The 125,117-nt window shown below is 44.1% G+C and overlaps 4 protein-coding genes across 7 annotated transcripts; 1 reads left to right on the top strand and 3 right to left on the bottom strand.

Moving 5' to 3' along the window:
• Window positions 1-4,111: 4,111 nt before the first annotated feature.
• Window positions 4,112-29,365, bottom strand: LOC309807678 (centrosomal protein of 78 kDa-like; the record flags this gene model as incomplete). 4 transcript variants are annotated; one of them, XR_014294612.1, is made up of 6 exons in its annotated part: window positions 29,215-29,365; window positions 27,161-27,224; window positions 23,878-24,013; window positions 17,083-17,213; window positions 12,132-12,280; window positions 6,162-8,041 (listed from the first exon to the last, which is right to left on the bottom strand). XR_014294612.1 is itself a non-coding variant. In XM_082627529.1 (5 exons), the coding sequence occupies exons 3-5, from the start codon at window positions 23,984-23,986 to the stop codon at window positions 4,112-4,114; spliced, it is 306 nt and encodes a 101-aa protein (XP_082483655.1). In that variant the 5' UTR covers window positions 23,987-24,013; window positions 27,161-27,224; window positions 29,215-29,365. The 4 variants fall into 4 exon arrangements, 3 of the variants coding, with proteins under 3 accessions (XP_082483655.1, XP_082483653.1, XP_082483654.1); XM_082627529.1 differs by lacking the exons at window positions 6,162-8,041; window positions 12,132-12,280 and adding an exon at window positions 4,112-4,177; XM_082627527.1 differs by lacking the exon at window positions 12,132-12,280.
• A 3,408-nt stretch (window positions 29,366-32,773) lies between these two features.
• Window positions 32,774-34,385, top strand: LOC309808871 (uncharacterized protein; the record flags this gene model as incomplete). Its single annotated transcript, XM_082629446.1, is given in 2 exon segments — window positions 32,774-34,295; window positions 34,299-34,385. Coding segments are annotated over 2 exon segments (1,425 nt in total). The 5' UTR covers window positions 32,774-32,957.
• Window positions 34,386-36,954: 2,569 nt separating this feature from the next.
• On the bottom strand, window positions 36,955-79,251 carry LOC309807644 (BCL-6 corepressor-like). Its single transcript, XM_082627475.1, is given in 21 exon segments — window positions 36,955-37,760; window positions 39,183-39,339; window positions 39,504-39,581; window positions 40,025-40,170; window positions 41,321-41,487; window positions 46,376-46,609; window positions 46,858-47,039; window positions 47,621-47,863; window positions 48,305-48,550; window positions 53,920-54,106; window positions 54,573-54,626; window positions 55,271-55,888; window positions 55,892-55,912; window positions 55,914-58,037; window positions 58,039-58,095; window positions 59,044-59,099; window positions 59,102-59,121; window positions 60,441-60,569; window positions 62,707-63,117; window positions 63,572-63,715; window positions 78,913-79,251. Coding segments are annotated over 18 exon segments (4,971 nt in total). The 5' UTR covers window positions 60,530-60,569; window positions 62,707-63,117; window positions 63,572-63,715; window positions 78,913-79,251; the 3' UTR covers window positions 36,955-37,468.
• On the bottom strand, window positions 65,474-75,770 carry LOC309808870 (uncharacterized protein; the record flags this gene model as incomplete). Its single annotated transcript, XM_082629445.1, has 2 exons — window positions 74,230-75,770; window positions 65,474-67,710 (listed from the first exon to the last, which is right to left on the bottom strand). Exon 2 carries the CDS (start codon window positions 66,362-66,364, stop codon window positions 65,474-65,476), a length of 891 nt encoding a protein of 296 aa, XP_082485571.1. The 5' UTR covers window positions 66,365-67,710; window positions 74,230-75,770.
• Window positions 79,252-125,117: the final 45,866 nt, after the last annotated feature.

Below are 125,117 nucleotides of genomic sequence, written 5' to 3'. Positions count from 1 at the left end.
CCAAACTCCTTGAGAGTAGCCTATTCCCACTGTCCTCACTAGCCCCGCCTGGCCCCGACAGGCAGCCCTACACCCTCAGTTTATTGCCATCTGGCTTTTCGTCCACCACTTCACTGCACTGCTCTAAGGTCACTGGGGACCTAACTGCCCAAATCCAATGGACACTTACATTCTCTGAAGGATGACACTGTCATCTACTTCCTCCTTCTTGAAACTCTATCACCTCTCTCCTTCCCAGAATTCTTTCTCTGCTTATTACTTAAACGTTGTCAGTACTCACAATTCTCTGAAATCTCATCCATTTTCATGATTTTAATGGCTGCTATGTGCTGATGACATTCAAATTTTTATCTTTCCATGTCTTCACGTGCATGTCCAGTTATCTACCAGTTTGTCTTCGGAATTCTACAGGTGCTTTCAAATTCTACATGTCCAGAACTAAAGTCTTTTCCCCACTTCAGTTCTTTATCCCCTATTTCCAAACTCAATGATACCACCACCCAACCTTAGTCACACAGATGGGGGTTCAGCCTCCGCCTCCTACTTCTTCCTTACTTCCCAAGGTCAAGTCTTGCTGGTAATTTCCTAAATACAATTAGAACTTATTTCCTCCCTTCATCTATACCTTATTTCAGACCCCTTTCTTCTTGCCGTTACCTGGTCTAGAAGTTACGAAATTGCTGTTTGGTGGAACCAGTTGTTAGACATTCTATTAGAAAAGGACTCTAGGGTCAAATAGCTTTGAGGATGGCTGTGTACCATACGCCTGCTGTGACGATCCAGAATGAACATTAGCCTACAGCAGCCCCGAGAAGCTGTACAGTAAAGGAACCTGATTAACTTTACTTAAGCCAGGTTCTCCCTTCTGCCGGCCTATAAACCTTTCAGTAGGGACGGGAGAGGAGGTGGCAGCGTGAAAATCCCACTTGAAAATATAAAGCACTGCTCCTCAGAAGAGTGGGGCATAATTATCTCCAGGCTTCTTCAGATTCCTCATCCATACTGACGTCAGTGGTCTAAAATGCCACCTGAACTTGTCCCTTCCATTCTTAGCTATTTTCTGAGGAAACCAGCTCCACACACATGGGTGGTTAAGACCCGCTCTCCTCCTCCTCGCTGCCTCCTTTAGGGGCACTTGCCGCTGCCTGGGGACACTGCACTGATCCTCCAGAGCCTGTGCCTGTGGCTCTGTGACACACCCCTCGCACACTCACGGCTCTGGACTTCCGCTGTCCACTCTGCCTTGAGTATCCGTGCCTTTCACCGGCTGACTCACCAGTTTCTCACGAGTCCTTTAAGACTTAGCTTAGGGACTGCCTCTTTTGATGACTTTTCTTTGCCTCACGGCTCCCCCTCTTCTTCCACAAACACTGACTAAACGCCCTGAATATACCCGTCACAGCAGGTCACGTGCAGGATGAGACATCTGCTGTGCGTCTTCCCCTCTCACTCCACTGCTAAAGGGCCAACACTACATCTTGCTCGTTGTTTCACTCCTCTAACACTCAACCCATGACTAAGGAACTAACTAGTACTGTAGTAGCCCTCTTAGTAACAATCAGGCAGGACCTTCTACCAGAAATCTGACACTCCAGCTTTTCTCTCATCTCACCTTTCACTCTGATTCAACTAAAGACTTATCTGTACATGTTTTACCAGGGAGACATCATTTAATCCAGAGATGTGTCCTCACATACTCTTACATACTCTGCCGTTTAAAAATTCTGCTCAGATGGGGGAGGAGACAGGTGTGCTTTCTGACAGCCCCACTGTGTTTGCACTTCTAGTGGTCACTGGCTTCTCTCAGTGCCTTCCTTAAACCCTTCTTCTCTTAACAAGGAAACAGGATAACAAAGTAATTAAGAGCCTGGTTACAGCCTACGTGTGAACAGAAACATAACCAAGGACATAGAGAATAGACTGGCGGTTGCCAAGGGGGAGGGGGTGGGAGAGGGTTGGATTGGGAGTTTGGGATTAGCAGATGCAAACTGGTGTATATACAGGATGGATAAACAAAAAGGTCCTACATGCGACTTCCCTGGTGGCGCAGTGGTTAAGCATATGCCTGCCAATGCAGGGGACATGGGTTCAAGCCCTGGTCCGGGAAGATCCCACATGCCAGAGAGCAACTAAGCCGGATGTCACAACTACTGAAGTCCAGGCACCTAGAGCCCGTGCTCTGCAACAAGAGAAGCCACCACAATGAGAAGCATGTGCACCTCAACTAGAGGAAGCCCGCGTGAAGCAACAAAGGCCAAACACAGCCAAAAATAAATACATACATACATTTATTTTTAAAAAGTGCATGTATTTAAAAAAAACCCAAAAAGGTCCTACTGTAGAGCACAGGGAACTATATTCTATATCCTGTGATAAACCATAATGGAAAAGAATATGAAAAAGAATGTACATAAATGTGTAACTGAGTCACTTTCCTGTACAGCAGTAATTAACACAACACTGTAATTCAAGTGTATGTCAATAAAAAATAAAATTTAAAAAAAAATGCCAGGGGCTTCCCTGGTGGCGCAGTGGTTGAGAGTCCGCCTGCCGATGCAGGGGACACGGGTTCGTGCCCCGATCCCGGAAGATCCCACATGCCGCGGAGCGGCTGGGCCCGCGAGCCATGGCCGCGGAGACTGTGTGTCCGGAGCCTGTGCTCCGCAACGGGAGAGGCCACAGCAGTGAGAGGCCCGCGTACAGCAAAAAAAAAAAAAAAATGCCAGAAAAATGGTCACATAAGGGGAACTTCCCTGGTGGTCCAGTGGTTAAGACTTCGCCTTCCAATGGAGGGGGTGAGGGTTCAATCCCTGGTCGGGGAGCTAAGATCCCACATGCCTTGAGGCCAAAAAACCAAAATATAAAACAGAAGCAATACTGTAACAAATGCAATAAACACTTTAAAAATGGTTGACATCAGAAAAAATCTTTAAAGAAAAAATTCACATAAATCAGAAACAAATGAAAGATAATAAAGTCCATACATTAAAAAAAAAAAAAGAGCATGGGTTCGGGTCACATTGCAACTTCCCACTTACTTATAGCTGTGTAATTCTGGGCAACTCACATAATGTCTCCTCAGACTGTTCATCTATAAAATGGGGATGGTAAGAGTTCCCTACCTCAGAGCGTTGCTGTAATCCATAAACACGCTTAAGTGCCTTGGTAAATGTTTGAGGCTCTCTGGTTATTATGAATTAAAATATGTCAATGGCTTCTGGCCGTGTGATTTATATAATAGTTTGATGTTTAACCAAATGGTAAAATTATTCCATTTATTATTCCCATCTCTTTTTAACCCTTAGCCTGCTTTGTTGTTTATGTTTTCTGCCACCACAGAGTGCTAGTTCCAGGAGAGTAAAGGCTTTATTTTGTTCACTGCTGAAAGCAACAGCACCCAGAAAAGTACTGTACATATGAAGCCCTCAGTAAACACTAGCTGAATGAATGGTGCAAAGTGTTACAAGGAAAAGTACACCCAAACTTTCATTATAATAAAAAAGTATAGATAAAAAAATCTTTCTCTAATGGCTTCCAGTCAAGTAACTGAAAACACCATATGCTATAATAATAACATAAGTAATTTATGAAAATTTGAAGGCAAAAACATAATTTTAAAAGATGTAGACCTATGTTAGGCGTGATAGAGTATGGATGCTTTCTTGAAATTCACAATCAGATCCAAGAGTATCACTTTCAGACTGTTCTAGTAGACTGAGTTTACTTTTAGTTGTCTTTGATGAAACAGTCACTATTCTACTCTCTTTCTTAACAGAAATGTGTTTTTTCGAAGACTCACTTCTAATTGGTTCAGTAAGCAAAGAATTATTTTGCCCAATTCCTTTGCTTTTCTGCTTTACAGGTGAGTCAGAGCAGGAATGCAGGTCCTTCCCAGGTTGTTTCTTAGCAGAGTAGTTTTTGGTCTATTCACCTGCTTTGCTCATTTTCTCTGAAGAAGACCTGCTATTTCTAGATAATTCCTCTTCTTTTCTTTGACTTCCAGTTCCAGAAATGACGTCTGCTGAAGGAGAACATGTCCTAGCAATGAAATCTTCAAAAGACTCCTGCCGCTGCTCTGTGACTGGCACCCCCAGGTTGTCTTTGGAAGTTTCTAAGGCCTCCTGAGTAGACGCTGGGACACGGAAGGAGTCGAGAGGCAAAGGAATCCTAGCATCACCTGTAATTTTCGGAAAGTGGAGGGGAAGACAAAAGACAAGACAAAAATTCAGTGATGAACAAAGCCAACCATTAAAAAGTAGAGTTCAAAACTTCAATGTTACTCTGTAATCTTATTATTAACACAGTCAATTGATTAATCAGAAGATTTCAGAGCCAGTTTTTTTTGTAATTATATCTTGCCAAGTGATTCTCAGCTTAACCTAGCTATATCCAAGGCTATGTCCGCTACGTTTTCAGACTTTGGTGATTGGGGTAGTTATTACCCATTTCCTTTCCCTCACTAAAAATAAAACCCTATTCTGTAAGATAATTAATTTCTTTGCTATCCTCCAGGCACATGTAAACCGTATATAGTTTGTGACCAGACTGTGTTCTCAAGCTGTCAGTTCCCAAGGCCACTCTGAGATTGGCTGATGGGGGCTCCAAGTAAGGCTAGAGGAAAAGCTGACAGGTTTTCCCCTCCCATTCCCATAACCAGGTGATTCACTCTAATATGTTACCTATTAGCTATGTCTGGATTACTTATTTTAAAAATTATATCAGTATGTGTACCTTCATTAGTGTTCCTTCATTGTAAGCTGACTGCATACAAATAGAAACCTAGATAAAATATGAACAGAATAGGCATTTATACAATTTAAAATCTGGAATATTTTCTCTAATGTCTTCTTTCTTCATTAAGGATAGTTTGCTTTAACTCATACATTTTCTCAAGAACTTCCAGTCTCCTTATTTACAAAAGTACAGTATCATGAAATGGGCACACATTTACTAATCTCAGATTTGGAAAGGACTCCAGAGTCTTCTAGCTCCCGAGCATGTGAACTATTCGAGACTGATCATTATTGTTTTCTCTCTGACTTGGTCATTTCCTTTTTGCTAATCACTCTTAGAATCATTAAGTGCTGTTCTGTCCATTTACTTGGCTATTTCGCATTTGTTATGGGGCACTCTGTTTTGATTCTGATTTTCCTTCTTCAAGTGCCTTCTTTTCTTCTTTAGGTGGACTACTAACAGTAGAATTCACCTGGGGACGACCTAGTAAATGAAAATCTGACTGATCTATACCAGCCATTTTGGCCAACTGCCCAAGCCTAGACGAGAGGAGGAAAGGAGAAAAGACAAAGGTTATTATAATCACAGAAGAGCAGTTTAGATTTCCCCAGACCTACAATCATGAAATACTTCTAAAATCTTTTTTTTTTTTTTTTTTTGCGGTACGCGGGCCTCTCACTCCTGTGGCCTCTCCCGTTGCGGAGCACAGGCTCCGGACGCGCAGGCTCAGCGGCCATGGCTCACGGGCCCAGCCGCTCCGCGCCATGCGGGATCCTCCCAGACCGGGGCACGAACCCTTAGCCCCTGCATCGGCAGGCGGACTCTCAACCACCCCGCCACCAGGGAAGCCTTACTTCTAAAATCTTAAAAGCCAACATCCTACTCCAGACTACAAGCCTCTCTCTCCCCCAAATCCTCAGCCCTTTCCAGATTCATCCTCTAGGAGACATCCCACTGTCTCACTAGCAGCTTCAATATGTACCGTGCACCCTGTCCACTGCCTGTCACACCTCCATTCCCACACTTCTTTACCACCTTTCCTCCAGTTTCCAAGAATGTGTTTGTTCCTTCCTTCCCAACACCAACACCAATTCATTCACTGACAAAACACCGCTCCATCAACTATCAATCTCCACTTCCCTCTTTCAGCAAAATTGCTCCCGGTTGAGAACCACTGACCTATATCTCCCCTGCAGATTAATAATCATTTTTATGTCTAAGGCAAAGATAACTTTAATTCAAACTTATCAAACAAGCAAAAGAAGTGAAAGATAGGAAAATTCTTATGCATTCCCGACTATTTTCAATGAAAACTGCCTTTAATTTAGTCTTTACAAAACAACTATACCTACTAATTACTCTGTCTACAGGTTACTCTTTTATAATGGGCTCCCCACTCTACCAAAGCAGGCTTCTCTATTTGCATTTCTTAAAAAATTTAATTCCTCATTTTAAAACGTCAACTATATTACCTATAATTACACTAAATTTGGCTAAATATAGCCACGTAAGTGATGAAAATTGCTCCAGTTCCTCAGCAAACTACCATTAGAGTCGCAAAGAGAAGAATGCCAGGAAGAGAAATGAACTAACCCAGCATCTTTAAGGAGAACCAGGAAAGCATGGAACTTCTGAAGAGAATTCTCAGTGCTGCCCAAAACACCTTCATCATCCAGGATCATGCTTGTCAATGAGTGGGCATGAAGGGCTTCAGACAAAGAGAAAGTTGTGTTTCTTAACTGGGCATTTTCATGTTCCAGCTATACAAGAAGACTGAAAACGTCTGACATGATTTTTTCTCATTGTCATCAAAAGTAGTCTTGCCTTGGGCTTCCCTGGTGGCGCAGTGGTTGCGAGTCCGCCTGCCGATGCAGGGGACACGGGTTCGTGCCCCAGTCCGGGAAGATCCCACATGCTGCGTAGCGGCTGGGCCCGTGAGCCATGGCCGCTGAGCCTGTGCGTCCGGAGTCTGTGCTCCGCAACGGGAGAGGCCACAACAGTGAGAGGCTCACATACCGCAAAAAAAAACCCCAAAAAACAACAAACAAACAAACAAAAAGTAGTCTTGCCTAGTTTCAAGGAACAAAACTAAAACACTCAAAATGTAATTAATTTATAATTAATGTAACCCTCCGCCAGTAAAGACAGAGACCTTATCACATAATAACCAAAACTCACAGGCACCCAACAAAGTTTCCTATATAACACTTAGGTGGTATATAAATAAACCCAAGCTACCGTTTTATTAATGATCTTTCACAAAAGATCACATTTCTAACTGGTTCAATTCATAATGGAGCCTCATTCCACATTAGAAAATGACCTGCTTTAAGTTTCCCTTAAATTAGAAAGTGAGTTATAGAATCTGATTTGAACAAAACATATTACAACTCTGCTGAATGTTAAGAATTAACTTTAGTGAGTAAAATATCTAATGCTTACGTTTAAAAGTCCTAAATCATACCCAACCCAATTTATTAAATGTACGATCACCAATATTTTCTTTGGCTTCTTCAACATATTCACCCCCGTGCACTCTTCCCCTTCTGCTCATCATCTACGCACTTAAAACCCCCTGTAAGCTCAACTCTCGTATTTCTCAGAAAGGCCGTTAATGTTCATGATGCCCCTTTTGCCTTACATGAGCAGGTGCTCAACATTTATTGAATGAGTGTCTGCCAATCCAATGGATGCACTTTCAAAAATTCCTCCCTACACTCACCCTGTGATAAATTATATTTAGATAGAACTTTTTAGATTATGCCCTGCTTTCATGCACATTACCTAATGTAATTCTCATAGTATATATTTTTATCTTTCATTGCATTCTTAGAAGTTTTCCAATATCTTAAATTTATTTCAATGATTCACTTTCCTAATTCATTGCCAGGAGAGTCTCATCATGTCTTTTATGTTACTGTATATACAATACATGCACAGAAGGTGCCTTCTTGAATCAAAGAATCATGAACAGGAAATAAGCTAATGTCATATAAAAGCACACACAAACACACACACATACACAAAACCAGATTTTCACATCTTTAAAAACATGCTTTCTGGAATATAGATCATATGATCACTAAATACCAGTAAATGCAAAAGTCCATATGATACCACCAATTTGCAACATATTACAGTTCTAAAGCTTACAAAATATGTGTATATGGCTTAAAATCAAATCAAAATAAAACCAAAACACTCTCAAAAGCAGATGAAACGTGTTTACCTCACTGACTCGTCTATCAGCCTTCAGTCTTATTACTCTTTCCTCCTTTAACTGCTTTAGGCACTCCTCCAGGGTTTCCTAAGCAAACAGAGTCAATATTATAACTAATTCATAGTATAATATCCAAAAGCCTTTCCAGCTATTGGTCTCATCAGGATTTAGGGGCAGAGGCAGAAGTGAACTCAGATTTTAGTCTGCTACTGGTCATATCATACCATGCCAGTGAAATAAATGATCAAAATCTATCAAATTTGCAAAGATTTATTTAAATTCCACTCTTTCCAACATAAATTTGTGGCAGCCCACCATAAAAGGCATATGCATATAACATAGTAAGTCAGAAATAAGAAGTTACGACCAAGAAAGAAAAATTCTATTTTTATTTGTGGGTCTCTTTATAGCAGGAAGTCCTATTAACGAACCTGCTTAGCATACCTGAATTGCATAATTGCAGATTCAAAAGCATGTTTTAAAAAAGTGATCACTTTTAAAGCAATTTACAGTCAAGCACTGTTCCTGGAGTTCCCTGGGTATTAAATAATCGAATCATCAAAACCCTAAGAGGGGGCTTCCCTACTGGCACAGTGGTTAAGAATCCGCCTGCCAGTGCAGGGGACACGGGTTCGAGCCCTAGTCCAGGAAGAACCCACATGCCGCAGAGCAACTAAGCCTGTGCGTCACGACTACTGAGCCTACGCTCTAGAACCCACGTGCCACAACTCCTGAAGCCTGCGCGCCTAGAGCCTGTGCTCCGCAATAAGAGAAGCCACCGCACCGCAACGAAGAGTAGCCCCCCGCTCGACGTAACTGGAGAAAGCTGGCGAGCAGCAACAAAGACCCAATGCAGCCAAAAATAAATTTATAAAACAAAAAACCCTACGAGGAAAGAATGATCACTAACTCCATGTTATTTTACAGATGAGGGAAACAGAGGCAGAGAAGTAGAGTAAGTAGAGCAGCACAGCCGAGGTCACACCACTAAGTAGCAGAGCCACACTGTGGACTCAGGAAGCTGGCTGCCATTCCTGCTCACGGAGGTGGTAGTCCTCCCTTCACCAAGGTCACTGAAATAAAATGAACACTGATAAACTATCTTAGGAGTTTTAGGAACTAAGACACTTCGGTCCTTGAAGTGGGGACACTGCTTTCAATAGGCAGAATTCTGACAGAGCCCCCAAGATAACCACTTACTGAAGTACACAAACCTTCCACTTATCCAATCAAACTCTAAATGTAGGTGCTGTAGTGAAGGGATTTTGCACATGGAATTAAGGTTCAACATCAGTTGATCTTTTAAGATAGGGAGATTATTTTAGGTGGATGTGGCCTACTCAGGCACCCCATGAAAAGGACCTGAACTCTTCCTGAATTGAAGTACAAAAGGGACAAGAGGGAGACTCTCCATTGCTGGCTCTGAAGAGGTCCAATGCTGCGGCAGGGAAGGCAAGCGAGAGGCCTCTAGGAGCTGAAACTCTTCCCCGACTGACAGCCAGCAAGGAAATGGGGACCTCTGTCCTGCAACTGCAGAATCTGAATTATGCCAACAAGCCGGAAGAAGCCTGTAGGCATTCTTTCCCAGAGCCTCTGGACGCTAACACAGCCAGACTGACATCTTCATTTCAGCTCTGTGGCCCACACAAACTATGGTGAACATCCAACGTTTGGGGCTCAATATCTTACACTTAAATTTCACGTGCTTTAACACTCTCAGGAGGGAACCCACATGTTCCCATGTGTATCTGAGCAGGAAGCCCAGTCATGCTGTGCCTGGACTTCTGACCTACAGAACTCTGAGCTAGTCATATAGGTATTGTTTTCAGTCAGTAAGAGTGTAGTAAAAGAATTAATATTCTACTCAACCTCCAGGTTCGTGAGCAAAATAAATGATTGTCATTGTTTTAGGCCACTGTTTTGGGGTGGTTTCTTATGCAGTGATAAACAATCATAATACCTATACTTATGAAAACAGTAAGGTATATTTATACATGTTAACTGCTTTGAACAATCACTTAAAGAATGAGGAACTCTATTACCTGCCATCATTGGGAGAGGAGCTGGTATCACTTTCTGGACAGTAGCTTTTAGTACCTAACAACAATCCTACATCAGGAGTTTACCCTAAGGAAATCAAAGATGTGGGCAAAGATTTATCTACCAACATGATGTCATAAGATTGTTTATAACCAAACCCTAGAAGAAAGCTAAGAGCCTCCGAATTGGGACTGGTTTAAATAAAAACAGCTCATCGTCTGAAGGAATGCGCTATGAAGCCACTAAGAATGACAAGAGGTCTCAACCAGAGTTCATGAATGGGCTTCAGGAGTGCTACATTCAAAATATATCTGTGCGTTTTTCCTGGGAGATGATGCATAAGCTTAATCAAATTCTCTGATGTAGAAGAGTAGTTAGTGACATGGCAAAATATTTCGGATACTTTTTTAAGACAAAAGAGCAGATTAGGTGTGTGTACATGCAGAGGTGGCTTTTATTTCCTTCAAGAAGTTCATTGTTTTCAAACATTTGCTCAATGAACATATATTTTTATATTCAGAACATGTTTAAAAAATTGAGAGTCTAAGAACTTCAAATTCTTTAATGGTTCATTACTAAAGCCAGTCAAGTTTTCAATGGGGAAAAAGGGAAAAAAATTGCAAAATTCCTCTACTTTTAATATAATGGTTTAATCAATCTTCTAAAACTGATTTCAAAGAAATTCTAAACAAATAAACAAAAAAACAAAAAACCCTCAGCACGGTCAGAGGAAGCTACACTAAAATTCCTGACTGGTTCTAAATAGCACATCAAAGTGCAATTACATGCAACAGTTTCTCCCTCTAATGGAGGGAATTAGAACACAGTGTTCAATTTTTGTGAAAAAGTGTACCCTCCTCCTACAAAGTATTCAGAATTCATGTCCCTTACATGGAAATATGGAACCAAAAAAGTTAGAAAGTAAAATTGCTTGATATTCTATTACTTAAGTAAGACTAATGATAAGGCTTTGGAATAATTTTCGTTCCTGCCATCTGCTCTCCATTCCACCCTTCTGTACACTGGCTAGGGTGATTTTTCTGGGACAAAGCTCCCATCATATTGGATATCAAATTTTATGTTCAACTTTTCTCCATTTAACATTGAAATCAAGCATTTCTCATATAATCAGGGGATTCATAACCTTGATTTTTTTGTGTGGGCTACAAAATATTCCACTGAGTGGGTTTACTGGTTAACCATTTTACACATTTAAATTCTTTCCAACTTTTCAGTATTATCAGACAAAATAACCGTTTTTATGCATGAAGGCCTTTTTCCATATTGAGAATAACATTCTTAAAATAAATCCATAAAAATGAGTTTGAGATCAAAGCAAATGAACATTTTTAAGGCTCTGAGGTACCTACCTCCAGACTTCTTTCCAAAAGATTTCTGAGATTTTACACTGCCATCAGCGATGTATCACTTGGTATATAACCTCTACTATAACTGTTGGCTTACTTCCTCACTTAGAGTGCAAGTTATTTGAAGATAGGGGGTGTATTTTATTAAGTGTTTATCCCCAGCACCTGTGCCTAGCACAACGTAGACGGTCAATAAATAATTGCTTAATAAGGAAAATCCCTGCCACACACGTACATATAAGATGTACGAGTGTGAAAGACAGACTGTGTGTTTTTCTCTAACTGGATAGATGAAAACTTGTCATCTTCTTTAGTGTGCAATTTTTTTGCTTATAATTAGTCATTAAATTTCTCTTTTAGATTATATTGTAAATATTCAGATTCTCTGAGGCAAATGGGCCTGGCACTACCCATTAGCTACAGAACCTTGGACAAGTTCTATAACTCTAGGCCTCAACTTCCTCATCTATAAAATGGAGATAAGCTCCCATATTACAGAGCTCTTGTGAGAATTACATGAGTTAAAACACATATAAAATTAGAAGAGTGCTTGGTACATAGAATATGTGCAATTAATGCTGAATGAATGAACATGCGAATGCAAACAGTAGTGAAGGGCTTAAAATGAAACGGTCTCATCCCACTCCCACATCCAGCACTCAAGAAGCGACCGATTCTTTACGCAGTTTTTAATTGTAAAATACGATATGTGTACTGAGAAGTGCACAGAACAAAACTGTCAATGTGACAAATAAAAAGAGAATACTTACATAAGCACTACTCGAATCTGAAAGTATTGATACTTGTCAGCATCGCAAAAACCCCCCATATCCTTTTCTCATCACAAGCTCCTTCCCTCTTCCCGGTTAAACACCAACCTCACTTCTTGACAGTCATTTCCTTTAACCTGCATGCATCCCTAACAAAAGAGTTTAGTTGTGTCAACATCTAACTTTATGTACAGGATCATAGGATATGAAGTCTTTTCTAACTTATTTCTTTCTCTCAACATTGGTTTAAAAAATTCATCCACATTGCTGCCTGTAGCTCTAGTTCATTCAATTTTATTGCTGGATAGTTTTCCCACTGTACAAATACACATCATTTATTTTTGACTGTTAATGGACATTTGGTTTGTTTTCAGTTTGTGCTAATGCAAATCATGGACAGGAATCCTGCTGTGCCCGTTATTCTGGTGCATTTACACAGGGCGGGGGTGAGGGCTGCTGGCTCACAGGCTATTTATATACCTTCAGTTGATGGAGAGGGCTAAATGCTTTCCAAAGTAGTTGTGTCGATTTATACTCCAGTATAAACAGGGTAGATGATTCCCATAGTACTTCAGGCCTACAATACCTGATACTACCAGACTTTTTATTTATGTATTTGTCAATCTGATTGACATGTAGTTTCCTTGGTTTTGACTCACTTTTCACTTATTACTTAATGAAGTTGTACACTTTTCTCTGTTTACTGGCTGTATGGATTTCCTTTTTTATGAGGTTTACGTCAAATATTGTTATTTTTTATTATTTTATTATTATTATTTACTTTTGGCTGTATTGGGTCTTCGTTGCTGCGTGCAGGTTTTCTCTAGTTGCGGCGAGTGGGGGCTACTCTTCATTGCGGTGGCTTCTCTTGTTATGAAGCACAGGATCTAGGTGCGCAGGCTTCAGTAGTTGTGGCACATGGGCTCAGTAGTTGTGGCTCACGGGCTCTAGAGCACAGGCTCCGTAGTTCTGGTGCACGGGCTTCGCTGCTCCGTGGCATGTGGGATCTTCCCAGACCAGGGCTCGAACCCATGTCCCCTGCCTTGGCAGGCAGTTTCTTAACCACTGCGCCACCTGGGAGATCCAACTATTGTCATTTTGAATTCTTCTGCATTTCCAAGTAATACTCTCACATGACTATTTTCTCACTAAATTGGAGGCATTATCTGTTCACTTTCTGAATTACTAACAAGTAAGGGTTTAGTTCCTCTACATTCTTTCCTATGTCCACACTGCTCAGTAAAGTTATGTCATCATGAGTTATTCCACTGCTCATGATCTCTTTGACATGTAGTGATATACTTAAAAACCTACATTGTTGATCAACTAGAAACTCTCTCAACGTCACGCTTTGTAAAATAAGGACATTCATACCATCTTCCCTTTTTTCAACCTCCTGTCTACCTTCCAAACCTAGCTCTTACATTGTCAAAGTTGAAATTTATATTCTATTCTATGTGCAGTTAATTCTTCTGTTATTTGAGAGTCAGTACGGAGTAAGGTTTAAGAGAACAGGCAGAGAGCCTAAACTCAAAGCCTCGATCCAACCTTAAATTAGGTACAGCCTGGGCAAGTTCCTTCCCTGTCTTAGCTTCCTGTTCTCAAAAGTAGGAATGATATTAGCACCAACCTCATAAGGCTATTCAGAGGATTAAATGAGTTAATATATGCAAAAACACTTAAAGCCTAATATATACTAAGTACATACTACTACACAATACATTTCAGTACATACCAAGTTAATACTCATACATACTAAGTATTGTTTACTTTAGTTATTTGTGATTACATGCACGTTGACAATAAAAGCTGCAAACCAAGACAGTATTGCCATTATTACAATGAAATTAATACTGCCCACTGCAGATGTACTGTGTCTCTGTGTATAGACTACACCTCGTTCCATACTGTGCCAGTGTCACTGCCCTTGTGCAGGGTGACCACATACCCCAAGCCGCCTTGGGCTGTTCCAGTTTATACCTGTTGTCCTGATGTTACAGCATTAGAGTGCCTCCTTACACTGTTGAAGTGTAAGGAGTTTGGACAAGTTCCGGTTTGGACAACAAATTAGATAGGTGGTCATTACCCCTGTGTGTCACTGAAAAGGGGACATCTATAGTGTCAAGCTGAAGTGGATTCTTCCCTTCCTCACCAATAGTAGGTTAAAAATCAACCATAGTCTAGTGTGCTTCAGGTTTATGTCCGTAGAGCCTTTTCTCCTCTGGAGTTCAAGTTCCTTCTCCTCTTCCTCTCCTTCCTCCCTTCCAACAGTGCCTAACACCTAGTAAGTACGATATGCCTCAAGGTGTTTCGAAGCTCTCAATCACACAATCAATAGAAGCCTCTCCATTCTAGACTAGCTGCAATCTGCACTGAATCCCCTATTACCTTCCTTCTTGGTTTATTGACTCATTTTGCTGGATTATTTCTATAAATAGCTTAAGGTATAGCACAGGAAGTCAATTTTTCAAATTTCTTTGGGTACAAAATATCTTCTTCAGCCTCCACGTATGACTGATAGTTTGGCTGGATACAAACCCCTAGGGTGAAAATTATGTGCCTGAAAAACTTTGGAGGTATCTTTCTAATGCCTTCCAGGATCCATGGTGCTCATGACAAGTATGATAAAGTCAGATTTTAACCTTTTTTTTTAGGTGACCAGTATTTTTCTCTCTGGAATGGATGTATCCTCTCAGTATTTTATTCTATTTTAATTTATTTTTTCAGTATTTGAAAGTTTCACAAGGAAGGGTGCCTAGGTATGAGTCTATTCTTGCTCATCTTGCATAACTATTTTCAATCTGAGGCCTGATGTCTACTTTCAGCTGTGGGGAATTTTGTTGCCCTTTGACAGCTTCCCTCCATTTTTTTTCTGGGTCTGGACTTTCTAATAGTAACATGTGGGATCTCCCAGATGCAGCCTCTCTAACATATTTCTATCACATTTTCCATTGTGTCTTTCTTTTTTATATACTGAGAAATTTTTTAAATTCCTACTGAATTTATTTCAGCAACCATATTTTCATTTCCAGGAGAACTCTTTTGCTTTCTGACCATTCTCCTTTTCATTAATACCCTAGTCTTATTTTATAGTTGCTAGCTCTTTTTAAACCTCTCTCAGGATACTAATTAGGGTTTTTTCTTAAATTATTCTGTTCCCTAAATTGTCCCTGGTCCTACTAGGATATGCTTTCACTCTTTTTCCCCCTCTCATGTTGTAAGCTTTACTCAACTAACAGGCAAATGACAGTTATTTTCTATTTAAGAATGAGCGCAGAAAGCTCCCTGAAGTCAACGATTGATTGGCTTCTTATGCAGGAAGAAGCGGGCAGTAACTGTAATAGGATCTCCCCCAAACACAATTTTCTAGCGTGAAAAAACTCACACTAGCTGCCCCAGTTCTCGCCAGTTTCACTGTTTTCAAAATGAAATCATCTCATTTCAGGAGGGTGAGGGCGGGGCTGGGAGTCCACTCCTCCAAACACAACCCTTCAATGAGCTCCCCTATTTCAGTCACACTTTTAACTAACTCCACACTCTCTCCTACATGCGCATCAAAGCACGGAGCTACTTCTGCAGGTGGGGTCAGAATCCTCCTCAGTTGCACGTGGTCCCTGTGCATATTCTAGGTGATGCTTTTCCTCTGTTCTACTGCTTCAGTTTCACACTCTTCCACCTGTCTTCTCTCTTTCAAAACTATGTTGAAATCTCTTGATTGTTGTGGGCATATATACTTAAACACTTTGATACCATCATTGTAGTGTCTTGTCAAAACAGAGAAGAGCTAAAAGGGTTCTCAGTGCATTCTGAATCTGCTATTCTGTGGTCCCAGTGTTTAAACTTCTTGGACTTCCCCACTGTCTATTACTGCTTTTACAAATACAATCTCGTGGTCTATTCGTGAAGGAAATGAATACACCACAACTAAAAGGACAAGGAATGCGGGTTAGATGCTCTAGGGTCTTGTCATACTCTGCCATTTACTAATAAACCACTTACGTTCTACAAATTGTAGGTGCTCATTTATAAAACGAAAGGGAGTAACTCTACATGAACTATAGATTTCTCCTACTCTAACATTTCATAATTTTCTAAGTTCTTTTCTTAAAATTTCTCTATATTATCATTAATTTTAATTAAAAAATAAAAAACTAACTCTTTTCAAAATCAAAGAGTAATTCCCGTAGTCCTACAATAATGGGATAATTAGTTCTGAAACCTGTCAAGTGTCATGTTTCATATGAAGAGAAAATCATATTAAATAATTTTAAAAAATTAAACATGGACTTTGTAGCACAAAGACAAGATCCCCCCAAATGGTGTTCCTTTATTTACTAGAAATGTTCAGCTCTGCATTAAAGTTGAAATAAAATAAATATATTAACTTTGAGGTGCAAAAATTTCTTATAAAAATCAATTTTTCTTTTCTGTCCATACAAACAAAAGTATGGAATGACATGAGAGGTCAGGTTTATTTGGTAATAGAACGTAGCTTCTTGATATTTTTGATTTTAGGAAAGGAGAATATCAACATCAAAACTTTTTTCAACTTTATTTTTATTTAAAATGAGGCCATATTTTCCTCTTATAAAAAGAGAGTTCAACTAGAACTGTCAATTTTCTCATCTGTAAAACAAGAGCACTGAATCAGCTGACTGTATTCATTCAGAACTCAATTTCCTTATCCTATGATCACTAAGGTTCACCCTAAATCTAATATACTAAGGTTCTAAGGAAAGGAAAATATATTACTAACGACATGTTTTGATTTTCGTTTCTTAGAGTTCAAATGTCCACCATTCACCTTGGTCTAAGCTTAAGGAACCATTCAAGGGGATACAATGCAGGTGGGAGGAGAAAACAGAACCCTCACACAAGCTGTGCTGTGTTGCAATCAGCCTTCCGTTTGAAAAATAATCTTCTCTATAGCTTTAAAGTGGTAACTTTGTACCTGCAATGCTTCTTGTTTCAAACGGATTTTCTCTGGCTCCTCCTGAACACGTTCTGAGGAATCATCGACCTCTTCGATTTCTGAGGAGGAAGGACTCTCTACTGTCACAGTCACAGGAAATTCTGATGGACCTGAGTGTCACAAGAAGAAGATAGGAAACCACAGAGTTGTTAAACTAAAGTGCAAAGAAAGAAGACAAGATTGTATAAAAGACAACACAAGCCAGATACCAAATATCCAAATATTAGAGGATATTTAACAAAAGTGACCTGAGGTATCATTATTTATAAATGTCTCTCACTGCTCTTTAGTGTAAAACAGGCAATGACTAAGTAAAAGTACAGTAACTTATTTTTGCTATGTTACTGTACAGACTTCTGTTGTACGTGGTTAGGATTAGTAATGGGAATTGCCCATATTATTTTATTAAGTTTCTTTCACAGAAGCCAAGTGAAGATCCAAGGTAAACATTTTTTCTCAGATCAACTTTATACTGCAAATGAAAAATTTATTCTTCACCATCAGACAAAAACAGTCTGGAAGAAAATGTAGTTTTTCAGAGGAAAATACATCAGTAAAGGGACTGATGAATAATCAGAAAGTCAACATATCTAAGCTGTGAATAACAGACATTAGAATTTTAAAAGATAAATCACATACACACACACAACTAAAACTGACCCATCAAAAACTTCATCTTCTCACCACCCTTAAGCCAAAACTAGGGCAACGATTCTCCCAGCAAGCTTCACTGCCACTGCAGTGTTGTTCAATGGGACATTTCCAAACATTTAAAACTGACCTGGCCACAACCCCATAAAAGTCTACACATCATAAAGAACTGTGCTGGGATTATATAACCACGCAGAGGACAAGTCACTAGGACATCATGTTGACAACAAGCAGCAAACCCTGCAGCCTAGGAAAACCCTAAAGGAGAACGAGGTGCACACCCCTCTCTCCGGGAACGCAAGGCCAGGACTGACACCCAAGATGCTCTTCTCTCAACCTCAGCAGTGGTGCCTTTCACAGAGCAACTATGCAGTCTCCCAAGACCACTGGGAAAGAGAATCTGATACTGACAGTATTCGCTTGCCACGAGGCCATAAGCGAGGGAATGTGTGTGGCCTTGGTGAGAGAGCAGAGGTTTGGGAGGTGTTGCTTTATATTGGCTTTCAGATCAGGAATTTGTACATATAGCCCGCAAACAACGTTTCTTGAAAACATGCGAATATTCTTGAGTATGACAGCTCCATGTGAGGGGTCAGAAATGGCAGTCAAGTTCGTTTCACTGGGTAACAGCTGATTTGCGGACTGGAAAACAGGCTTCCTTGTTTACAGACATAGCCACAAGGCTGCCCGTTGTGTGCCAAATCCACACAACTACACAGTTGCATTGGGAGAGCGACCAAAAATGTTTTACATGGATTTATTTCAGAGAGGGAAATGCTTCATGTAAGGCTCTGTCAATTTAAAAAGCAAGAAGAAGCTGGAGTAGCAATTCTCATATCAGACAAAATAGACTTTAAAATAAAGACTACTAGAAGAGACAAAGAAGGACACTACATAATGATCAAGGGATCGATCCAAGAAGAAGATATAACAATTGTAAATATTTATGCACCCAACATAGGAGCACCTCAATACATAAGGCAAATACTAACAGCCATAAAAGGAGAAATCGACAGTAACACACTCATAGTAGGGGACTTTAACACCCCACTTTCACCAATGGACAGATCATCCAAAATGAAAATAAATAAGGAAACACAAGCTTTAAATGATACATTAAATAAGATGGACTTAATTGATATTTATAGGACATTCCATCCAAAAACAACAGAATACACATTTTTCTCAAGTGCTCATGGAACATTCTCCAGGATAGATCATATCTTGGGTCACAAATCAAGCCTTGGTAAATTTAAGAAAATTGAAATTGTATCAAGTATCTTTTCCGACCACGATGCTATGAGACTAGATATCAATTACAGGAAAAGAGCTGTAAAAAATACAAACACATGGAGGCTAAACAATACACTACTTAATAACGAAGTGATCACTGAAGAAATCAAAGAGGAAATTAAAAAATACCTAGAAACAAATGACAATGGAGACACGACGACCCAAAACCTATGAGATGCAGCAAAAGCAGTTCTAAGAGGGAAGTTTATAGCAATACAATCCCACCTTAAGAAACAGGAAACATCTCGAATAAACAACCTAACCTTGCACCTAAAGCAATTAGAGAAAGAAGAACAAAAACATCCCAAAGTTAGCAGAAGGAAAGAAATCATAAAAATCAGATCAGAAATAAATGAAAAAGAAATGAAGGAAACGATAGCAAAGATCAATAAAACTAAAAGCTGGTTCTTTGAGAAGATAAACAAAATTGATAAACCATTAGCCAGACTCATCAAGAAAAAAAGGGAGAAGACTCAAATCAATAGAATTAGAAATGAAAAAGGAGAAGTAACAACTGACACTGCAGAAATACAAAAGATCATAAGAGATTACTATAAGCAACTCTATGCCAATAAAATGGACAACCTGGAAGAAATGGACAAATTCTTAGAAATGCACAACCTGCCGAGACTGAACCAGGAAGAAATAGAAAGTATGAACAGACCAATCACAAGCACTGAAATTGAAACTGTGATAAAAAATCTTCCAACAAACAAAAGCCCAGGACCAGATGGCTTCACAGGCGAATTCTATCAAGCATTTAGAGAAGAGCTAACACCCATCCTTCTGAAACTCTTCCAAAATATAGCAGAGGGAGGAACACTCCCAAATTCATTCTACGAGGCCACCATCACCTTGATACCAAAACCAGACAAGGATGTCACAAAGAAAGAAAACTACAGGCCAATATCACTGATGAACATAGATGCAAAAATCCTCAACAAAATACTAGCAAACAGAATCCAACAGCACATTAAAAGGATCATACACCATGATCAAGTGGGGTTTATTCCAGGAATGCAAGGATTCTTCAATATACGCAAATCAATCAACGTGATACACCATATTAACAAATTGAAGGAGAAAAACCATATGATCATCTCAATAGATGCAGAGAAAGCTTTCGACAAAATTCAACACCCATTTATGATAAAAACCCTGCAGAAAGTAGGCATAGAGGGAACTTTCCTCAACATAATAAAGGCCATATATGACAAACCCACAGCCAGCATCGTCCTCAATGGTGAAAAACTGAAACCATTTCCACTAAGATCAGGAACAAGACAAGGTTGCCCACTTTCACCACTCTTATTCAACCTAGTTTTGGAAGTTTTAGCCACAGCAATCAGAGAAGAAAAGGAAATAAAAGGAATCCAAATTGGAAAAGAAGAAGTAAAGCTGTCACTGTTTGCAGATGACATGATACTATACATAGAGAATCCTAAAGATGCTACCAGAAAACTACTAGAGTTAATCAATGAATTTGGTAAAGTTGCAGGATACAAAATTAATGCACAGAAATCTCTGGCATTCCTATATACTGATGATGAAAAATCTGAAAGTGAAATCAAGGAAACACTCCCATTTACCATTGCAACAAAAAGAATAAAATATCTAGGAATAAACCTACCTAAGGAGACAAAAGACCTGTATGCAGAAAATTATAAGACACTGATGAAAGAAATTACAGATGATACAAATAGATGGAGAGATGTACCATGTTCTTGGATTGGAAGAATCAACATTGTGAAAATGACTCTACTACCCAAAGCAATCTACAGATTCAATGCAATCCCTATCAAACTACCACTGGCATTTTTCACAGAACTAGAACAAAAACTTTCACAATTTGTATGGAAACACAAAAGACCCCGAATAGCCAAAGCAATCTTGAGAACGAAAAATGGAGCTGGAGGAATCAGGCTCCCTGACTTCAGACTATACTACAAAGCTACAGTAATCAAGACAGTATGGTACTGGCACAAAAACAGAAAGATAGATCAATGGAACAGGATAGAAAGCCCAGAGTTAAACCCACGGACATATGGTCACCTTATCTTTGATAAAGGAGGCAGGAATGTACAGTGGAGAAAGGACAGTCTCTTCAATAAGTGGTGCTGGGAAAACTGGATAGGGACATGTAAAAGTATGAGATTAGATCACTCCCTAACACCATACACAAAAATAAGCTCAAAATGGATTAAAGACCTAAATGTAAGGCCAGACACTATCAAACTCTTAGAGGAAAACATAGGCAGTACACTCTATGACATAAATCACAGCAAGATCCTTTTGGACCCACCTCCTAGAGAAATGGAAATAAAGACAAAAATAAACACATGGGACCTAATGAAACTTAAAAGCTTTTGCACAGCAAAGGAAACCATAAACAAGACCAAAAGACAACCCTCAGAATGGGAGAAAATATTTGCAAATGAAGCAACTGACAAAGGATTAATCTCCAAAATTTATAAGCAGCTCATGCAGCTCAATAACAAAAAAACAAACAACCCAATCCAAAAATGGGCAGAAGACCTAAATAGACATTTCTCCACAGAAGATATACAGACTGCCAACAAACACATGAAAGGATGCTCAACATCTTTACTCATTAGAGAAATGCAAATCAAAACTACCATGAGATATCATCTCACACCAGTCAGAATGGCCATCATCAAAAAATCTAGAAACAATAAATGCTGGAGAGGGTGTGGAAAAAAGGGAACACTCTTGCACTGCTGGTGGGAATGTGAATTGGTACAGCCGCTATGGAGAACGGTATGGAGGTTCCTTAAAAAACTACAAATAGAACTACCATATGACCCAGCAATCCCACTACTGGGCATATACCCTGAGAAAACCATAATTCAAAAAGAGACATGTACCAAAATGTTCATTGCAGCCCTATTTACAATAGCCCGGAGATGGAAACAACCTAAGTGCCCATCATCGGATGAATGGATAAAGAAGATGTGGCACATATATACAATGGAATATTACTCAGCCATAAAAAGAAATGAAATTGAGCTATTTGTAATGAGGTGGATAGACCTAGAGTCTGTCCTACAGAGTGAAGTAAGTCAGAAAGAGAAAGACAAATACTGTATGCTAACACATATATATGGAATTTAAGAAAAAAAAATGTCATGAAGAACATAGAGGTAAGACAGGAATAAAGACACAGACCTACTAGAGAATGGACTTGAGGATATGGGGAGGGGGAAGGGTAAGCTGTGACAAAGTGAAAGAGCGGCATGGACATATATACACTACCAAACGTGAGGTAGATAGCTAGTGGGAAGCAGCCGCATAGCACAGGGAGATCAGCTCGATACTTTGTGACTGCCTGGAGGGGTGGGATAGGGAGGGTGGGAGGCAGACGCAAAAGGGAGGGGATATGGAAACATATGTATATGTATAACTGATTAAATTTGTTATAAAGCAAAAAAATAAAATAAAATAAAATAAAATAAAAATAAATAAAAAAATAAAATTAAAAAATAAATAAATAAATAAAAAATAAAAAGCAAGAAGAATGACCATCCACCTTTCCCAATTCAAGCCCTATATATCATAAATATGATAGCTACACACCACCAACTGATTACATACATCACGAGCTTTGATGAATGGAAAGCCCCTAAAAAGATAGCAACAAAACGAAGTTAGATCTTCATGTAAATACATCACCAGTTAAACCCAGTTAATACAACTATTTAGTAGTATGAACAGTATCCATACAGAATTGTGTATAAAAATAAATAAGCTCAAAACAAGGACCTGGAGGGCTCTGCTACGGAGAAAACACAACAGAATTCAGCCTACTGGCTTGCTAATAACTCTCTGAACTGCTGAGAGGCCCCTTCAGCTCCTATGTTCAGGATGGTTGAGATTTCAGTCTCTCTTCTTTAAATGGTGATATTAATCGTTCTCTAATTTACCCCCCTGTGTGACGAGGATGGACCTGCGATTAAGTGTCTCAGGAAGAAGACAGGAAACCACAGAGCTGTGAAACTCAAGTGCAAACACTGGGGATTCAACACTATAGTTTATGCAACAGCAATTCACATTACCATTTGCAAAAAAGTAGTTGGTTGTCCAGTGGGGATTAGAAACATCCATTTAACATGAGCAACTGAACAGATATTTTACACAGGAACTACTTCAAGTACTATTTAAAATCAATTCTCTTTGTTTTCTTAAGCAATTGTTAATCCCCAATTTCCTGATTACTACCAAGTAAGTCACCTGAAGATCATCTAGAGCCATCTATTTCACTTAGCAAGCCTAAAGCTATAATTCAACCATTTTATTTACTGTTCTGGGACAAAAATTACTATGAACAGCTATCCCCTGGATAAGAAATCAGGTAATGCTAGTTTGACTCACTAAATCTGATTTACTGAGTTAATAAGCCAGTTGATTTAGGTCTAATGCATATTTTTCATCCATTCTGCATTAAACTATTTCCCATGCCTAAAATGTCTTTTTTCCCATTCGTACGTATCCAAATTCCTACTTCTGTGCTGTAGGGCTTCGCTCAACTACACCTGCCTTTAATCAAACTTTTCTCACATGCACAATTGGTGATCATTTTAGTCTCCTCAAGACTCCCACGGAGTTACCTCTGTTGTGACACTTGAGAAACAACTTGAAACTCCCAATTACTTTTAATTTTTCTTCCTTAGAGGGCTCATTAGGCAGAAGCCAAGCCATGTGTGAGTTACCTTTTTTCCTCTACACAAAGCACCAGAGACCACCCACATAATACAAGTTCCAAAATAAAGAACTCTAAATGACTGAAAAAGACAGGGAATGCAAACAGCTTACCTGTTGCTTTTTGCACTTTCTGCAGGACACAATGGCCGGAAACCAGACACTCCAGGTGGTAGCGCTTCAGGAGGGTAGCATTCTTTACCAGCAGAGTGTTTCCTTCCATTACTTACAGGCTTCTTTGCGGCCAAGACTACGTTTGACAAAGCATGAAAACAAGGAATCAAGATGCACCAAAGGTCTACAGAGCAACTGTCACACGTGCACACGTCGAAAGGAATCAAAAAGGCACTTGACAATGATGCCAAGCCCATTTAAAAAGAGGATCGGTTTTGTACAAAGGTTTTACATAAGCCAGCATTTTTTTTTTTTTTTTTTTTTTTTTTTGCGGTACGCGGGCTTCTCACTGTTGTGGCCTCTCCCGTTGCGGAGCACAGGCTCCGGACGCGCAGGCTCAGCGGCCATGGCTCACGGGCCCAGCCGCTCCGCGGCATGTGGGATCTTCCCAGACCAGGGCACGAACCCGTGTCCCCTGCATCAGCAGGCGGACTCTCAACCACTGCGCCACCAGGGAAGCCCTAAGCCAGCATTTTAAAAAAATATAAGTTCTCTACAGTAACAAGTTATTTTAACTAAAACAAAAGTATTGACATGTGCAGAAATGCAAAAATAAAGTTTAAAAAAAGATCCCAAAGTATGATACATTTTATGTATCATGCAGAAACACTCAAGTTTCCTGAATCGTAGAACACCTTTGGCATTTCTGAATCTCAAGGACACAGAAACACAGATATACCCATGACTTCTGCCAAACAGAATCTTCAGAAGTAGACCAAAAGTTAAATTTAAGACGAATTTTTCTATGTAAAAACAATACAAGTTATAAGGCTGCAAGTTGCTGGGGGGTAGGTGAGTCAATTTTACCCTCCTATAAGCCTGTCAACCTTCACTGCTCCTTTGATTTCATATAGAAAACACACAAAAAAACAAATGAAACCCACTGGATGAAAGAGTGAAATGTGGAAACTTACCCTATATTTCAGTAGTAAAGAGGCAAGTATCTTTATATGAAACATTTGGTTGCAGAAACTAGACCTACGTGTTAATATTTTACTTAGAACAAGCCATATATTAAAATTCACATTTAAATATTTAATTTGAATTTACTGAAAACAAACATCATAGGTTAAAATGGTTATATTTATCCTTCACAGCTACTGTATTTTATGTTATTTTATTTATTTATTTTAATAGATCTTGATTGGAGTATAATTGCTTCACAATTCTGTGTTAGTTTCTGTTACACAACAAAGCGAATCAGCCATATATGCATACACATGTCCCCATATCCCACCCTCTTGAGCCTCCCTCCCACCCTCCCTATCCCACCCCTCTAGGTCATCGCAAAGCACCAAGCTGATCTCCCTGTGCTATGCTGCTGCTTTCTACTATATTTTAGCAGCATTAGGATGCAGGGTAAAATGGAGTGTATGTGGTAATAGAGGACAAATATTTCATAGAGTGTAGCTTATTGATAATCACCACACGATCCTGTGTGATTTACATGCCTCTTAAAAATATATAGGAGCTCAGTTCATTTTGTGCTATTTTATTGTGTTTTTTAACTTCATTGCCATCAAAAAAATGTTTGTATGAATACGGTTTGTATGTGTATACCCTTCCTTTACTTTCAGAAACTAATGCAAATACATTTGTATTAAAATTTTTTTAAATTACACTTTTCTTGTTAGGAGATTAAAAAATTTCTAATAAAAGTTCCCATCTTTTATTAGGCATACATAAGTACAATACAAATGTGACACAATTCAAACCATTATTTCACTCCTATACTCACCTGGATCTAGGTATATACCCAGATACTGATTTGGCTTACCTCTATGTCTCCAAATAACTGAGGCAAATACAAAAAAAAGCCCAAGAAATAAAATTACTCTTAAAAGAGCTCAATGAGCTTGTATACTTCAGTTACATTTCCACTTTGTTTAATCATGCTAACTAAAAAAAAAATGTTTAACTGTTCTCATTCCATGATGCCCTATTATTCTGTACTAATTTTACAGAATTCCTAATATGTTTTACATATACATGTTTTATTTATATATCTTTCCATTTCTAATATCATAGCAAAAGTCAATGTAGCTATTTTAAGAATGCTTTACATAGGATATAAACTTTTAATAATAATATCTAATTAGTGTGATATCACAAATCTTAACTTCTTTGAATGTACTATTTGATTATTAAAATATCACTCTCTTGAAATAACAATTGGCAGACGATCATAAGCTTTTTTTTGACTTCATAAACACTCTTAACAACTTATTTAATACACTATTGTCCAAGCAAGTTAATAGAGAATCAAAAACATACAACTTGAAGTATAAAAAAAAAAAGCTGTATTTATGAAGATGTTTACAATAGTTTATTTGAGGTTATTTCCAATTTTTCACCAATTTAAGAAATTGACCTACTCAATGAAACCTTGTGAATGCAATGTTAAAAAGTATAACTATGAATCACAGAATTTAAATTTAGTATGAAAAGAATGGCAAATTATATTGAAGCTATGTGGAATTATGTTTATAGACAGCAGGAAAAGAAAATTAAAATGTAAATATTGCTTGATAGGATAATGGGATTAGAGGTGGTCTTTTAAATTTTTCATTTTTATGCTAATACAATACCTTTATAAAACTCAAAAATCTTCAAACAACACATTTTTTAAAAATTGTGGTAGACTACACAAAACAGAAAATTTATAATTTTAACCATTTTAAAGTGGACCGTTCTGTGATATGAAGTCAACAAATTTTTAAAACTTTCAGAGGGCACCTGAATAAAAGATGTGCTGTCCACTGGTGATTTTAATGTATCTGGTATATAACTAAAGTCACCACAAAACTCTTTCTGGGAAATTGGCAGATCATAAAAATAAAAAATTTATTTTGCTTTTTATTAAACCTTATTGTTTTGCTGTTTCAAAATTCAAATTTACTCACAAGAAACAGTTTCATATTAGATTTGGTTTCACAAATGCTGCTCCTGCTATTCATTCTTATCACCAAAAAAAAAAGACTATTTGTGACTAACGATAATATGTTACAGAAAATAAAAAGTTAAAAAGGTTTTCAATCTGCATATCTGGGAACCTAAATTAAAGCATCACACAACATTTTCAAAAACAGAAAAGCCATTTGATTTGACTCAAATCTTAGTTTTAAGATGGCAGAAAGTACCTTGATAATTTTCTTTTAAGAAAGAAAGAAAACCAAGCCATTAAAGAGAAATTCTTCCGAAAGAACTGAAACATGTTATATACCTCTGACTTGGCACTCCTTCCATCTGGAGAACTTTTTTGGTAACTGTTTTCATCACAGAATGATCTAAAGTAAAATGAATTGAAATTAGAGTAATTATTTTCCAGTGAGTGGCTATTTCCATTTAAAACCAAAAGCCAACTAATTATTGCTTTTCCCATACATTTAAATATGAAATCTACATTATATAATTATACACTTATTTCCCCTTGTGTATTCTAATTTCTTCCTCAGAAACCTAAGATGCCATCTTGCAGACTGCCCACAGTGGCTACTATTTTGGCAGCAGCAAAGGTCAACTTGAAACATTTTGCATCTAAAGTGGCTTTGGCTACCTTTGGATACAAAGTACAGTCTGAGCACCGTCCAGACGCTTAGATACCTAAAGAGCATCTAAGATATCAAACCAGGGCATCCAAGATAACAAACCAAGTCCTGATATTCCCTCAAAAGCTGCTCCTCCCATCAGCCCCCTTCTTCTAAGTGATACTACCCAGTTGCACACATAATCATCAACGACTTGTCTCCTTGTTACTATTTCTTTCATACCTCACATCTATCTGCAGGTCTTGATAGCTACACCCTCAAAACACAACCTGAATTCAACCACTTTTCACTTGCTGCAAACTTCCAACCTAACCTAGGCCATAAACATCTCTTATTTGGAGCACTGGGATAGTCTCCTAACTGGTCACCCTGTTCCTCTTTTTTTTTTTTTTTTTTTTTTTTTTTGAGGTACACGGGCCTCTCACTGTTGTGGCCTCTCCCGTTGCGGAGCACAGGCTCAGGACGCGCAGGCTCAGCGGCCATGGCTCACAGGCCTAGCCGTTCCGCGGCACGTGGGATCTTCCCGGACCGGGGCACGAACCCGCGTCCCATGCATCGGCAGGCGGATTCTCAACCACTGCGCCACCAGGAAAGCCCCCTGTTCCTCTTCTTTATCCTCCCAAGTCCCTTCTCTATACCAGGTCACCTTATTCAGATACGATTTGGATCATGCCTTTTTCCAGTTCAAACCCCTCTACTCATTTAGAATAATCCACATCTTTACTCTGGCCTTCAAGACTTTACAAGAGCAGACCCCTGCCTAGCTCCTTGACCTCATGTCCTACCACACTCTTCTTCACCCGGTACTCTGCCCAGATTGGTCTCCTTGCTTTTCCTTAAATACTCCACCCACCTACATGCCTACATACTCATTGCCTCCTTGTCCTGGAATGTGCTTACTCCACATCTTCCATGGCTTGCTCCTCTCTTCATTCAGGTCTCCGTTCAAATGCCACTTCTCCAGTGAAGCTGTCCCCTAACAAATCTATCCAATGGAGTCCTACCTGCTCTCCCTCACTCTCCTTACATTAAGATAGTTTTGCACTTCCTACTCTCTAAAATTATATGACTTATCTATTTACTCATTTCTATCTGATCTCCTTCACTAGAATGTAAGCTACATGAGGGCAAGACTTTTGTCTGTCTGGTTCACTGCTTTATCCCTAGTCCCTAAACCCGTATCTGGCACACAGAAGATGATTACAAAATTACTTGTGAATCTGACAAATGAATAAAGTACTCCTGGCAAGAATTCAGAGGTTGCACAGGAAAGAAAGAATGCTCTTGGTGGAAGCAGGCTTAGTATCTAGGTTCACCTCTATTCAGAGTAGAGATAAGAAAAATTGACAAGTATAATTCACTTTAATTAGTACCTTAGCTGCTAAAAACATAAGGGAAGTGCAACACTAGAAAAGTACAGTTGAAGCTTGAACAACATGGGTTTGAACCTCACGGGTCCACTGACACACGCATAGTTTTCAATACATATGTACTATCGTCCTACATGATCCAAGGTTGGTTGAATCCACACATGTGGAACCACTGACTATAAACTTATACCCAGATCTTCAACTGCGTAGGGGTCGACACCCCTAAGCCCACGTTGTTCAAGGGCCCACTGTATATGATGAGGAAAGTTAAACACATTAAGTTTTAAAAAACTGTCAATACCTGAACAAATTTTTTGTTTTGCTATGTGTTTATCAATTTAAAAAAAGTGACCACATACCAACAAGCAGATTTTTTCTTATATCCAGAACGAGCAGAGTTCTGTTGGTTTCAAGGGCCTTTAGGAAAGCCTTTGCTCCTTCACTGGTGAGGCCGCACTGCTGCAGGTCAAGTGCTTTTCGATGAAAGACAAAAGGTCACTTGCTAACTCTACAGATTTAACATATAGACAACTCTCGTTTTCTCACGTGTGGAAGAGTCCTGCACAAGACAAGTCATGGCAGGTTTGTAATTTTGGGTATGGAAAAAAACAGAAACATATACGCACACACATAATGCATAATCCAATTTAAAAACCTCTTCTTGGATGTGCAATGATAACCCTGGTTTTAGTAACAATAAATCAGACAACATATTTTACAATTACAGAACTGAAGAATAACTGTATATAACCTATGAGCAAAAAGCATCACAAAATGAATCTCAGTTCATAATTAGCAAGGGCGGCAGGGGCGTGTAAACCTCACAAGCAAAACCTGGTGGAGCTCAGAAATGCACTGCATTCTTCTGATCATGATCTTCAGCTCCAAATCACACTTGAAACTAGTTCAAAGGGGAAAACAAAATAGAAGAAATGTAATAACTGTTAGTTTTAGAGGAAAAAAAGACAAGTCTAAGAGGATACAAATAATAAAAACTTTCAACAATGTGTGAATACAGAATACATACTAAAAACCTATCATGAAAGTATGATGGTCAAGAACCCTCGCAGTAAAAGGTCAGACAAAAACCAGAAAAACGGATCATGAATTCTAGTAGTTCTGGGGCTGAACAACCTACTCATTTAAACCAAAGGGATCATCACTAAAGCCCAGGGATTAAAAACTATTACATGAAAGGAAACTATCATGAGTCTTTTGTTTAAGTGTTGTGTGGACCATCACATTAAAATAACTGGAGTCTTTCAACACCCCCATGACACACAGAAATAGCAAGTCAGACATACGGATCTGACAGGATATGATACAACCCTTACAAGCTCTCACTACAGAAGAATGGACACAGGGTATAATTAACCAAATAGCCAAATTAATACAAACAGCCAGTAAACCTCACCAGTCAATCAAATGAATACAAAATAAAACACAATGTGGTTATTCTCCTATCAGATGAAGCCAAGATTCTGTAAGAAAAGCCTTTAAATAATGTCTATACCCTTTGGATCCAACAACTCTCTTTCTAAGAATTTAACCAAAAGAAATAGTCAGAGATATAGGTAAGGATATATATCAGAGTACTATTTGTAACTGAAAAACTGGACAAAGCTTATATACAAGAATGGATAAGCTATGTGCACTGTGGCATATTCATATAATGGAATACTGAACAATCACAAAAAATGATGCAGGAGATGCAAATTTACTGACTTGCTAAAATGCTCATACTAAATTAATTGAAAAAAGTTATAAAATTTGGAGTAATCCCACTTGCATAGAAAATGGAGAGGTACTCATTTTTTTAGTTTTACATTTTTTTACAAGTGCTACAGGCCAGTGTTTGTGAGAGGCAGGCTTCGCATCTACTGTTGGGGTGGACTACAAATTGGCATAGCCTTTCTGGGTGGTAATTTGGCCATGTGTATCAAATGTCTTAAAAATAGGTCACACTTAGTCATTCCACTTGTAGTACCTTATTCTACAGAAGTAATCCCGATGGACACAGAGATGTATATACAACGTATTCACATTGTTTCTGACAGGGAAAAGCAAACTGTCTAAATAGAATTGCAAAGAATCGATTAAACTATGGGACATCAATACAACACAATACTACATGATACATCATTAAGTGAAAAAAGCAGGAATATGAAATAGCAGGTATACTACAATTCTATTTTTGTAATCCCTAAGTGTACATGTATATTTGTAGAAAAAAAAAGACTGAAAGTATATACGTCAAAATGAACAGTGATTATATCTGGGTATTAAAATGATAGGTAATTGTTCTCTTGTTACTCTGTATTTTCTATAAAGGATATATGCAACTCTTAGAGAAAGTTTAAAAGCAAAATAAAAGCTATCAGTAAAATGAGGCTTTAAAAAATCCTATCACAATAGTATCATGCCAAAAGCTAAGCATATTAAAAATTCAATATTTTCAATTTTAGAATTTCCCTCTAAGCCATAAATCCTCACTAAGAGATTCTGCCAAAGCACTTGCACCCAGGTCACCAATGAGCGGGTTGCAGTTCAGAGTGATGCGCCTCAAACCAGCCATGCAGTCAAGATCACGTCTCCTGGAATGAAGACTCTCAGCCCAGGTTTCTTCATGCCTTCTGGTAGTCTGATACTTCAAAGATTTAATGGGATGAAATTAAGATGCTTGAATAAGGAAACAGGGTGTGCCTGAGTATGGCTTATTCTGTCAGAGATTTACACACACACACAGATCAAGCATATATGCCAGGAGCATCAACCTGAGAAATTCAACAGTCACTTCTGGTTTACGAGTCCAGTGACCCAGATTCTGCTCGGTCAGTGATTAGATTCTAGCCACTGCATTTCCTGTTTCTGAACACTTACGTAAAGTTGGACAACTCAATTACAGTCTATGAATTATTTTCCTTATCTTCTAAGTCAGGGAATTGGTTCTAAATTCTATCTTTGCTGAGGCCCTATATTTCATCATCCTGTCCTCCAGTGGCCTCCAAACACCTCACTGGGCAAACCATAAGAAAACTTTTTAATATGCATCTTATTTATTAACAAATTATATACACAAAGTTCCATACATAGTATTTATGTACATGATAAACTACACAGATTTTTTAAAATAATACAAAGGTAAAAATGTTCTCATATTTTCTTTTCCTAACTCCTAAGGCATTATTTTATTTTACTTATTGTTTTATAAAGATTTATTTATTTGTTTGTTTGTTTGTTTGGCTGTGCCGGGTCTTTAGTTGCAGCATGCCGGATCTTTTAGTTGTGGCATGTGGGCTCTTAGTTATGGCAGGCACGTGGGATCTAGTTCCTTGAGCAGGGATCGAACCCAAGCCCCCTACATTGGGAGCACATAGTGTTAACTGCTGGACCGCCAGGGAAGTCTCAAGCATTATTTAAAAAACTATATTTACAAAATGTATCTCACATGCTACCTTGGGTGTGCACACAAGCTTTAGAGGCCTGGACTATGCAGAGCCAGTTTGATGTGCCTTGGGAAAATAATGGTTTGACATTTAAGCAAAAGTACTGTCTTGAAGACATTCAATTCTTTATGTTCATAAAGTAAATTTTGGTAACAGGGAACACTGACTGTAAATGAAAAAAGTCTTATTACATTCCTGAAAAAGTAAAAGACTCAAAGTGCCTTTGTTACTCTAAAAGGAAAATCATTAGTGTCATTTTTCTATTAACAATAACTTATTAAAGCTCCAAGCAGAAACAACAGCAATCACTTACACAGTGCTTAGTATGTGCCAGGCACTATTTATACAAATAAGTGCATTTAAACCTCATAATGAGGCATAGAGGTTAAGTGATTTGCCCATGGTCACTAGCTATGAAATGGGAGAAAGGAATTCACTCTGTCTACAAGAGGAGGGCAGGTCAGGCGTGGATCAAGGCCGGAGAGGACGACACCTCTAGGCCACAGCAAGTAAGGGCTGAGCGCGACGCCCCAACCGAAGAAAACTGCCCCACACCGAGCGGTCTCCTGACACCCCGAGCAGGTGCTGGCCTCCGAAAACACGTGTGGGAGCAGTGGGGACAGAGCTCCTGAAGCAAAAAGGAACCGCAGTTGATTATGGAAGATTCTCACAAGAATAACGCTTCAGAGACAGCACCTCAGTCTGGTTCAACAGTTCAGGGAGCTCATATTTCTCATATTCCTCAACAGATGTCATTAAGAGGATCTGCGCCAGTGACAATTGTACCTCTTCCTGGAGAGCAAGTACAGGTTCAGGGGGTCATCCAGACAGCTCAGTCTTCTGTAACTCACCCACCACACGTGCAAACGGTATCATCTTTATCAGAAAGTGAAGAGTCTCAGGACTCATCTGACAGCATAGGCTCCTCACAGAAAACCCACGGGATCCTAGCACGGCGCCCATCTTACAGAAAAATTTTGAAAGACCTATCTTCTGAAGATACACGGGGCAGAAAAGGAGACGGAGAAAATCCTGGAGTTTCTGCTGTCACTTCTATGTCTGTTCCAACTCCCATCTATCAGACTAGCACCGGACAGTACATTGCCATTGCCCCAAATGGAGCCTTACAGCTGGCCAGTCCAGGCACAGATGGAGTACAGGGGCTTCAGACATTAACCATGACAAATTCAGGCAGTACTCAACAAGGTACAACAATTCTCCAGTATGCACAGACCTCTGATGGACAGCAAATACTTGTGCCCAGCAACCAGGTGGTTGTACAAACTGCATCAGGAGATATGCAGACATATCAGATCCGTACCACACCTTCAGCTACTTCGCTACCACAAACCGTGGTGATGACATCTCCCGTAACCCTTACATCTCAGACAACTAAGACAGATGACCCCCAACTGAAAAGAGAAATAAGGTTGATGAAAAATAGAGATCCTGTAATGTGGAGAGCTGCGATTGGAACTAATAACATAGATGGGCGTCAGCCACACTCCAAGATGATGAAAGTTAAAGCGATCATTATCCATCCAGACTTCGATGTGGAATCTTATGAAAATGATATTGCGCTTTTTCATTTAAAGAAAGCAGTGAGATATAATGATTATATTCAGCCTATCTGTCTACCTTTTGGTGTTTTCCAAAGACTGAACCGAAACACGAAGTGTTTTATAAGTGGATGGGGAAGAACAAAAGAAGAAGGTAATATTACAAAAAAATTACACGAAGCAGAAGTGCATTATATTTCTCGAAGTTTTTGTAATTCTGACAAGAGCTATGGGGATATAATTCCTTACACTTCATTTTGTGCAGGTGATGAAGATGGAGTTTTTGATACTTGCAGGGGTGATAGTGGTGGACCATTAATGTGCTACTTACCAGAATGTAAACGATATTTTGTAATGGGAATTACCAGTTACGGATATGGCTGTGGTCGAAAAAATTTTCCTGGTGTCTACAGTGGGCCATCCTTCTACCAAAAGTGACTGACAGATCACTTCTACCAGAACTGGAAGCAGGCTCTCGAAGAGATATTTGCACAGTCATGCTCATGGCAGCATTATTCACAATAGCCAAAATGCAAAAGCAACCCAAGTGTCCATCAACAGATGAATGGATAAACAAAATGTGGTATACACATACAATGGAACATTATTCAGCCTTAAAAAGTAAAGATATTGTGTCACATGATACAACATGGATGAACCTTGAGGACATTATGTAAAGAGAAATAAGCCAGTCACAAAAGAACAAATATTGTATGATTCCAATTATATGAGGTATCTAGAGTAGTTAAATTCATAGAGACAAAAAGAATGGTAGTTGTCAGGTGCTGGGAAAGGGGGAGAAATGGAGAATTACTGTTTAATTGGTACAGAGTTTTGCATGATTAAAAGAGTCTGTGGATGGCTGGTGGTGATGGTAGCACAAAAATATGCATGTACTTAATGTCACTGAACTGCATACTTAAAAATGGTTGATTGTAAATTTCAAAAAAAAAAAAAAAAAGAAATGAGAGAAAGGAGATTTGAACCTAGGCCACTTGGCTTCCGCACCCAAGTTCCTGACTGTTTTCTACCTCAGGGGTCAATGGACTTGCCCTGTATAGGCTCAAAGAATTTTTCAATTTTTAAAATCTAAATTTAAACATTTCCAGATTTGTGGGCTATACAGTTTCTGTTGCAACTACTCTGCCCCACTGGTGTAGGGTGAAAGGAGCCACAACTACCATGTAAACAATGGGTGCGACTCTGTTCCAGAAAAACTTCCTTTACAAAGCCAGGCGACGGGCTGGATCTGGCCCACCAGCCAGAGTTTACCTATCCCTGATCTGCACCATCAAACTATTAAAAAGCCTTCATGTCAAATTATTAACTAACTTTAGGCCTAAATACAGTCATTATAACCACTGTAAAGTTGTTAAGGCATTATTTTAAAAACTGTATTTACAAATTGCTGATGTACTGACTTTTATTAGTTTAAAAACTACAACAGCTAATAAACACTTGATTCATTTAAGTCTTGAAGACTAGAATGGCATAGTTTCTTCACAGTATTACAATAAATGTTTTCAGTAAAAAAACATACATAAAAGTATTATTAGGTATTATATATTAAATCTCTTATTTCTAAAATTAAGTGGACTATCTTTACTAAATGGTAGAATCCCAAACTGAAAACTGGTCATATTCTTTCAGCAAAATGAAAGCTGCGCTCATATGTATTAAAAGACAAAAATTAGGGCTTCCCTGGTGGCGCAGTGGTTGAGAGTCCGCCTGCCAATGCAGGGGACATGGGTTCGTGCCCCGGTCCGGGAAGATCCCACATGCCGCGGAGCGGCTAGGCCCGTGAGCCATGGCCGCTGAGCCTGCGCGTCCAGAGCCTGTGCTCCGCAACGGGAGAGGCCACAACAGTACCACACACACACACACACAAAAGACAAAACTTAACTGCCCTCTGTATCAATATATTAATGTGTTTCAATCACATATGTTTTCATGAAAGTTTAAACATAAAATCACCTTTAAGATCTAGGCCATGGGATCTGCTCCATGCCATGTCAGAATACACCCCGTGAAGTTTACTTAACTTGTCTTAAGTGTGATAGAATTCTTTATACCTTGACAAATAACTAAAAGGAAAAAAAAAAAAAAACCCACACACACAATAAGATGAAGAGCCTATACATTTGTCAATCTTGACTTATTTGCTTTTCTTGAGTCAGTTGGAGGTTTATAGCCACATTCTCAAAATCATTAACTACAATCTTCCCAAACAGGTAATTGACGAACAGATGCATTCTAAAACTTGTCAGTAACAAAGCGCTATTCCAGTTTACAGCAACAGTTTAATTCTACTTAGATACTAAAACTGAATACACTGAATACTGCAAACTTTATTCCCAACCACTCAGCAAAGTACTACATACCTTTTCAGATATAGGGGAAAAAAAGAAAAAGCATACGATTCTTCCTATTTTCATTTCCAAAGATACATCCCAATCTTAATGATCAATCAGCGATTTAAACGTCAACTATAAACCCAGTATACTGCTGCTATGCAGTGTACTAGAGCAATAGAAGAGAGAGGACCTCAAACCCTCTGTTCCCTCAAATTCAAAGGCAGGCTTCCTGACCCCTCCAGACCACTACTGGACACAGGGAAGGCACACTAATGTTGCAGGACCCCAACCAACAGTCACCTGCTTTGTGATTACTTCCATGACACACCCTCACCAACACCACTGAGTTTGCTTCTCCTACGGGACATTACATGTATTTACTATTTTAACACATACCACAGTGCATCATAATTATGATTGCAGATAGATGTTCTAACAATTGAAAGAGAATGATGACTTTTTTGCTCTTTACATCTTGCTATTTCCCGTCCCATAATATTTCTTGAAGCGAAACCATAAAATATAGACAAACACAAAAAGCAGAAAATATACAAAACGTGTGCTTTGCACCTTAACGCAAACTTAAGTAAAATTAGTTCTGACAGTATCCAGCATGACAAACTTCCATGGTACAAACGAGAATGGACCAAGGTTTGAGCAGGTACAGGAGACAATCCAGGCATGAACAACACCAAGGCAAGGTAGACAGGAAGTAACATGGTGTGTAGGAAATCACGAGACCAGTCTGATGGGAAGAGACTTAAACAAGACTGAAACTCACTTTCTAAACCTCCATCTCCAACTGGACAATTCGCAGGACACAGGTGCACCAAAGTGGCCAATTTATTCAATCCCTTTAATATGGAGGAAGAGTTTAAAATTTTACTGGTTTAATTTGCCCCAAAAGCAACTCTCAACAGTTATGGCCTCTGTCGTCGGAGCTTTGTATGAAATTAAGTCAAAGTGTGGAGCTCCTTTGCCTTTTTTTTTTCTCCTTAAAAAAGAAAAGAAACAATTGTTCCGAGTAAAAACAAACATATTCCGAAGCATGTGTACATTGAAAAGTAAAGAAACTTTATTAACAACTTCATAAAAACTGACTTAAAATTTTAAAAAGAAAAAAACATGTTTTGAAGTCCTTCCGACTGGAGTCGTGTCTCATAGTGTCCTTTCTTTACAGAAATAGTCGTATTAGGACACATATGCACAAGGATTAACACCATGACACACTGTACACGGCGGGCCCCGGCGAGCTCACCAGTCGTCGTCTGAGTCCAGGTCTCTGGGGAGGATCCACTCCACGGATGAGCCCAGCAGAGTCTGAAGCTCGTTCGTGAACTCCACCAGATCTAAGAGCTCCTTACTTTCTGGATTACAGGACTCCAGGTCTTTGGGGCAAGAGAATAAGAGACTTGCTGACACTTGCCGGCAGAACTCGGCCTCCGCGATGGTGACGATTTTCACATTTGGGAAATTGCAGCGGAATATGCAGGAGGACATTTGCAGTTTCTTGAGCAGGTCTGAGAGCAACAGCCAGTTACGAGGCCTACACAAGAGAAAGGACAGTGGTTTGAGTTTCCGGCAAAATTAGAGGCGCTCCCAACTACGAACTGCCCGTCTCCTGGCGGGGAAAGGGCCTGCTACTTCCACTTTGATTACCCCACCCCCACCCCACTTCTCACTGTCCTTAGAAGGCCTACTTCTTCTTCTTTTTCTTTTTTAATTTTATTTCTTTATTTACTTTTGGCTGCGTTGGGCCTGTTGCTGCGCACGGGCTTTCTCTAGTTGTGGCTCGCGGGCTCTAGAGCGCAGGCTCAGTAGCTGTGGCGCATGGGCTTAGTTGCTCCGTGGCATGTGGGATCTTCCAAGACCAGGGCTCGAACCTGTGTCCCCTGCACTGGCAGGCGGATTCTTAACCACTGTGCCACCAGGGAAGCCCGGAAGATCTACTTCTAGCGGGGGAACTCTGGACTCATGTGCATGTGTTAAGAGGCCACCTAGGGCGGATCAGCCAACTTAGACAAAAGCAGGAGCAGCGCCCCTGAATGAGCCTCGTTGCAGGCCACCCCAGTGCTGCCTTGGCTCTGGTCACAACTCAGGTCACCCCTCTCCAAGTAAGTGCACCCCGTTCTAGTCACTAGGGAAAACCAGTCTGTATGCCAACCCAAGGGAGATGGCAAACACCTCTTTGACCTCTCCTCTCCTCCGGCCCTCACGGAGAGAGCATGAGAAACACTCGAGGTCACCTGGCTTTCCTTTCCTTTCCCACACCTCCAACCCGCCCCTCAATGCTGCCGTGAGGATTTTTCGAGAAGGGAGGTGGTACAATCCTTCCTGATACCCTGTCACGCTTTATCATCTCTATCCCGAATAGAATGTCACCACAAAGGCAGACACGTTCCCAGCCTCAGAGTCCAAGGAGGATGCTACTCCTTAAGCACCGGGGTCAACACACAGCAGAGCAAGGTCTCCTGATGTGTTCACTCCGAAGGGTTGGTCATGGGGCACAGTGGCCCGACCGTGGGGACAAGACTCGATCTAAGCAAATCTGAAGACACATAAGAGCCCAGGTGACACATACGGCTTTCTCTAATCTTATACGAGAAGAGGGTACACATCAGTATCGTCCCGTGGACCTCACGCGCCTTGGAAGGCCCCTATGGTAGCCGTTTGGGGAGGATCCCTTCCCCAAGAGTTTACTGACTGAAACTGCAATTGCAGTCGCTGACTCCCGTGTCCTTTGGGCTCTAGGGGTGTGTTCCAATGAGGGCAGTTGGCTGGGGAGCCCTCCCACCCCCCAAACTTTTCTGGAAAAGTTCCACTGCATTATGTGAGGTCGGTGGACACTTGGTGAGGAATTCACTCACCCCCCAACCCAGCCACCCTCATCTGCTGAAGGGGATTTCTAACTCCTGCCACCCCACAGAGCAGCTGGGCTGGCTCTCGACCACACGCTGGCCACGCTCACCCCTGAGCGACGGACACCTGGACGTTATAACACGGCAAAAGGGGGTCTTGGGAAAATTCAGATTCCAATAGGTCACCATAGGCCTCGTTGCTGTCATCCTGGTCCTCCGGTCGTGGGGGATTTGCTAAAACATCGTAACCACTTTCATCATCTGGTTCTAAACGGGGGGGCAAACAAGAGAGAGGTCAGTAAGCTGGAGCAAGATTCCAGCTGTTCGCCAAAAAGGACCCTGGAAAAATTCTTTCCCAAGCAAGTCCTGCTCACAGCACCACCCCCACCCCCACCCCCACAAGCCCAACTGAAACGAACAAGGCTGCTCACCACACACAGAGCTGCCAGAGAACTCCGAAGAGCAACCGGGGCTACCGTCGTCAGGAGCCTGCAGGTTATTTAAACAGTCTGCAGAGAGAGGGGGAGAGAGAGAGAGAGAAACAGAAACAAGGACAAGATAACGCCTGCTGGTAAGAGGCAAATGCTGCTGGAGTTCGGGAACATCTCACGCTGGGGCTGGTGTCACCTCCTGACAAGTCCCACTGCACACGCCTCCAGGTATCTGACTGAAACCTCCCCACGCGTCCACCCGCCTTCCTGAGGGACTGCCCGCCTCACCGCCCCAGCCTGCCAAACAAAAGCTAGCCTGGCTAGCTAAGAGTTTTCCAGCCCCCCACCTCGCAAAACTCAAAGTATGTATCTCTTCTTTGACAGACTAACGTTGGGCCGCTTTTCCCAGTAAAGGGTCACTTAGAGCAAACGGGGGGTGGGGGTAGGGGGAACCCAGGTGAAAGGCTGTGAAGTCACCGTCTAGATGCTTGAACAAGACCGTGTCTTGACCTCTGCCGTACCTGTTAAGAACTTCTCCAGAAGTTCGCTGTGGTTCACTTTCTTGATGGTTCTACCTGAGTACGTAGCCAGGGTAGGATCAGCACCGTAGGAGAGGAGCAAGCGGACAATTTCGAGATGATCATTCTTGACAGCATCGTGGAGAGGCCTAGGAGAGGTGCGGGGGATTACACCTGTGCACGCGACGCTTGCTTCTAAGGACACGGGGCAAAATCGAGCGTGTGTGGCCAAGCCTCGTAGGCGCGCTATTTCACCGAGGAGGTGAGTGTACGGTCGCTGCGACAAATTACTCTGTTATTTCAACACATAACCCTTTACGGGACAGGTGAAGGGACCATCTCAGGCCTAATTCTTCAATGCAAATCTCTCTTAATGCATGGCCCAAGGAGGAACTCAGGCCACGATGAAAACGTTTCCAATGAACTTAAATAGTGACAGACTGTAAGAAGGTAACATACGGCGGGCTGGGGGGAAGAACCCCAGCACCACGGAAGCAGATACGACAAGCCATTGTTACACCATTACAAACAAAACCCAAAAAGTGCAGTTTGTAAAAGAAACTAGGGGCAAAGTGGAACCTCTCCTGAAACCAACTTGGAGATGAGTGATCAACCCTCTCGCCCAGAAGCAGTCGACAGGCAGGGCGAGTTCTCAGGAGGATACAGAGTCCTCCTGCTCGTGTCCGCTGGGGTCAGGAACACTGTCCACAGTCCCATCCAGAAAGGATGCTATTTGGAAACCATGAACCACCAAATACCTTACGGTTTTGCTCATTTTATGACCGTCAGGAAAGCCCCAGTGCCCTGCCTCGTGGTGGCATCCCAGGTACAACCAGGAAGATGCTTGGGCTGACTCAGACCTGGGCCTCTGGCCAATAAACCGAGGTCAAGGACAGAGTGGGGGCCAGGCCCGGGGATGCGGGTGGACACGGCAGGTCCTATCAAGCCAGTTGCCACTGGACCTGTCTGTACTCCTGCAACTTTCAACTCACATATATGTTCAAGATTGAGATTCAACAGACGCTGGTGAAGAGTCCAGGGTCTTAAAAGAGAACACCCCTGATTATTCATGCAGGCTCAACATTTTCAGGGACTTCTGTCCATAAGAGCGTCACAGAGTTTTAAAGTTCTATGTAAATTTGCCAGAAAGATCTGTCCGATTCCATTCTAGAGGACTCCGCCACCAGTGTGCTTACATGGCACTCACTCTCCATCTTTCCTTCTGGGGTTCCCTGCACACCCTGAGAACCACTGCCTATGCCCCAACAGGGCCAGGCCAAGAGCAAGACCACCACTGACCCGGTTCCATCCTGGGCACTGCAGTTGACATCGGCGCCATATTCAAGGAGGTGTCGTACGATGTTGAGCCAACCTCTTGCACAAGCCTCGTGCAGGGCACAGTAACCCGCGTTGTCGCGGTGGTTCACATCACAAATCTTGTTCTCCAGGCAGTACAAGACCACTTCCTACGGGGAGAGGAGAGGAGAGGAGAGGAGATACCATCAGACCACGATACAGTGAACCTTGTAAGCGTGACCTCCCCATAGCTTGGCGGTGCCCACTTTCAAAGGCATACATCCTCGGGGCCAAAAGCCCACCATGGCGCGGGCAGGCGGCAGGCATCCTGGTGGGGGGCGAGAGTGCGTGAGAAGGGCTTGGAGATGCAGACAGTGTTGTCTAAGGCTCTGCTGCACCACTGGCCTGACCATGGGCAAGTTACCCTTGAACTTCTCCAAGCTTCCACAGGGCTGCTGAGAGGACGCATTCGGATAGCGATGAAAGCCCTCAGCCCAGGGGCCGACGTGACCAGTACAGAGGTGTCACGGCTGCTAACATCTTAGATGACACATTGCCAAGCACAGACCATTCTCACTTGATGGGTCTGTTCGGTCAGTGGCAGTGGACGATAACACAAGTTTAGATAAAAGTATGGATGACCAACACTTAAAGAGAGCTTAAATCAGCCGGAGAACATTCCCCAGCTTAGAGAAGCAGGGACACCCAGGTCAGCTACATCCTCGCGCCCCTTGTTAAGACCCCAAATCAGAACCTGGGCCTCAGATGCTCTTGTCTGTACGTTAAGTAGAGTTAAAGAGAAGCTCTCTTCCTCCATCCTCGAGGAATGACACAAAATGCCTCCAATAACCCCACCCTCTATTTTGCCTCACTCCACCCTCTCGAGTAAATATGAAAATTTTAGACTGATTCTGCCCCAAGTTAATGACAGGAACCTGATACACCACAGGATGCAACCTCCACATTTCAAGAATCAAATAAAACGTTCACCGCCCCACCCCCCACCCCGGAGATGTTCTGTGTCAACACTGTGCATTAGAATCACTGTTATTAACCTTCTTTCTTTGGCTTGTTAAAATATTAATATGAACCACTCCCAGTAAGCAGAGCAGGAACTTATTCAATGTTTTATTACCTTAAGAAAGTTTTCAGACACATCGAAAGTATTTGCCACCAGAAAACACGTTATACTGTTTATACTGGGTAAGTCGTGCCCAGCAGAGAGCCGGCAGGTTCTGAGAGCTGGGAGTAGGCAGAACGTGCATGTGGCCCAACACATGGTCTGCAGGGTAAGGGGGGATGCGATGGGGTCAGAACAGGCCTCCTTGTGACATCTCTCAGGTAACTCATCTGTTAAACCCAAAAAGGGCGTCATTCTAGCCGCCCATAAGTGCGAGATGGGTTCTGTAAAACCTTTTATGCCCTTTGGAGGACACGCCAATCAAAGGTGACCACTCACTTGGGAGCGAACTAGAATGTTCCATTTGCTTACCACGTGAACCCAATGGGGCATGCTGGTAAACCTGGCCATCGGTGCCCTGTTACTTCGGGTCACTGCAGCAGCTCCCTTCCAAAACAAGAGGAGGAAGACAAAAGGCACGCCCACGAATGCGTTTCTCCGTTTACATCCCAACCTGCCAGAAAGCCCACAATCCTCTGGGCTCCCAGGCCACCTGCCCCGAGCCCTGGTATCCAGGATACCGCATGAAGCTGCTGCGCTTTTAGCAGGCCCTCACTAGCCAGACTTGAGTGGACGGCTGCAAGCTAATGAGTTGTGTGCCCCAGCCAGGGAGAGGCCCTGTCACGTGGCTCTGGGATCAGTTCTGAAGGCCACCAACTGCTGTGCACACATCAATTTACTCAACCCAGGGTTTATTTGCTGTGACAATCATGGCCTTCGCCTGGAAACCTTCATCACTACTAGGGCAGATTCAAGGGTACCTAGAAATGAAAGGCCGTCCAAGCTGGTGGGTAAGTCAACTCTCTTCTCCTGGAAGATGGCAGCAAAGGCAGCAGTAGCCCCACGGCCAGGTCAGACTTTTGGCCACGGGCTGTCCTAACTCAACCACGTTGATCCCACTATTTACACAGTGCTTCTCATTTCCCCAGACGAGGACGTCTTCTGTCACCCACAGGAACCCAGGAGCTACCAGGAAAGGAAGGTAGTACTATCCTCATTCAACACTTGGAAACTGAGGCCCAGAGATATTAAACCCCAAGTTCAATTAACATGAAGTACTAGACCTATAACTCAGGTCTTTGGTACCTGGTCAGCTGGGAAGATTCAAAAGGCCCAAGAGGGCCCCAGTTAGAGGGATGCAATCCAGCTGTTGACGAGCATCCCACAGGCCTTCTCTGTTGGGGGTCAAGTGGGCTAACTACACTCTCCTAGCTAAGAGGGTGATGGCCTCTAAATGGATGGCAACCGTCGCCACCAACACTTTCTCTAACTGAAAGGTGAAGAGGCGGGGCGAGTCTGTCGATGCAACACATTCCTTGGTTTTATTTTCTCCGCTAGAAATAAACGGGAGTGTCCGAAGGGCAGCCCAGCCATTCCCAAGCAAAGTCAAACTGCTTTTGTCGGACAGCTCTCTGTTCAGCGGCTATAAGCCGAATGCCATTACCTGCAAAATGTAACCATAAAGGCCATAAGCCCGACGTTGTTAGTTAATTAAATGCCTCATTAACTTTTTAAAAAAACATGACTTATTCAATTCATAGAAAATTTAATCATCACCGCTAAAGGCACAAGCATGTGGTTGCACACGGGCGTTTTAGCCTAAGAAATAGAAGCCTTTTTCCCAGGAGGGAATGGTTTGAGGTCTTTGGCCACGCAAGTGATCTATTTAACGCGGATCTGAAGCCAGAGTGTGTTTCTAAACTTCCAGAACCAGATTATCATGACATAAAGCTCAGACAGCCTTTATACTGCACATGGTATCTTTGGCTAAGCAGAAGAAAATAACCAAGAATGCTGAAGACAAAACTTCAGGAAAACCCTCCCAAACCACACCCTTATCTGCTTAAGCAAACTGTCCTTCAATTTTAAAAGGTTGAAGCTGCCACATCTCCCAACTGGGCCATCATCCCAACATTTAAAATTCTGCCCAGAGAAATCCCAGAAAGTTGGATTCAAAGTTGAAAGCGTTCATCTACTTGTCACAATGTTCAGCATCAACACTGGTGATCTGTGGAATCTACATATTGAAATTTACATTTGAAGAAAAAAACAAATCCGACCGTAAACATTCCCAAGGCTTCCTGTGCAGTCAAAGGCCAGGTAGCCTAAAAAAGTATGGATCAAGTGCCCCTTGGTCCAGGCCTCAGAGCCACCAAACCAAAATGGAAACTGTCTTAGAGGACCAACGAGGGTCTTTTGACGTCTCTGGTCCCAAAGGGAGGCTGCTGGAAATGATGCCAAGTTCACAGGTGGGGCTCGGAGCCCCGCCCTCCACGGCGGGTGCAGCAGCACCCCGCCACCCCCATCTCCAGCATTTGCTGGAAGCGGGAGTCGACTTTCTCAACCCTAACCCAAAAGTTGGGGTTAGGGGTCTCCCCCCCACCTCCAGCGTTTGCTGGAAGCAAGGAGACTATTTTCTCAACCACAGGGGGTCTAGCTCAACACTATGTGCAACATCTGCTCTGTCCTCCTAGGCGCCTGCTCTCAGCTCTTGGGAAACCAACTGGGTGCTCCTTGGACTTCACCTGCAAGTAACTGCGCTAACTACCACAAAGTGCTCTCTAGCTAATGGAGAGGTCTCCAAGAGACGTGTAGATATACACAAGAGCACATTCAACCCACAACAACAACAAAACACCCCCAAACTAAGCATAGCCCTAGTGCTTCCAACTTCCCACCCACAGTCAGGCCTTAGGGCCAAGGCAGGCACACTTCCAAGGGCTCACGGCACTATGGACCGGGGTGGGGGGACACGACGGGAGACGGGGGACAGGGGCACAGAGCTGGCTGAGGGTGTGGGCGCCAGGGCTCCGGGCCAGCCTGGGTCCTGCCACCCCAGTGCTCAGCCACACCTCCACGCTCAGCCTGCTGAACCGCGTTTTACTGTCACCATTCAACTCCCAGAGGGCTGATGCCAGCACAGAAAAATGCCTTTGCCCTGTGGGCTATCACATCACAATTGCTACTGACAAGTATGGTGGGGGAACTGCACAGGGCATGGAGAGGCATCTGTCTCACAGAGGTTTTGAACTGTAAAAAGGGCAATTCCAGTGTGAGCCAGTCTTGCTGAGGAGCGTGGTGGGCTGTGGAGCACTGCTGGATTGCTACCTGTACGGGGATCAGCTAACCCCTCTGAGGCTCAGTTTCCTCATCCGAGAGTGGGCTAGTACTCGTTACTCCCAAGTGAAGATGTTAACAGGGTGAAAGGAGTTACTACAGATCACACGGGCTTAGGCAGATATCAGCTCTCTTTCTATGTTGCTCTAGCAATAGAGGCCATCACTGTCATCAGCCGTGCTGGGTTGGGATACAGCAGTGTGGACAGGGAGTTTTGTGCAAGGCTCAACCCCTGCTCCCCGCCCATCAGCCCTCGGCTCCCGTGCCCTCTCAGAAAGAGACTGCTCAGGTCTGCCCCACTCCCACCCCTACTCTGCACAGACACGTCCCACCCGCTACCCCACAGGGGCATCACTCTGCCCCAAACAGCACAAGTTAGTAGAGCTAATAACTACTCTCCTTCTTGCTATTCAGAATCCAAAAGGCTCATTAAAATTCCCCTGGTCGCCAAGCCCTGGGTTAGGTCAGATTTTGTATCAGAGATAAGTGAGCCGGACTGGCCGAAGCAGCCTACCTGCCTGAACGGGAACGGAACATCAGAGAGGCCTGCCTTTCTTTTCACACCACGACTGAACAAGCCACCAAAGAGCCCGCAGTGTGAGCGGGGCCAACGCAAACACCCTGCTGGAACACCCAGCCCAGTCCGCCACGTGGAGGGGGCTGGGCTCTGAGACCCGCCCCCCATCCCCAGCCAGTGTGTCCCCCACCCAAGGAGCAGCAGCCGGCGGATCCTAATCCGGGGCACCCACAAGGATGCTCACCTCGTAGCCAAGCCGGGAGGCCTGCTGTAGGAGGGTCTCGCCTGCGTTCTTATTGACAATAAGTCTCCGCGCTTCCGGTGGCATCGGGCGGGACTGGGTGGTCTCTGGAGGGGAGCTTGAGCATGTCAGCTGCGAGACCTGGGAAGATGGTAACAATTGCTGCAAACGGTCCAAGGGCTTCTGGTCCTGCTTGGCCGGCGAAAGATCATAGTCGGAACTGGGCTCAGGCCGCTCCTGAGTGGAGGAAAGCACTTTTCCTCCTCTCTGTCTGAGGGAGGCGGGGCGCGAGGAAGGGGCTGCATTTTTACTCGCTGGAAACTTCACCACCACCCAGGAGACAGGTCCCCTAGGAAGGGGCAGTGACATTTTTGGGGGAGGGGTTCAAGAAAAGGAAAGCTTTGTCCCCAGAAGCAGAGAAGTAGGCAGGCGGGATGTGCCTGCACAGGCCCGGGGGGCGGGGGAGAGCCAGGGGCAAGAGGTACCTTGCCATCCGCATTGTCCACGTAGGAGTCCCCTGGCAGCGACAAGCCCCGCCTGGGCTCCTGAGGAATCAAATGCTTGGTTTTGCACGGTCGCTTCGCGGATGGTTTCTCGCTGTTGTCGGTGTATTTCTGCGGCAGGGGCGAAGGCTGCCGATCCATTTCTCCGTCCATGCACAGCACATCTGTCAGGGGGAGAAGCAGCGGGCGTTACACAGTTGTAGCCGGTGAGGAAAGAAAAGCCCATTGTTAGCACTGATCATTGGAGCAGATTCAGTTTTTAAAGATATACCAATTATGTTTTCAAAGCACTAATATTTTAATTATCCCACATTCAACCGGCAAATAGGCTAACCCACGAAACGCCAAATGGCAAGTCGCTTCAAAGGGCCGCAAGACAGGGCAGAAGCCAGCCCTTCGTGCGCTCCCGTCCCCACCCGTGGGGGGCCTGGGTGCTCGGGACAGGGCGACTGGGGACAGCCTGAGGCTGGAATGAGGGCACTGACAAGCGCCCGGGGTCACCCAAGACTTCCCTTCCTGCCCAGCTGCGGGCTGGGTGATGAGGAGCAGCCCAGGAAGTCGAGCTCCCGCCTCACTGTCCATTCCATAAGGAAGTGTGCAGGCTGAAAGGACCTCATGAAGAAAACTCCCCGCTCGCCACACGCTACTCTTGTCAACTTGGATGGCGCTCAGGTCCCCTCCAGGGCCGTTTCCCACAGAGGGCGGGTGATCCACCCTCCAGGAGCGCCCCCCGCCCCGTGCGTACCTTGTTCATTGTCACTGCATTTAAGGGACTCCTCCAACCAGCTTCTGTTGCTTTTGGCCTCTGCCCTTTTCCTGCCAGGTTTCTCTTCGGAGATACTATTGCCCTGGGGGGTGACCGCAGGCTGGACCGCCTGAGTCACTTCCGTCCTGCCCTGCCGGCCAGGTTTGCTCTCTGCTGCCGACACCTGCTGCTCCCGCCGTTCTCTAAGGTGCAGCAAGCGGCGCTGCTTTCTGGGATGGAGCCCTGTTAATTCAATGCACACCTCAGGTTGGTCAGCTCACTATAATGTGGCTCTTCTAAATGGTTAGAGGAACTGTTTGTCATTTCCCTCTCAGGCCAGTCAGCTAATGGAGAAATAACTACAAATTAATGAAGAAGCCCCCCGGGGCGGGGAACAAACTGTCGTACACATCACTAACAGGAGTGGGGGAGGGGAGGGGTGTGGTCACTGTGTTGGCTGGAACTTGTCACCAAGTCTCGGGAGGGGGCCTATTTGCCTTTGGCCACCTTTGGGCTCCAGCCCTGGCACCTGGCTTTGGGGGGGTGGGGGGTGGCATGGGGGTGGGGGGTGGGGAGGTGTGAGTGGCTCCCCCCAGGGATCCAGGGTGGGACTGGAACTTTCCACTGCTCCGCTCCAGGACTTCCGTAGGGTGCCCTGCGGGCCCGAAGCCAAACCAAGCCCACCTTTGGAGACCCGTCTCGGCTTGGCTTTCAGCAGAGAGTCCTCCGGGAGCACAGTGGTCTCAGTGTGGTTCCTATTGCCAGACACCTTGCGCTTTCTGTTCAGCCGGAGGGTGGGGCTGCGTGACGCGTCCGGGGCCGCCTGGTCGGCGGGGGACTCTCTGGGGGGCTCCGTGTCCATGTCCTCAGGAAGATCACTGTCTTCTGGGGCTTCGAAGGGGTCAGGTTTGCTTCCATCATAACACTCCCCTAGGGGAGGGGAGACAACCCGGAAAGGAGGGAACAAAGGTCACCAGGAGCAGGCAGGACCCCCATGCCCAAGGCAATCTGCTACCAACAGACCACCCCCCTTTGGAGACCAGGGGCCTCACACGCCGGAAGCACAAAACCCTCAGAAAGACGTCCCAAAGGAAGGACAGCTGAACACAACCAGCAAAGAAAGCAGAAAATGAGGCGCGTAGCCCACTCACAATCCATCCTTCAAGGGTCGAGGTGAGGCATCTACACCATCCCTCTATAGGCATGTGAGATCACTCCCTAACTGCTTAACTCTCCAAGGTGGCTTACTGTTAAAGGGGGGGTGAGTGACCTCACAGTAAGAGCCAACCAATCAGGGCAGAGCTACAAATGACTATGGAAACAGCTGCTAGTCAACAAAAAAGGCTGATGTCATCAAGAGACCAAATAGCCCCCAACTGCCATCTACACAGACATAGCACCCATGTTCACTTGGGTCAGCAGGGGCGAGGGTGAAGAAAAAGGGTAGGGAAAGAATGGTGGGAGGCTGGGAAGCTGGGGAGACCAAGGCAAGAGGAGCCTGGCAAAGGGAAAGGAAAGGCTTCCTGGTGCACACACAAGGGTCAACGGCAATTTCAAAGAACTCAACCAGATTGCTACAAGTCCGTCTGTCCTCTTTCCACACCCGTGGGGGGAAAAGCATTTCACTGCCATCGAGGGGCTGCTCCTATTTCCTGTCTAGGAAGAAGGCCCTCAGTGACACCAGTCACCCACCTGGCACGTCTCCAAGCCTTCCTTCCCAGGCAACAAGCATCTAAGGACATTTCAAAGACAAGACTCCAACCCCCTTCATGGGGGTGGGGTGGGGGGATGTGGCGGGCAGGGCTGAACTGCTCACACCCCAGCTCCGCCTGTGTTGCTCCTGCCCCCTCTGCTCAATCTAGCATCCACTTGGGGCTTTTCCTCCAATCACCCCAGCCTAACATCACTCCTCACTTTTGCTCTAGCCAAAGAAACAGTTCAACTGCTTTGCTAGTCACATTGTTTCTAACATACAAAGAATTCCATAATGATCACTGTGCTGTTAAAGAGTTCCCCGAAGATGACCCTGTGTCCATCACTGGCCGGGGGTGGGGGTGGGTGTATGAGTTTGGTATTTAGTTAACACCTGAGCTAAGCTCCCACAGCCCGTTTTTCTAGATGAAATCATGGACACACCCCTCACATGCTGCTCGCATTCCTCCTCTCCCTAGACCACTTCAAGTATCACTCCCACTTCTGCCCAGCCGGCTGGTCCCCTGATCAGCCTCTCTTGGGGGCATTCCCAGCATTTAATGGCAGCCAGTTGTGGGGATGAACCTCACCCTGGCCTGGGCTAGCCTGACCTGTGCTCTCAATGGTGGAACACACTTAGCTTTTCTCCAAGGGTATCCCAAGGTGGGGCAGATCCCCATCTACTCTTGCCGGAATGGTGGAATCACCCCAACCGCGAGGGTCTCCTGCCATGGCAGCAGGAGAAACCCCAAACTCCTGGCCTGTGCTTACGGGTGATGCAGCCCAGGCTACCGCAGGCCCGGTGAAGACGGCGTGCTGTAACTCTCACTCCGGCTGCTCTGTGACCCTCTTAAACACTCGGGCAGGAATGGCGCCGCTTTACAACTCGGCCCCCTTCACTTGTAAAGTGGGAATGTTACTGCTAGCCTCCCTCCAGGGGTGGGCTTCATAATCACGGGCCGGGCTCAGCACAGAGAAAGGCTGGAAAAATCCCTTTAACCAAAAGATGCCAAGACTTTCAGACCAGCCTGAATCTCAGGCCTGAAATGTAGGAAATTTTAAGAGGTGAGCCCTGCTGGTTACACCATTGGACTTCTCGGGTCCAATCTGGTCCAATCAGCCTTCCCTAAAAGCTCCGTGGGAGGGGATCCATGGAGGAATGGAAGGGCTACCTTAAGAACCCCCATGTCCAATTTGAAAGTTTCTTTTTCCAAACTAGGTCCATCCACCCTTCCCCCAACCCCGGAGCCTTTTAGGGCAAAGATCTCAAGTCCCCTCAGCTAAGGCCCCCCAAGACCTTACGCTAGTGTGACCTTACCCAGGCCACTAATAACCCTGAAGGACACCCACCCCGACTGCCCAAGATGCCCATGGCCACCAGCTATGGGGTAGAGGCTCCGTGTCACTTGGAGCTTCTCAAAGACTGTTCTAACCACGACCCGCAGGAGGATAACCCTTGAGGGCAAAGGAGATGGGGAGATAAATAGATACACGGGGATCCTAACCATCAGGCTTTGCCATCATTGCTACTTTTGGCCCTTCTAAAAGTGGGAAGCCATGTGCCCTTGGTCACCCAGTCTAAGCAAGATGTGAACGTGGTCCCTGCAGCATGGTCCTATGACTCACAGCACGTATATCCCAAATGCATTATGGTTGTACCACAGCATCACCTCACAGAAGCATCACCACAGCAACATTTACAAGTCACTGTGGCAGCAAAGCACCCTCACCACTGTTGAGCCATGCCCAGTGAGGCCTAAACGAGGTGAGAGGGTTCTGAGTCGCTGGAAGGCTCCCCAGGATTAAAATCCCCTTCTCTGTAGCTTAACTATAGCACCTCCAGTCAGGGCTAACCTTGTTAAAAGTTACACCCGCTACAGAAGGAGTGCAGGGGATCTCTGTTCCAAAGTAGTTTACAAACGTGCAGGTGCTCAGCTGGAAGAGAAGTTCCCTGAGCAAAGAAGTTTCATGAAGCCCCTCGACTGAGGCTTCCTCCAGCTCCTGGCCAGGCACTGCCACTGAGCAGGTCCTAGGCCTGTCCCAGCCAAGTGGTTGGCAAGGGAGATGGTTACTCCAAGGTTGAGAAGGAAGGGACCAATGCCTCCTTGCCCCGCCCCATCTTCAAATGCCACTGAGGGTTCCTAGTGATGAACTTCCAAGTCTGAGGAACCTCCCAACTCATTTGGTGAACTTCCAAAATAAAAATTTCACTCAGCCACCCATGTGATCATAAAGAATAAATGAGTATCTCGGCCACTGTGTTTTCAAGTTAATTCCTTTCTTTAAACAAGCCCCTAGCAACAAGATGCACCCGCACCAGGACAACCAGGGCCACGCAAACAGCACCCACCACCTTGGAAGCTCCTGGTCCCTCCATGGGTAGGGGCTGCCTCAGAAGGGGGAAGGCATCTTGAAGGCATCCTGGACCCTCTCTGTGACCCCTGCCCGCCCCAAATCCCCGCCCCAGCTCCCATGTGCTCACAGCTCGGCTCTCGGCCACACCGACACCCATGAGAAGGACCTGAGCCCATATCAGCTCAAGACATGATGGCCCGAGAACAAGAAGGCCCGTTCATATCCAGCTGAATGGAGTGAACACCTGCTGGGCCTTGGACGTGGAGGCCGCGGTAAGAACAGTGGCCCCTTCAGGTGACCTTTCCTGACCAGCTATTTACAAACCCCACGTCTCTACAAGACAGAGGGTGGGTGGGGAACCCACCTCCGTTGCCCCAACCTTTCAAACAGAGCCCCTCACCTTCCCCAACCCTACTCCTGCCCTGCCATGGTGGCGATTCATGGCTCACTGGGCCATGTCCCGGGTGCTCCAGGAAGAGACCCGTCGGTCGGTCTGAGATTGGAGACAGGCGGTGGGGGGAGGGGGCTTTCGGAATCATCTGGGGCTCAGGTCCTGCTCCCCATCAGCCACACCGAGTTCTCGTCTCCACGCTCAGCAGGAAAGACTGGGAAGGACGCACACAAACGTCTCTGGGAAGAAGGGCGGGTGAGGCCACTGAGACGTGAAGGGCAGCGGCCACCCTGGGTTTGGCCACGTTGCTGGAGAAAAGGGCGAGAAGACTCGAGGCCGGTTAACTGCCCGCTCCCTTCCTCCAGCCTCCCTCACCGTCCACCCACAACACGCAGATCCCCTCCTCAGAAAAGTGCAGCCCCGTGAACTTGGCCTTGCCCACTTTTATCACATCTCTCTGAGAAACTTCCCCAAGAGCTGAGTTATGAGGCCACTCGGGAGGGTAAGGGCTGCGTGTCAGCTGTGAGCACAGGCAAGGAGGGAGGCCTGGACCCTCCGTTTTTCATTCCAATCCCGAGGGGGAGGAGCTCGGAATCGGCTACTCCAGGCACATCAAGAGCCCCATCCCTCGGGTAAGGCCGCCACTGACTAGCCCCAGAAATCCCCTTCTACGGGAGCCACGTAGGACAAACCGGTCCCGGTGTGGCTTACCCAGAACCCTGGCCACAGGCCTTTGTCTGACCCCAAAGATGAGCTGGGGGAGGGCAGTGCTCCAAGCAGCAGAGAGAAGCACACGCTGTGGCTGACCACAATTTTCCCAAACTGCATCAGGCACCCACGACCCAAGCGTGCGGGCGAACGCTGACCCTACGACTGGGTCCAAGGGCCTGGGCCTCCCAAACGTGCCCACCACCCCCGACTGTCCTGTCTCAGGAGGATTTCACGCCCACCCTGTCCTCGACGTTCACCTAGGTGCCCTACACTCACCATCGCCGGTGAGGTTTCTGGGGTCCGGAGCAGGCTGCAGGCCACAGGCCACAAGCACGCACACTGAAGAAAGCGGGAGAAAGACCTCCACTTGCTGCCAACACATCTCATTAGCCCAGGAAGTCTCGAGGGCAAAGCCCGAAGTCAACCCCAGTGGGGGAGCAGCTGATGGGACCACAGAGTGTGACTCGAGGCAAACACTAGCTTTCTCTCCAATTTGGCCTCCAAAACAGAATACACCCCGTCTGGTAGGAAGAACGCCCTCGTTGATCCCACGCCCTTGGAGCGTGCTGTCAACTCCTAATGACTGCAAACAAGCCTGCCACAGAAAATAATTATGCTCGTCTTTCTGGTGCCTTCATCAGCCCTCATCTCACTTTAATGAAACCTCTGCCTTTGGAGGGAGAATCCGAGTACTCTCCACTCCCTCCCACAGGAGACTGTCACTCTGGAGGGTCTGGCTCTGGCTGCAAGTGTCATTCCACTGCTACCAAAAACCCGTATCCGTACCTGCTCCAAAACAGAACACATACCTGCTATGCTGGAGGTCTTGCACCGCCATTCCTCTGCTCTACTGTATCAGACTATTACTAACTACAGGACTAGCATTGCTCCGGAAAAAGGAGATGCGTGCCAGGAAACAGCATTTCATAGGTGCTTCACTCCTGGATGCCGCAACACTCAAAAGGACAACCAGCCTTGCAATCCACAGCTGGGAAGGGTGGCCAGAGCAGCCCGTTCTCCGAACAGCCAGCACCCAGACGCTGGGCCGTCGGAAGCGTATTGTTTCCTCTCACCTCCCTCGGCACTGGGAGCGGAACCGCCCCATTCCCACCGACGTGGTACCACACGCGAGCCGCCTGGGTTCACTTACATCTCTCACTGTCGTTCTGGTCGGCAATGGCCTCCTCCAGGGCGACCGACTTTGGCTTTCTGTCCTGACTTCCTTTCAGCCTTTCCCAGTCAGCGGGGCTGAATTTGCGCACCTCGGAGTCTTTGGTCGTGGGGTGGCCACCTTCTCGCACTTTCATCTCCAACTCGGAGAAGCGCATCACTGCACGCTACAAAGAGAACGGAGATGGTAAAAAGACACACCTTACCACCAAAGCTATTTCACTGCCCTTACCTTAAAGGAAAGTATCTGCAAAGAAAAGTTTGCCCAAAACCAACCACAATTTATGATACAACTGAGATATTTTAAAATTGAACGATAAAAATGTAAGTGTGTCTATGTGTAACTAGTCACACACTCTTTCTTCGTAAAGCCATATGTATGTAGAGATATATGTGGTGTGTATGTATAGCCATACATACACTGTGGCATAGAGACAGACATTCTCTTTCGAAGGTAAATAAAACAAAACAAAAACACAATGCAAAGAAAGCGAAACAAAAACACAACAGAAAACAAATGCACAGTGAATAAAGACGACCATGGCCCACAAACTTCCCTTTGTATATTTGGAAATGAAATTTAACTCAAAAGGTTTATGGAAGATTCTAGTAATAAAAATTTGAAGAACTGACCTCACAGTAAGCAGCAGGTAGACATAAAATACTGTCCTCTTGTAATCCTTCCATCTATGTCATTAAAATCGGCAGTCAATGGATCATTTAGATAACTTCATCCATTTTTATAAGCATAAACCAATTTTTTTCTTAACATTGCAGAACAATTTGGCTTTATTTGTCTTTTAATTAAAAGTAAAATATCTTAAGGAAATTCCTCTACAACATCTATCATTCACTAGCAAGTTAAATACATACTCTATCCCTTTAAGCAAGGTTTGTGTTTTTGTTTTGTTTGTTTTTTTGGTGGAAAAAAAAATTGCACGAATCTCACAGACATGCGGCCGCTACACACCTCCACCAAGTATCACGTAAGGCATTCTAAGCAGCGCTTTTAGGTATATTTGTTAACGTACAGTAACGGCAGAGAAATCAAAGCGATTGATAGGTAAATGTCTTTTAGACATCCTTCGCAATAATTAAAACTTCCGTTATCAGCATTCGAGTGGAGTTCGCTTAAAATCTACAGAATAACTTCAAGTATCCACTTACGTCCCCTTACTGGACACATTTCAAACATTTAAATTATCCTAAGCTTCATTAACCAAATCAGCCCGGTGTCCTGCCCTATCATACCCCCGGCCCCCTCCTCTTCACACATTACAAAAACCTGACAACTGCTCAGGCTCCTGAAATTCGGGTGTGGGGGGGCTCACCTGCAATGCCCGCTGCTCCCGGCCGAGCTGACTGGAGTCTGCGTACAGTCCGGTAGCGACACACTTGAACCGGGCACCCACGTAACCAGCGGAGTTTGCGATTCTCTTTGCCAGCTTAGATGGCTTCGGTTTCAGAACTTTGCCATCGGTTGATCCTGCCTCGTCAGCTCCGTCTTTGGTGTAGGTGGGGGTGACGTCCACCACGCAAAATGGTTTGGGATCCTCTTGGGTTTTCCCGAAAGTGACCGCAGAGCTGTCGCTCCCCAGGGTCGGCTCCAGGAATGGAGTCGAGACCGGCGTCGCCAGGTTCTCCTTGTTGGTTACCGCTGGAACATTCTCCTTGCTTAAGCCGGAGACTGGCTGGCCCGGAGCCTGTTTGAAAGTATAGGCTTCATGGAAGTCACTGATGCGCCCCAACTCCTCTCTCAGGGCAATGAAATCCCGGTGTGGCTGTAGAGCCGGGTCAGGCGGGGGTTTGGTGGGCTCGGCACTCTGGCTGACACTCTCAGCTGTGAAGCCGGGTTTGGACACGTTAGTGTCGGTTTTCGCATCTGGCTCTTCCCGGAGGAGGTCTACATAGACAAGCTTGTCACTCTTGACGACGGTCTTCCCTTGATTTCAGCTGGGGCTGGGCTTTAGGTTCTATGTCCGCGGGGACTTCTGGATGTAACTTGGTGCTGCCGGCTTCCAGCATCTCAGAAAACCGGTTCCAGAGGCTTGGGTCCTCGTAGCGGGTCCTCTCGTGGGACCGGTACCTCCTCTCCGGTTTCTCCTCTTTAGTGATCTCGATGGGCGTATGAGGTATCAACATGGGATGCACCATGCCCAACCCCAGCGCGTCCTGGTAGGTCACAAACTCCGGCCCGCCCGTGGGTAGCCCGTAGGGCAGTCCCGGCTTTGGGGCGAGGTGCCCAGGAAAGAGACTGCCATTGGGCAACACCGGGTGAGGGTAGACAGGGCCTTTGCCGTGTAAGGAGAGGGGACTTATGGCAATGCCCTCGGGCGCTGGGTAAGGCAGGTAACTCCTGGGGTAGGGGATTGGTGGGGACCTGAACGCCTCGTTTGGTGAGAGAAATACTGAGCTCGGCGGGAGGCCATTCTCATTCGCTTTGAAGCTCGGCTCTGGGTTGCTGGCTTTGGCGTCCTTGCTGCCAGTGCCGCCGCTGTGCTTGGCAGGTGTGGTCGAGGGCTGGCCCACGTGCTGGATGACGGATGGCGTGGTATCCACGGAGCTCCTGCTGGTCTCGCTGCCCTCGGCGGTGGCATTTGGGGCCGGCGACGCAGAGGCTGGGCGGCCGGCGCTCGACACCGACCCCGAAACGTTAGTGACCATGGCGTCGGCGGCACCCATGCGGGGACACGAAGAACTGCGCTGCTGCGGGATGGCCCAGTCCAAGGCCTTGTTTTTCAGCGGCAGGCCTTTGCCATTGTTCTCTTCGTTAGGACTTGGCCCGGGCACCACCCAGGACGAGGGAGCCGTGCTAATGATCTCAGATCTATAGATAGCACAGCCATTTCCTGGAGGAGACAGAGTTTCTTTCGGAATCTCACTTCCGGAGAGCACTAGGCCGCTTCCAGCTCTGCTGTGAACCAGGACGGTGGGAGCCACCTTTTTCATGTGGTCAGCTTTGGAAGCATCTACATCCACCACTTTACAGGACAAGTCTAGTGGCTTATCGGTGACGCCTTTGGTAACCGTCTGCTTCTCCAAGAGAGGAGGTGAGCTGCCATCTTTTCTGTCTTCACCTGCTGTTTTCCGGGTGTGCCCGGGAGCTGGCTGGGTGCTTTCGGCTCCTTCTGGAGCCTTTGGATACTTGCTGCTGCAGAGCCTGGCCGCGGGGAACTCGCTGCTGACCGTCATGTATGGCTTCGACAGGGTGACCGAGGGCGAGGTGGAGATCCTGGCACAGTGCTTATGGAACGCGGAGTAGGTGTCCGCAGCGGGCTGGGAGGGAAGGTGGACGCGGGGTGAAGGCCGAGGCGAGGGGGGCAACAGGAGAGCCGTGTCCCCCGGCAGGCCGCTGGTGACCGCCTTGGCAGAGGGCACCCTAGGCTGCTTACTGTTCTGGATGTGGGGATACGAGTGGGAATCGACCGGGTTCCCAGGACTGACGCCCATCTTCCAGGGCAGGCTTTTGTCTGCGCAGTGGACCAGAGGCGGGATGGCTGGTGAGGCCGAAGGCGTCGAGAGTCTCATGGGCGAGGCCAGGGATGATGGGATGTGGGGACTGATGTGGTGAGGTGGCGGCAGGTAGAGAAATTGCTCCCCATTGGTACAGACCGGAGAATACAGCGGCTGGGCCACGCCGTAGGACTGCTGAGGTAGCAAGGCCTTGTACGTGTTCAGGGAATACTTCTTTGGCGAGTCGAGGAAAGGGTAGATGGCTGGCGTGGCCCCCTCCATGTAGGGATTGACCCAGGGCAGCCGCAGGTAACTAGCACCATTGATGTTGAGCGGGCTCTGTTTGTCGCTGGCAGGTCTGTCCAAGCCCAGTGTTTCTGCCGTGGGGACAGCACTTTTTTGTATTCTGGGTGGCGTTTTGTATATAGCACTGAAGCCATTTGGGGGTTTTCCGGAGACAGCGGAGGCCTCCACCGTCTCGGGTGTATTCGGTTTGAACTGCATCTCTGGGTTTCTTTCGGAAGAAAACCCCAGACCACCTATGGTTGTGGCAGCCTCCTGCCCTTTCTCTGAGCCCAGTCCACACGAGCTAGAATAGACGATGTTTCCGGGGACACGCAGCCCTTCCCGGATCAGGCCGGTGTGTGCGGTCCATGCTCAGCGCTGCCAGGCCATCGATCCAATGGGCCGTGGTCGCGTCCACCTTCGCAGAAGAAGAATATGGGTATTACCGAGGACATGCCTTCAAAGCAGCCCATCCCAAAGAGAAACCGCGGACTAGCTCAATAGGACATCAGCCTCAACATCTGAGCCGAAACGGTTAAAAACTAAAGGATTCACAAGGTCTTTGGCCCCCTCCCCGCTTATCCAGAACCCTCCTCTGCCTGCCGCCTCACCTGTGTCCAACTAGTGTCCTCAAAGCACGGAAAACGTTGGCCCCTGTAGACTTGAGGCCCCTGCATTAATTCAGTCATCTATTAACTCTGGAAGATCCACCTTCTCAGCAGAAATTCTTTGCTGCAACTGAGGTGATACCAACTCCACTGCTCTCAGAACCACCCTCGTGGGGTACAGAACTCGGACTCACCCTCCCCAGGCCCCAGTCAGGTTAGGGCGGGGCGATGTGCACTGCGTTTTTCCCCCCGATGGAGCGGGGAGGCATTCTTTAACATAACAAAAACCAATCTTCAGGGGGACAGTAAGGAATGAAGGACTTGAGCTGTCTCATTTCTAAATCAATAAAGAGGCCACGGGTCAAACTGTAGTTGTGTCTTTTGACTTCCTCTCCCTGGTATCTGAAGACAGCTCTGTTTCATATTTTACTGGGAAGGGAAACCCTAAGGGTCTACTTGGAGGCTACACATTTATCCAGCTGGGAGCACTGATGTGGCACGTAGCTTATCGAAGAAAAGGCGGTACGTATCCCACCAGTCACCAGGGGACGAGGATGTAAATGGCGAGCACAGCCAAGAAAGCGAGCCAGGAAGAAATTGGGTGAGGCTTCGTCCTGCGGCCTAGGCTTTCTACTCAGCCCTGCCCTGAAACACCCCGCCCCGCCCCCAAAAGGCCCTTTAATGGTATGCAAATGAATGCACGATTGATTACAGATCACTGATACTCAGCACATCAACAGAAGCCATTAATCTCTTACCACGTTGTGATTCAAGGGGTTTTCTTCCCTTAGTTCCAGTACGGCCTTTGAAGTGCACCTTCGTTTACAGGAATTTTCCTATTTAGAAGGACACACCAACTTCATGAAAGCATTCCTCACTTAATCCATCTTTCATAGATTGCCCCAGAATAGACCAGTTTCTAATAACTCCGTTTTTCCAACTGCCCTTAAAAAAAAAAAATCCTCCCCAATGGCCCATATTGAAAGTTGTCCCCGAATGGTGATTCAACGGGACTGGGAAAAACAAAGGAAAGGCAGGGCAACAGGGATGTGAAATCACAGATGCTATGTCCTCGAGGTGGGTAAGGCAGAAATTCTGCACAACCACGTCACCCTCACAATTTTTCCTCCAGAGAGGCCGGGCAGGACAGTCCGGGCTCTGCTGTCCTAGCAGACCCTTATAAGCTCTACCTGAGGACAGGAATGAAGTAATACAATGTCCAAAGCCAAAGTGGGGACCTCAAGGCTGGAGTCTGCGAGCTGGCTACATCAATCACTTCTGTGTTACCGGTGAGGACAGGCTTTCAAAACTTTTCCCCAAACCAAGTTAGGTACCATGTCCTATGAAACTGGTTTCCATGGTGATAATGAAGCCATATTTGACTGCCTCTATCAAAATGATGGGGGGATAACACACTAATATCATACAAATGTCAGCTGCTCCAGGGGAAGCCGCACATCTGTGCCAGGCTGCTTGCGGCTGCCCCTGGAACTTGTTATCAGAGAGCATCGATAAAGAAAGTGCTTGGTGCCAACTTCCAAATCCCCAGGATAAAATCACTGACAAGCGGCAGAGAGAAGTTTCATCATTACCCGGAAGAGCAGCTTCAATTATCTACTGCTTAGCTGCCTCTACCCCGCACTCCAAAATTACTGATGAGGAAGCATAACAGAGCTGCCGGGTGACTGAAACCAGGAGCCAGTGGCCTCGCTTAACAGGTGGCGGAGGATGCAGAGAAACCCTGGGCTTCAATGGTGTGAAGGGTGGCTATCGTCCCATTTATTACTGAGCAAACTATTTGTTTTAAAAGCACATCGAAGGCCGATCCACCTGGGCCCACACTCCTGACATTTAGAGTTAAAGCAGCATATAGACTGGGATTAATTCTCCTTCGTAAATATGAAATAATAAATTAAGGACGAAAGTGCACTCAAAGGCCGCTTTAGGGGCTAACCTCTTAAAGGGCGGCAATGCTTCGCTGAGCCAGGTTGCCTGTTAAAACTGTAAATCAAGGGCCACCAGCTAGGCAGGAGATCTCCCCCCTACCCCCTTAGGGCCCACTCTGGCTGTGAGGACATGAAGGGGGGGCTCTGCTCAGGAGCCCTGAGGAAGGACCCACGCTCTCCCCAGGCCTCAGCCGGACACGCGCATTTACCTGTCGTCGCTGATCCCACACATGCGGACCCTCTCGCTGTTCATCCAGCTTTGAACATTCCCATACGGGGGGGGGGGTGCTGAAAGCATGTCGTCTTCTTGGATGGCAGCTTTTCTTCAAGCGTCTAGTCTGTTTAAAACAAAAAGAAGCCCAGGAGGTTGAATAAAAAAGGAGCCAAAGAGGGAACAAGAGAAACCCTCCTTCTAGGCACTTCATACAGAATGCACTTGGGAAGGCAGACCCTGCTCCACGTTCTACAGATGGCCAGAAGCAAAGGAACACACCTGAGCCAGAGGTTCAAGGAGGGAGGTGGAACTTCCCTGGCAGGAGGCGCTGGGGATGCAGAGAGTTCAAGAGCCACAGGCCACACCATTCAAGGTACAGCACATGACACCCTTAACCTGCCCTTCTCCCTTCTCCCTTCCCCTTTCCCAGCCTTTTGGAGAACACACTTGGATCGAAAGTGGACGGTGCTAGATTCCAGGGAGCCCCACATTGACTCTTCTTGTGGCTGAAAGGATTGGGGACAGGGGTGGGGTGTGGGATAAAAGGCACAACAGTCCGGTGTGGCGGCCCAAACTACGACTCACTTCCACGGCTGCGGTGCGTGTGACTTACAGATGGAGGGGTAAAAAGAGTCAGTGGGCTGGCGAGCCACCCCACCCGAGCCCTAGATTAGATTAAGCCCCAAACCTGGGTGGTTTGGCCTGGGAGCTGCAGAGGGAGGGGGCTGAGTAATTCAATGACGCCTGCTCGCTGGGGACCAGCAATCAGGAGCGAGTGCAGAAATCGTAGCAGCCCAGGCTGCCGGGCTGGGGCTGGGGCTGGGGCTGCAAGATTCCGGCCCACGGGGAGCAAGCAGAAGCCACCCGTTTTCCGTCTACCGGGAGGAGGGGGGAGGCTGCTCAGGCACAGGGGAGAGCCCCGCCCCCTCCTTAACTTCCCGGCCCACCAGCCCCACCCACACCACATTCTAGTTTGCTGCATGAGTGAAGCGTCAGGACAAGCTGCATTTTATTCACAGGATTATCGCGGCGCGTGATTTATCCTCGTGCAGGATTTTAATTGCTCTTTGGAGGTTGAGCCGTTTCTTTTGACTGCGCTTGAGCTCCATATCCTGCTGTTAAATGCTGGGTTAATAAGTAGGGGAGCCCTTGGCCGATGGCCCTAGGCAATTCCCCTGCTCACAGACTCCCTTGTCCGGGGCGGGGTGGCGGGGGAGGGCCCCCCCCAGCCACGGCCTTTTTACACAGGACCCAAACCTGAGTGTGAAATCACTGGTGTGCAGCTCATGGGGGCAACTTTTCTTTCTCCTCCCTCACACACCCACCCACACAGCTCCCGAAAGCCCAAATGTTCCCCAAGTCGACACATTTCCTTTGTTAGCAGGAAAAAATACGCAAATGCTTGCTTTTACACTTTAGCACACGGAGCTGACTGCCAGGTCTGTTGGGTGGGAGCCACCAAGGACTGGGGACTCTTTTTCCGAGAGTGACTAGGGGTGGGGTCGGGGAGCACCTGGGAGACCTGAATCCCAAAGCCAGCCAGGCTAGCCCTCTGCATTTCTTTGTCCTAACACAGGCTTTTGTCCACCAGCACCCCCCATCGGCCCCTATACAGAAGAGAACACCATCTGTTCATCAAGAGCCCCACGCCGCAGACACACGGCACGTAGTTAGAGCTCAACGATGAAGCTGGAGGAGAGGCAGGGATCTCCCAGTTGTGTCCGGCCTGGTGGGATTCTAGAGAAGCTATTTCTTTAGGAAGCGTCCCTTTCTTTAGACAGACTGGGGCATTTCCAGTGGCTGGCCACAGTGCCCCGAAAAGGTGGACTCAGATGGACTTGGGCATCAAGGAAGGTTCTGTGGGGGGCTCACGGGCTGTTCTTCCGTGTTTCGAACATACAAATCAAGGTGGGGGCAGGCCACCACTAGTGCGGGGCCGACCAGAAGGCACGTTCAACAAAGTGTCCCCTCCCTAACCTCTGCAGCCCCTTCTACAAAAGGAAGACCAAAAGGAAGATGTCCAGGGAAGCCTCATCTACAAGGTGGAGGAGCAACATTCCTCGGTGCAAGTGTCCTGGCCGCGGCTGCAGCGGGAGGACCACACCATGCCACCCCCTGGCTGGGTGTCATGATGAAATTTGGACATTATACCAGAAGCCAAAGGGTCACTCCATCAAACCCTTAAGAAAAGGATGAGGGACGAAGCGTGTGTGCCCTCAAGGCCCCAATCTTCTTCTGGTGCTCCAGTCTTCAAAACTTACACAAGCTGCCTCTTACATGTCTCCTTCAGTTGTCACCTTGGGACAAGGACCTCTGAGCACCTGACTGAGGAAACAGAAAGGCCCCTGCCACAATCATCCTACTGAACCCTCTCCCCTCCCCTCAAAAAGGGCCAGCAGCCCCCTTCCCTTGAAAGGGCTTTTCTTTAGAAAGGGCGGCCTGGACTTAGCATGAGAGGGGAATGCACTTTAGAGACACCTGGGACCATGGGGTGCTTTCAAAGCCTCTCCCCGCCCTTCCAGGTCTTGACTGGTGGGGTTTTCAATATTAACGCCGCACAGATAAATAACACCCAGTGTCAGGATGAAGTGTTCTTACGTGCACAGGGTCAGATGGAGGGTTGAGGCCCCGCGCGTGGTCCGGTGTCACGGGAGTGGAGGCGGGGCGGGGGGCTGGCCGTGAAGAAACAAGAGGAGGAGGGGCAAGGCTCAGTACTGGATCCTGCTGACTACCCCCCACACACACACACACTTATAAACTTTAGCTGCCCCATGAACTTTTTGTGAACCGTTTAAAAGTGGAGGTCTGTTGAACAAACAGCGGCGCCACTGCCAGCCATAATTTCATTGCAACGAGCTAAAGACTTTTAACTCTTCAGGTTCCGGGCCAAAGATGGACCTGAGCGGAAAGGGCCAAGGAGCCGGGGGCCCTGCCTGGCGTGAGGCCCTTCTCCAGAGTGACAGCCCAAATCCTGGGCAGGAACACCCTCATCCTGGGCAAAGGCCATACTGCGTACACCCCACCATCACTGAAGAACGGGCCCACCCCCCATCTCTCTGGGATGTAGAACTAAACTAACTAAGGGGATCGTGGGCACAAGGGACACAGAGATAGGGTCAGAGACACCGCCACGCTCACCCCATTCCTCTTCTAGAAGCGGCTATTGAAATAGTTGGGGGTCTTTCTTACTTTCTTCTTCTTCTTTTTTTTTTAACCTCCAAGGAAAAGTTCTTCAAAAGTGACTTCCCTGACCCTTGGCTGTGGGTCATGCTGCAGGGTGCAAATGACGTGATTTAGATAACAGACAGAGCAGGCGCTTTGCTGCTGTATATAAGAGGCTCATCTGCCCTTATTTCTCAACGACCCCCTCTTTTCTTCCACAGGTGGGTGATGCTTCTGGAGTGCCAAGATGTGTGAAGTCAGTCATGAAAAGCACTTTACAAGCACCAACCTGTTTCCAGTGGGAGCTGCTAAGCTATACCCTGGCTCTGGGTTTTAACCCTTTTTTTCCAGCAGTGGAGAGAAGGGGGCAAGGATGTGGGACAGGGATGAAGAGGGAAGGTGGCCAACAGAAGGGGTCAGCCGGGGAGACGGAAGAGCGTCTGGTTTCTGAAGAACAGACCAGGAATTGTGGTGGCTGCCCGCTGAACACCCAGTTCTGGGAGAGACCCGGCTTGCAAAACGCAGACTTGCCGCGTGGTCTCCGGCTTTCGGTCTGGCCCTAGGGGCAAGCACAGGAGAGCTTGAGTCTCCCTCGACAGACTTGGGCAGTCATCTGGTCCGGGAGCCAAGAGTTATGATTAGCATCCGAGCTTGGCCTGGACGCTGGGGAGAAGAGCCTGATTGGCAGAAAGAGGTCAGAGGGACCAAGATTAGGAGCTGTCCCCCCAACCTCGGCATCCCTGAGCGAGGGCACTTTGGCCCTCTGTAAAAAGACACGAGGGGGCACACGGGTCCCCAGCTGCACCCACCACCGTTCTGCCGATTCCTGCCATGAAGACACCATTATGGAATGAGGAGAAGGAGAGAACGTTTATTTTGTTTTTTTTCTTTAAAGGCGACTTCCCTTGGCAGGCAACAAACAGGCTGCAAAGGAAGGAGCAGTGGCCGTGAGAGGCTGGCGTGAGCGCAGGGAGGAAGGCAGCACCAGGCCACTCCTGCCACCTCTCCTTTCTCTCCACCCCAGCTCCTCCTGGCACCGGGCCACTTTCCACTGCCTCCGCCCTTGAGGCGCTGATGGATTGGTTCAAGTCTGCACAGCACGCTTGTCAAGTGACAGCGACGGAATGGGAAGCAGTGCCACCAAACCATCCCAACCCCACTCCAATACGAACGGTGCCCCTTCCTAGGGCCTCACTCTCTAGGCACCCCATGCCGCCTCAGGCACTTATCCAGTTAGTGACCAAGAAGACCTGGACGGGTTTTGGGGAGCTTCCGGCTCAGAAGGCCGGGCAGACGGCAGGGCTCCCAGCCAGCATGCCATGTGCCACGGTCCTCCGTAGGCTGGGGACCTCTTCGGGGAAGGGGTGTCTCTCGCTGCACCGGCATGGCTGGTTCTCTGTGGAGGGCGCGCGCGCGCGCGCAGTCACCACAGCCTGCCAGCTCCCACTCTCATCCACGGCGTGTCTCTGGGCAGGTGGCCGGACCTCTTCAACTCTGGCCCCCTCATCTGTAAATATTTGGCACCGTGTTTTCCAGAAGATTAAACTGCACTATGGACTTGAGTTCTGCCTGGCAATAGCTGGTGCAGGCCACATCTAACCCATTAAACAGCATCTGACTCCACTAAACATTCTACGTAACAAACAAACCCCAGAATGGCTACATAGTTTCCTTGCGGCAGAGGGAAGGCTGAGGCAGGGACACAGAGGGGGCCAGGGAGGGGTGACCTTCTGCAGAGTGTGTGGCTTTCATGGAAGCCCAAAGCTCATGGCGTGGGAGCCCTTCCTGGGACTGCTCCAAGCGCAGACTGAGTCACACACAGACACTTCTCTACTGGTGTCAAGGAAGGGAGGGAAGAAGAAGTTCCTACTTTAGCACTGGGGGCCGCGAGGAGGTGGGAGATGAGAAAAAGCGGTCCAGGGTGTGCAGTGTTGGGGCAAGTCCTCCTGGGATGTTTTCCCCAGTATGTGTAGCAGTGGGGAGAAGGGAACCCCAAGGATGCCCCCAGGTCGGGGCGAGGGTCGCAGGCTTCCTGGGGTGTGGCTGAAGGAGGTCGCCCGACGGGTCCTGCAGCCGGGCATGGGTGCTGGGGGGGAGTGAGGGGTGGAAGGAGTGATCCAGCCTGCCCAGGCGCTGTCTCTTGGCACACTCCAAGTCATGGCTGTCGCCGCCTCCAGAGGCGTCCCCACTCACGACCCGTTTTGCATTAGTAACAGAGCTGCGGAGCAGGAGTGCGGGTGTGACGGGGTGGGGGACGGGAAACTCACGCGGCTGGCCCTGACCTTTTGAGCAACCAGAACCTTCCCTGCCTCCTCCTAGGGCGCCAGGATAGCGCCGCGAGCCACTCGGGTCAGTCGGGAGTGAACTTGGCCCGCAGCGGCAGCGGCGAGTGGGGGAGGGGCGCCCCCTCCCCCGCCTCAGCCCCGAGCACGGATCGGTCGGCAGCAAAGGGATTTTCTCTCCCACCACACACACCCGCGCTGCCGCAGGCTCCGCGCCTCTCCTACGCCAGGTCCCCGCGCGGGGCCGCCCCCCCCACACGCACCCCCCGCCCGACCTTCCAGGACCCCCGGCTCTCTCGGCCAGCCCCCGACCCCAGCTCACCCCGCCCGCGCGCTCCTCTGGGCTCCCCCTTCCCAGGCGCCTGCCGCTGAATCTCTGACAAAAAGCAACTTTGGGTGGGCGCACGGAGAACCCAGGATGTGCGGCGGCGCGCCCCAGGGGAGTGGGCATTGACTGGAGACCGCTCCGGCCCATCGTCCTGCGCTCCCTTCGGCCAGTCTGGAGTGTTCTCTCCGTGGAAGCCTCCCCCCACCTTCCCCGATTCAAAGATGCAAGCCAGGTGTAGCCAGCTGTAAAAGGGGGCTCGGGGGCTTGGGGAGGGGGGCACCAGCAAGGATCGACCGGGAGAGCCGCTGCCAAACCGGGGCTGCCCGCCACACACCCCCTTTCCCAAAAACAGAGCCGTGGCCCCCCCGTCAGCTCTTGGACCAACCTCAGACACTTCCCCTTCCCCCCGCCAACCCCCCCTCCCGACGCCAGGCCTCGGCTTTTTGTTCCTTTCACTTTCTTTCACGGTTGTGCCACACACAACCACGCGTGTATGCAAGAGGGGGCCCCATTTGGAAGCTGGCGTCCCTCAACAGGAGGCAGCAGCCCAGGACAGGAAACCTCGGTTGAATGCAATTAACCAACCTGACTCCTCTCCTCCCCGCCCACCCACCCTCCACACCCCCTCGAGTCTGGTCCCTACAGGCCGGGTTCCCACTTGGAGTCTACACAACCTGGAGGCAAATCCAGAATAAACGATCCATAGACCACGACTCTAGAGGGGGTGTCACTGCACTGCAGCCTCCATCGGGGCTTTGTAGAAATAAAGTGAACTCACTGCAAACTCCTCCCCCCACAAGGAACAAGCTAGACCAGAAAGCTATTAACGACAGCTATCATTAGTACACACAGGAAGCACAAAGGAACTTTTTACGAATAAAAGATGCATAAAACACAGGGTCCTGTGACCTGCACCCGGCTTCCCTGCTGATTGTGTGCAGCCTGGGAGGCCTGGGAAGGCTGGGGATGAGGGTCAGAGGAGGACAGGGGCTCCCACTTTCTTTACGAGGAACAATAGGAACCCCACGTCTGTTCATCTTGGAACCCGGAACACCCCAAACAAAGCTGTGGGAAAACTGCGGTAGACGTGGGGGCCCGTGAATTCTTCTAGCTGTTCAGAGCTTAATTACTCCTCCTTGACCCGTGGGACCAGACACGACACCACCAAGGTTAAAATGCCCCAAACAGCGCCCAGCAGATGTGAGCGAGCTGCCAGACGCGCAAATGAGACCTGCCTCGGAGCACGATAACAAGTGACTCATACGTTGCATATCGTTGAAAGAAAATTATTTTTCTCTAATTTGCATTTGCTTCGGGGGAAAAAAAAGCCAACTAGAGTCCCTCTTCACAAGCACGAGTCTAATCCTGGAAATGCAGCCCGGCTGCTTTAAGAGAGCTGGAAGGAGGGAAAGACTGCCAGCGCTTTGGCGTTGCAGGCTTGTTTATCTTTCCGCCTTTCCTCCAAGGCGAAACTCGTTTTGCAAGCAACATTCCTACAGAAAATGGCACACGTCCTAAAAAGAGACCAATTTATAGAACTGGCACCGAAGTTCATGTGTCATTCCAGAAGCATCTCCCAGCTCCCCACTAGGGAACCCAACTAGATGTAGAAGTCCACATTATAACTCAGAGAGTAGATGTGGGGGCAGGGGGGAGCGGAGGTGGACCCGTAATTTGCAGATATCCTGCAAGCTGTACACTCAGGGGCCGAAGTCACACAGAAGGGCAGGATATAGAATTAAGTCAGCTCTAAATGATCCTCCAAAGCCCGGGGGCCAGGGCTGCGGAAGCCTTCAACCTTGAGGTTGGGGGGAGTGGTGCTTACACCCAGCTTGCCCCAGGACAGCCCAGGGGCAGGCCCAGCTTCTGGACCATCCTGAGGACCATCCTGAGCCCGCCAGCTTGGACCGGCCCAGCGGGGTATTGCTGCCACCCACCAACTGTTCTCCCTCCCACCCTGGCGCCTCCCCGCAGTGCCTGGCAGAGGACCAGGAACTCAGAGAAGGCCGGGCTGTGGGCATCTCGTTGATTAAGTCACAGAGTGGGTGGCGCTGTGGGCAGACCTCAAGACAGCACCGCTGGTCCTGCAGCTGAAAGGCAAGTGCGCTCTTAAAAACCGGGAAGGCAAAGGGAGGCGGGTGATCAAAAGCCGACTTGCACCCCTCCCCACCCCCATTCACCCCCCTTCGGGTCCTGAACCTACACACTTGTGTTTCCAATCCAGGAAACGGGGCCGAGGGCATAGAACACAGCGGCCGCCTGTCTCTTGAACTTGTCTGAATAACAGGGCCATTTCAGAGGAAGAACAACGGCCTTCAGAGCCTCTGCAATTTCCAGAAAGCCTTCAGTTAATACATTCTTTCCAACAGGCTTGCTTTAGGGTGGAAAGTTACTTTCCCAAATCTTAACAACCCGGTCACAAGCCACTGAGGCCCCAGGTCAACAGATCCCGGCCAAACCCCTCCAGACAGTTGACACTCATGACCCCGCAGGCCTTCTCCTGCCACCTCTGCCTAACAAGTTCCCTAATCCACAACACACCAACCAGCGCGCACGTCCACCACGATCCCAGGAGCCAGAAAGATGCGTGTCGCGGGGTGCGGGGGTGCGGGTGCCGCCGCCGGAGGGCTCTCTCGCAGCGCATCCGAGGGCTCCCGGGCCAGCAAGGGGCGGCCACCTCTGCAGCTCTCCGCGGGCCTGCACGGTGCGCGCACTGTGTGGGCGCCGAGGAGGCACAGCGCTGCTCCTGCATCAACAGCTGTCACATTATTTGCACTCGCTGTAAACAGCCTTCACACTCCCCCCTCACCACACAGTTAAAGCCAGACTAACAATCCAGTTAGAGGTCAAACCAACAGCAGCATTGTGTCTGCCTTCGCACCAAGCCCAGCAGCTGGCAGGTTTCTCCGGAACAAGAGACCCCCCTCCCCCCACCCTTCCAGGCTCCAGCCAAGGCTAGCCTAGGCAGCAATGCGTGTGTCGCTGCTGATTGTTAAAGCAAGAGAACACAGCCATTTCGCGCAGAGTTCTGTGGGGTTCATCAGCTCTCTCCCAGAGTTTCCTCCTCTCAGGCCCCCTCCCCCATTTCCTCAGCTGGGAATAAAGGTTGTTCAGACTCCCAGGGTGGGTTTCTCTGCTCAGCAAAGCGTGGGTCGGCCTGCCCCGGCCAAGCCTGGGGTCCTGCAGCCCTCTCTACCGTGGTCCCAGAGGCTAGGCAGCTCGGCACTTTCTGCAGCCCAAAGCCTCGTGTTTCGGAAAACCGTCCAACTCCCTGAATCCTTCCTGGTCGCCCCACTGATCAAAATGTCTCCTTTTATGATTTTTGGTTAAGTCGAACATTTCCATCATCGTCATTATTAGCGCAAATTACACGCCTAATCGGTCCTTAAATAGATTTTAATTAAATAATCATACAAGGCTCATTTTATGACTTAAGAAAGGCATTAGTTTTCCTTATAAACTTTCCACCAGGATATAGAATAATGATAGCAGACAAATACTTATTCTTTGAAAAGCACCAATAACTGATGGGCAGAGTATTGGGAAAGCAGACCCTGCTTCAAACCTTCTGGAATCCAAGTGGAGACTAGACAGACCACATCTGCACAACTTTCCTCCGGAGAAGGGAGAGGGGATTTCTTCCTCCAAAGCATTACTTTTGTCTTCTCTTTGGGGCCAGGAGAAAGGAACCCCAAATGTTCCTTTTCCTTGCCCATCTGAAGAGATTTCTCCAGCTTAGAAGTCTCTTCTAGAGACCACTCCTCGCCACCCCCATCTGTTTTCCACCCCTCAGTCTGCTGAGAGCCGTGGTGGAAAGCAGGCAGGCTGTGCTTGTTAAATGCTCTGTAAAATGCTGTTAATAAAATAATAAATACAAAGGATGGAGGCTGCTGGTTCCATGGGTGTTTTGACTGGAAATGCCTTGGCACTTGTCATGTGTTTACGGGAGGGCAAACAACTCTAGGAATTACATAGTTTGGACATTTCTGTACTTCATTTATTCTTTCCTAAGTGACGTAGGCCTAGAGCTATGTCAAGTTTGCATTTGTACAGAACTGTTAAATGCCTAAGAGTTTCTCCAATTAAACCAAGTTTTAAATCAGACCCAAGGCTGGAACGTACTCTCGGCCTCGCCCCACTCCACCCCTCTGCCTCTGTGGCTGGAGAAAACAAACAGACCCTCAACAAGATCCCCTGTCCTTGCTCTCCCCACCTTCACCACCCCCACCCGCGGGGGGGCACCTAGGGCAAAGGTTAAGGTGTCTTCAGATTACAGGCAAGGCCCTGGCTACACACACTGGAAAGCACTGCAGTTGGGCGCATCCTGGGCACACTCGAACCTCTAAAATAGTGAGCTAAGATCGGGGGAAAACTGCTGGCCTGGTAAAACCCACTGTTCACAAAACAATGTCAGCAAAGACTGGAAGGCATTCTTTAGAGAGGTACCAGGGACTCATGCCTACTGAAGCTCTTTCAGCACAAAGGCTTTTAGGGGAAGAAGGGAAAAGGGGGGTGGGGGGGAGGAGAGAAAGGGAGGGCTCCTGTTTCAGAGCAGGCATCCCCAGAGAGTCAAGAACCAAGTGTAGCTTCAATCAAACGCTGACTTCCCCTCTGGGAGTCTAGTAGGAAACCTGATCACAGTAGCTTACTACCGGCCTGGATCCATACAGGTCTGGTTTTCTTCTCATGCTAGTAAATTTTTTAAAATACATATCCATAGAAAAGAAGCAATCCCTGACAGACTTTTACTGAAAACCACACTGAGACCTCATAACATCCGGACTTAATCCCTATCAGACAAACCACAGCACCTCTGGCCTCTGCAGCGGGCCAGACCCTTTCACCTCTTCCCACAAGGTCTCTCCCCTCCAGCCGCTGCTGTTCCCTCCCCCCAAAAGAATGACGGGAGGACTTGCCAAAGAGCACCTAGATACCGGTTCTGGAATCAATTCCTAACCATATAAATGATCCCACTTAGGGGGAGAAAAAAAAATCCCAGCCTTTTCATATGGATTCCTTTAAAGCCCAGAATGCAAAGAACTGTAACAAAGGGAAAGAAAGAGGAACCCACGGAGGCAGACCTGGAGGAATAGCCTCAGGAATACCCTTGGAGGGGAGCTTAACCTGCAGGTTGGTCCCCAGACACTGGCCTACGCAGGTCTTGGCGGGGGGGGGGGGGCGGGGGCGGCGGGCATCTCAGGGGCAGCAGGGAACGGAGAAGCAACCTATAGGAATCTGACCAGTCATTCAAAGCAATTACTAATCCTCCGGGCCTACTATGTGCCAAGTATTCTTTGATCCTAAAGGTGGAAAATTATACCCAGTTTTACAAATGAAGAAACTTACTGAGGCTCAGAGGCCATAAATAACCTGTCCCCAAGGTCACACAGCTAGTAAAAATGGGCCACGGTCAAACTCAGTCCTGGAGTTGCGGAGAGGAGCCAATTATCGGTCAAATTGTGCCATCCAGAATCCCCAAGAAGTTCGGAAGGCTTCCTTAGCCCTTGTACTCCAATACAGAGTAAAAGGATAGCACTTAACACCTATGAAATTCGGTCCACAAGGAGCCCGCATCCTAGTTTCTCCTACATCCAGAAATCTCTTGGTCCATGTGAAGTCTTTTGAAATTTCTGCCAACATCCTACCCATCTCCCTACACTGGAACACCCTGGTGTGAGGCCAGGGATTCCCAACAAGGCTCCACTTTCCCCTCCTCCAGAAGCCCAGAACAGGCAGTGGGAGGTGGGTGCTACTCTTAGGTCTCTGGAAAAAGTGCTGACACCTGGAACTACAAGAAGGCTTGCCACACTAGTTTTGCCACATAAAGCAATCAATCAAATTATCTAGACAGAGCAAAAGCCCTTTGGAAAGACTGCCTACATCTACCTTTCCTAGGACTTTAATGAAAAACCCAAAGTGGGCTGGGGAGGCAACTGAGGGGGAAGCGGCTTGCAAGATGCTGGACCCTCCTGGACTCCTGGGGGTCCCCACAAAAAGCCAAGTCCCGAGACAAGCCGGAGGTTGGGGTTCTCTCTCCTCTCCCCAACTTCTCATCCCAGCAGCGCAGGGTCAGCGCTCAACATCCCCTCCCCACCCCATCTTCAATTTCCTGCTCTGTCCCGGGCTTTCAGAAGCTCCGGGAACCATCCACACCCGATGCCACAGACGCCACAGGCTCCACGACCCAGGGCCGTCTCCAGCTCAGCTCGGTGGCAAGGGGAACGGGCAGGAGCGCCGGACACTCAGCCGCCCCTGCGGCTTCCCGGCCCCGGGCGGGTGGCTCCTCCAGTGGCCGAGGCTCCGGATGCGTGAAATGGCTCCAGGAGCGCCTGGGGCAGGCCAGGGCCTACGCAGCGGGAGGGACCGAGGCGATGGCGGAGCCGGGTCCTCATCTCTCTAGTCAGCCAAACACGCCCCGGCGGCCCGGCAGCCCCTGGCTTGCAGCCAGTGGCTTTCTCTCTTTTTTAAACCTTCCGGCCTTGCCGATTGGGACAGGATTTCCAGCCCCCGCCTTCCCTCCTCCACACCCTCCGTGCAGGCCCTTCCAACCTCCAGGGAGGTGACCCCCGCCCCCGGGCACCGTGAGTCCCTGGCCCCGCCAGACCCTCCCCCGCCCCCGCCACTTGGGCCACCTGGAACGAGCCGCTTCCCAAAGCGATCGGCGTCCGGCCGAGTCTGGGGCTGCTGCTGCGTCCGGGGAGGAACTCCCGCAGCCTCCAAAGGTCCAGGCCTGCCCGCAGCGGCATGCAGAACCGCCCCCTACTCGCGCTCTCTTCGAAAGACCAGACGCGGGGGGAGGGGGGGCGGGGAAAGTTTAAGGCCTGTCTTTAAAAAAAACATTTAACTCTTCAGATGCAAGAATTTGGGTGCCCTTGGCACGGTTATGAGCGCTAGGGTAGAACAATAGAAATGGGGGGTGCCGGAAATGGTGCAGGAAGACCCCTATAACCCTATAAACCTCTCCTCCCCCCTCGCAGTTACTATTAGCATTAAAAGATCCCAGTGCCTTCAATGCAATAATGCCTGTTTATAACTTTTCCCTGCTGGGTCCCCATACCCTAAACAAGCCCCCTCCTCACGTTTTGCAATCACCAGGGCAAAGATCGCTCCCAAATCTGTGACCTCCCGGAGCTCTTGGGCCTCTCACCTGCTCTGCCCCTGGCACCCTGACCTCACTCACCCTCTTCCCCCACAGTAGTTCCTCTGGTTTGCACCTAGACAATAAATTTAGTTTCATTTAGCTTCCGGTCTTTAATTTTAGCAGGTCTCCTTTTTGCATGCAAATCAATATGACAATTACCATCTAAAAGCTCGCCCAGCCCCGGGCCAATGTAAATAGATCATTGTCCGCCTTCCACAAAATAACACCGGGAGTCTGTGATGCATAACGAGATTATACTGGAAACTGTCTTTTAGATCAAATTCTATTTAATGCTGTCAGGATCTTCTCCTAGCGGACTTCCCCGCTAGTCTAATCACGGGGCGCCGGAGCCCATGGGTGCCGAGGGGCGATGACTGGCCGGGGAGACATGGTTCTAAGAAATAACAAAGTGCGGGGACGCCCCCCCCCCCAATTCCAATACCCTCGACTAGAGGCCGGCGGAAATGAGCCTGCGCTGGGAAAGGGGGCCTGCTACAGAAACGTTGCGGGGGCGGGAAAAGCTCGTTGGTTAATTCCCATCCAACAGAAAGTCAGCTATCCCTTCCGGAGGAACACATGGGGGGCAACCAGCGAAAGCCGACGGGCCGGGCTGGAGGTTGGGAGACGTCCCCGGCCAAGTGCTCGGGGCACAGGCGGCTTGGCTGCCACGGGGGTGGCCTGAGAAGACCTTCCACTCCTGCCCCGGCCGCTTCTCAAGCCAGCGCCACCATCTAGGCCCCGGCAGCGCAGCCAGCCTTGCAAACAGACGGAATCCTGCCGGCCGTTCACTCGGGCGAGGCAGCCTGCTAATCCTCCCTACGCTGGCCCGTCCCCGCACGGTCTCCTGGGGGGGGGGGGAAAGTAAGCATACCTCCCCTTGATTCCGCCCAGAGGCCGAGCTTCGCACTTCTTTCGGTTCAGTCTCTCTCAGTTCACTAGGCCCTGCGCCACCTTAGCAAACAGGGCTTAGAGGAGCGCAACATCCCTTGCTTCCGACCCAGAATGCAAAGCTACTCCTCTTTTTCCTCCACCATCCATCCTCTCAGGGTCCAGAACTCAAAAATCTTTCAGAAATCCTCCTACCTGCTCAAGACATACTCTCTTCCCCACTCTAGATGGGAAGAAACTATAACCAGAAGCAATCTTAGTAACCAAGGGCCATCCACCCTTAGCTAGGCACCGTCGCCCTCACTTTCCCTCTAGCCGAAGACACAGTATTTCCCAGTGAATGAGTGTGCGAATGTGGTTGTGTGGCCCACACTTCCGTGCCCTGCTGTGTCTCACCGGGCAGGAAAATCTTCATCAGGCACTGAGGAGTTTTTGTCGTTCAGCCTGTGTATCTAAGCATGGATGTATGCATGTGAATGCTTTTTGTGTTTCCAAGTGACCCTCTTCACACCTTTAAATGGGCTTTTGTCTCTCGAACGAACTTACAGAAATTCTGCTCCAGTTTCCAGCTCAACAAAGTCTGGGATTTTCTCCTAGAATCTCGCTCTACGTCTCAGTATTTGCATACCCATGTTTACATTCCTCGCGGCCAGTTCTTTCTCTCTTCTCTATCTCTTGTTCCATGTGGGCACCAGAGCCCAAGTGTCTTGATTTGTCTCAGCACATGTCATTCAGGCGCACATCTTAATCTGTGCATTCCTGTCTAACACGTACACCTCCCCACGACTTACATTCTTGCTTTGCCTATAATGGGGCTCGTTCCCAGACCAATATGGGTTTGCAGTTTAATGTAACTAGAGGATCCCCTAAGACTACAAACCCTAAAAGGAAGAGGAGGGGGAAGGAGAGAGGAGTGTGACTAATGATTCATTTCTCTATAGGGTAACCCACCTGCCTCAGGGGTCTACCTCAGGGAAAGAACGAGACCAATGCCTGCAGAGCTGTATTAAATTTTTAGACCCATTCAATGTTGACCCCATGGATGTGTATACAAATGATTGATCTTGTACACATCGCTGTCCAACTCCTGTTTGGAGGCTGCCTCCCTGCACATATCTTATTTGAACTCTCCACAAGTTCATGGTTAAAAGTGTTTTTATTTCCATAGACAACTCAAGGACCCCTTTGCTCTCTCCGACGCATACCTGTACGCACTGGACAGGCATTTCAGGCTTGGGTCTTTGGTAGGCAACACTCTCGGTCAGAGGCCCCACTGACTAAAGCTCTGAGCAGACCTTCACATACTGGGCCGCTGGGAACGGTAAGGTCTAACCTCTGCATCTCCCCAACTCAGTTCCTTAAGTGAGGGTGCCCACTGTGTGTGTTCACACCTTCCCCATTGAGAAGTATCGGGTCAAATTAGATCACCTAGCAGCTGCGTTTGGTTCGTCGAAGAATCGAGCCCAATGTACCAGGATGTGAGATTGCATACACAGAAGAGAAAGGAAAACCCTAAGCCCAGACTCCCGCCTCCTCTCCCCAGGGGGTTACTTTGCCTCCAGGAATTTCTACTACACTCCCCACCCCCACTCTCCCTATCGTCTTTAAAGGGTTAAGAGAAACCCTCGCAGCCTTCCCTCCACCCTGGTCGCTGGGCCCGAAGGCTCGCTCGCTCACGGGGGTCTGCCGCCGCCTCCGCGGCCCGCCCCCACCTTCCCGTCCTTCAGCCGGGAGGGAGCCTGCATGCCTGTCTAGACCCATCTATCACAGGCACACCAACAACACCCACGAGAGCGCGGAGACCCTACCCAGGTCCCCCTGCCCGCACGGTTCCCGGTGGACAGAACGCTGGAGCGTGACCGCGCCTGCAGGGTCGGGGTGGGACTCTACGGGCTCGGGCTGCCCCGAGGGCACAGCGGGTCCGCCCCGGCCCCGGCCCACAGCGCTCCCGCCAGCCCGGCTGCCGGGGCACAGTCACAGCTCTGCGCGCTGGGCAGTCCGATTTTTATCTTGTCTAATCCCAAACTGGGCGGGGAGCAGCAGCCAGGCAGCGACGCGAGCGGGAGCGAGTTAAAGACACAGTCGAGGCGACCGAGAGCAGGAAGAAAGAGCGGGCTGCGCGGGCCTCGAGGCGCCGCACGCAACGCGCCGCCCGGCCAAGCTACACTCACCTCCCGCTCGCCCCTCGCCGCCCATCCCTCCCCACTTCCCAGAGGCGCTCTCCGCAGCCCGGGCCGCGGGGTCCCGGCCTGTGTGGGAGGCACAGGCCCGGCCGGCCCTGCAAAGGGCTGGAGAGAATCGCTAATGAGCTGTGCGGCCCATTGATCCGGAGAACACTTCCTAATTAACTCTCAGTCACCTACTGGTGACAGTGCCTCAAAGGACAGCGCTGGGGCCGTCCGAGCCCCAACCCCGACCTGCCCGCGGAGCGCCTGGCGCCCGAACCCCGCGCCCCCCCCCCAACTACCCCAGGCAATCCCGGTGAGTGGCGGCGTAAACCCGCACACTAAAGGCCAGCCTCGGATTAAACCTGGACGGCATATTAATCACCGCCATCTCCCCGCTTCCTCCTCGCGGTGAAATCATGCCCAAAATAAACACGGGAACCGACACTGCAAGGCCCAGACCAGATTAACGGGTCGGGGGTGGAGTGGGAAGGGTCGAGAAGCAAATGTGTTTTCCAAGTGCCCACGTACAGGAGTCTCGGAGGCCGACAATTAAAATGCCTTCCACACAAGCAATTCTGTTGGCCAAACCGAATCCAACACCTCCTAAGGATTGATTTCGGCCCGCGGTGTCCGTTTCCAGTGCCACAGCAAGTGTCACATGGCTACAAATACCCAAGTCTGTCTGCGTTCACCACCCACCACCTTCTGGGGTGGGCCATTTCCTCCTCGTTTTTATTCCTAAGTCATTTTAAGGATTTTTCTCCAGAGACTACCCCTAGAAGCAAATACCACTACCCCTCCTCTGGCCTTCTCTCAAAAAAGAAACAAACAAACAAACAAAAAAAACAGCTAAAACCCTGAGCTGTCTACTCTAGACACAAGAGGCTGTACGAATACCTATTTGAAGCGCGCTGGTTTCTTTTTTTAAGGTTTGCTTTTAAATACACATAACCCTCCCCCCTCCTTCGCTCTTCCATCCCCGCAACCCCCCAACCCTTTAGACGCCGGCGGCGCGCGCCCTCGCGCGCGGGCACTCACAGCCTCTAGCTGGAGATCGCGAACTTTCTGGAAAAGATTCATTAACTGCAAATTAAGCCTCGCCCCGGCTTCGGCCTACACGCGGCCAGGCTCAGCCGTCTCAGGGACCCGGGGACGTGCCCACTCAAGAGTGCAGGCGGCGGGAAGCCCGCCGGGACCACGCGTGCCTCGAGCCGCCCTACTCCGCACACGGCGCCCCGGGGCTTGCTTGGTAAACAGCAGGAGCACGTCGCCGCCGCCCCGAGCCCCCTAGTTGGCGGAGGCTCTGCAGCGCAGCCGCCCGCCTGCTCCGAGCGCGGGCCCCAAGGCGCAGCGGCGCCTCGCCCTCCCCGCCTCGGCCGAGGATCGCGCCCGGGTGCGCAAGTTCCTCTTCGCCCTCAGCCTCTGCGCCGCACGCCCTCCGAGTGGGACCAACTTCCTCCGGCCGCAGACTCGCACACGCCCTACAGGGCTTTCCTCCACGCTACCCAGAGGAGGACCCAGGTCTCGCCCCCCCGCCCGCCGCCGCCCCCGCCCCCGCACGATCTACCCCCACCCCTGGGGTCTCACAACTTAAAACCAACCCCACGACGTCGCGGGGAAGGTGGGGGTGGACCAGGGTGGCAGATTACAATTTTAAAAGAACATTTACAAAACAAAGCGTCTGACCTGACTGGCTGGCGGGCGGGCGGAGTCGGAACCCCTCGCTCTGCTCCATTTCCTAGTATTTTTGTTTTAATCCACGTGATTCACGCTTTGGAGCAAGCCAAAAAAAGCCAAAAAAAAACCCCCAAAACCGGGACTCCCCTCCCGAGTCGCGCGGCAGCGGCGGCAGGTCGAGCTCGGCTCGGCCCGGGGCGCCCGCCACACACACCCTCGCGCACGCACACGCCGTCGTTCCACGAGCAAGAACGAGCTGCCCCCGGAGAGGCGAGACGAGGCAGCGGCGGCTGGGGGTTTTTACAGTTCTTTCCCGAGTCGAAAAAGAAAGCAGACGGGAACCCGCCGCCCTCCCTTTCCTGCTAGCGAGCTAACGCCGAGCCGAGCTTCCCAACTTCCAGACCAGCTCACCCCCCCCGCCCCCCCACGCCCCACGTCGCGGCACTCAGCGACGACCGCGCTCCCGCGCACACAGGCACACACTGCCTGCAAACTTCCACTCCGCGAACTCCCTGCTCTCCTCCCAGCCCCGAGGGGGGCGGCAGCCCCCCCCCCCGCCGCGCCCCTCCCTCCCCGAAGCCCACGCCGGGCCGCTTAGGTTGGCTGCATTTTTAATAACTTACAGCTAGGAAATAAAAACGAAAGCGAGCAAAGCAGCCAAAGTGAAGCGCGAGGCACAAGCTTCGAGGGGTACGCGAGAGAGTCAGAGGAGCCACCCGCCGCTAGTCTGGGCCCCGAGGGAGGGGGCCGACTGCAGCCCGCCGCACGCACGCCCGCCAGCCCGCGCGGCCTACGCGGGGAAAGGTGTTCCGGGCACTGACCTGAAATCCCCAGCCGGGGAGTAAGCGGGGAGCCTGCGATCCGGCGCTTTGAAGTTTTCCCTGGAGCAGAGTCGAGGCGGCGAGGAGGAGCGACGGGAGGTGGGGTGGGTGGGGAGAGGTGTGCGGGGTTGGAGGAAAGTGGGGTGGCGACGTTGGCGATGGGAGAAGGGGCCGGGCTGGGCCGGGGAAGCGCGGCGAACTGCAAAGTTTGCCGTCCCCCGCTGCCCGCAACCCGCTCGCGGCGCCGCGCCCGCTCGCCTCCCCCGCCGTCTGCTGCCAGCCGGCTGCCCTCGGGGTCGGCCCCGCCGAGGGGTGGGCTCTGGGCCGGGTGGGGGCGGGGGCGGGGCGGGGCGGGGCGGGGCAGGGCGGGGCGGGCTCAAAGCTTCCTGGCAGGTGGCGACAGCCCCGCGCGATCCTCCGGGCTTCGGCGGCTGGGCCGGGCTCGGCCGGGCTCGGCCGGGCTCAGCAGCTGTCGCGTCGCCGCTGCTGCCGCCCGCGCTCGGGCAGGAGCCCCAGCGCCATGCTGACGATTAGCCGCGAGCGCCAGCTCGGGCTGGGTGTGTGAACGTGTGTGTGTGAGTGTGTTGGCCAAGTCTTCCCTGCGCGGCGACAGCGCGGCTGGGGCTCCCCGCCCGGCAGCTCGCGGGCTCCCCCTCCGCCGCCGCTGCCGCCTCGCTCCCGCTCTCGGTCGCGGTCTGGGCTCCGGCGCGTCTTCCCCGCTGCCGCCGAGCTCGGTTCGCGTTCAGCAAGGAGCGTAGCTCCGCCTCACCTCGCCGCTGGGAGCCCAGGCTCCGTCTGACGCCGCGCGCCGCGATCCCAACGCGTCCCCCCTCCCTGGTTCCCTCCTCTTCCTCCTCCCCCTCCCTCCGCCCTCTAGCTCGCCCTCCCTCCCAGCAGCCGCCTCCCCTCCCCCCGCAGGCGCAGCGCTCGGGCGACAGCCGCCTGCCCGACGCCTCCTCCAGCTCTCGCAAGTTTGAGCTCCCCCAGCCTCCGCTCACCCTCCGCTCACCCTCCGTTGCAGCGCCTGGGCGGTGGGGTGTCGGAGGGGTGATTCCCCAAGAAAGGTTTGCCCGAGTTTCCCCAGCCGTCATCGATTCCCGGCGCGTTTCGCCTAGCTGGGTCCGAACCCCAGACCACTTGGGTGGCGTCCCCCTCGCCCCATGTCCTCCCCTCCCCCGCTTGGACCGAGTTGGCTGCGCACACCCCGCCCGGGCGCGCGTCCTGGGCGAGTGAGAGACCGACTTGGGCGGCGGCGGCGGCGCGGGCGGCCCGTTGATCCTGAGCCGAGGGGATGGGGGGCGGCGGGGGCGGCTCTCCCAGCCGCGCGCCGAGACCCGGAGAGTTACAGAGCAGGCGTACATTGGAGAGAGCTTTCCTATATAGGAGAGCCAAGAATTTCTTACTTCTTGAGGGGGGAGCATGAAGGTAGGGGACCCTATAATGAGAATCCTAGGATTGCTTCTAGATTTCTAACTTGGATAAATGACAGGACGGTACTCTTTGGTGGATACTAAAGGAACAGTAACAGCAGCAAAAGTCTAAGAATGGAACTTTAACATATCACAATGCCACCTTTAAAGTAAATTTGGCATTCTCCTCCTTTTTGAATAAAAGAAAATGCATTAATTCAAGACATACACATTCACACACCTGCTAATATCTGCTCTTCTGCAATCATGTGTTTTCTGTATAGTGTCTAAATATCTATTCCAGTTGAAGTAGTGCTTGAACACTTCAATATGCCTCTTTCCATCCAAAAAGAAAAACTGTCTATGACTGTTTCAACGTATTTTAAATATATGTATAATCATTGCCAACTTATCTGCTTTGCAGATTCTCGTTTCCTATACAATATTTAATATCTCCCTTTATTGAAAATGTCATTGCTCAGTATTATGATTGTTTTTCATTTTGATTATATGTCTGAATGTTAGAATTATTGATGAATCTCTTTATTAATGGAATAATCTCAGCACAATGTTAAATACACTTCTTCTCTACCATTATTATATGTTATTTTAACGATTTTCCATACAGTTACTTTAAATGGGATTTTCAGAGTTTTCAGGCTTTTTGAAGTCAGTGGGATAGGCTCCAGTGAGTAAAAGAAATGCTGAAGAAAACAATATGAATTAAACAAATTTAAGTAGTTAAGAAAGCACTAATCTAGTCATTGAGAAATATATACTAAGATTTACATAGTATGTATATATAAATCAATAGTTTCAAAATGAGATAATCTACTGAACAAAATATCTTAAAATGTGAATGAAAAGATGTTGTAAAATCGCTATATGATTAAAGTACAAAAATTTTTATAAGCTTGGAATATCAGTAATAAGTGCATTTTTGTCTGGGAGACAAGTTGTTATCTGGGAAACCTCAAGACATTTTGTAGATTATCGAAATCACTTTACTATCAATCTTGAGCATTTCTCCTATCAACTCTATCATTAGTATTGGAAATTAGCATGATGACTCTATTTCACCATCAGGAACATTGAAGAAACTATTTAAAGTGCTAAACATTGGTTTTAACAAATAAAAAACAATTCATCTGAAGAAGATGTTACAATGAACTGAGGAATTAAAAGATCTCAAAGTAGAGAAATTTCACTGACTGCAGTATAAACAACTTGAGGGTAGAGAGTGTCTGTTTTTCCTGTTTGCCCTCCAAATTTGGGAACGGTGTTATATGCACGGTGCAGGGTAATAAGCAAATATTTAACAAATGAAAAGTACTGAATTCATTACCTTGTGGTACAAATTAGGATTTCTTTTGTACTGTAACTAGAAGATTTTAACTTCAGCATTATGAATTATTAATGTCTTTATCTGATTCCCAGTTCTGTGTCAACCAAACTTATTTGAGTGTTAATTAGAGGACTTCATGTTTATCCTATCTTCTAGGATTTCACTTTTGCATATCTGTTAATTCATAATTTTGACATTTTTATAGCACAACCAAAGACTATAAAAACACAGAGCAAGCACTTGCCAAAGAACTCTAAATAAAACAGGTCTCAGATATGAAATTAGAGCCAAGCTTGGTTATACTTCTAAGTGCTTCATCTAAAGAGAAGCGTGCAACACTGCTGCATGAATTAATCATCTAGGGTGACTTTTAAACCCATCAACAGCTGGCCCCTCTATCATATCTGATTTTATTCAATAGTCTAAGTGATAATAATTTTTTGATCAAGAACTTTATTTTACTGGTTGTAAAGGTGCGCGCATGCACGTGCACACAATCCCCAGTGCTTTTAAAAATTGTGGGACAGAATTAATCATAACTATTGAGTTTAAATGTCATTTATCAACTTATTAAAGTGCAAGCATGCAGGGAAAATAAGCTAAAGACAAGACTTTCGTTTTTCAATTTATTTTTAAAAAGTCTCGTAGAAATCTTTATGAAATTAACACAAAATGGTGGTACCAAAAATCTTTTTGCTTTGTTTATTCCCTAGTCTGTGGCAATGTAAACAGTGGAAGTTAACCCGGAATTTAAGGAAAGCTATATTGTATTAAGTTTAGCCAAAATTCTCTAACTTGCCATCATATTTTTTCAAATAAATAAAATTTCTATTCTCTTCCTTCTCTCCTCATCTCCCTTAAGGTATGTCAACTCTAACCCCGACCCCCCCCATACACACACCTTGTTGCCTCTGACATTATCTCCTCTACTAGACGCGCTTTTATACTTATTGCCACACAATAGTTCAAAATAAAATGTGATAAATGCAGGCAAAGGTGTTTCAAGAAAGAAGGTAAATGTCCTTACACATTTTCAACATAGAAACAGAATTCTTCAAAAATGAGTTACAAAACAGCAAAATTTTAAAAAAATAGTTATAGATAAAGTTTGCAGATAATGTTGTCATCCCTCTTAAAAGAAGAGGGATAAGGCGCAGAAGAAATGTAGTGTTGAGGACAATGAAAATCAGCAGTTATTGCAATCTATTTATGCTGCATTCAATGGATTCAGAAGACAGAGGCTTGGGTGCTGTCGTTACTGCTTGTTTGCCATTTGATGGTGGGCAAAATATTTAATTTCATTGGGTTTCTCTTTCTATGCCTCTAAAATGTGGATTCCCAGGCCAGGAAAATATTTCATATCTTTTCTAGGTCTAAAAGTCACAGACCTTAGTGTACCCTTTATAAAGGCCACATTTTCACAAAAGATAGCATTCTTGTAAAACACCTTTATAGAAAGAAAAAGCTATATTTAGAAAGTCCACTCAGTGTCCAGGGTTTTCTGAAGTCGTACTGCTGTTTATAACCAGGTGTAGGCCAGTAGGACAACACATTTGCTTTAATAACTGTCCAGATTTCTTGGAGTTAAAGATAAGTTTTTCATTATTCTAAGTGTTGACCTAAGAAATTATTGAAAATAAGAATTGTTCTAATTTACTTCTTGAATTGCCCAGTTCTTACATGGCCTGACATGAAAGGTGATTTACAAGATTGCATTTAAGTTTGGACATATAGCCTTCATCCTGCTGTTTCATCACAGACGTCTTACAGGATAAACACGTGCAACCATTTTGAGTTTCTGAATGGGAGTGCTCCTTATAGTATTTTCCCCTTATAAATTTCTTGCCAACTTACTCCAATTTGAATGCAGGTAGAAATTTATAAATTTCTCCAAGAACTTATTTTTATTTTTATGAATCTTACTGATTTTGTGTTAATACCGAGGACTTTATCAAATTCATAGACATTTGATAGAATAAAAAGCAAAAGCATAATTAGGAAAAATCCAAAAACCTCAAATAGAAAATAAGATGCTATGTTGTTAGTAACAGAAATGAGCACAAATAGACTGAAAAACTGACCACCATTGTAAACTGAGCTTTTAACTATGGGAGTCGCCAGGAAAAGGAGGGTTACCTGACTCAGGGGTCTTCTCCTTTGTTTGACTTCTTTTAACAATCTCGAAAATTAAAGAAAGGTTGAAATGACAATAAAAATAATTTATTTCCCAAACCATTTGAGAGTAGTTGCCAACACAATGCAATGTCTCCCCCAAATCCTCTAGTATTTCCTACAAACATATATCCAAATATAATCATGAAAATCAGGAAATTAACACTGACACATGACTACAGAGCTACTAATCCTCAGACCCCTTTCAAGTTTTGTCAATTATCCCAATCATGTCCTTCATAATGAAAGGATCAGCCCAGTGTCGCATGTTGCATTTAGTTGTCCTGTCTCTTTAGTTTTTTAATCTGGAAAATTTTCTCAGGCTTCCCTTGAATTTCATAAACTAGAAAATTTTAAAGAATATGGATCAGCTATTTTGTAGGATTTAGCTGTTTGTATTTGTCTCATGATCATTCAGGATATGTGTAGTTGGCAGGAATAACACAGTGGTGAAGCTCTGTTCTTCTCACTGCTTCCTATCAAACAATTTCGGCAAACTTTTAACTTGTAACCTCACTGGAATATTATTTTACTCATTTGATTAAGGTGTATATCACCCAGTCTTCTCCATTGTAAAGTTATTTTTTTCTCCTTCATTATTAATAATTTTTGTGGTAAGGCACTTTGTAATTATGTAAATATCCTGTTCCTCATCAAACATAATTTATTCAATTTAATTATTTAAATCAGTATGAACTCATAGACTCCTATTTTATTCAATTGACTATAATACGTTTCTACCATTATTTATTTTGAGGCTTAGATTGTTCAAGATTTGTCCAGTGGAAACCCCTTCAGTTTGGCTTCTATATCCTTTGATGTTTCCCAATTATTCTTTGATATCTCCCTTCTTCTTTTTTTTAACATCTTTATTGGAGTATAATTGCTTTACAATGGTGTGTTAGTTTCTGCTTTATAACAAAGTGAATCAGCTATACATATACATACATCCCCATATCCCCTCCCTCTTGCGTCTCCCTCCCTCCCACCCTCCTTAACCCAACCCTCTAGGTGGTCACAAAGCACCGAGCTGATCTCCCTGTGCTATGCGGCTGCTTCCCACTAGCTATCTATTTTACGTTCGGTAGCGTATATATGTCCATGCCGCTCTCTCACTTTGTCACAGCTTATCCTTCCCCCTCCCCATATCCTCAAGTCCATTCTCTAGTAGGTCTGTGCCTTTATTCCTGTCTTACCCCTAGGTTCTTCATGACATTTTTTTTTTAGATTCCATATATATGTGTTAGCATACGGTATTTGTCTTTCTCTTTCTTACTTCACTCTGTATGACAGACTCTAGGTCCATCCACCTCACTACAAATAACTCAATTTCGTTTCTTTTTATGGCTGATCCCTTACTTCTTGAAACCATAGTATGTTCTAGGGTCATCTTATATTTTCCCTGTAGTGGTTCTAGAATCAGCCATTTCTCCAAAGACCTTTAGTTCCTTCAGTTGGAGAGCTGTATTTAGAAACCAAGATCTGGACACTAGGTGTATTCATTGCTCTTGGGAAGCAGTGGTCCCAGGTACTCTCAATAGGCAGAGCTAGGGGATTTATGTACATATATACATACACACATATGAAAACACATATTCATAACCATTTACACATATTCACAAACACATTCATAAACATATGCATACATATAGTCTATGTTTATTTCTATAATGTCTCTATATTGAAAATCATGTGTTCACATTAACATCCTCCATTCCCTTTCAACACCCTTTCATTCTAGTTTTTGCCCTTTTCATATTTTAACTCCCTCCACAGATATTAAAATAATACTGATTACCATATTCTTAATATCCTTAATTATTTGATCAATCTTCCTGTATTTAAGTAAATTCTTGTAGCTGCCACTTTCCCATCCACACATTTTCTCCACCTGGCACGGGTTATGACAATCTGTACAGAGTGGTTGCCAAGGCCACTTCCTCATGTGGATGCCCTTTCACACGAATCAGATTTCAGCAGTCAACTCCAGGCTCCCTTATGCAGACATCCTCTCCCCTTTCTCAGACTCTGAGACCCAATGCCAAGTCATGTGGTTCCTTGAATGCCCACCTCCCCCATGCTGACAAAGGGTTATTTTACCTCACTTAATGGACTAATTTGTTCAAGAAGGGAAGGGATCACAACACTATAAAGCAGTTATACTCCAATAAAGATATAAAAAAAAAGAAGGGAAGGGACAAGGAAGGGGATGAAGAAAGGGAGGTGGACAGGGATGAACAGGCATCTTTTCTTTCTAAACAATATTTGAAGTCCTTCATTTAGAAGTTGCAAAGACATTATGAAGTATCAGCTGAAGAACTGAAACGACGACATATATTTACACATCTGTATCCCTACATCTATGACACACAATGTACACCTAATTTTATAGCAACCAAAATATAATTTAACAAAACTTATGATGCTTAGCCATACACTTTAATACTCAGCAACTTAAAAAAGTATGCAGTGCCATTTGGCTGTTAACTATCATCCATTTATATGAATGGATTTGTAAAACTCCTAGCCAAGAGTGCTTGGGATAGCGTCTCTACTGGTCCTTACTGGATCCTCTTCTTCTTTTGTCACTCTTTTCAGTCATTTGTTGATTCTCGATTGTATCTCATTGGTGACTTGCATGACCACTGGTAATCATATCTGGGCAAATACCCCAGCTTGGTGTCTCTCAAAGGGCTGACTGAAAACCATCTGCAACAGAATCAACTGTGGTACTAGATAAAATTCAGGTCCACAGGCCCTGTTCTGATTTCCTGCTCAGAAGCTCTTTAGAGAGTAATGAGTATTTGGAAAATACCTTAGCTAATTCTCACACATTAACACTGAAACCATGGTGTAGTTTGCATGTCTACAATTCCTCAAAGTTCACGGTTTAAAACACATAGGTCTCACCAACTACAGTTCTTTTATTTTAGTTTCATCAATTCACATTTGTTATTTAACCAACTTGGAAATTGCCAGATGTGTGAATAGCCGCCAAAGTAAAATGTATCCATCTTCTGCAAAAATGTCTTCTACCAAATGTCTCTACAAAATGAAATGTAAATACCTTCTAAGATCTTGCTTGGAGGAATCTTACAGATTTTTAAAATCTTCCAGGTTTTAGGGAATAGCAAGTGCAAAGGCCCTGATGTTGGGAAAGCCACTGCAGAAAGAAAATCTGGATGTGTGTGTGAGAGAATAGTAGTAGTAAACGAGCTTGGAGAGTAGGGCAGAAGAAATACTGAATAAAGCATGTGGGACAGGTAAAAAGTTTAATTTTTATTCTAAAGTGATGGGAACAGGTTTTGGGAAATAATGTAATATGATCCATGTTTTTTTGTGTGATTATTCTGGCTATTGTATTGGTTATAGACTATAAGGATTGGGGCAAGAGGGGAGGAAGGAAGGAAGAGGCTGCCTATCGCATTAGATGAGGCAAGCAATGATGGCTTGGAGTAAGTAAAGACGGCAAGAGTGAGGTGAGAGGTAGGTGGATTCAGGATGTATTTTCAAGTTAGACTGGCAAGAATTTCTGATGGACTGGACATAGGAATTGTGGGAAAGTGAGAGTTTAAGGATGAATCTAACATTTTTGGCCTGAGCAACTGGATGAGTTATGGAGCCAGGGAAAACTGGAGTGCAATGGATGGATCAAAGCAAAATATTTAGTTTTATTTGCTAAGTTTGAAATGTCTATTATGCATAGATTGGAGATATTTAGTGGGAAATTGGAATTAGGAGTCTGGAGGTTAGGTGAGTGCTTAGGGCTAGAAGTATGAATTGGGGAGTCATAAGTCATCTTCCCATTAAAGTAATGGGACTAGATTAAAACTCATGAGTAGTTAAGGTAGATGGAGAGTGAAGGGGGCCAGGAATGAGCCTTAGGGCATTCTAACAGACATTGAGGGATGGGAGGCATCACCAAGGGAGACTGCCAAGGAATGGTGAGTGAGAGGGGAGAAATCTAGGAGAGGATGGTGTCCTGGTAGCCAATGAAACAAAATATTCATTCTGGAAATTATGAGGTTCATTTCCCAAAGTTTCTTGAATTGATGATCATTTGAAACTTGGTATTTTAAAAAGAGCTTTAGCAAACAGGAAAGAGAATAATTTTCTATCATGAGTGATTGATTGCAGTAGCATGGGGAATGGAAAAGTTGTGAAAAGGGAATCAAGAATCTATGTAAAAGACAATTTTAAACAAAAGTATTCATTTAAAAACAAGTACACAATATTTAGACATTATATTTTGTCTTTGTGTCAACAGCAGCTACAGCATGCTGTAAGTGAAAGATGAAGGATTACAGTTTAATATCAAATCAGGGAAAAAGGTGAAATAGTTGAATTCTTTGTAGATTTTTAATAATTTCAAACCTCTATTGGTTTTGAATAACGTCATATTTCAAACATAATTTTCTAAATAATCATAACAATTTTAGAATCAGAATAAACCTTATATAACCTTATATAAAACTTATTTAAATGCACATATAGTTCATTTTTATGGGTAAAACTAGGACTCTGGTCTTCTGATTACCAGTACTATTTCTTATTGCAACACACTGATTAAATGTATAGATGATTGAAAAAAAGAGCATACCAGTGATCTCTTAAATGTTTTACAAAATATTAAGTAATTAAAATTCGGGGAAATAAAGCTCATGAGGATTAAATTACAGGAAGAGTTTATAAGAGGGCAAACAAGTAGGAGATGTATTTCCACACAGATAAATATGAGGTTTTAGTAGAAAATGACCAGAACTGCATTTATAAGGTCACGATACTAGCTAAATGAAATAAAGACAACCATCATGTGAATAACATATAATTTGGAAGGTGAATTTTGAATATGGAGACTGATACAGATTAACATCTGATTATAATAAAAATCAGATAGGCAGGGTAACAAGGTCTTCTTCATCCAATCACAGCTTATCAGGAATAAGGTAACCTCTTGATACTTTAGTATGTGCCATTTTAGGACAATGAACTTGCTACAAAGTGAACACATGACATAAGAAATAGTTTAGAAACATAAATATGATTCAAGAAATTCATGGATGGTGAAAGCTATGTTGGATTATTTCAAAAAGTTAGGGATGACTAGGTTAAGTAACTTCTCTTTTTAATAACAGAATAACTGTCACATGAAAGATCTCACTATGCCATTGACAAAGATAAAATCCCAGGACGCCATGGCTTCACAGTCTAATAGTCTAGAGATACAATGTCCAGTATAGTGTCCATTAGTCACAAGTGGCTATTAAATACTTGAAATGTGGGCAAGTTTGACTTAGGAACTGAAATTTTAATTTTATTGAACTTACATTTAAAAATTTAAAAACACATGTGACTAATGGCTGTGGTTTTTGACAGCACTAAGAACATTTCCATTATCATGGAAAGTTCTATTGACCAGAGCTGACCCATAACCTTTTTATTTAATTTTACATTTATTCCTCTTTGCTAAGAAAATCCTCTCTTACTAAAAAACAATATTAGCAAGATGGCTAGATATAAGCTCAAGATGCAAAAATCTATTGGATTTCTATAATCTAGCAACAAAGAGAGAGCTTAAAAATTATTTAAAATGGAAAAAAAAAAACTACCTAGGAATAAATCTAAATAAAAATGTGCAAGACATTTATGGAGAAAATAAAATCTTATTGAAAGACATTAAAGAAGTCTTAAATAAACGGAGAGGTACATCTTGTTTATGGATAGAAAAGACTCATCATAATGGTGTAAGTTTCCCCCAACTTAATTTAAATAGTCAATACAATTACAATAAAAATATTTAATAGAGGTTTTACAGGAGTGCCAATTCTGAAATTTATGTGAATGGTCAAGAACAGCTCAGACACACCTAAAAAATCCATTCATTCCAAAATGGTCCTGGAAAACTTAATTATTCATAAGAAAACAAAGAAATTGGATAATACAGACAAGTCGATTGTAAGTGCATTAATGGCTTGAATATAAAACAAAGATACACTAGAACTTTCAAAAGAAAATATACTATATCTGGGTAGCATTAAACTAGGGAAGGACATTTTAAGTCGAACAAAAAGACTAAGCTAAAAGATAAATTTGATTTCATTAAAATTGAGAGCCGCTATTTATCAAAAGACAACATTAAAAAGTTAGAAGGTATGAAATAACTTATTTGTGTAATATATAGCTGACCAAAGATTATTTGCTGTATTTAAAAAACAATACAAATAAGTAAGAAAAAGATAAACAGTAGAAAAATGGACAAAAGATATTCTCTGGACTTCACAGAATAGGAAACATAGGCCACTATTAAACAAATGAAAGGATTCTCAGCCTATCAGTAATTAGGGAAATACAAATTAAAATTGTTATGGACTGAATTGTGTTCCCTAAAATTCGTATGTTGATGCCCCATCTCCCAATGTGGCTGTTTGGAGACAGGGACTTTAAAAACATAATTATGGTTAAATGAGGTCATAATGGTGGGGCCCTAACTGATATGACTGGTGTCCTTGTAAGAAGAGAAAGAGATAAGAGGGATGTATACACACAGAGAAAAAGCCATGTGAGGACATAGCAAGAAAGCAGTGGTCATCTGCAAGTCAAGGAAAGAGGCCTCAGGAGGACCCAAAACTGCCAACATCTTGAGCCTGGACTTCCAGCCTCCAGAACTGTGAGAAGATAAATCTCTTGTTTTTTAAGCCACTGAATCTGAGGTATTTTGCTAGGACAACCTGAGCAGACTAATACAAGGAACAAAAGACTAGAATGGCCATTCTAACTGGTGAAGCTATAGAGCAAAAGGGCTGAAAATTGATGCCATAACTTTGGAAAACATTTTGACATGAATTTTTAAAGCTGAATATTTGAATTCCCTACAACTCAGCAATTCTACTCTTAGTATGTCTACTCTTTTACTTATGTTAAATCTTGCACATGTGTACCACGAAACATTAAAATAAATGTTCATGGAAGTACTGTCCGTAATAGGCCCCAAACAACCCAAATATCATTAATAGAATAATAAACACATTTTCTTGTATTTATACAATAAAATATTATACAGTAGTACAAATGAATGAACACTAGTTAAAGTGGATGAACCTTAGAAACATAATGTTGAGTAAAAAAAGCAAGCACAGAAGACTAAAGTATGATATCAATTTTATAAATCTCAATAATAAGCAAAATCAGATAAAAATTATGTGGATGTTGAACATAAAGCCAAGATCAGAGTGATTTCTTTGGTGAAAGCAGGAAGGTGGGATCAGGGTAGAGAACAGAGAGAAGACTCAGCAGTTTTGATTCTACTTCTTAGTTTTGGTGGTGTGTTTGCAGGAGTTTTTATTATTTCTCATAACTTACATACAATTAAATATATTCTTCTGTATATTATCTAATAATATTTAAAAAATCAAAATCCATTATATACCAAAGATAACCCCTAGACATTAATTATAGAGAGTCCACTTTGAAACAACATACATAGTTACTCATAAATCTTCTGTAGTTGAAAGCTTTTAGCTATGAAATTCTTCCCCCTTCATATGAGGACTTTATGTTCCATAATGAAGGAAAACTGTTCCTACTTTGGGACAATTTGCCTTCTTTATTTAAGTGATACTAGTCCTTTGGCTGCCTAGAAATTTTAAAAACAACTGATAACTACATCTACTGCCTGAAAGAGAATAAAGGAAAAGGAGCACAGGAGGCAATCTCATACATTATTGATAAACACATACAAAGACAATATTCGTACAAAGCTATTTCTCCATATAGCAACTCTGAATTTTATTAATAAATACATATATATATATCAAACATTAATAAAAGAATAAAATCCAATATGAGTACATTTGCTCTTTTTTTGCAATTAGTTCCAGGATTCTATTTTAGATTATTACTTCATATCTGCGAGAGTTGGGTGTGTGTTTGTGTGTTTGGTTTTGTGGAAGTTGCATTGTGCTAAAGTTTACATTTCTTTCTTCAATTAAATGGCTTTTGTTATCCCTTGGGAATACTGAAGATAGCAACAGCAGATTACTACCTACCGGTGGAAAAGTATAAATAGCAATTTTAGCTGCTAGTGATTCTGAAATTGCCCTTAACTTTGTCCTTCTAAAAATGCTCCAAGAATTACGTTTTGCAAATCCACAGATTTACTATCCATATTCAAGTCATTTACGTGGACAAAGAATGTAGCCTGCAGTATCAGTTACAAAGGATGTTATAGCCATCAAGCCATCAGCCACTGAAGCCACCCCCAATGCTGCACCCTGAGGGGATTCAGGATGGAGAAAACAGGATACTGGCCCTAGATAATTAAAGTGCATATCAAGGGAATGATTTCCATGAGACCAGATTCTTGCATCTCACCATATATAGAAAAGTACTAAATTTATTAACTTAAGATGTCTAGTTTCTTTAATTAACAGTAATCTTTTGATGTTCCAACTACCTGGGGTTTTTTTTTCAAGAACCCCTAAATATCCTGTGCCCTCCCTTACCTCTTCAGAACAGTCCCTCAGAGCTATCTGAGAGGCTGTCTCCTGATTTAAGTCCTCAGTATGTCCTCCAAATAAAACATAATTCTCAACTTTTAGGTTGTGCATTTTTTTCAGTCAACATTTAATTGTATGGCTCACGTAGGTACTATGCCTAGATGTAATGGGATGAGCTGTAAATTATTAAAACTAGATAAATTCTGTCAGCTCTACCACTAGCTGAGATCAGGCTTTCTTCTCTGGATACTTCTGTCATAGACCTTGGCAGATATGGGGTCTGTGTTGGTCTTAAAATTATTCTTAGAATTGTGGGGACTCATTCATTCTTTCAGCAAATTTTACTGCTTATATTCTATGTGTCAGTTACAGTGCTGGGTCTTGAAATACAGAAGTCAACACACGAAAAAACAAGGATAAAACACATTTTCTACCATATTAACTTTTTTCATTCATTAATTCATCCTTAAGTCATTCAACACACATCTTCTTATCGAATACTGATGAGGGGTCAAATGCTATGCTAAACACTGAGTATATAACTGCAGATGAGATGGATAGGCCCTGATTTTGATGTCACTACTATCTTTTGTCCTGCCATATAATGGGACAGCTTCATTATTCCCTTTACCCTAAGTTTTTATCACAAATTGCTAATGAAAATAAAACTGTTAGTGGAGTTTCAACATGCATAGGTAAATGAGAACAGAGAACTCCCCTTTTGCATGACCCATTCTTCTCCTTCTAACTCCCTACGTGAACTCACTTTGTGCCAAGACCAAGAATTTGTGCCCCAATAAGAACCAAGCTGATTTCCTCACACTGACTGGGGCTATTGCTCACTTAGAAGACTTGATGCTTAAGTTTGATAAGCAACTAGAAGACCATGGAGACAACCTATAAAAATGATTTGTCTTGGGAGAAAATACTAAAAAGGGTTAATGTGCTGTTCCACATGTCTAACCTCCTGGGATTAAACCACAGGCACCAAGATCACCAAGTGTACGTGGCAACAATGAGCTAAAAATGGAAAGAAAAGCATCATACTGTTATTGTATTCATCTTCCCCCAAGGCACTCTCTGATAAACACCACAACCACTAAGGGAATTGAGAACAGCTTCCTTGTGGGGTAGGTTATATATGCATCTTTTTCCAAGAAGTTAAATCATATCCAGCTATCAGCACACCTTACTTAAGGTGATTGTAATGTACGAGATGAAATGTTCCTGACTGGAAACCTTCTTGTCCTCAATTCATTGGCTATACTGGATTATTTTTCTTGGGTCAGACCTTCAGACTTCTACCAGAAATCGTTCCTTTGGGGAAACCAGGCCTTCCCAGAAACTCAGGAAACTGAAATGGAGACAGCAAGAGAGAAGGAAATTATTTGGACATATAGACCTCAATTGTTTGGTTTTAAGTAAACGTCCCAGCAAACATCTTCTAAATGGTATAATAACTTTAGGGAAATTCACGGTTTATAAGTTTGTGTACTGATAAACTGAACATATTATAAGAGTACAGGTTGTATTTTGTGTCTTCAACTCAAGCAAAGACTTCAAAAAAGGCCCAGTTATCCTTTGTTCATTAAGACACAAAGAGAGGGCCCCGTGCCCCCGCCGCCGCTGTCGCCGCTTCGGCGTCCCCCGGCTCCAGTACCTCTCCTAGGACAGCGCCGCCGCCACCGCTCGGCCCTGCCCGCCGCCTGCGCCGCGCAGCCCTTACGCGCTCCCGGATGGCGCCTTCCTCCCCGGACTGGTTTATAATGTAATAATTCAAGAATTTTATCATACAGTGGAGTAGCTTAACAACTGTCTATGTGCTTCCCATGATATGTTCTCTACATTATGAAAAGCTCTTGGTGCTGCAGCCAGGAGTCAGTGCTGTGCCTCTGAAGTGGGAGAGCCAACTTCAGGACACGGGTCCACAAGAGACCTCCCAGCTCCACAGAATATCAAGCGGCGAAAATCTCCCAGAGATCTCCATCTCAACACCAGCACCCAGCTTCAGTCAACGACCAGCAGGCTACAGTGCTGGTCACCCTATGCCAAGCAACTAGCAAGACAGGAACACAACCCCACCCATTAGCAGAGAGGCTGCCTAAAAACATAATAAGGCCACAGGCACCCCAAAACACACCACCAGACGTGGACCTGTCCACCAGAAAGACAAGATCGAGCCTCAACCACCAGAACACAGGCATTAGTCCCCCCCACCAGGAAGCCTACACAACCTACTGAAACAACCTTAGCCACTGGGGACAGCCACCAAAAACAACGGGAACTAGGAATCTGCAGCCTGCAAAAAGGAGACCCCAAACACAGTAAGATAAGCAAAATGAGAAGACAGAAAAACACACAGCAGGTGAAGGAGCAAGATAAAAACCTACCAGACCTAACAAATGAAGAGGTAATAGGCAGTCTACCTGAAAAAGAATTCAGAATAATGATAGTAAAGCTGATCCAAGATTCTATTTCCAAGATCCAAAATCTTGGAAATAGAATAGACAAAATGAAAGAAACAGTTAACAAGGACCTAGAAGAACTAAAGATGGATCAAGCATCGATTAAAAACACAATAAATGAAATGAAAAATACTCTAGATGGGATCAATAGCAGAATAACTGAGGCAGAAGAACGGATAAGTGAGGTGGAAGGTAAAATAGTGGGAATAACTGATGCAGAGCAAAATAAAGAAAAAAGAATGAAAAGAAGAGAGGACAGTCTCAGAGACCTCTGGGACAACATTAAACGCACCAACATTCGAATTATAGGGGTTCCAGAAGAAGAAGAGAAAAAGAAAGGGACTGAGAAAACATTTGAAGAGATTATAGTTGAAAACTTCCCTAATATGGGAAAGGAAATAGTTATTCAAGTCCAGGAGGCACAGAGAGTCCCATACAGAATAAATCCAAGGAGAAATACGCCAAGACACATATTAATCAAACTGTCAAAAATTAAACACAAAGAAATCATATTAAAAGCAGCAAGGGAAAAACAACAGATAACACGCAAGGGAATCCCCATCAGGTTAACAGCTGATCTCTCAGCAGAAACTCTACAAGCCAGAAGGGAGTGGCAGGACATAATTAAAGTGATGAAGGAGACAAACCTGCAACCAAGATTACTCTACCCAACAAGGATCGCAATCAGATTTGATGGAGAAATTAAAACCTTTACAGACAAGCAAAAGCTGAGAGAGTTCAGCACCACCAAACCAGCTTTACAACAAATGCTAAAGGAACTTCTCTAGGCAAGAAACACAACTGAAGGAATATACCTACAATAACGAACCCAAAGCAATTAAGGAAATGGGAATAGGAACATACATATCAATAATTACCTTAAATGTAAATGGACTAAATGCTCCCACCAAAAGATACAGATTGGCTGAATGGATACAAAAACAAGACCCATATATATGCTGTCTACAAGAGACCCACTTCAGACCTAGAGACACATACAGATTGAAAGTAAGGGGATGGAAAAAGATATTCCATGCAAATGGAAATCAAAAGAAAGCTGGAGTAGCAATTCTTATATCAGACAAAATAGACTTTAAAATAAAGACTATTAGAAGAGACAAACAAGGAAACTACATAATGATAAAGGGATCGATCCAAGAAGATATAACAATTGTAAATATTTATGCACCCAACATAGGAGCACCTCAATACATAAGGCAAATACTAACAGCCATAAAAGGGGAAATCGACAGTAACACACTCATAGTAGGGGACTTTAACACCCCACTCTCACCAATGGACAGATCATCCAAAATGAAAATAAATAAGGAAACACAAGCTTTAAATGATACATTAAAAAAGATGGACTTAATTGATATTTATAGGACATTCCATCCAAAAACAACAGAATACACATTTTTCTCAAGTGCTCATGGAACATTCTCCAGGATAGATCATATCTTGGGTCACAAATCAAGCCTTGGTAAATTTAAGAAAATTGAAATTGTATCAGGTATCTTTTCCGACCACAATGCTATGAGACTACACATCAATTACAGGAAAAGATCTGTAAAAAATACAAACACATGGAGGCTAAACAATACACTACTCAATAATGAAGTGATCACAGCAGAAATCAAAGAGGAAATTAAAAAATACCTAGAAACAAATGACAATGGAGACACGACGACCCAAAACCTATGGGACGCAGCAAAAGCAGTTCTAAGGGGGAAGTTTATAGCAATACAATCCCACCTTAAGAAACAGGAAACATCTCGAGTAAATAACCTGACCTAGCACCTAAAGCAATTAGAGAAAGAAGAATAAAAAACCCCCAAAGTTAGCAGAAGGAAAGAAGTCATAAAGATCAGATCAGAAATAAATGAAAAAGAAATGAAGGAAACGATAGCAAAGATCAATAAAACTAAAAGCTGGTTCTTTGAGAAGATAAACAAAATTGATAAACCATTAGCCAGACTCATCAAGAAATAAAGGGAGAAGACTCAAATCAATAGAATTAGAAATGAAAAAGGAGAAGTAACAACTGACACTGCAGAAATACAAAAGATCAGGAGAGATTACTACAAGAAACTCTATGCAAATAAAATGGACAACCTGGAAGAAATGGACAAATTCTTAGAAATGCACAACCTGCCAAGACTGAATCAGGAAGAAATAGAAAATATGAATAGAACAATCACAAGCACTGAAATTGAAACTGTGATTAAAAATCTTCCAACAAACAAAAGCCCAGGACCAGATGGCTTCACAGGTGAATTCTATCAAGCATTTAGAGAAGAGCTAACACCTATCCTTCTCAAACTCTTCCAAAATATAGCAGAGGGAGGAGCACTCCCAAACTCATTCTATGAGGCCACCATCACCCTGATACCAAAACCAGACAAGGATGTCACAAAGAAAGAAACCTACAGGCCAATATCACTGATGAACATAGATGCAAAAATCCTCCACAAAATACTAGCAAACAGAATCCAACAGGACATTAAAAGGATCATATACCATGATCAAGTGGGATTTATTCCAGGAATGCAAGGATTCTTCAATATACGCAAATCAATCAATGTGATACACCATATTAACAAATTGAAGAAGAAAAACCACATGATCATCTCAATAGATGCAGAGAAAGCTTTTGACAAAATTCAACACCCATTTATGATAAAAACCCTGCATAAAGTAGGCATAGAGGGAACTTTCCTCAACATAATAAAGGCCATATATGACAAACCCACAGCCAACATCGTCCTCAATGGTGAAAAACTGAAACCATTTCCACTAAGATCAGGAACAAGACAAGGCTGCCCACTCTCACCACTCTTATTCAACTTCGTTTTGGAAGTTTTAGCCACAGCAATCAGAGAAGAAAAGGAAATAAAAGGAATCCAAATCGGAAAAGAAGAAGTAAAGCTGTCACTGTTTGCAGATGACATGATACTATACATAGAGAATCCTGAAGAGGCCACCAGAAAATTACTAGAGCTAATCAATGAATTTGGTAAAGTAGCAGGATACAAAATTAATGCACAGAAATCTCTGGCATTCCTGTACACTAATGATGAAAAATCTGAAAGTGAAATCAAGAAAACACTCCCATTTACCACTGCAACAAAAAGAATAAAATATCTAGGAATAAACCTACCTAAGGAGACAAAAGACCTGTATGCAGAAAATTATAAGGCACTGATGAAAGGAATTAAAGAAGATACAAACAGATGGAGAGATATACCATGCGCCTCGATTGGAAGAATCAATATTGTGAAAATGACTCTACTACCCAAAGCAATCTACAGATTCAATGCAATCCCTATCAAACTACCACTGGCATTTTTCAGAGAACTAGAACAAAAAATTTCAAAATTTGTTTGGAAAAACAAAAGACCCCGAATAGCCAAAGCAATCTTGAGAACAAAAAACGGAGCTGGAGGAATCAGGCTACCTGACTTCAGACTATACTACAAAGCTACAGTAATCAAGACAGTGTGGTACTGGCAGAAAAACAGAAAGATAGATCAATGGAACAAGATAGAAAGCCCAGAGATAAACCCACGCACATATGGTCAACTTATCTTTGATAAAGGAGGCAGGAATGTACAGTGGAGAAAGGACAGCCTCTTCAATAAGTGGTGCTGGGAAAACTGGACAGGGACATGTAAAAGTATGAGATTAGATCATTCCCTAACACCATACACAAAAATAAGCTGAAAATGGATTAAAGACCTAAATGTAAGGCCAGAAACTATCAAACTCTTAGAGGAAAACATAGGCAGAACACTCTATGACATAAATCACAGCAAGATCCTTTTGGACCCACCTCCTAGAGAAATGGAAATAAAGACAAAAATAAACACATGGGACCTAATGAAACTTAAAAGCTTTTGCACAGCAAAGGAAACCATAAACAAGACCAAAAGAGAACCCTCAGAATAGGAGAAAATATTTGCAAATGAAGCAACTGACAGAGGATTAATCTCCAAAATTTATAAGCAGCTCATGCAGCTCAATAGCAAAAAAACAAACAACCCAATCCAAAAATGGGCAGAAGACTTAAATAGGCATTTCTCCAAAGAAGATATACAGACTGCCAACAAACACATGAAAGAATGCTCAACATCATTAATCATTAGAGAAATGCAAATCAAAACTACAATGAGATATCATCTCACACCAGTCAGAATGGCCATCATCAAGAAATCTAGAAACAATAAGTGCTGGAGAGGGTGTGGAAAAAAGGGAACACTCTTGCACTGCTGGTGGGAATGTGAATTGGTACAGCCACTATGGAGAACAGTATGGAGGTTCCTTAAAAAACTACAAATAGAACTACCATATGACCCAGCAATCCCACTACTAGGCATATACCCTGAGAAAACCATTATTCAAAAAGAGACATGTACCAAAATGTTCATTGCAGCTCTATTCACAATAGCCCGGAGATGGAAACAACCTAAGTGTCCATCATCGGATGAATGGATAAAGAAGATGTGACACATATATACAATGGAATATTACTCAGCCATAAAAACAAATGAAACTGAGCTATTTGTAATGAGGTGGATAGACTCAGAGTCTGTCATACAGAGTGAAGTAAGTCAGAAAGAGAAAGACAAATACTGTATGCTAACACATATATATGGAATTTTTTAAAAATGTCATGAAGGGTTTCCCTGGTGGTGCAGTGATTGAGAGTCCGCCTGCCGATGCAGGGGACACGGGTTCGTGCCCCAGTCCGGGAGGATCCCACATGCCGCGGAGCGGCTGGGCCATGAGCCATGGGCGCTGAGCCTGCGTGTCCGGAGCCTGTGCTCCGCAAAGGGAGAGGCCACAACAGTGAGAGGCCTGCGTGCTGCAAAAAAAAAAAAAAAAAGAAAAATGTCATGAAGAACCTAGGGGTAAAACGGGAATAAAGACACAGACCTACTTGAGAATGGACTTGAGGATATGGGGAGGGGGAAGGGTAAGCTGTGACAAAGCGAAAGAGAGGCATGGACATATGTACACTACCAAACGTAGGGTAGATAGATAGTGGGAAGCAGCTGCAGAGCACAGGGAGATCAGCTCGGTGCTTTGTGACCGCCTGGAGGGGTGGGATGGGGAGGGTGGGAGGGAGGGAGATGCATGAGGGAAGGGATGTGGGAACAGATGTATATGTATGACTGATTCACTTTGTTATAAAGAAGAAACTAATAAACAAAAAGACACAAAGAGAGGGCAAAAAGGGCAAGTTTCTAAGTCTTTTTCTTTAAAATTCACTTCCTTTCTTCAGCCTTCATCAAGATCTTCAGGAAATTAACTTTACTAAAATTAATTATTCATAAAATAAACATACGAACCTGCAGAAGACTATTTCACAGAGACCTGTAATGTACAATACCCATTGCATACATGACCATGAGCTTGTCTTTTCTAGCACTGGCGTACACAAAACTCTGTGTGTGTGTGCACATGTGTGTCTTTTTTGTGTGATGGAGCCATAGGGAGAAAATAAATCTATTGGCTGCAATTCAGTGATGTAGAAAGATTTAAGGGTAAAGGAAAAGGCTACATCAAGTGAAGCAATAAAGTCATGAGGTTGTGCCTCCATAATAATAACAATAGCAGTCTTCTGTAACCAAGGGAGCAGGCTCCTCAAATTACAGTCACACCTGTTAGACCATCTGCCCATAAATTTCACACTATCATTAATGGAAAACAAATGGCACTGTCTCTCCTTCCCTTTATCCATTGGCCATTCTCATATAAATGATTTTTCTCTTCGAGGTCATGCTCTTTCCTATCGGTTTAAAAATATTAGGATTTAGGAGGAGTGATACATAATGTGCCATGCCTTGGTACTTGTACCAGTGATGGCTCTGTAAGGAGCACTGGATTGTTAGGAGGCTATAAATTGAATTCCCCTAGAAGCAGAACCTGAGGCAATAATTTGAATGCAAACTGTTCATGTGGGAGGTGCTTCCAGAAAACTCAGAAGTGGAGTGGGAATTGAGAATGGAGGAACGGAAGGAAGCCAACAGAGGTGCATTACTGAATAAATTACTCCTGCAGGGAACTGCTGCCAGTACTTCGGGGGAGTTCTGTGAAACTCTATAGAACATGTCTCAGAGTTATCCCAAGAATTGGTGAGAAACTTGAAGTACTTATCTTCCAGTCCCCTCTGTCCTTGGTTGAAAGCTACACCCAGATACATTAACTCCTGTACATTTCTGGCCTGCCCTAAGGTGGATAATTGCAGGTGGTAGCATGAGTCTATCAGCATATACTGGAATGATGAGTGCTGGGGAGATATGAGTGGAGCATTGAAACCATCTAATACAGTCGGGGCAGGAGGTATTAATTATTGGCTTGCAAGTCCAAATGGGTAACCTTAAATTCCTGGGTTAATGGTTTTACTTTGAGGTATTTAAGCATGATGTATGAGTAAAAATTTCCTCTATTAAATCAAGTTGAAGATCCTAAGTCCCTAATCTTCTGGAAAACTGTGGGTATCTTTTTAACAGATTTTTGAAAAGTAACATGATTAAGATTTCAAACTGACCATCCATTCATTCATTCATTCACTCATTCAACAAACATTTATTGAACACCTAAAGTATGCCATGGGTTAAACTAGTCACCAGTGTTACTGTTACTAAAATCATTATCGTGCCACCTAGAAGTCAATGTATTGTGACACTCAAATAAGAAAATCCATAGTTACCGTAAAAATTATTACAGAATGATATAGGAAGACACGGTAAGACCTTAATTCATGCTGTGGACAGTAGTATATGGGGGATATCAGTAGGGCTTCCTGTAGAAGGCAATTGAAATGGATATGTAACATGAAGGAAGGGTGAATTTTTGAGGAAGAGAGAAGATAAATTCATGTTTGCCAGAAAATGAATGGTTAAGGATCAGTCCAGAAAGGAGTTCCATTCATAATCAGTATAAGAAATGTCACTGGGGCTTCCCTGATGACGAAGCGGTTGAGAGTCCGCCTGCCGACGCTGGGGACACGGGTTCGTGCCCCGGTCCGGGAAGATCCCACATGCCACGGAGCAGCTGGGCCCGTGAGCCACGGCCGCTGAGCCTGCGCGTCCGGAGCCTGTGCTCCGCAACGGGAGAGGCCACAACAGGGAGAGGCCCGCGTACCGCAGAAAAAAAAAAAAAAGAAAGAAATGCTCACTGGAGTGTAAGAAAAGAAGACAATGGAGAGGGTGGTAGAAGCCAGACCATGAATGGTCCATGTATGTATACTAAGTGCTATGGTCTAGTCTTTGTGTTCCCCTCCAAATTTATACGTTGAAATCTTAATTTCCGGAGGTGATAGTAGTAGTAGGTGGGGCCTTTGGGAAATGATAAAGGTATTAGTGCTCTTATAAAAGAGACCCCACAGAGCTCCCTAAGCTCTTCTGCCATGTGAGGTTACAATGAGAAGTCTGTGACTCAGAAGAGGGCCCTCATCTGACCATACTAGCACCCTATTCTTGAACTTGCAGCCTCCAGAACTGTGAGAAAAAAAATCCTGTTGTTTATGAGCCACCCAACCTGCAGTATAATCTTACAGCAGCCCAAAAGGACAAAGAGAGTTGGGATGTGAGATTTTACTCCAAGAAAGATGGGAATCCATTGAAGGATTTTAACTGGTAACTTAGAAGAGAGAAAAGTTTCATAACACAATCAGGCATTTTTTTTTTTTTTTCTTTTTGCGGTATGCGGGCCTCTCACTGTTGTGGCCTCTCCCGTTGCGGAGCACAGGCTCCGGACGCGCAGGCCCAGCGGCCATGGCTCACGGGCCCAGCCGCTCCGCGGCATATGGGATCCTCCCGGACCGGGGCACGAACCCGTATCCCCTGCATCGGCAGGCGGACTCTCAACCACTGCGCCACCAGGGAGGCCCAAATCAGGCATTTTTATAAGAAACATTTGTTTCATTTTCAGAAAGATCACTCTGGAAATACTGTGACTAGATTTTTGGAGAAGGGTGATGGCAGTCCCGGATATAGAAAGATGAGTTAGTAGTCCATTAATGTAAGTCAAACAAGAAAGTGGAGATAAAAAGTGTGAATTTGTGGCTGAGAGTTCTTTTCTTTTAGCACTTGAAAAATGTTACCTCAATGCTTCTGACTCCAGAGTTTTAGACAAGAAATATGCTGTCACTGGAATTGGTGTTTCTCAATAAGTAATGCATCGTTTCTTCCTGTCCACTTTCGAGATTTTTTTTGTCTCTACTTTTCAGAAGTTTAGTTATGACACGTCTTGGTAAGGATATCTTTGCGTTTTTCCTCTTTGGGTTTGTTCAGATTCTTGAATTTGTGTTTATGTCTTCTAAAAAATTGGGAACTTTTTAGCCATGATTTCTTTGAATACTTTGTCAGTCCTACTTGCTCTCTTTTTTCATTCTGGAACTTTGATGATATGAATGTTAGTGCTTTTGTTACTGTTCACAGGTTCTTGAGATCCTGTTCTTTCTCCCATCTTTACCCCTCAGTCTATTTTTCTCTGTACATTTGGTACATTGTATTGATCTCTTCTAAGTTCATGATTCTATGCTTTGTAATCTCCACTCTATTCTTTTTTTTTTTTTTTTTTTTGCATTACGCGGGCCTCTCACTGTTGTGGCCCCTCCCATTGCGGAGCACAGGCTCCGGACACACAGGCTCAGCGGCCACGGCTCACAAGCCCAGCCGCTCCGCGGCATGTGGGATCCTCCCGGACCGGGGCACGAACCCGTGTCCCCTGCATCCGCAGGCAGACTCTCAACCACAGCGCCACCAGGGAAGCCCTCGACTCTATTCTTGAGCAATGTTTTTTGATTGTTGTATTTTTCAGTTCTACTGTTCTCATTTGTTTTTATTGTTATAGCTTCTAGTTCTTTGTTTACATTTTCTATTTTTCCCATTTCTGTCAAGGAACACATAATTGCTAATTGAAGCATTTATGTGACAGCTTATTTAAAATCCTTGTCTGATCATTTCAATAGATGTTTTATCTCAGTGTTGGTGTATGTTTATTGTCTTTTCTCATTTATTCTGTGATTTCCTGGTTCTTGGTGTCATGAGTATTTTGCCATTGTATTCTAAACATTGTGAGTTATTATATGAGTCTGTAACCCATTTAATTTTATTATTACTTTTTAGAAGGAAGTCATCCTATTTGAGGCGTAGTATGAGGACTGGCGGGTTACGTACAGATTTCCATTGGGCCCTACTGACAATACCCCAGCAAAAGTGGGCACTTACATTGTCTCACTGCAGACAGATCAAGTAGAAGTTCAGCTATCCTATTGGCCCTTCTGACACCTTCCCCCCAAAAGTGGGAGCATTAATATCATTGTGTTGCCTTTTAGTAGGAGTGGAAGTTCATCTCCCCAGTAGATTTCTTGACACAGGGGAGGGGGGAAGTGAAGTGTTTGCTCTCCTTCCTCCCACTTCATTCCTTCTTGTTGACGCCGGGTGTGGGTAGAGGGTCAGCTCCCTGCTGGCCCCACTGACGCCAGGGTAAGAGGAAGAGAACTGACGACTCGCCCTGCTCGTGCCGTCTCGTTCTGTCTTGTTGCCTCAGGGTGGTTCTGGGGATTCAGCACCCCAGTGGGTCTCACTGACACCATGTGTTGGGGGTTAGTGGGGTGCCTACTCCCGCCAACCTGTAACATCCTATTCTTATTGATGTCAGGGAGAGATGGACGCTAAGTCCCACCATTGGACCCCACGACTGTGTGAGGGCAGCCCAGTGTTAACAAGCCTGTCAGGCACCACTTTTTTTTTTTTTTAAATAAGTAAATTTATTTATTTATTTGGCTGTGTTGGGTCTTCATTTCTGTGCAAGGGCTTTCTCTAGTTGTGGCGAGCGGGTGCCACTCTTCATCGTGGTGCGCGGGCCTCTCACTGTTGCGGCCTCTCTTGTTGCGGAGCACAGGCTCAGTAGCTGTGGCTCACGGGCCCAGCTGCTCCGCGGCATGTGGGATCTTCCCAGACCAGGGCTCGAACCTGTGTCCTCTGCATTGGCAGGCAGATTCTCAACCACTGCGCCACCAGGGAAGCCCAGGCACCACCTTTTAAAGTCTGTTTGCTAATGGAAAGGGGTGGAGGCTCAGCTCACCACTGGACCACACTGAAACAACCCTGGTGGGGAATCAGAGCGCTGCCTCTTCTAGAGGGCAGGAGTGGGGTGGTGTGGAAGATCAAATCCTACCTTGGCCCAACTGAAACGACAGGACATAGGGGATGGGTGCAATATTCCACTGGCACTTGGCTCGAGTAGTGTGTATATTATTGCCCAAATGGTCTTCTGTCTTTAGCAACCCCTTTCCTCATACTTTGGCTAGGGGGAACAGGGTTTTGTGGGGTTTTTTGAAGCTTTTTTGTCTGTTGTTCTGTTGGTGGTTATTGATTGGGGGTGCCTGTAATACCCTCTCCAGGATGTATGGGAAGCAACAGGAAACACAGGGGACTCATCACCATGTTATTCCTCAAGTCCCAAAGTCCCTAGTTAAGTCTGCCTTCTCATTTCCACCTTTCAGCGTCTTCCTATGTTTGTTTGTTGTTATGTTCAGGGTTTTAGTTTTAAGTGGGAGAACCTGGGAGAAATGGGCTACTTCATCTTCTTGGAAGCAGAGGTCTGGAGGCCTTTTGATGTTAAAAAGTACTGCTGAGGGCCTCCCTGGTGGCGCAGTGGTTGAGAGTCCGCCTGCCGATGCAGGGGATACGGGTTCGTGCCCCGGTCTGGGAGGATCCCATATGCCGCGGAGCGGCTGGGCCCGTGGGCCGTGTCCGCTGGGCCTGCGCGTCCGGAGCCTGTGCTCCGCAACGGGAGAGGCCACAACAGTGAGAGGCCCGCGTACGGAAAAAAAAAAAAAAAAAAAAAAAAAGTACTGCTGACTGTAAATTAAAATTTGATGATATACACCTTGCCCTTTAAGAATTATTCTACTAGATGATGTGGCTTCCCAAAGTTGCTACAATTTGATTTTCATACTTCTAAAAGCCAAGTGTTTTGCTGGAGTTGAAATTTAAAGATAAGCAAGAGATGAGGCTAAGATGATCTATGTGGTAACAGATTAAAGTTGGAAACATCAATATACATTCATGTTTAGCTTAATATTGCTTCATATTACCTTAATACACATGGCTATGTAGAGAGATACTTATAGATATGTGCGTATACATGGGTAATGTACACACATATTATCTCTTTGCTCTGTCAGCTGAGAAGATCTAGAAGCAATGACATCCGAGCAGCAATTAGCACACCCCACACCCAGATCCTGCTGTCTAATACCGTTCTCCACTAAAAAGACCTAGTTATCTTTGAAGAAATAGCTGATTCTAGGACTAGGGCAGTAAATATACAAGATTTATATACAAGACCATCTTATAGTGTCAGAAAGTAAGGAAGTTCCAAAAAAAAAAATACAGGATGGGGATACCTCAGAGTGGCACAAGAGCCAACTGAAAAGAGTTCACAAGGGTCAGGACTAGAGCAATTTGAGGAATAAAGTAACTAAAGTAGAATTAGATTATAACCCAAAGTATAAAATAAAAATCCATGAGTTCTTCTGATATAAATATATAATTGGATACATAAATGCAGGAGAATAGATAAATCTCCAGTGCAAAGGAATTCCAAATAGTTTATGTAGTACTCCATCTTAAGCATAACTCCCTATTCCTTAGTTGTGGGCTGAGCATATTGACTTCCTTCCAAAAAAGTACAGTATGAAAAAGGGAAGACAGGCATCTTACAATGGAGAAACCTGAAAAACACTACCTCAGCCTGGTGATCAAAGTCGACCTCAGCATTCATAATGCATATTCATACTTTGTACACTTGATGTGATCTGACAAAATAACCCTTCTACTCTGTGGTCTTCCTCCCCAAAACACATAATCCCAATATTATCATGAAAAATGCATCAAACAAATTCTAGTAGTGGGCATCCTACAAAACCCTAACTACTCAAAATTGTCAAGGTCATCCAAGGAAAATCTGAGAAGCTATCAAACCCAAGAGGAGCCTAAGGAAACATGGCAACTAAATGTAATGTGATGTTTTGGATGAAATCCTGGAATAGAAAAAGGACATGAGGTAAAAACTAAGGAACTGGACTAATGTATGGACTATAGTAAATGATAATGTATCAATATTTGTTAACTGATTGTAACAATGTAACATACTAATGTAAGTGGATCATCATAGAGGGAAATGGGTCTAGTGTATATGGAAACACTTTACACTATCTTCTCAATTTTTCTGTGAAATTAAAACACTTCTAAAAAATAAAGTCTATAAAAACGCTGTGTTGTCTTGTTTTATGATTATGTGCCTGTATTTCCTAATGAATATGTAAATTTGCTTTACCTTCCTTGATACTGATATTACAGAAAATACTAAGTAAGTCTGAAAGAATTTGTAACTCCAGTTCAACAAGCAATAATTCTTGTATTAACTTTTTGGAAGAACCCACTCAATAAATCAAAGCAAATTGTCCTTAAAGGCTGAATTTCTTTTCAGTGTTTAATCTTTTATATGATTAATGCATACCACAAGCAAGATTCTGTTTCAAAGGGCAGAAAACATTGATTGTAGGCGATGTCTAAAGTACAGTGAAATATTAATGCATGATGCTATAACAACTTTAATGTATTTTATGTTTTCAAAGTGATGAATTGTTATTTCAGTCAATAAAGTATTCACTTTTATACATTTCCTACCCATCTTTTCCCAAGACACCCACAAGGAAATGACACTATCATCTGACATTAGGTTCATCAATTTAAATTGGAGTTTTTGGTAGCTGTGGTTGCCAATGGTACTGGAACGTGTGATACTTTTACAAATCCTCTCCATGGCAAAATCTGATCCTCACAAGGTAAATCACAGTAGGTGCCTAAAGCCAAATGACATATTGCTTTGTAGCTAGATTACCAAGCATTTTACTTAGAGGCACAATAGAATGTAGAAAAGGCCATTTCTCTTTCTGTCTTTTTCTGCTCAAAGGTCACTCACCATCTTACTTTTTATCAGCCATTTCAGAAGTTTTCCATAAATTTAGACTATATAATGTCACTTAATGTGAATGTAGCTCAACATTCTGTTTTAGTACAGCTAATCTCACATTATTTTAGTGGTGCTAAATATGTAAATCATCAGCAAATTTTTGTACTTAACTTTTTTTTTTTGGATGTGGACCACTTTTTAAAGTCTTTATTGAATTTGTTACAATATTGCTTCTGTTTTATGTTTTGGTTTCTTGGCTGTGAGGCATGTGGGACCATAGCTCCCCGACTAGGGATTGAACCCACACCCCCTGCATTGGAAGGTGAAGTCTTAACCACTGGACCGCCAGGGAAGTCCCTGTACTTAACTTTTAAAAATAATTAAAATAAGCTATTCAACACATTTTTCCTTAAAAAAAAAAAAAAAAAGCAATTCTCCTTAGGCTGGCCCTGGGCACATATGTGACTTTGCCATTTTTTCCATGGACTATTTTCTTATCTGTTCTACTGTGTCACATTTGTTCTACCTTCTCAAAAAGAAGCATTTAAAAATTCATCTACGTGTTCATGCATTCATACATTTATTAAATAAATCGATTGAACACCTACAGACGGCACAGAAAAAAAGGCAGAAAACTAATCTGGGTTGCACAGAAAGTAATGAACTCAGTTAAAATTTTTGGTGAAAATAGGTATTACTCAATCTACTGGAAATTACATTTCATTATGGGGACTCACAGACTCAAGGAAAACCAAGACCTAAATAATAATAAAGTAATAAAAGCACTAGCCATTTACTGAGTGCCTGCTTGTACCTGACTCTGAAACTCTAAAATCATTACAATCATTACGGATGTTCTGATGATTGTCTGATATAATTGTAATCTCCATTTTACAGATGAAAATAACAAGGTTCAGAGACATTAGGCTACTTGCCTAAAGTGAAGTGGCCCAGAAACTACAGAACTGGAAATTGAACCTTAGACTTCATAATGCCAAAGTCTGTGCTTTTAATCATAATGTGAGAGAGAGAGAGAGAGAGAGAGAGAGACAGAGAGAGAAAGAGAGAGAATGTGTTTAATAGAGAACCTCTGAGAAATGGCAAGAAAACTGCCAGGTATCCATAAAACAATAATTTAGGAGCTTCTTACTATACAAGTAATTGTTAATCATATGGCTGAACTAAGGATCTCTCACTTTTGAACTAAGAAATCAAAAGCTTCCAGAAGTTGAGTCTAAATTTTACACTTACATAAGATACTTCATACAGAATGCTAAAGTATAATAACTAAAGAGCTCTGAAAATACTGGAAGCATTCATATAAGTATGATTTCATAATGTGGATAATAGAGGATTTAAGAAATTGGCAGATGCAACTGCAGACTCATTTGTTATCATTTCTGTGAAGGGCAAGATAAATGAATAAAATGAGAAAAATGAAAAAAGAATGGCTAGCAATTTTAGGTAGTTTGCTGAATCTCCATACTAGGAAAGACTAAGCAAAAAAAAAAATTCTCGAAATATTATTTTGAAAGCACCTACAAGTGTATATGGTCTTTGTATACCAAATAACTTGGAATTATGAAGTGTCAAATAAGTCTAATCTTCTCTGATGATAAAATTGCTGACTTTATTTGAAACTATGGAATGAAAAATGAGGTAATAATCAGAAATTCTTAAGAAAAGGAGTAGAAAAAACAAAATTATAAGAGTTATGTTAAAAAACATTTTGAGGGCCTCCCTGGTGGCGCAGTGGTTGAGAGTCCGCCTGCCGATGCAGGGGATGCGGGTTCGTGCCCCGGTCCGGGAGGATCCCATATGCCGCGGAGCGGCTGGGCCCGTGAGCCATGGCCGCTGAGCCTGTGCGTCCAGAGCCTGTGCTCCACAACGGGAGAGGCCACAGCAGTGAGAGGCCTGCGTACCACAAAAAAAAAAAAAAAAAAAAAAATTTTGAAACAAACATAAAATCCCCATTACTGGTACAGAGCTTTTAAAACTTTATTTTGGTTTTAAGTTTTAATAAATATTTATATGTTTACATAATTACTGTCATAAGGAAGACACAATTGTAGGTCAACTTTCTTCATTCTTTCTTTATTAAGCATTATTCTATTTTGCTCCATCATCTTGTAATTATAATATAGTAACTGTGTAACTTTCTACTAAGTGGATATTTCCTAAACTGTTTTCCTATTGTTAACAATTAAAGGTGTTTCCAATTTTTTGTTATTACAAATGACATGACAATGAGCATCTTTATATAATAATTTTCTGGATTATAAATTATTTATTGGCATAAGCTTCCAGAATTAGAATTAATGTGTAAAAAGCTATTAACATTTTTATCTTGCTAGACATTGCCAAATTACTTGTCAAAAGATGGAACCAAATTATATTGTAAAAATCTTTGCCAACGGAAGACATTATATATAATTTTTGATTTTGCTAAATTAATAAGTTGGAAACCTATGTTCCATTTCTTTGAATTCTTTGATAACAGAGTGCTGCTGGAGACTGGGAGGGCAGCCATGTCCGTGAAGGCTCCCCAGAGTTGGAGCGGGGAAGTGGAAAAAGGTCAAAAAAAAATACGAATTGTATTTTCCCTCCATTGTTATCTCTCACTCTCTTCTGCCTCTGTGTAACTTATATCCAGGTAGCTGGAGAAAAATCATGTGGCAGGGCAAATTGGTATTCCAATAAATTAATAATCACCAGCTTCAAATGGATTTTCAAGACTGGAAATATTGCTCTGACTTACAGTAAGCTCTTTCTATTTCTCCTTAAGGACTATTTTCTTAGAAGCTTTACTTAACCTCCATCCTCTCTACTTCCTTCACTCTGAGCTGGTGAGGTGCTTCATAACTCATTAAGAACACAGAGGTCAGTAAATAGTCCACTGCCAAATCCATTAATTCATTAGCATCTGCGTTGACCTTTGTATTCCCTTTTACTACAGGAGTGAAAGTTAAAAGGCATGTGCACTACAGACGGCATTTCATTCTCCCTCATCTTCTCAAGTACTTCACAGCCCTGCATCTTCTACAGCCCATCTACTCCTTAGGAAGGATTCTTGCCAAAGTTCAACCTCATTCTAGACTAGTAACTCCACCTTAAAATGTTAAAAACTATACGTGTAACATGAAAGCCTCCCTCCTCCCCTAATCCCTGCGTATCTTCTTTAGCCAATTCATGTCTGAACTTTTCAAAATTGTTATCTTCATATATTGTTTCCATTTCCTCACGTCCCATTTACTCTATAATTTCCATCCATCTGACTTCTCTCACCGTAATCTCACTGCCCACTGTCCTGAAATTTTACTTATGAAGGTCACCAGCGATCCCCATGTCAGTATAGCCAATGAATAGTTTTTGTCCTATTTCTAGGCTCTTTCCTTCTTTAAAAAGGAAAAAGAATTAGAAACACAAAAACCATTTTTTTCTTCTATGCTTTTACACTCTCATCATCTTCTGTCTTGGTATATTTTATTGGCTTTCTGTGTTTAATCTGCTTTCTAACATTCTATTAGTTTCCTTTATCTTCAGTGGAATAAACCAGTATATGAAGGATTATTCTCAACAGGTAGTTCTCATAATAACGGTTCTAGTAGCAGCAGTCAACACTCTGTGATGCTTATCACGTGCCGGACACTATCCTAAGACACCGTTTAAATCCATATATATAGACACACACACACACACATATATATGAGGGTTTCCTCACAGGCCTATGAAATAAGCCTATTATTATACCCATGTTACAAATCAGAAAACTGAGGCAATGAGAGGCCAAGGTCACAGGATCAGTACTTGGTGAAGCCCCGCCTGAGTTAATGCTGGAACTTTAGAGTAGACAAGTTCATAATGTCTCACAGATTGGCCTTAAATGTGAGCAACATTTAATTAATGACTTGTGAAGTATCAGAAAATAATGGAACATTTTAAATTGATTGGGAACTACTAAGTCATGTATCAGTAACTAAGAATGACTCTTATTGAATGAAATTATTTTTCATTATTCTTTTGAAAGGAGAATATTCTTGTGTTAGTGTTTCAGTTTTTTTTCATTCACATATTTATTCATTTATTAGACACACATTTCCTACACACCTTCTATGTGCCAGTGTCTGCTGCAAGCCTTGGAAGATTCAGTGGTGAGCAAAAAATTACAAAGTCCTTGCTCTTAAGCAAATGTCCAGTGGTGGAGGAAGACAGAGTAAACATGTAAATAAATTTTGTACAGAGACAGAAATACGACTGGACAATGGGACGGAAAGGCAGTGAGGAGGCAGGTCTCTCTGGTCAAGATAGTAGTGGTGGCGTTTGAACCGGGACCTTAATGATCAGAGGGAAATTGGTCTGGGTAGAAGGATTAGCCAATCTAAAGCTGGGAGAGCAAGAAGTAGAGCTTGTTGCATCTGAGGGACTGAAAAAGACAACTGTGCCTCGAACGCCATGAAGGTCAGGGAAAGATGTAGTAAGTGACCAGAGCCCATGGTCCCTGTGAGCCTGGCTAAGTAGCTGAAAATTTAATCTCTTTACAATAGACAGCCTTTAGATGTCAGAAGCAGTGCGATAATACCATCTGATTTGTGCTTTTTAAAAGACTACTTTGACTGCTGAGTGTCCTACAAAAGCAAAATACTTGTGTCTCTATGAAGTGCAGATAGTAAATTTTAAAAAGCCCAATGAGCTCCTAAGCAGTTGGTTTACTAAGTGTAATCATTTATCTTAACTAGACTTCATTAATATAAGCTTGGTGACCTTGGGGCCCTGGGACATATTAGATTAGGGAAACCCAACTATTTTCAAATAGTGTGATTTGAAAAATTCTCGAAATTGTTGGGGTTCAGGAAGATTATTTTATTGCTGGGCCTGGATGGGAAGTTTAGAATAAGAAAAGAAAGTATGATGGCTGGCTTCCATCTATTCTCCCTTTCTGTGGGAGAAATATTGATGGGGTGACTACTTTGCTGTTGACCCAATGCTTAAATTTCAGAGCTAGTTCAATCCAGTAAGTATTTGCTGAACAACTATTATATGTTAGGCACCTAGCTGAAACTGGGAATATAAAGAGAATAATTAATAATAAAAGCAGGGGGCTTCCCTGGTGGCGCAGTGGTTGAGAATCTGCCTGCTAATGCAGGGGACACGGGTTCGAGCCCTGGTCGGGGAAGATCCCACATGACGCGGAGCAACTAGGTCCGTGAGCCAAAACTACTGAGCCTGCGCATCTGGAGCCTGTGCTCCGCAACAAGAGAGGCCACGACAGTGAGAGGCCTGCGCGTCGCAATGAAGAGTGGTCCCCGCTTGCCACAACTGGAGAAAGCCCTCACACAGAAACGAAGACCCAACACAGCCCAAAATAAATAAATAAATTAAAATAATAATAATAATAATAATAATAATAATAATAATAAAAGCAGGTATTACTAACAAGAGACAGGCACTGTGCTAATGCTTAACATGCACCATCTCAAGTTACATTAATTTACACACTAACCATATGGGGTAGATGCATTTATTATACCATTTTCCGGGTGAGAAATCTAATCCCTTTAAGGATTAAGTTACTTCTCCAAGGTTACACAGCTAGTTAGCGGCATAGGCAGGATTTGAACTCAGGTCTGGTATCAGCACCAATTCTCTTAGCCATTATGCTCTATAAGGACCTTACTTGAGAAGTTCAGGATTATACATATATGGGTACAACCAACCCTAAGACCATCTGGCAAAACTGGCTGCTTGAGAAGTCCTGGATTTATGTAAGATGCTCTTGGAATGGAGAAGATCGTGAAGGAGGGTCCCCAAAACACACTCTCTATACTAAGGGGCAACAGAAGAGAAAAAGAATTAGCCTACAGCAGTATGATATTGAGGACCAAGAAACAGTGTTTCTCTCTTTTGTGAATAGTTATTAAATTATTTCTACTTCAAAATATCAGAAAGAAATCACAGTACTATGGACAGTTTGCGGAGCCACCCTATCTTAGCGTGAATCCTGGCAGGTGTAGAGTTCCTAGTATGACCCTGGCACCTAAGTGTAGTTAAGTAAGCTTTCATTTTTCTTTAGCCTTAAAGCAAAGTAGCTTTCTGATAGGTATAATTTAGGAAAGTCTTCAAAGAAAATATTTAAAGTCCACTATCTCAGAGAAAAGCAATTTTGCAAAAGATCTATCGGCAAAAGCAAGGCCAAACACACCAATTATTTAGTGAGACTTATGTGGTTATATCATTGCTCATGTTGTTTCTTTATGCATTTACCTGGAAGAAGGCTTTTAATGTTCAACAATTCTCAAAGAGATAAAGACCCACACTGATGTGTCAGAAAGAGCTTTGCCCTGGAATTAGATCAGTTTAGGCTTGGCTACTTAGTAGAATTAGGTAACATTCTTAATCTTTCTGAACCTGTTTCCTATCTGCAAATAGGGATAACACTATCTATTACAGAGGGATGTGGTTAAATTAAATGACACATGTAAATGAAATATACCCTTCCAGACTGAGAACATACCTAGTAAATGTTAAGTGATCTGCAAATATTCTGCTTTCTTGAAATGGATGAAACCTGTTATCATGTTCTTAACCAATGGTCTAAATATCAAGACAATATTTAGTTAAAAGTTATATTTGTTCTTTCACTGTCCATCTGCATTTTAACATATTCTAACATATTCTCCTTGATCAATTGTGTCAATATTAGTAACATTCGTCATTTAAGCTATTACTGTTCATATGTTTAAAATATTTCAATGCGATATAAGTCATTACTCAAAGGGATGCCTAGCTGGCTTTGTCAAAGATTTATTTTCAGTAAAAATGAAAGACACATTTTTCATTTTCACCAAGTTTAATTGAACAGTGTATTCATTAACTGTATGAACTTTGTGGCCAACCCAATACAGTAGCCAAGACATGGAAACAACCTCAGTGATTTTTGTGGATGAATGGATGAAGAAAATGGGGTGCATACAACCTACTATTATTCAGCCGTGATAAAGAAGGAAATCTGGCTATTTGTGACCACATGGGTGGATTTGGGGGGCATTATGCTAAATGAAATGTCAGACAGAGAAAGATAAATACTTTAGGATCTCATATGTGAAATCTAAAATACTGAACTCACGATAGAAAGAATGGAATGATGGTTGCCAGAGCTGGGGGTTGGAGGTGAGGAAAATGAGTGAAGATGATCAAAAGATAAAAACTTCTAGTTATAAGATAAGTGAGTAATTGTGATGTCATGTACAGCTTGGTCGCTACAGTTAACAATACCGTATTTTATGTTTGAAAGTTGCTAAGAGAGTAGATCTTGAAAGTTCTCATCACAAAAATAAAATTTGTAATTATGTGAATTAAGGTTAACTAAACTTATTGTGGTAGTCATTTCACACTATATATATATATATATCAATCATCACATTGTACACCTTGGACAGATACAATATTATATATCAATTCAATCTCAATAAAACTGGAAAAATCTCATTTATAGTTTAGCATAAATATATCAAATGGGTTTCTTGACAAGATTAATAATAACTATAGATAAAAGGAAATAAGATATTGTTGTTGCTGTTGTTTGCTTTTCCAGAGTGCAAAACACTAAAAAGGGGGGAGGTGAGTATGGGCTTGCAAATGCTGCTTCATGGGCCCTAATGCTATGATACAGACATTTAGTCCAGATCTGAAAGAGAACTTGAGTCATTTCAACAAATCTGCAAAACAGTCATGTTCAAACATGAAGAGATATCAGTAAGTTCTTTTTCACACTGCAAGAAATCTGCCTTCAGCTTTCAGCAAAACCTCAGTTTTTGGGTTATGAGGGTAACAGTTCTTAAGCAAGCAGCACAATGCTTCCACCAGTGCTTTCTCCCTATGATGAATAAGTTTTCAGTCTCCCCACCAGTGCTCATCCCTTCTCCCCTTAATGTCTTGGCCAAAATTCAACCATCAGCCCAGAAAACTCCTTCCCAGTTTCATTGCCTGTACGTGACCACGTTATTTCAATCACCTTGGCACGTTTATATTACCTACTTCCTAAGGTAGGTATTATATATATGAGATTTTAAATAAAAGAATGCCTGTAAAGTACTTAATGCCCAACTCCTAGCACAATATGAATATTCCGTAACTGCTGACCAGCATTATTATTATATCATTTACATGAAAACTAACCTGTACTTTCTTTCACACACCCATGTTCTTTGTCCCCAACTGGGGTAAAGGAAATAAATGAACATTTATTGATTATCTACAGTGAGAGTATAGAATGCAGTGTAGGCTATAGAATTAGTGGTGTTCAAGACTGAAACTGACCTGGATTTGAATTCCAGACCTCCCACTTACTTAGACTTTACGACGCCTCAGTTCCCTTACTGATAATTAGAGATAATAGACATTTTCAGGGACCACGGTAAGGATTAAAAATATTATAATGTTTGGATCCAGAAAGGGCATTCATTACCTCATTTAATGTAAACTCTTAGATAATCTGATTGAGTTTTGAGAATCTGATAACGGCTCTGCATCCTTTTGCTATTTGCTAACTATTCATAGCATTTTGCATATAATTCCAGGGCTTTGCTAATATGAAAATCAATCAAAGGCTTTAGTTGGCACAAAGAACTCAGAGAAATTGTTATGGGGCAAGAATTAGAATTCTTCTTGAAATACAGACTATCATCCTGGAGAAGAAAGAACAACATTTTAATGGGGTCAAATTTGGGTCAAAACTATGCACTTCCATAATGGTGTTTCTACCAGGTCTTGATTTGACTGGGATTGAAATTTCTGACATTACTGTCCCCATCACAGACTTGAAAACCTGGCAGACAATCAAGTGCAACCTACAGTTAAAGGTCGCTCATCTAAAAAAAAAAATGGGTATGTTACTACCATTCTGACAAGAGCATTATGAAGATTAAGAAAAAGCACAAATAAACTCTCCTAACACCTGACAGCCAAGTAATACATCTTTCAGCTCTTTCAATTCTTTTTCCTTCTTACCTGCCTTATTTCCTTCCTTGCTCTGAGTTCTCACTGTGTTTCATGTCCCACAATGCTGAAGTCATTGTAATGCTTTTACTCAGAAACCTCACTTAACATTTAGCATAGTAAATAAGAAAGCCTAAGGAGTGATTGAGGTAAACTGCCATTATTACATCATTCTGATAACCTGATTTGTCCAGAAATGTAACTATGTGATTCTCCTTTACTTCTAGTTGCTCACCATTCATGGGCACAAATTGAGTGTATATCAGATATATTAAATTCCTGCAAAATTCTCTGTGGTGTGATTTGGGGTTCTATTTGTGTACCACAGCTTTCCTAAAACTAAACTATTATCATTTCTACTCCTCTTCTGTCTGTACATCCTCAAGACATAATTTCTAATTAATAGTTATACTAATTGGCATTATAGTCATTCTTTTTTGCTTTTTCTCTGATTATAAGTATCTTCTGATGCTTAAGTCAATCAAATGGGTTCTCTACATATGAGGAAGTTCAAAGAGGAAAGTAGGAGGAGTAGGGTAAGAAGACATTCACACATAGAATTAGTGGAAGCCTTAGCAGTAACAAAGCTCGTGAAATTAGAGCTAATTAATTAGCAGTCAGGAAAATTTCCTCATGTGTTGTCATTAATTGGTCAACGAGGGTAATTAGGCTTACAAACAATAGAAAGCAAAGAATGGAAAATCTGTTGTTTCTGCCAGCTTCTCCTGCTTGTTTTAAGCGTAATTTTCTCCTAGTTTATGAAACAATAACAGTTTGGTATTAGAATTTAAATGCCATCAATGTAAGATATGGAGATATGTGAAGCCTACTACACTTGCTTCGTAAACTAGTAGTATAGCATCATAAATTCCACAGTAGAATGATTTAGTTGAAAGATAAAATTCATGCGGAGTACACTATTTGTTTAAACTTCAAAAGAATCAAAAAGGATTGCTATATCTTGGCACACTCTTCTTTGTAGAATATGTTAGAGCCGGCCTTTTTTTGATTAAGAGCTACTGTTCTGTAGAGAACACTTTTTTCATATTCATAATCATCAGGCAAATCAAGGATCTGACTTCCTTAGAATCAGTAAGTGTTTTTTCCCTCACTTCTTAACAAAGAACAGAACAGCTGATAAGAAAACTAAAATACCTCTTTTTATTGATGTATAGATGATTTACGATATTATATTAGTTTCAGGTGTACAACATAGTGATTCAATATTTTTATAGATTATACTACATTTAATTATTATAAAATGATGGCTATATTTCCCTGTGCTGAACAATAAAATCCCTCTTTTGTTAAAAAAAATAGCAAATGATGGAATGTTAGAAAATTAATTTATTTCCCATGAATAATGATCAATAACTATGGGACACTGGCCCATGTAAATTAAGAGGCTTCTTTTTCCATGTGATTCTGAATACAAAATGTATCCATATTCAGGAATCGTTTTCAAAGTGAATTTTTTTTGGTACCTTAATAATCATAATGGGTAGTAACATCAATTTGTTTTAACACTTATGTAGATAAGTGTTGAATATAAAATGATAAAACGTAGGGTCTTTTCACTTTTTAATTTTAACTCTGTATATGAGACAAAGAAAACGAACTGCTTTCTATCATACTGTAGTTTTTGCTCAACTACTACGACCAAAATCCTTGAAAGAGAGAATTACCTGTTTGTGTCCTTTCAGAACAACCCCCTTGCATACCAGGGCCATAAAAAAACAATAGCCTTGGGCTCCCCTGGTGGCACAGTGGTTGACAGTCCGCCTGCCGATGCAGGGGACACGGGTTCGTGCCCCGGTCCGGGAAGATCCCACATGCCGCGGAGCGGCTGGGCCCGTGAGCCATGGCCGCTGAGCCTGCGCGTCCGGAGCCTGTGCTCCGCAACGGGAGAGGCCACAACAGTGAGAGGCCCGCGTACCACAAAAAAAAAAAAAAAAAAAAAAAAAAACAATAGCCTTGAGAGACCATTCAAGGAAATCATTGTTATTGATTCATCCCTCAAATAGGACCCAATTGAGCAACAAAATGATGCTGAAGTTTATCGTTTCTTCTCAGTGAATTTATAACTCTGGAAGATTTAAATGTCTTTTCCTAGATGACAGAGGTGGCTTCTATACACATACACAACGGACACATACACACAAATAACATCCTCATATCCATTTTACATCTGTCATTCCACTCTGAATTCTCCCTGCCATTAACCAACTCAAATGCCACATTATTCAACTCCTTTCCCTTGCTGGTTGGATTGGGTTCAGGAAACAGGGAGTAATTTTAATGTCCTCTTTAGTAAACCTACACCCTATTCATGAACTAAGAGGAAGTAGTTTTGGTTTCTATTTTCTGATATCTTGAGCCTTTCGTATGGTTGCATCTCTCCAACTATATAGCTTGCAGAATTAGTATTATGACTAGAGATGCTGAAAAGTTTTGATGCCTAAAAATGTCTTCTCATCTACTAACTGATGGTTGGCACTCAACTCTCATCCCTTTATCTCGGAATCTCATCCCTTTAGCTTAAGTCTTTTTTTCCCATTAAAATTCAAATACTGGTTGTGCTTTAAGATCGTAGTCATTTCTACCTCAGCCTGAATGATCCAAAAGCAAGTACTGATGATGTGCAAGAGGGAAGAGAACTTGAGGGCAGAAGTGTTCTGCAGAGGGTATCAGGGAATAGAGAAGACAGAGCAATAAATAGACTCACAGGGGAAACTCAGAAAGTGGAGCTTGATGAAACAAGCAAACATCACGGTTTTGCTAAGGTCTATTCTAATTAGTTGTTATTCGTGTGTAAAAGTTTGCCTAAAAAGCAGAACCTATGAGTGATTTGTGCCCCTGCATATTACGGATGTATAATATAATTCAAACAGTGCAAGGAACACACAGATTACCACATGGCCTCAGCCATGCTCCATTTTGTAGTCTGCCCACTTTGAGCACCAGAAAATGGATTGTAGAAATCTGGTTCATCTTATTTTAAACTTCTCATTCCCCAAATTTGAAATAGTATTTATTTAAAAACTAGGCTCTTTATAAAGATCGCAAAAACACTATAAAGTATTCATTGAAAAGAACCTAACATTTACTACTGTAGTACATTATGTACAATTTATTGACTATTTCTACTGAATATACATTTATGTATTACATAATCTAACATTTATATTAAGTATAACTATAATATGATTCTTGTGTCAACCTTGACAAAGCTGGTGAAATCCTCTGCTACAAAAATATGTCTCTGCCTTCTATTTTTGTTTCAGTATTAGTTTCCACATTTGCCAGCAAGATACTTTTCATCCTACTAAACTAATAGGCCACTTAGTTGAATACTGGATAAAATACAAATTGCAGAGAATTCTCCATTTTTGTTTATAATTTTAAAAATTTCAACTAAAAGTGCAAAGCTTTTATCAATTTCTGTAGCTTGCTCTCTTCCTAAACCTACTTGCTTCTTCCATCAATATTTAAGTTTCTGGTTTTAAATCACTGTGACTCTCCCTTAATGTGTTCTCTGTTAAAGGCTTTCTCTCCCTTTAGAATTGTTAGTAGAAGTGGTATTTTTGTGGGAAGAAAACTGTATCTTCTCTACTACTCAGCTGTCAGGACTATAGAGCTACATCCTCAGTTGTATAATCAAAAACCTGGCCTGGCATCAACTAGTGAGATTAAAAACCACTTTTTCAAATTCCTTGCAATTAAAATATTTACATCAACTTCTCTTGGTTTTAACAATAGCATATAGAACCCAGTGTGGGTGTGGCTCATGATTCTGCTTCTCTGACTCATGATCTTAGACTTCTTGCTTCCAACTTCCTAATGAATGTGCCCTTTAGCAATTGCTGGGGGCCAGGTTTGTTTACTGCTACTCCTTTCCAACAGTTCAAGGCCATGAGGCATCTCTTGAATGTATTTCTTTGCTACAAAGTATTTCTCTCCCCTGCCCTCACCCCACTCTCAGGTTCTGTTGCTTATTTAAGATTTGCATCTGTAAAGAGTCCTTTGGGTTTGTTTCCTTGGTGGACTGGCTGTCTTCCAAGATTTTGTTGTTAATATCGTCTGACATTTTAAAGATGACCTTTCGGTGTTGTTATAAAACTTCTCAAGGAAAGGAAAACAGAAGTGCTCATCTAACCCTCTTCTAAAGACTATGCAAAAAAGCCACTTGTTTTAAAACATTATGGCTGGTGATATAAATGCCTGCAGCATATTATATCTACACCTGCATGTTTTTTTTTTTTTTTTTTTTTTTTTTTTTTTTTTTTTTTTTCATTACGCGGGCCTCTCACTGTTGTGGCCTCTCCCGTTGCGGAGCACAGGCTCCGGACGCGCAGGCTCAGCGGCCATGGCTCACGGGCCCAGCCGCTCCGCGGCATGTGGGATCCTCCCGGACAGGGGCACGAACCCGCGTCCCCTGCATCGGCAGGCGGACTCTCAACCACTGCGCCACCAGGGAGGCCCCAACACCTGCATGTTTTTAACTTCCAGAAACTAAAAATCACCTCTGCAACATGCAATCAGCCATGAAGAAAGAAAGAAACAAACAAAAACCCAGTATTGAAAATTTTCTGCCTGATACTTGAATGTATTGGCGAACAAGCCTGCTACTTCTAGTATTTACATAAAGACAGTAGTCAAATAACCAATGCAGTCAAACAAACAATTCTTCTGTGAGAAAAAAGAATGATGCTACTTAAGAGTTGATGGACATGAACTTTAGGAATTTTAGAGCTGAAAATAATCTTGGAGGCCTCCTTTTAGAGATGAGGAATATGAGGTCTATGGTGGTTAAGTGAATTGTCCAAGCCAGAGATGGGACTAGGGTCAAAGTTGAGGTCTTCTGCCAGGATGTTAAGCTTACTCTTTGAACTTGCTGGGTGTTTACATATTGCATCAACAGAGCCCAAATGTACTGGATTTTCTTCCATTTACTAATAGAAGGAAGTTAGTGCCTTTACAGGTATTGTTGTATAAAATCAGCCCATTCAGCCAAAAATTAGTCAATCTAGGAGTCCCAAAGAGACAATGCTTTGCAGGCTTTTTCTTTTCTTTTCTTTTCTTTTCTTTTTTTTTCCACTGGAAATGGGAATTAGATAGATAATGCATGTTTTTGTGTATGTATGTATACATATATATATATATATATATATACACTTATATCTTGCTCAAATTTAAAAGAATACAATTTTTATAGTCTACTTATGTATGACATAAAAATAGAACATCGTTAATCAAATACATTTGCAGTATTTATTTTTGTAAGTAACTTCCTTTCTTTATATATCTATACAGTTTTAAAGATAATGGGACGACACAGAAATATTATTCATTTTCAAGCTAACACTGATAAATAATGTTTTGTAAGTGCCCTAAATTATGTAAAGACTAAAAGTTCCATTGTTCTATCTATCCTATGGAAAGTGGTGGATGTTTAGCTATGAAATAATGTATCAATCTCAGGAAACAATTCTTAGGTTAAAAAACTCATTTTCCCTATGATGTCCTTTCACAAAGATTTAATTCAAAGAATTTGCCTTTGTAAGATCTCCATCACTTTTCACCATTGTTCCCATGCATGTTCCTGTTAAGAGTGCCTGATTCTGTTGCTAAGCAACCTTGCAGTCTTGTTGGGTCATGATGGTGAACTAATAATTATTTAAAATGTGTGTTTGGATAGGGTCTTTTAAAGAATATCGTGATACTTTTGTGTAAGAGGCTGAGTAAGAGGGTTCTTCACTTCAACTTACAGTTGTACAGGAATATAAGTGATAGAATGATGTTTTCCAGAAGAGGTGGAAGAATGCCAAGAGTACACTAAAAAGCACTAGCTCTTACTTCCTCCTGTTATGCTTTTTTTCTAGAAAAGGGTAAAAGTCAGTCAGGTGACGTCAAGAAATTTAGCAAAGGATTTCAAAGAAATAAGAGGAACATCAATATTCCTTTTATTGACTAGATTAAATTATTGTTTTTCCTTCTCATCCCAAATTCTTAAGAAAAATTGTCAAGCCATATTATGTTGAAAAATAAGTCCCATGTAAGCGAGACATGGGTATTTGAATTTTATCAGGCTTCCAGATAAAACTAAATTGTTGATTAAATCCTCTCCATCCTGCTTGCTCTTGTCCCAGACATCCCTCTCCAGTTCAGGAATATCCTCCTTTAAATAGCTTATTTAACCATATGGGACTGATGCCAGTAGCCTTAATATTTTCTGTACGGTATACTGGGATATATAAGGGGACTACCATCATATCTCTAGCATGTAGTGAGAGTTGGTAAATAGCATTCCCAGTGTGTATCTGGAAAAACAAAAAGGTTGTTCCTTTAAACAATCTTTTTTGGTGATAAAGAAAAGAATCAAAGGTATTTCATTACTAAAGAATCAGAGAATGTCCTAACTCTAAGAGAAGAGCACTTCTAACGTCATCTCAATATCCATCCAATCCAGAAGCAGAGCTGATGGTGCCACCAAGAGACAGAGTCTCCTTGTGGTGACACCACCTTCAAAAGTTTTGGAAGGTACCCCCAAACATCACCCGTTTTCTTTACACCCTTGCTTGTCTCTAGTATTTAAAGATACATCTGATACTTATTGATTCTATTTATATTTTGAGGGTGATCCCTTCTTAGGGATATCATCTCATATGCAAAGTTAAAGTATTGATCATTTTTCTCTCCTAAACTTAAACTATTATAATTTACGTTTAAGGCAGCCACGTTTAATAGCTTTATGACTTGGGGCCATAAAGGTGAGTGTTTCAATCTTGGTTCACTGTTCTGTAGGTGGTATATGGCCACTCCAGGAATCAGTTTTCTTACTTATAAAATAGGGTTTGCAGTGCTTTCTTCACAGATAAACGATTCAATTTGATATGCTAACATAGTGTCTACCATATAGTGTACATTAAATGTGAGCCCTCTTTCCTATCTCCACTGGGTGTGGCCAACTTCTAGTTTTCTAGGATTCACTAGAAAATTTCATACCTTCTAGGAATATATGGCTTCTGATCATATTCCTTTACCATCTTCATTTTACTAAACTAAAGGCTCTTAATTTTTTTGTAATTCCCACATTCTTATTTCCTATCTCAGCTACTTTTCTGTTAATTTTATAGAATTCAGTTTATTTTAGCAGGCATTCATTGAGGTAAGGGGAATTACAGTAGGTCCTATGGTTACAAATGTAAACAGGATCCCTGTTCTCAGGTACCTTACCGTCTAGTGTCAAGAGTAGTAAACAGACAAAAAATTGCAATTTGACCCGATAAATTCTGTGATATTGGTAAGCCTGTGACAACACAAGTGAAAGACCTAAATCAGATTAGGGAGGATGGGAAATTAAAGGTAAAGGAGCTGGTCGTACTTGTAGGCTTTTCTCTAGAGTTGGTAAACACCTGTACCTGTGTTCAAGGTTTAGATTGACCAAGACAGCCTTAACATTCCTTTCAGCTTAATAAAACTTTAGACAGGTTTCTTCCTGACTTATAGGCCCTTGACCTCCCCTTATTGAGAACATTTACTCTAAAAAACATGCAAATTTTTTTTTCACCCCTTTGACACGTAAATCTTCTTCTAGTAATCTTGCCAGATTTACAACCCAGGAATGTCTTTCTCACGGACATGGGAGCCATTTTTCGAAATGTAATCATCAAGAAAGATAGCACCGCATTCTCTGTGGGAGGGCAAGAGTCTAACTTCAATAAGTGCTGATTAGCAAACACAGATAGCCTAATCACATTAACCAGTCTCCTCCTAATGTCCTCCAGTACCAGTCCACTAGCTCACTCCAGAATTGATAAACTGTCCCACCTTTTGTTTCAGCAGAGTTTAGTCCAATCTCTCTCTCCAACTGCAATCGTTTGCAATCAACTTTCCCTTGCCTGTTTAAGTCTGTCCTTGGACAGGATGCATCCAGGTTGTGTACAAGGGGAAAAAACGGATTTTTGCCCAATAATCTACTCACTGATGCCTGGCACTTGGTCAACTTTTGTAATTGCTGATTAAAATAAGTCCATCATGTCAATGTCTAGGGGGAAATGTTTTCAATGGCTCTAAACACTTTGAGCAGTGATAAATGAAATCTCTGAGTTCACCATCTTCTAACTGGAACTAGAATTATTTTTCCAAAAATATATTTCTTTACACTTATGCACAAAATGAGTCTCTGCCTCAAAGAGACTCTGAGCAGGCTCAAGTATCCACTCATCCTAATAGCTTTATACTCATTCTTTTGGTATTTCAATTATCTCAAGTGTTCAGAATCATGAATAAAGTTGGGAGCAATTCGTGAGGATGTTAATCAAGTATA

The sequence above is a fragment of the Mesoplodon mirus genome (genome assembly GCF_964341445.2).
Source record: "Mesoplodon mirus genome assembly, chromosome: 7".
NCBI classification, from domain to species: Eukaryota; Metazoa; Chordata; class Mammalia; order Artiodactyla; family Ziphiidae; genus Mesoplodon; species Mesoplodon mirus.
Note: the sequence above shows the minus strand (reverse complement) of the source record. Positions and strands in the feature narration are given on the sequence as shown.